The 126,189-nt window shown below is 43.3% G+C and overlaps 3 protein-coding genes and 1 long non-coding RNA gene across 11 annotated transcripts in view; 2 read left to right on the plus strand and 2 right to left on the minus strand.

The window, feature by feature from the left end:
• Window positions 1-722, minus strand: part of GTSF1 (gametocyte specific factor 1) — a 15,177-nt gene extending 14,455 nt beyond the window's left edge. Inside the window, exon 1 of the mRNA XM_069101301.1 lies at window positions 594-722. The gene's annotated coding sequence lies outside the window, so the exon portion shown is untranslated. The remainder of the gene's footprint in view (window positions 1-593) is intronic.
• Window positions 723-23,801: 23,079 nt separating this feature from the next.
• LOC138171680 (uncharacterized) lies at window positions 23,802-25,950 on the minus strand. The gene is made up of 3 exons (XR_011170942.1): window positions 25,888-25,950; window positions 25,277-25,340; window positions 23,802-23,938 (listed from the first exon to the last, which is right to left on the minus strand). It is a non-coding gene; the product is annotated as an uncharacterized lncRNA (long non-coding RNA).
• Window positions 25,951-26,622: 672 nt separating this feature from the next.
• Window positions 26,623-90,656, plus strand: NCKAP1L (NCK associated protein 1 like). 2 transcript variants are annotated; one of them, XM_069101302.1, is made up of 33 exons: window positions 26,623-26,815; window positions 30,246-30,311; window positions 32,326-32,552; window positions 33,852-33,962; window positions 39,761-39,853; window positions 42,065-42,121; window positions 42,937-43,079; window positions 46,209-46,299; window positions 46,391-46,528; window positions 47,967-48,015; window positions 48,114-48,270; window positions 49,409-49,465; window positions 50,335-50,431; window positions 50,755-50,864; window positions 51,292-51,424; window positions 52,070-52,151; window positions 52,326-52,384; window positions 54,097-54,242; window positions 57,077-57,209; window positions 57,627-57,746; window positions 62,530-62,675; window positions 64,477-64,608; window positions 66,051-66,269; window positions 67,933-68,063; window positions 74,805-74,902; window positions 75,062-75,155; window positions 75,413-75,495; window positions 76,164-76,244; window positions 80,387-80,480; window positions 81,369-81,485; window positions 81,779-81,888; window positions 84,646-84,735; window positions 90,041-90,656. In XM_069101302.1, the coding sequence occupies exons 3-33, from the start codon at window positions 32,451-32,453 to the stop codon at window positions 90,170-90,172; spliced, it is 3,405 nt and encodes a 1,134-aa protein (XP_068957403.1). In that variant the 5' UTR covers window positions 26,623-26,815; window positions 30,246-30,311; window positions 32,326-32,450; the 3' UTR covers window positions 90,173-90,656. The 2 variants fall into 2 exon arrangements, with proteins under 2 accessions (XP_068957403.1, XP_068957405.1); XM_069101304.1 differs by lacking the exon at window positions 42,065-42,121.
• An 8,082-nt stretch (window positions 90,657-98,738) lies between these two features.
• The window catches only part of PDE1B (phosphodiesterase 1B), a 36,706-nt gene continuing 9,255 nt past the window's right edge, over window positions 98,739-126,189 (plus strand). For 3 of the 7 annotated variants that reach the window (XM_069101307.1, XM_069101306.1, XM_069101305.1), the window contains exons 1-6: window positions 98,739-98,911; window positions 99,042-99,165; window positions 122,918-123,031; window positions 123,491-123,673; window positions 124,443-124,509; window positions 124,858-124,974. In XM_069101307.1, coding sequence (XP_068957408.1) covers window positions 99,056-99,165; window positions 122,918-123,031; window positions 123,491-123,673; window positions 124,443-124,509; window positions 124,858-124,974 — 591 coding nt within the window. In that variant the 5' untranslated portion in view covers window positions 98,739-98,911; window positions 99,042-99,055. Of the gene's footprint in view, window positions 98,912-99,041; window positions 99,166-113,950; window positions 114,264-122,333; window positions 122,477-122,917; window positions 123,032-123,490; window positions 123,674-124,442; window positions 124,510-124,857; window positions 124,975-125,592; window positions 125,784-126,189 lie in introns of those variants that run through there. The other 4 variants (XM_069101309.1, XM_069101310.1, XM_069101308.1 and 1 more) reach the window with 4 other exon arrangements.

A 126,189-nucleotide genomic window follows, 5' to 3' on the forward strand; every position in this document is an offset into this window, starting at 1 on the left:
TATATATATATATATATATATATATATAAATATATATATGTGTGTGTATATATATGTATATATGTATATAATAAATATAAAAATTAAAATGTGGGAGCGAGAGAAAGGCTGAGGGCTGCCTGGGGGAGGACAAGGTGGGCTAGCTCCACTTAGGCCCGGGGGTCTCGGCGGCCGCGGCCGCGGCCCCTCGGAGGTTGCTTCCCTTAAAAAAAAAAAAAAAGAAAAAGAAATAATTGAAAAAAGGTGCAGGAGGGGCTGAGCCCTTCGGACCGACGAACGGAGGCGGGCGTCCACGCGGGCGAGGCGAGAAAGGGTAAAGTCGGGAAGACGCCGGGGCGAGGACGGGCAGCCCGGGCTGAACGCGCAGCCGCCGTGGCCTCCTGTGGTAGCGGCGGCGTCGAAAAAAAGGCGGGAGAGAGAAGAGAGGCGCGCCAGAACGAGCCACATGGAGGTAGGCTTTGGAAAAGGAAACCGGGGCTGGGCAGGGCCAGGGCCACTCGAGAGGAGCGTCTCTGTGAGCCGAGAAGGGGAATTCCTGTCAAGGGAAAGAGGGCTGAACGGGAGACCGCTCCCGGCGCACGACCGGAACCTACCTCAGAGCCCAGCCGCACTGCCAGCTCTCAGTTGTGGTAGCCGCACCTCAGCTCCCAGGCAACGCCCACTTCCTGCCCTTGGCGTTAGGGAGGAGCCCACTTCCGGTGGCGAGTTCGGCTTTTCTCTCCCCGCCCCCTTCCCCTTCCCTACAGCTCTGTGAGGATGAGCGCGAGGCTCCGCCCCCTTGCCCCCCCACTCCCAGCCCGAGAACCCAGAACGAGGCTCCATTGTTAGCGTTCTCGTTTGTGATGGAACGCTTTAGTGAGGTGGGGGAGGGGCCGTTTCTAAGAGGTGCGAAGAAAGAGGGGGAAGGAGAGAAAGAAAGAAAGGAAGGGATTAAAAAGGGGGAAGGAGAGAAGTAAAAGAGAAGAAAAAAGGAAGGGAAAGAGGAGAGAAAGGAGAGAAGAAAGGGGCAAAGAAAAGGAGGAAAGAAGAGAATGGAAAGGAAAGAAAGGAGAAGAGAATGGGAGGAGAAAAGCTTAAGAGGAAAGAAAGAAAAGAGAAGGGAAAAGGGAGAAGGGCAGGAAGGAGAGAAGACCAGTTTTCAGGGGCTGAGCCTGGACTAGGAGATTCCCACACCTTATGTGTCAGGGTTTCCTGAAGTTGGGGGTGTCTGGGGGCCTAGGAGTGGTGTGATGGGGCAGAAGGAGGGGAAAGGGGCCCCCAGAGAGCTCTTACAGAGTAATCCAGTTTGTTACTGTGGAGCCCTGAGAGTCAGAAGGGTCCTTCAGTGTTGCTTTGAGAGCCAGAGTGAAGTGGGCTTATTACCTTCCTCCTTCTGTGTTCTGAACACTATTTACTTACATCGATAAAGTCCAAGACTGCCATGTTTAGTGGTGGTTTCTTTTTCTCTCTTCTTTTTTTTTTTTTTTAACTATACCATCTCTGAATCCTAAGATTGGCAGGGGCCTCAGAGTTCATCTGGTTTAATCCAAAGGACATTCACTGATTGTTTAACCAAAAAAAAAAAAAGGTATCCCCAGCATTTACCCGAAGACCAAAATGAATGTTACTTCCTGTGGCATTTGTTTCAATTTCCAGATAATTCTGATTTTTAGGAGAGTTTTTTTTTTTTTAACTTCACTGCTTATTTCTTCTGGGTTACTTTGTACAGGTATATAAAGAGTCCATGATTAGAGAGGTCTCTGCTATTTTTTGGTATAAACAGTTTCAATTTATTTCAGTTGAACAAGCCTCCATTAAGTGACTGGTTATGTGTTGTTTAGATCACTGTTCTAGGTTCTGGAAGACCTAACAAAGTTTGGAGAAGGCCCTTATAAATTTTACAGCCTGGTAGGAGAATTGTATACAAACACACTATATTCTATAGAAGTCTTGCTTTGTAGACTTCCAAAAATCTCCAAACACTCATCCATTTCAGCCTCTTCTTACTGACTTCTCTCTTGTTTTGTTGGTCAGATGTTGTGTCTTGGATCCTGTGTCAATCAGTCAATAAACATTAAAGGTCAATTATGTGCTAGGTACTACCACACAAAAGACAAGAGGCTAAAATTTCCATCCTTAAATAGGTCTGTATGTGGGGGGTTTTGCAATGTACTTGTAGATAAATGAGTATAGGCCAGAAACCCCTCCCCACCCCCCCCCAAAAAAACCCAAAACATTTAAAGAGATGGTGTGGGGGTGGGGGAGCACTACTACTTGGGGGAGTTAAGTTTTCTTAGAGCTGGGGTTTTGAGCTGATTCTTGAACAGAGTGAAGGGTTTTTCTATCCTTGGAACTCTTTACTATCATCACCATTCCCCAAGTCTTTTTAAAAATATGAGCCTTTTGTTTAGCCATCTCAGTTCCTTCGTCCTGTGCAGCCAGATGATTTTTTTCAACTTGTTTGCCAGAGCTGTCTTTTTAAAATTTCATCTTGTTAGTTTTATCTCCTTGCCCCAGTGCCTCAAACCATTTTTGAATCCTTATTTTGTTATTTCATTTTACTAACTTTTTCTTCCACATCTTCTCATCTACAGATTTGATGAGTTCAGTCTTTGTATCTATCCAAGCTATTGATAAAATGTTGACATTGAATAATGAATGTGTAGAAGCCATTTTTGCATTTGCATGAGGGGGGGGGGGCAGAAAGCATGCTTACTTTACTTGTGGCTCAATTCTTTACTCTCTGGACTTTACCTCCTTACCAGCAGCCTTGACTCCCTCTTCCTGCCTTTCAGAGTCTCCCCTTTATGTGATATCTTACCCAATTATATTGAAATATAGTTATAAAAATATATAGATATTTTTAAAAGTTCACAGACCCTACATTAAGAAGAACTTGTGCATTACAGGCCTTTTAATATTTCATGAATACCAGGGCAGCGTTTAGACTATTTCTTATCTCTGGCTCATGGTACAAGATAGACCTACTGCTTTTTTCTGATTATATGATTCATTGATAATATTTTTAGGCTAGTTCTAGTGTATAATTGATTATTGGTAATATGCTATAGTTCAGTGGCATCAAACTCAAATAAAAAGGTGGGCAGGGCACTACTAATCCATAGGTAAGGACTTCTATAGATGCCTATTTAGTTTAAGAATATAATATGATCTATTTTGTATTTTAATTTATTTTGTTAAATTACTGATAGGGGTTAAGGAGTTCAGGGAGTCCAGGAACCCCAATAACCAGTCCCTGGAAAGCAGTCTGGAATGAATTTATGGACTCAAGCATTCTCTAAGTCAAGGTGGCAAAGATTTATTGTTACACTATGCAGCAGGCAAGAGTTCTTAGGGAACCTGCAACCTCAGAAGTATACAGTTAGTTTTTATAGGATATTCTATAGTAAAACCTGTGCCAAATATGCTAAGTAGGTGAGTCAGGGTGGGATTAGGGAGGAGTTAAGGAGTGGTCAGTTCTTAAAGGAACTTGTACTTTTATTATCTACTCTGGAGCCATATTGCCCAGAGTTCACTGGGAAATAGCCCAAGGGGGGCTGCATGGAAGTGTGGTTTTAGGCTTGAACTGTCACTAAGTCAGGTAGCAGTCAGGGCTGACCAAGCTGCTACCCTTCAATGTCATGTTTGACAAGATGGATGTTGGGAGGTTAGTATATCCCAAGCTAAGGAGGGATTCAGGATGTATAAAATGAGCTAAGGAGTATACATACATATGACTGAGTGGAGGATATATACACTGGTACACAGCTGGATCAGCTACTAAATTCTATAGGTGCAGCTTGTTAGGATGTATATAATGAGCTAGGGAGTTACTTATAGATAGTCCAGTGAAGGATTCATAGGTGCAGCTTGTTATTGTACCAAGGGGAGATAAACATTTGTCTGAGGCTTGATCATGAATGGTTGCTAGACAAGAGTACTGTCAGGGGAGAAGGGGCAGAGATAATACTCTGAGGCTGGGGAGATTTGAGGCTAGGGAAAGATGTGATTTTACAAACTGGGGTGCAAGCACAGGCACCCAAGCACCCCATCAATTACTAATTACATTTTAATTGGGAAATTAAAGTATAAACGGTTGACACTACTATGCTTCTGTTGCAGGCTGTTAACATCGCTTATTTATACTTGCCATGCATGTCTTTCTATTATCCTTTGGGTTACTTGCAATTTTAAGTCTTCTGTGACTATTCTTTCATGATTCATAGCCATATAGCATTCATGGGAGAATATTAGAGTTAAAAAGATGGAGATTTGTGTCAGGGAGCTGCCTGATATTCGAAGTGCAGCCCAATTTTTTCCTGTTCAATTCTTGGCTAAGCTCACTGGTCCATTTGTATTATCCGTTCATGATGCATTTGATGCTAATGGACTAATTAATGGATTGCCTATCCATCTGCATGTTATAGCTGGAGTGAAAGACATTCTTTATCTCTAACTGTATTCTATGTATATTTATTCACTATGTAGTTAGATATGTGTATATTGTCTCCCCCAATAGAACATAAGCTTCTCAACATCAGGGATTGTTTCTTTTTTTTTTTTTTTTTGGTCTTTTAATTGCTGTGCCTAGCACAAGAATTAGCACTTTATAAATGCATACTGACTGATTTATTGATGCAACTGATGTGATCATGTGTAGACTGTTAGGATAATTTCTTTTGAGTAGCTATAGACCTCCCTGGCTAGTCCTTGTAGTATTTTGGGGCTTAGTGAAATTCGTGCAGTGTCATCAAAATAGGAACATCTGGAGAACTTTACCAACTGTAGGGAATGTTTCTTCCATTTAGGCTCCATATGGCAAACTTAAAAGGACTGTGGTGAACACCCTCCATAACCCATTTGATTAGAGATTAAGAGTGTTATCAATGTGGTTGAATAGAGGGCGTGTAGCCTCTCCCAGAACATCAGAATATATGGTGACTCACAATACTTTGGGAAAGGGTCTGAAAAGGCCCTGACTCCGGGTGCTGTATTAGGAAGCCAAATTAGTAGGATGTGAAGATACCAGGGAAATACTTCTACAAAACTAGACTTGAGCTTCAGCCCCCTGGACCCATCAAGTCTTGGAGAATGCATCTTTCTTCTTTGGTGAGGAAGAAAGATGGATAAGCATTTATATAGCATAGGGGGAACCCTGGCAGCTATTGATCCTATCACATTCTTTTTATGTGTGTGGAAAAAATATGTGTGACTGTGTATTTTATTTCCCTCCACAGTGCGATAGCATTTGAGTTAACATTCATGTGAAGAATGGGGCAGGGGCATTATGAGCACTTTTGGTTCCCTTTTGAAAGAGCAACACAAAGACATTCTGTCATTACTAGATAATTTGAGGCATAATTGACTAGAAAAAAACCTATTCAAATCAATTGGCAATCATCCTGTACACCTATTTATCTTAAATGACTTATAGCTTTCACCTTTGAAACCAGCTGAAGTTTCCCTAATTATAACTTCATAGGTCTCATACTCTCATCCCACTCAACTAATTATTGTTTTCAGAGATGTCAAAGATCTGAAAGCACAGGTAATACAGAATACACCTTGATCCCTACAAATTGCCATCTTAGAATGCTCCCCTGCATCTCTAACTTGTCAAAAATGGCACTTTCTCATCCACATGGGAAGCTATTTGGAGGAACTCCCACATCACCATCCCAATCTGGACACAGACTTGGAGGACTGCAGCACCCTCATCGAATTTCCAGTTTCTTATTAAGAATATCTTTTAATCTCTTAGACATGTCTTAGGTGGGGGATTTTCTTTTTTTTCCTCATCTAGGGTGGACATTTGTTGACCATATTTGGGGAGGCATTTGTCACCAAATGTAGGAATTTTAGTGAGTAGGAGAAACTGATCATCTCCTTATCTTAAAACTCTTTAAACTAATACAAAGTACCCTCATTCCAATAGTAGTATTAATTCAGTAACTGGTGAGGAAATGAGGTTAGCCTGGCCAGACTTATTTTCAATGAACTTGTATTGGTTCATAGTTAATATCCTTTCTTTTCCACAACCACTCCTTTTTTATAATCTTCTAACTTTTTTTTTGAGAAATGGATATCAGACTTGCGTATAATTTAAAGAATTCACTTCCTTTTTAAAAATAGGGACATTTCTGTGTCTAGTCCTTTCGTGCTATTTTCCATGTTTCCTTAATGAGTGATGACAGTGGTTCATTAATCATATTATGAATTAATTTTAGTATCTTGAGATTGTGTTCCTCTGGGCCTGGAGAATTGAACTCATTGAGGACAGCTAGACCTCTCATCATACTTTTACATACATGAGTTTCAGTTCCCTTGTGCATGACTGCAGGTGTGCCAAGAAGGGTGGGCTGGCCAGGAAGTACCTGCTTCTTTCTACTTCCTTCTCCAATTCTGGAAAGGAGTTGAGCTGAAATCTCCTAGGCCTTGCCTACCTCCTGCCATGGGGCAGGTTCAAGGTATGTCCTTCCCTTTGCTCACTGCCCTCTCCTACTTGCTTCTTTACTCCCTCATCTCACTGGAGATTTAATCAAACATCCTATTTAACATAGCACTTAATTCACTTTTAGCCTATAGGTAATATAATAATCATCAGGTCTGTGTGGCTCCTTTCTCTGTCATTTTATGGTGTTTATATATAAGTTGAAAAGTTATTAATAAAATCATAATTCCTCAGAGCCCAAAGTTAGGAAAATTTCTAACACTGGGTCAGATTTATTTCATTACTTTCACTTAAATTTTGCATATTTCTATCTAGCCAATGGCTTTCTCAGTTTTTTTTTTTTGGTGGGGGGCACAGATTAAGTTTGTATATAAACATTAAGTAAAAGCCTTTGTAACCAACCATGGATTTTTTTTTTTAATATGAAGGAAAAATCAAGGTAAAAGGAATAGCTTAAAAAGAAACAAAAAGGGAGTTCATAACAGTACCTATTCTCAGACAAGCACAGAGAAGGAACATTTAGGAAAGAATAGACCCTTTGGAACTTAAGTTCTTAAAAGAGGAGATTACAACTAGCAGTGGTCAGTCCTAGTTCATTGCTTCAAGATGCTTCTGAGGTTCTGATGTCTCACTGTCATTTGTCCTCTCAGTTACAGATTGGCTCTCCTCTCAATCTCTTTCTCTGAGATTGCCCATAATCCCTCATTACAGTGTCTCTCCAGCTACACTCATTAATTCCCTGGTGGGGAGGAGGTGGGGAGATGGGGACACCTCTTTTCCATTTACTGCTGTGCTCACTTTATGCAATTCCCAAGAATGACTTAAGCCTGAGTCCCAGGTTCAAAGATTGTGTTGGTCTAAATCTCACTCAGGGCCTGCAAGAATTCTTATCCCTTTCAACTACAAATTCCAGAATGCCAGTCAATTGCCAGGGCAGTCCCTGTTGTACTTTGTTAACGACTTTTTCCCCTATCCTTCCCCTTCTGAACTTAATTTTCCTTGGTAGAAAAAACAGAAGTAAAATAGTGGAGTTGTTCTATATTCTCTCTGCCTTCTGTTGGCTTTCTACCCTCTCTTAATGGTGTTTTTATCCTTTCCTTGCTTCTTGTCATTAAAAAAATTTTAAATTTGGTATACTTTATTTTAACATTCATCTTCCTACCTTCAACCCTCCCCCACCCATTGAGAAGACAAGCAATATATCAGTAATGTGAAGTCATGCAAAACACATTTCTGTATTACCTTATAACATGGCATAATATGCTTCTTATCTTGTTTCCAACATAACACAACCACTACCACATCAGTGGCAATAATAAAATCTTTGCTTACCTTGGCATTTTTGGGGTAAACTTTGCCTTATTCTACATTTTTAGCTTTCCTGACCCTGTTGCATAGGCTTATGCCACTCTGTGCAATTATTCTCAGTTACCCATTTCAACTTCCATACTTTAAAATCTTTTTTTTCTTTCTAAAATCTGAGTTGGCTGATGTTCTCCCTATGCATTCTCTCACATTTCTTCATCATTGAAATAATTTATATTTGCATCATCAGAATCTTGTTCTTGATATATTTCCATCATTCCTCTTGAATTGCCTTCCTTTTAGAATCCTTAGAATGCCATCCAGCATACCAGGAGTTAATCAACATCCTTGAAATCTTTATTAAGGACAAGACAAAAAATTGGTGCTACATCAGCCTTTATCTCTCTTATTATTCTAAAATATGATAGAATTTATTTAGGTATGTCCAGTCTTCCAGAGGTGTAATTACCATTGCTTTAGTTCTCTTTCCTTTTAGACATGCTTTCCAGTTTTATTTTTACCCTGTAGTATCATATTGGGGCCTCTCTTGCCCACTCTTGCTCATTTCTTCAGTCTTTCTGTTATTTTTTCTATAAGATTTTTCCTATGGAGGTCTCTTTTTCTCTTTCCTGTCCTCTCTATTTTCTTCTCCCCTTTGCTCTCTTTCCTGACTATTAGGCCATCTTGTCAAAAGCTCTTCCCATTCTTCCCTTCACCTGCCAAATTCTTAGCCATTCTTTAAATTAAAACCAGACTCAAAATTCCACCTCCTCCATAAAGTCATCCCTGATTCTCCTGGTTGGTAATGACCTTCCTACCTGGGCCTTCCCAGGCAGCTTTGTTCTGAAGCTTGTTAATGTACCTAAACATATCATGCTGTCTAATTTTTGACCAAACCACCCTCATGATGACCTTTTGAATTCACTGGATTATGAGGTTCCAATCATTTCACCTAGAACAGAAAAAGAACACAGGAAAAAGCCAAGGACCCATGTTAATTCCTTGGGGGCCATATGGCCTTAGAGGGCAAAAAGGCCCTCATGGTCTCTTCCTGGGCACTGTGCTGGGAGTGGGGAGAGAGGAAGTAGATGAAATGAGTGGGTCCTCTCAAAGTCCCAGATAGTTATGGCTCCTATAACCAGTCAAAAATGGGTCCTCCTAACCATATGGTTGGCCAGATAGAACCCATTAAAGAATGTCCATATACCCTCCACAGTCTCTCTAAAGAACTTTCCGCACATGTCGTCATGATTTTCAGAACAACAAGCTTCCCAGGTTCTCCATGTGGGGAAGTGTAGCGCCAATGCAATATTTACAGCACCCACGATCATGATAAATATACCCACTGTGACTATAAATATTCCTGCATGGCACTCCATCACAAAATATAACAAAAACTCCATATAGAGGACAGAGGCAAAGCATTTATTGAGACACCAGAAAACCAAATCCCCAAACCAATAAGCTGATGCCATCATAGTAGCAAAGAAATTAATAAGCCATGACAAAACAGAGAGCCACAGCATCTTCTACCTTCCCACAAACCAATATAAGATCAATATTTACTCTCCAAACCTCTCTATCTCCTTGCCTGAGCACCTCTCTCTCCCACCATCTCTCTGGCTCTGACTCCTAGGTACCTGTGGGCTCTGCTCCACCCTTCATCAAACTCCTCCCACCACAGGCTACATGTGACTATATTCAGCCTATTAGGGGGCAGAGTTTGTTTTCAAATTAGGGAAGATCTTCAAATTCCCATTCCCATTACAGGCAGTTGATCAGCTGAGCAAGCTGATGGGGTATGCCCACGAATCAGATACTTGTTACACATTATTCCTTTTGGAGTCTTGCCCCCCTAATAGAACATAGACTCCATGAGGCCAGGGACTGTGTCTCTATCAAAAGTTTCTTTCCTAGGCATTAACACAATGTTTTGCACTAATGCAATAATTTTTCTTAAACCATATTGAAATACTAGAGGGCAGCTAAATATCTTCCTTTAAGCCTTCTATTCTCCAGACTGTAGTTCCTTCAGCTAAATTATATGATTTCCAGGTCTCTCATCCTCTTGGTTTATTTACCTCTTCGAAATACTTCATCTTATTACTGTGCTTCCTAGGACACGATGTCCAGAACTGTCTATAATATTCCAACTGGTCTGATCAGGTCTGAGTACAGTAGGATCCAGAAGGACATTTCTTGTTTTGGGTACCAGGCTTCTATTAATGTATACTTAGGTCACGTTATCTTTTTTTTGGCTCTTATGTTATACTGTTGACTCACAGACAACTTGCTGTCTATTGGAAAATACCCCTAGGTATTTTTCACATGAACTTTTGTCTAGCTAAGCCTCCTCTTTCCTTTATTTGCATAATATTGGGAAAAAACTTGGACTGGATAACCTTTCTGATCTTTTCTAATTCTGAGATTCTATAATAATGATGAGGTTGGATCAGATGATCACTAAGGTTATTTTTGACTCTAAAATTCTATGAGTCTCTCTCTGTAAGCCTTTGTAAACTATTCTGAGGATGAAACATGTACAAGAATAGGGAAAAAAAGAATGGATGAGATATTTCAAAGGAAAAAGAAAATCACATGACCTAGTGACTGATCGGATGTGGTTAGAAAAAATAGAGACAAAAAAAACCCCAAGCCTACCTTTCCTAACTTAGCTTTTGTCACTTTTCAGCACTGTTTCAGCTGAACTAGTCCACTCACCTTAAGTACTTCCTTTATCTAGTATGTTTTCCTTTATCTTCTCTACCTACCAGTCAAAATTATACCCATCCTTCAAGTCTTATCATAATGTTACAAAATTATGGAGTTTACAAGTTAGAAGGGTATTTAGAGGCCATCTAAGTCGAAACCATATCTGAGTAAGAATCCTTTTCAACATATTCAGTATGTGGCCTTTGCTTGAAAGATGTTCAGTATATATAGAGTTAGGGGCTCAATATTTGATTGAATGGATTAATGAAAAAATAAATTAATAGAAACATGTATAGTGAAAAGGGAAGAAGATGGTTAGGACTGTAGGTCAGTATAAACATATCAGCAGATTCCATGCAGAAAATTTCTTAGGCTTGGCCAAGGCAACTTAACAGGGTAGGACCTGGATAAGCCTTAAATGAAAAGGAAAAAAGGAACCAAGCAATATAAAGTTGACTGCATGTCAACATTCTTCAGTATTTTAACTGAGTGATGCTTTAGGTTTGTATCCAAGTTTTTCAGTTATGAGACCATGTTTAGGTATGTTAAATTGCCTTAATATTAACTTCAAATAAAAATTTAAATGTTTAACTTGAGGGATTAAAAAAAGGAGGCTGAGAGCCCTGCCTGTTAAATGTATAATGACCATCTTTATCTGCATAATAGCAAACTTTATTTTTGATACCATAGCTCAAGCACTGTACTATTGAGGGGTTCTTCTAGGGTACTGAAAGTGGAGCTCTGAATGTTGTATCAATGGAAGAAACCCAAGTGATGCCTTATGAAAATGCTGTGACCTGAGCTTGCAAAGCTCATTTTCTCCCTTAAAGAGCATGGGTAGGCAAGTGTCTGTTGCCAGAGGAGAAGTTTTTAGGGATAATTGCTAAAATTGAAAATATCATGTTAGCTTTTTTGTTGTGTTTTGTTGATTAACTGTGTCTGACTTTTTGTATCCCTCTTTGGGGTTTTCTTGGTAAAGATACTGGAGTAGTTTGCCATTTCTTTCTCCAGTTTATTTTATAGGTGAGGACACTGAGGCAAACAGGATTAAGTGACTTCCCCAGGGTTATACATAAGTGTCTAAGGCAAAATTTGAACTCAGGTCCTCCAACTCCAGGGCTGGGACTTTGCCCACTGTACCACCCAGCTGCCCCCATGGTAGCTTTAACCCAAACCATTAAAAAAATTATAGCTGTATCTTCAGCAAACTTTTTGGCAGATATTTTAAAACAATTGCTTCCCCTAGAACTCCCTCCCCCCAAATCTAAAACCAATCCTTATGAAACCCTAAGCTGCTTAGTTTATCATTGCTTCAACTGTGCAGAATTGTTAGGGCCAGTATGATTTGTCTCCAGATGCTGAAGATTTTTCAGGCTTTAAATTGCAGTAATCTTTGTGAAATTGTTGAGACTGTTTCTCTGTGACCCATAAGCACTATTCATTCAGATTCCTGCAGTTTGAAATTTCTGATGAAAGAATAACTAAGAAAAAAAGGGAAAACAATGCAACCAGGCTTGACTGAATTCAGTAATGTCTCATCAGGGTGACAGAAGCCTCAGCTGATAAAGCAGTTCCATTTAGCCCCAGTGAACAAGGCCTACCGTAGCAGCTTTTAGAGGAAAAAAAAAACTGGACCTGTCTTTCAGCAGAGATTTTTAAATAACAGTTCCCAAAGTATCTATTCTTATATTCTTTTTTCATTCCTTTTCCAACCCAGAAAGTTCAATACTTGGTTTATTTGAGGTTCCTGCTATGCTGACTTTCAGAAGGTATTCCATCTAGGCTGAATATATTTTAAAAGGGAAGGGGAAAAGGAGTGGTCAAGTATGTTATACAAAGGTCCTTCTTGGAGCCAGCTAAATAAGTGGGACTATCACCCTGAACCTACCTAATTCTGATTCATGCTGTTTGCCTTTTTTTTTTTCCTGGCAACATGAAAATTCATGGTCATCCCAAAGATTCCATATTTGCTACTATACTTCACTGATTACCTCAGGCAATTTCTGTGTGTCAGCGGGATCTAATGCTCCCAGTGAGCCACAAAATCCTGTTTTGGGTTTTCTAAAGAACCCCAGATTTGGCAGACTGTCTGGGGTTTAATTTATGACTTGATCTGGTATTGAGAGCTGTTTGGAATCTATAGATGCCAGCTTGTGTTTAGTTCTGTGTTGGCACTTGCACATTCAAATTTTTTTTAAACCTCTTTGTCTTTTTCTTTTTTAGTCTTACCATATGCTTTCACTCCAGAGAGGTTCAAACAGACCTTCTAGATGAAAGACAGCTGAAGGTGGTCCAGGCCTGCCAAGATCAGAAGTCCCTGCCCCAGAGATGCTGGGGAACTGGAGATAAAGAGAAGGGGCAGATAGGGCAAAGAAAACCTTGCCGTTTAAACAAACAGGCAAACCAAAGAACCCCCAGTGTGATGAGCAGTCTACAGCAATGACATCTGTATTCAATTCACAGTTAGTATTTCACCTCCAAGCAAGAGGAGACAGGCAGGCTATAACTTCAAGCACGTCTGTACTGCCATGCAAATGAAGCTAGTTCAATACCATGTTTCTGACATTAGAGAAACATTTATGACGTCCTTTTAGGCCACATGGTCTGTCCTGCCATACTGAAAATTTTGGTGTGTTCTGTATTTTAGGTATGAATATGGTGATGGTTCACAGGAGGGAAAAATGTTCTCCTCCCATCTACCTTAGTCTAGTCATTCCCTGGAGGAGAATGAGAAAGATGGGGAAAATAGAGTTAGGTATTCAGGTCAGGAGGAAAAGCGAAGGAGCCAAGGGGAGAGTTTAAAGCAGAGGAGTGTTTTATTGTTTAAATAAGAAGAGGATTTGGGAAGGGGCAAGAGATACAGAATGAGTGGAACCAGTAAAAATATATTCATAAGGTTAGGCTTTAAATCTATTGCATGAACTTTTGTGGCCTTATTTGAACACAGTCAATGCCTTTATTCTCTTTACTGCCTATCATGGTTGCAGATAGACTCAAGATTGGACAGAGTATGCATGTCATACCACTGTGAATCAAATGGAACTATGATCCCAAGACCATAGCAGACACCGAGCCTCCATTCTCCCTCTCTAGTGACGGAATCGATGGCACAAATTAGCAGCCACAGATTGTTTAGCGGCACCATTTCCACCAAGCTGTTACAGTACCTGCAGTCACGCTAACACATGGTCTTAATTTTCTGTGTTTCCCTTTGTATACTAACAGCCATGCTTCACAAGCCCACACTGATGTGTTTCTTTTATCAGCCAACCAGAGAACATAATAGTTCAAAGCAAAAGATATTTCAATAGCATACATGACCAAACAGATTTCTTCTGTACATACAGGAGCATGTTCTCTTACAAATAATCATACCACCAGTATGGGGGAGGGGGAAGAAGGAATCCCCATGCAGAGAATGGAGACCTATGTAGCTAGGCAGGGGTGGGGAACCTGCAACCTTGGGGCCATATGTGGCTTTCTAGGTCCTCAGGTATGGCCTTTTGACTGAGTTCAAGTTTTACAGAACAAATCCTTTTTTTAAAGGGGATTTACTTTGTGAAGTTTGGATTCAGTTAAAGAGCTATACTCGAGGACCTAGAGGGCCACATGTGACCTCGAGGCCACATGTTCCCCACCCCTGCCCCAAATAGGTATCTGGGGCAACTCATGCTTTTGGTGATCTCATTAGGCAAGCTATTTCTTCCCTTGAATTGGAGTGCCCTTCGGCTCAGTGCTCAGTGCCTAGGTAAACTCTTTCTCCATAGGGAAGTCTGATACTGCCTGCTTCCTTTAAATCTGACCCTTAATCCCATCTTTTAAGGGATTCCTTCTCCTCCCATGGAAGACTACTAGTGGTGCATTTATGGACAGAGGTGGAAATTGTAGTCCCCCTTAAAGATGAGGGGAGCGCAGATCTCAGGTTACATATCTACCTCTCATCTCCAAGCATTCTGTGTTAGAAGCATACTATATCTCCTTTAGAAAAGATTGATGGACAACAGGAGGCAGGTAGGTGGCGCCATACACATAGTGCTGGTCCTGGAGTCAGGAAGACTCGTCTTGAATTCAACTCAAATCTCAGACACTTAATAGCTGTGTTACCCTGGGCAAGTCACTTCACCCTGTTTGCCTCAGTTCCCTCATCTGTAAAATAAACCGGAGAAGGAAATGGCAAAGTATTCCAGTATCTTTGCCAAGAAAACCCCAAATGGGGTCATGAAGCATTGTGCATGACTGAAAATGACTGAACAATACCAACGTATGGACAATAATAACAATTCCCTTTCTGATGATGCTTTAAGGGTGATAAAGGTCTTTCCTCACTGTGACCTTGTAAGATAGGTCACATACAAAGCATTATCCATATTTTATAGATTAGAGAATAGCGGCTCGGAGAGGTGACCATGTCCACGGGCACAGATTTCAAGCAACAGACAGATTTAGCTTCCGAGTCTCCTGCCTCCAAGTCCAGGGCTCTGACAGTTGAGAATACCAAAGACAACAGTTTGGAAAGTGGGAAGTGTAGGAAAATAAGAGCATTTCAGGAAGGCAGAAAGGGAAGAAAAAACGAAGAAGTGTGTTAAAGACAAATTTCACCTGTCTCATTACATGGAAGACAGCACGGTGTAGTTTAGAGGTCTTTTGGTGTGGTCCCAGGGGTGTGTAATCAACCATTTGGAGGATGTGAAAAGAAGTTGAATTCCATCCTCTCCACAAAAACCAGTTGTGGGGCTTGTCCCTTGAGGCCACACCTACCTTTCCCCATTTCTTTACCAATTCCTTTTTTTTTCTTTTTGGAGGGGGGAGGGCAGGGCAATTGGGGTTAAGTGACTTGCCCAAGGTCACATGGCTAGTGTTTACCAACACAACAATTGCTCATCCCATTTCTGTAGGAGTTTACCAGAGTCTCCTTTTTACTCTTGCCACTGGCATCACCATTCTCATAAGTAAATATTATTATTATTCTTTTACTCTCAGGCTGACCTGACAGCTGTTTTAAAATTCCATTTCTGTGTTTCCATTGTTTTGTCATTTTGCAATAACATTTATACAATGGTCGCTTCCTCTGGAGGACTCAGGTATATTTTCTCATGAGCTTCAGTAAATGCAAAGGCCATCCTTAAGTGTTCTGTAAAAGGATACATGGGAAGAAGAAACCAAATCACTTCAAGTCTTTCCTTTCCCTGTTTGATGCAGCACAGCTGCCTATAGAACCCATACGAAAGGCCCAAAGAGACGATTGCTATGGGTAATGACATGGAACCAATGGATTAGGCTCTGGTATGTGTCTAGGACATAAATAATGGTTGTCTCCATTCCCCACCCCTCCAACAGTTTTCTACACAGTGTAAGTTCTATACCCTTAAAGCATCATCTTATGTCTACACATACACTATGGATAGAGGGATGGAAACCTCAAAATCCCTTTGTTTTAGGGAATCACCATGTTTGGAAATAGTCTCGTGGCTACTTGATAATCAAGACTTTCTAGTTAATTATATTTTGCTTTTTTTTTTCATGTTTTCTTTTTTTTTTTTCCTTTTCTTTGCTTTTTGGAGGGCATTTGGGGTTAAGTGACTTGCCCAAGGTCATATGGCTAGTTTTTTGTGTTAAGTGTGTGAGGCCGGATTTGAACTCAGGTCCTCCTGACTGCAGGGCCGGTGCTCTAGTGCCACCTAGCTTGCCCCCTTTTTTCATATTTTCTGTTTGGGAAGCAGGATATTGATAACCAAGAGCTTTTTTTTTTTTAAGCAATCGGGGTTAAGTAACTTGCTCAAGGTTACACAGCCAGTGATTTCTGGGTGTGGTGTTGAGTGTCTGAGCCCAGGATTCGATCTCCAGGTCGTCCCAACACTGGAGCTGGTGCTCTTACTCGCTGTGCTACCTGGCCACCCCGATAACCAAGAGTTTTGAAAGATGAGTAGTAGGGCAGCTAGGTGGCACAGTGAATAGAGCACCGACCCTGCAGTCAGGAGGGTCTGAGTTCACATTCGACCTCAGACACTTAACACAAAAACTAGCCATGTGACCTTGGGCAAGTTGCCCTCCAAAAAGCAAAAAAAAAAAAAAAGATGAGTAGTAGGCTAATGAGAAAAGCTGGCCTACTTAGCTACCTGTTAGACCCCAATACTATGCATATAAAATATAGTGTTGTTTTTTAAAGGACGAATCTTTTAACCAAATACAACAAGATTTCTGTTAAATGCTTATCTTTACATGCCATTTTTCCTTTGTCTACTTAATACTAGACTTCGGCAGCTAGGTAGGTGGTGGGTAAGAGCATTGGATCTTGTGAGTCAGGAATGCATGAGTTCAGATTGGACCTTAGGCAGTAAATCTCTTGATCTTCTCCAGCCTCACTTTCTCATCTGTAAAATGGGGATAAGAAAAGTCCCTGGGTGGCACTGTGAATAAAGCACCGGCCCTGGAGTCAGGAGGGTCTGATTTCAAATCCGGCTTCAGACACTTAACACAAAAGCTAGCCATATGAGCTTGGGCAAGTCAGTTAACCCCAATTGCCCTCCAAAAAGCAAAAAAAAAAAAAGTCCCTAACACACAGGGTTGTTGTGAGCATCAAATGAGATAACATAAGCACAGGGCTTTGCAGACCTTGAAGCGCTATATGAATGCTAGCAATTATTGTTATAATACCTAGTGTAGCTCCCACTCTTTTTAGACCTTATCTTTTGCAAAGCGCTTTATGTTAATTTTCTCATTTGATCTGCACAACAACCCTTTGATCTAGGTGCTATTATTATCCAAATTTCCCAGTTGAGGAAATCTGCCCCCAGAAATGATGTGACTTATCTAGGGTAGTAAATAGCTGAAGCACATTTTCCCAGTTCCAAGTACAGAACTCTATCCAGAACTGGTAGGGACCTCTGGGACCAACTTGGCCAACCCTTCTTTGAAAAAGAGTCCTCTGTATGACATAATCAACAATTGATCAACCAATTTGCCAATAGACATTTATTAAGCTCCTATTATGTACCCATTCGAAGTGCTGTGCTTGAACTCCTGGAAATAAAATTTAGTCTGGAAACTCAACAGAGAATTCAATATCTTTTTTTTTTTTTAAGCAATTGGGGTTAAGTAACTTGCTCAAGGTTACACAGCCAGTTATTTCTGGGTGTGGTGCTAAGTATCTGAGCCCAGATTTGATCCCCAGGTCATCCTGACACTGGAGTTGGTGCTCTTACTCGCTGAGCCACCTGGCCACCCCTAAGCAATTGGGGTTAAGTAACTTGCTCAAGGTTACACGGCCAGGTGTTTCTGGGTGGGTAATAAGTGTCTGAGCCCCGATTTGATCCCCAGGTCATCCCAACACTGGAGCCGGTGCTCTTACTCGCTGTGCTACCTGGCCGCCCCTGTTTAGACAACTTTTTAAAAAAGGGCTGATATCTTTTGTCTTTATGTCACCTTCACTTGGTAATATCTTTCTCTTTTTCCATCTTTCACCAGCCTTTCCTTAGGCAAAAAATAAAAAGAAATCTGAAAAAGGCAAGTTAGCAACATTGACCAGTTTATCAATTGAGTCTGTCAGTAAGTAGCCTTCCCTCTCCCTCCTCTCAAACACAGATCCTTGCAAAGAAGGGAAGAATCTTGATTGATGATCCTGATGATCTTGAACTTTAAGGGGCTTCAGGAGCCCTTTGTCCAATGCCTCATTTCAAAGATGCCCAAGGTTGCGCAAGGGGAAACGTCTGAGCTGGGATTGAAAACCAGGTCCTTTGAGTCCAGAGCCAGTGTTCTTTCTACTGTGTTGTGGAAAAAAAAAATTTATGCTCTTCATTTTAGCCCAAATCTTTTAAGTTCAATAACAAAGTCACACAAAGATACGAAATTTAAATTTAGAGTTTTTGATTTAGCAAACATGCTAATAGTCACGTTAATGCTAGAGTACCCTTGGGAAAGATATCTTCCTGAAACCAGTTCCATGTTCTCTAAGGACTCCCCTTATAATTTGGTCAAAGGTAGACCAAGAGACAAAGTGAATTCACTGGAATAGGAAACGCTAGGAAGAGGAAACTCAGTCCACCTAGGTAAGCTAGCACCTTCTCTGCAAGTCTTAGAGACTTCCCTGGGGGCACTGAGAGGTGAGTGACTTTTCCAGGGTCACACAGCCAGTAAGTTTCATAGACAAGCTTGGAACCTATGACTTTCCTGGTTTTAAGACCACCTCTGTCTCCACTATGCCATTCACTGCCTCTCACATGGAGAGATTTTTCTCTGAATTGAATTAGACAGAAAGACATCTCTATTCTTACTTTGATCACCATGAATAAGACAGATTCCCTTTGAAAATGTGAGTGAATAGAGCACCAGCTCTGGAGTCAGGAGGACCTAAGTTCAAATCTGGCCTCAGACATTAACACACACAAAAACCTAGCCGTGTGACCTTGGGCAAGTCACTTAACCCCAATTACCCTTCCAAAAAGCAAAAAAAAAAAATGTGAATTTAAAGTGGACATTTTTACAAAGAGAGTTGAATATAAAGGGATGATACCTCAGTAAATTATTGTGTTACTAATATACACCATATGATGAAATAAAAAATGTAGATGACAAAACATTTTGGCTTTGATGAACATTAGGATGACTATAGAAAGATGTATACATCATGATGTGTGGGTAGAGTGAAACTGAGATTCAGGAACTCTGGTTTCTCAAATGTAACCTATACTCAGCTAGAAAATCAAAATATTCTATCTTAGTCTGCCATTCACTTTGACTTCATCCTAGTGGATTTTTCTATTTCTATATTCTATTACTTGTTAGTTACCTGGTACACAGTAAGAGCTTAATAAATACTTGTTAATCGAATGGTCTCATCAGCAACCATGAGTTGTTATCTTTGCTGATGATTCCCACATTTGTATATCCAACCCTGATCTTTCTCTTGAGCCTCAGTCCCACATCACTAACTACTTATCTACTGGACATTTCAAATGGATATCCCATATGCATCTCAAACTCAACATGTATGAAGCAAAATTCATTATCTCTTCCAAAAATGACTGCTCTTCCAACCTTCTCTGTGGGCGTCAACAAGACCACCATCATCACGGTCACCCAGGTTCACAATTTTGGTATCACCTGACTCTCATTCATCTCATATATAATCTTTTGCTGAATTTTGCCATTTCTGCCCTCATATCTCTTGTATACTTTCCCTTTTTGTATATCTGTCCCTGTTTGAGGGCATACAACCACTTCCATAATTTGGGTCTTTATCACCTCTCTCCTAGACCCCTGGCTGGTTTCCCTTGCCCAAGGTTCCCCCGCTAAAATATCCTCCACACAGCTGCCCAAATGATTTTCCTAAAGCCTAGGTCTGACCATGTCATCAGCCTACTCAATAACTTCCAGTGGCTCCTTACTGTTAAGAGAATGGGAGTCTGAAGATCTTCCCTGCCCCTAGGCCCTTTGATAGGCTTAGGTGACTCTGAGAACCTTCCTTGATTTGAAAATATACTCTGCCCCCTAATAGGCTGAATGTGGTCACATGGAGCCTGTGGTAGGAGCCTTGTTTTTCAGGAATGCCAACGCCTTGATGCTTTGTGATTGGGCAGTGGGTCAAGAGGGATGTGACATTCTCTGAGCCAGGAGAAGGCTATATATACACTGATGGGAGATTTTGCTTTGGGGCTCACTTTGAGAAGAGTTGTATGATTTGACCAGATGAGACTCTGGGCAGCCATTGAGTCCCCCTGGCTTTGAAAACCCAGATGTTAGTGCTTCCCTTTCTGGTAACTGACTAGGTATGGATGTAATGGTCAGACAGCTGGAAGCCTGTCTGCTGATCTATTTCTCTGTCTGCTTGTAACTTCTGTATTCTCTGAAGTTTTGACCACTTATTGGTTATAGCTTGCATTGTTTGTGTTTATTTGGAAAACAATGTAATCACTACGACTTAACTTTGTTACATAACAGATGAAGCATATACAAATGGTTGTAAAAAATTCTCTTCTCTTCTTATGCTTCCACCACCCCCTTATTTTTATTTAATGCCCTTTAATTGCACCTGAGGCCACTACAAGACCTCTGGATCATTCCCCACCCAAGTGTTGATATTGCCCACTTTGGGAACCTGTGATAGAGCAATAAGGAACCTTCTATGCCATCAAATTAGTAGTCTTTCTACTACTCTTCAATTAATTTATTAATTACTAATTTTACTAATTAATCTGCTACAAATTTCAGTTAATAGAAAGCTGGGAGAACTGGTATGCAGAGAGATGGGCTAAATCTAACAGAAAAAAGACTTAATAAGGATACATTTCTACAGTTTGGTTGAACAAGACACTGTACAAGATGGCGCTCTGGACAGAATAACAACAATCTGGGCTAATAGCAATCCATGTGGAAAAAGATGCATGGATTTTTGTTTACATCATGACATGGGCATTAAAAACACAAATCTGATCTCGCAGGTTACATTTACATTTATAGGTAGGTAACCAAGGTAGCAGGGTAGGTACAAAGAACACTAGAATTGATATCTCAGAACCTGGATTTGGATATTAACTTTACAACTTTTAATGAGTCATTTAATGGAGAAAGCAACTGATCTCCATAGAAGTGGAATAGGGATAATATCCATATTAAATGCCTCTTGGATTATTGAGGATGACATGAATGATAAATAAAAGTATATTATAAAATTTGATGTTTACCCCGCTAGGGGTATGATGGGTGAAAGATGAAATGAGTGTGGAAAACAAAAGTTTAATCTTCTGAGCATATCAGTTTATTAAACAATATATGCCAATTACCCAACTAACTGGGACCAGACTATCTTAGCTTAGGCCTGGACTCCGAATACAGAGGAAAACAGACTTTTATACATTAAAAAAATCAAATAAAGTCAATTATTTAAAAGGAAACAATACATTAGGTTTTCTGATTTTTAATTGGATGAAAGATTGGGGACTTTCCAAGTTGGGAGGGAGAGAGTGAACAGGTGCAATTCCCTGAAATCAGAAAAGGAGGTATCCTACTTCAAGCATTGGTAAACAATGAAAGGAACATGGAAACAATAACTGATCAGTATGGGGTCAATTTTCAGATGAGACATGAGTTACTTGAAATGTGAGAAAATGCCTTGCACAAATCTTTGGATCAGAGTTTTTGGCCAACATAACCTAGGTCCTTAGTTAAAAGTCTCTAAACAGCAGGTAGAAGTGGTCCACTTTCTGAGCCATGCAGGGCTAGATTCCAACAATGCAATAAGGTTTTTTTTTTTCCCCCAGTTCCCACAATTGAATAAACTTTTCTCACAAGACAGAATTTGGACTAGACCCATAATTGAATAGAACAGGAACTGAGCTAGCTTAATTCACATAATTAACCACTTGCTATCCCAGTTCCCTCAATTTTCTTTCTTTTGATTTATGGGAGTGGGTAGCCCACTTCCCCCATAGATCACTTATCTATGAGCCAAATATATAGAGGTTTTTCATATATTTATGATCAGAATTACATAAGTGAGGTAAGAGATCAAACTACTTAGAGGGTTCACAATGGACTAATTTTGAGAAGGGAGATTTACATGTTACCAAGGTAACCAAGAAAACAAATTTAAATATATACACCACGAAGCTAAAGGCCAAAGCAATACAATAATGTACATCAAGTCTCCTTGTATCCTGGTAACTCACTCTCAATGTCCATTTATTTAATCAGAACATTTTTAGTTCCAGATATCTGATGTAGTTGTCTGGACCCTAAATATTGTTGTTCATCCTTCATTCTCAAAGGGGACCAATGACATCAGGAAGGTAATGTCTTGACTTACAAAGGAGTTGGATTTAAGAGAGGCAGAGCTGTGCAAAGTCATCAGTCTCATTCTCTTCTGCAGAGTCAGAGTCCAGTGGCAAGACTGAGTGGTGATGGCCTTCATGATCCCTGGAGGTCTTTTCTTGTAACTTTTAGAACGGTTTTCATTCTCAGGGCAACTCTGAAGGGGCTCTGCTTCTCTGGTTCCAAATCACTTGTAGAGTTTCTATAATCTTGAAACTTTAGCATTTATAAACTAAAACTAATCACATTCTGGGGCTTCAGATATATAGCAAATATCTCATGTTTGACTCATATTAAACTAAGCCACAGTGATCAGACCACATCAGGTACATTGCTAAAGGTGTGTGTGAGCTGCACGGGAAGGGGACCACATGCTGTGGTTTTCAGTGGAAGGAGCAAGGGATACTGAGCTTATTAGTCTATAGTCCTGTAGAGAGTTGTAGTGACCACACAGGAAAGAGATTATATTTGCTTTATTTTATCACCCGAGTTGAAAACAAGCACTAATATTTAGGAATTAGAGAACAGTAGATGTCAGCTTAACCTAAAGAGAGAGAAATCTGTTTATTAGAGCTAGGATTGCCTACCACATTTGAGTTTTGGGGGTTAAGTATCTGTCCTAATGGGGAAAATGAATTATAGATATGAAGAGGAGGCAGGATTTGGACTAGACAGTCTCAGAATTTTTGAGTTCAAGATTTAAATGGGAAAGGTGGAAAAAAGTTGATGAACCACATTAGTAAAAAATATTTTAAAGAGACAGGCTATGCCTAGAAACATTAAAATTTTTTCATTCTGTGTCGGTAACCCAAGCACTTGGCCTAGTACTTGCAAATAGAAGTAATAATGCTTATTATAGTAATAGCAAGTAACAAAACACTGGAAAAGAAGTACAGGTTTTTATTGTAGGAGCAGATGGTCAATGATTCAGAAAATAACGGCCAATTTTGGCTTGTAAAGTTACTTAACCCTGCATAATTTGTTCTTTGCTTGGAATCAGGTTACTTGGTTACTCAAAGAGTCTTCTATCTCCCAAGAAAAATGTGTGTGTGTGTGTGTGTGTGTGTGTGTGTGTGTGTGTGTGTGTGTGTGTGTGTGTGTGTGTGTGTGTGTGTGTGTGTGTGTGTGTGTGTGGTTGGGGGGGAAGGACACAGCTAGATGGCACAGTGGAGAGAATACCAGCCATGGAGTCAGGAGGACCCAAGTTCAAATATGCACAGGTACTTACTAGCTGGGTGACCCTGGGCAAGTCACTTAACCCCATTGCCTCCAAACAAACAAACAAATCTTGTGCATATAGGTTGATTGAGCCAAAGTTAGTTAATCTCTATTGCTTTGCAGGTCTTAGAGAAGACTAGTTTTCAATACCTTTACTTTCTCTGCTTTAGCAAAGCCTTAGAATAAACCACACAATCAGACATTAAACTTAAATATAAAGTGGGAGCTTGAAGGCTCAGGGTAGTAAGAATGCTTGTCAAGGGAGATTAATTTGATGGCAGGATACAGTATACAGGACTTACTGCTGATGATAAGACATATGGAACCTTTATTAAGTGTTAAAAACAGTTTATGATATGAACAATGACAAAAAACAATCATTTAAAATTTGACAGTTCCATGTTAAAAATCCAACATTAAAAAAATTTAAGCCTTCCTTCTTCTGGTTCTTTACCTGGCAGTTTTCCCCTATAGGTATAGAGAAATGAAAATGTCAGGTGGATACTTCTCAATTGATAAACATTTATTAAAACCTACTATGCGCCAGGTGCTATGCTAAATGCTGGACTTCTCACCAAGAGTTATAGCCTCATGCACACCAAAAAGTAGATTCTTCTTGAAGATCTAGATTAGGCATTGTCATCATTTTGACTAAGCCCAGCTTGACCCAGTCATCAACATCTAAAACTACTCAAGACTCAAACACTTGATCTTCAGAACAGGAAGAAACCTTCAGAATGTCAGAGTTTAAGGAAGTTTTTTTTAAAAAGCTAGTTGTCTTTTGTTTTTATAATCACTCATTTCTTAGTCTGTCTATTGCTTACCCCTTGCTCAAATGAGACTTTCCTTCAAATGAGGAACATTTTTCCAAAGACGACCTGTTGGGACTTTGGTCCAACAAGCCTTATAACCTAACAAAGGAAATAGGAATAAGACTGTGTTCCTATGTGAAACACCTACTAAAACCTTCTCTCAGGTACTAGCCCATGATGTTGAGTCTCATTAGCTACTGCCGTTGTATGATCTTGGAGCAGAGAGATCATTTCCTGAATACTAATTCTATACATCCTTCCATTTAGAAATTTGATTCAAATAGTCATGTCTTGAGATCAAGTTAGTATAAATCTTTGAGAGCTAAACCATGCTTTCATGATGATACTGGTCTGTTGGGGTTGAAGACAAACCCTTTATTTATTTATTTATTTTAAGCAACTGGGGTTAAGTAACTTGCTTAAGGTTACACGGCCAGTTATTTCTGGGTGTGGTGGTAAGTATCTGAGCCCAGATTCCATCCCAGGTCATCCCGACTCTGGGGCTGGTGCTCTTACTCAGTGAGCCACCTGGCTGCCCTGTAAGACAAACCTTTTAGAAATTGGTAGTTCTTTGAAGGCTTATGGTTGCCCTCTTGGTTCAGTTCTCTCATCTTTATCACTGTAAAATGAGAGACTAGGAAAAGAAGTTATTCTTAAAACTGGAAACTGGCAAGTTAACAGTTTCAATAAGATTTACTATTTAGGTTGGGATTTATTTGGTGTGGGGGAAGCAGAGGGAAGGGTGAACAAAGGGAAATGACAATGCCTTTCTTTGGATCTTGTAAGTGACGAAATACTTTAAGACAAAACCTATACTAAGTTAGAGAGGGAGCCAAACTGATCTCACTGTCTTAAGCATCATTTTCTATAGTTCTTAATTTAGACTCAAATTCTATAGTTCATATAGTTCTTAGACCACTGTCTTTTCTTCAGAGGGTGAGGAGCACAACACTGGGTTAAACTCAGAATGCTTTGAGACATGATATGCCCTTACCTGTTGGAAAAGAACCATTGTGGGATAAATTTCTGAAGAAGTTTCACTTTGGGTAGAACTGGGTCTAGAAAAGAATACATTTAGGGATGAGGATTCTTTTTTTCCCCCAAAGTTATATTTGGGAGAATTTCAGATAACAATTCTCCAGTAATAAGGTCTCCTTCCTGCCTTTTATTAGTTTCATACTATGATTCTAGATTTAGGGCTAAGAAGGATTTTAGAGGTCTTCTAGTTCAGTACTCATTTTTGAGATAAAATTTAAAGTTTGTTGGTAGGCACTATTTGAAAAAGTTCTATTGTTAATTCATATGGCAATTATATTGCTGTTAGCCTACATAGGCAGGATTTCACTTGTAAATTTACTTCCTAGCTCTGGTTAAAAGATTTGGTAGGCAAAGCATCAGAAATTGACCAGAGAATGACAGTTCAAATTCTTCCAAATTAAAGCCAGTTGAACTTGCTACAGGCACATACCAAGTAAGTGTGATTCTACTTTGATCAACTTATTTCCTCCCCATGCCAAGGCTTTAATTCCCATGGAATTTAAAACAAAAATTAAGGGGCTAGAGCCATACCTTGAGACTAATCTCAGTCTGCTTCTCTGTACTTACCTGTGGCCTGCTTTGACCTTTGTAACAGGTCTGTGTTTGAGCTGCCTGTGGCCCATTCTGATTAAAATTCTAAGGGAAGAAATTTCAGAGCATTAGAAGGATCAGAAAGTTAAGACAGACTAGGCACCATTTAGCAAGGTTAAATTTCCTGCCTTGGATGTGTCATATTTAAGTTAGACTTTTAATTTTTTTTATTTTAGCATTTGAATCCTTCCTTTAAAGGGGGAATTGTAGTTTCTAGTGCTCAGTGTAACTCTGAGCTTTGTGTTAGGGAAGAAAATGGGTTTTCTCCAACTAAGAGAAGGTCTTCCATGCCTATGATCTCATGAACTACCATGAAGATATAAAATTTACTAGCATCTTGCCTACCAATTTTGTCTGGACAGGTATCCTCATGTTTTTGGAGGGCTTCACACGGGACCACATGACGAGCGTTATATTTGCAGCTAGCCATTTCTTTTGCCTTTTTGGGGTTTTTCTGAAGAAAAGAAAGCCCTGTTGTTAGAGGGGACATTACAGAAGTTCTTAATGACCCTTTTCCTATGCAGGCTGCCTCATCCCCCTTGTCCTCATACTTTATGACTTACAGAGCTATATTAGAAATACTCACTTTTTTGCATTGTGCCAAGTGGTACTGCATTCTACTTTGTGATACGAAATGGCTTGGGTCATAAGGGCACTGTACTTTGCCGTCTGGATCCATGATACCTGGGTAGCAGGAACCGTACAGTGGCAAAACACAGAAGAAAGAAGCCAACACATAAGGCCAATAGTTTTGACAATATATTTTTCTCAAAATAGAAGTGGATAAGACAGGTTTCCTCCCATTCTATTTCTAGGAAAGGCTTCAATCGTCTGGAGCTGCTGCTTTAAGAGTCACTAAGGAAAGGGACTCTGCCTTGAAGCTTAAAGACACAAACTTCTACTGGTAAGTAGGTCTTCCCACAAGTTAAGACTTGTATTTATAGTTTTCTGGGAACCATAAGATTTGTGCTCTTAGAGTGAGGTACTGGGCAGGCAAGATGCCTTCCTTCCCTTCTGTACTCCTGTCTCCACCGGTCCATGAAGGTCTGTAGAACTAAACTTGGCAATTCCAGTATTTATGAAGAACCTAATGTGTGCTAGCGTAGGGGAAAGAAATAAATAATCAAAGTCCCTGAACTCAAGGAGTTTACATTCTATTGGAATAAGAGTGCCAGTAGACCTCTGGTACATCCTATTTAAGCTGGGGGAGCCAGGGCTCAGAAACTCAATTTTTTTTAGTGCCCTATCAATCAACAAACATTTAAGTGCCTTCTATGTATAAGCAACTATGTTAAACTCTGGGGATACAAAAAGAATCAAAACCAAGAAAAAACAAAAGCTTTAAGGAGCTTAGGGTCTAATGGGGGAGAGTGACCTACAGCCTTGGTGCCTTCTTTCACTCCTACAAGAGATGCTCATTAAAACCAATAGAACTGCTCCAAAGATATTCTAAAGGCAGCTTATTCCAAATCATTCCCTAGGTAGACTAGTCTTAAAGTTCTGCACACTGGTGGAATCCTAGGCCTTGTCAATTAGAGGGTCTAAAAAGGAGGTGGGTTTTTGGGAGAACCAAGCCCCTGGACCTCAGCTACTCCTCTGACAATTCTCTGTCTTCAGAGGAGCCTTCCAATTTCAGATCACTGATCTGTGCCCTTATGGAACTGTTAGGGGAGAAAATTGTTACTCAGAGCAGCCACTTGGAGGCTGGAATGCATGTGCTGTCTGGGGAGCCCAAATGTTAGCTGCCACTCTTGCTTCAAGGACTCCCAAGTTACCCAGGCAACAGCTGCAGTCCAGGATTGTTGAAAATACAGATCAAGAAAACCAGGCGTGAACCGTGGGAAGGGAGGGAGGGCCAGTTTATTCCAGATTGGCTCTATATTATGCCTGGGGCGCTGGCAGAGGGCATAGAGATAGGTTGTCAAATGCCCGAAGGCACATTTGCCACCTAAGTGATTAAGTCCAGAGATTTAGGCTCAGGTGCCTCTTAGGAAACACTGTCACAAGCCAGTGCCTCTGTTCAAATCTTCCTTCAAATTTTAATGATCGGATTAGAGTCAGGAATGGTGTGCTTCACATAAAGTTAGTTGGACCTCTGAAAAACAGAGAGACAGGGTTGCGAAGTATTCTAAAACACTATTAAATCTTGCTGCCAGTGATCCTGCACTAACTGAAGAGTTAGTTATCAGAGCATGAGATCACAGAGTTATTTTATAGTCGAAGAAAAGGAGAGCCAGAGAGGGAAGATGACCAACCCATGGTTGGGATTTCAACCTCCCCACTACAAACCCAGTTTTTACCAAAGCACCAAACTCCCTCCAAGACTTGTAGGAAATTTCAGAATCATAGCAAATGTTATTTGAAGAAAAGGTGGCTTTTTAAAAAATAGAGTCACTAAAAGTTAGGAAAAAACCTGTCATCCTTTGAACCAGGTTTTTGTGATTAAGGAATTTCTTAGAACTGGGAGTAAGTTCCAGAATCTAGGTAATTTCCCAATTGGTTGTTTTCCTAATTATACTAGATGGAGGCTCTTGGGCATACTGTTTAAGGGCTTCTTAAAGGTGACTATTCCAGACTTTGTAACTTTGTGAACAAATGATTTTATATATGGAAAGTGCTTTCCAAGCCTTGAAGTGGTATAAAAATGCTATTATTCCATCTTTTATTATTATATCTTTCTGCCTGCCATATCCACTCCCACTAACTAGTTAAGAGACTTACCTAATTCTTGAAGTAGTCGGCCTTGATTGTCAAGAATTTAAGGGGAAGGGTCACTCAGCGATTAAAAATCCTTCTGCAAGAAAGTAGGAGAACTGCAGATAAAGGGACAATGGGGAAGAATGAAAAATAGCCCTGACCTCAATTCTACCTTAATTATTCCATCCTGATCACAGAATCCATGATTTCTCCCTTAAGTGATTAGAAGTTTGATTTTACAGCTCTCACAAGAGTGACTTTTCTAGCTGCATCTTAGTTTTTTAGCTTTATCTAGTAAAGTCTGTGGAAGGAGCCCCTTTCTCAGAATCATGTTTTAAAATGTATAAGATACATAGGATTATAAAGGAAGCCAATTACATTAAAATACAGTTTATCAAAATATTTAATAAAGGCAAAAAAGTTAATAGACCCTACATTAAGAATCCAAGAGTTAAGCTTGCTTATATAAAACATTCAGAAGACAAACATCATTACAACCCCTAATATGTGTTTAGCACATTGCACAAGAAAAAGGATTATAAAGACAGGCCCTGACCTCAGGAAGGTTAACCCCTAGAGAAATGAAACTTGTGAAGGAAACATGATTACACACAAAGTTAAAGGTTACAGACTAAGTCCTGTAGGACATTAAGAGAGGCAGAGATTGATGAAGAGAGGGATCAAGGAAAGTAGACTTCTTAGACAAAGCAGAATTACCCTGGACCTTGAAGGTGGGGTGGCTACGATTTGGATTAGTGAAAAGACTGATGGTGGAGGAGTCATTCAGAAGGGAGCCAGGATAAGGAATCGACCATCCAGAGTAGAAACAAGGGAAGTGGAAGGCTGAGTCAGGGAAGGCCTTGAAAAAGGCTACAGTGAAAGGTATCCCAAAGTCTTTGAGGAAATCCTTACTCACCTTGAACAAAAGAGGCTGATCTCTTCGCTGATGCCCTTCCCTAATTTAAGGGGGTTTTTCCATTCTCCTTTTATCCTGTCTCCTATTATGGCGAAAACCAATGAAGTGTCCCCATTCAGGATATGCTCACCCTAGTACCTCCCCCTAGTCCTGCCTGAGATTGCAGGTGATTTCAGTCTTTTGAATGGCATACACTCCACCTGGCCCTTTGATTTTCCCAATCCTATTGCCTCCCAAGATCACAACAGAGAGTCACTGAGACCCTTCCCTCCCCCTCTTTCCTACATCTCCTTCTTCTCCCAGCCAAAGCAAGGCTACCCTTCATTGCTGCCTGCCTTTTTTCCATTAGTACTTCATTCCTTTATATTATGTATTGCTCATTCCAGACTGCTTTTTTTAAAGACCAAATGCTCTTGGGAGGGAAAACACATTAAATTCCTAACAGCCTGGTGTGAATGAGTTTTCCCCAGGAGCGAATTAATCCCCTGAGCCTAGGGAAGGTAAAACTGAAAACCAATCTGGCCTACTTCCTAATTTTATTCAAGTTCCATCTTTTCCCTTCTCCCCCAAAACAACAACAAACAAACAAATAAGATTTCTCAGGAAAACCAGGGGATGAAATAGAGATTTCCTTGTGTAATATCTTAAGAAGATCCACCTCCCACTACACACATAGTTTTTGTTGTTCAGTTACTGATGGGTTTGCTATTTCCTTCTCCAGCTCATTTTACAGATGAGGGAACCAAGGCAAACAGGGTTTGATGACCTGCCCAGGGTCACACAGCTGGTAAGTGTCTGAGGCCAGATTTGAACTCAGGGAGATGGGTCTTTCTGACTTCACCATCTAGTTGCCCATACATGTAGTACCTTCCCTTAAAAAAAAAAAGAGTAAAATTGGCTAATACAGTGACTGTGAGGGACAGCACAGGTATCTCCCTTTTGCTTCTAATTTGTCATTTTTTAACAGGAATGAATAAGCACTTACTTATTAAGCATTTATTATATGCTAGGCATGGTGTTAATGTCCAAAGATAAAAAGAAATGCAAAAACGTGTTTTTTGTCTGCAAGGCAAGGAGTTCAGATTTTAATGGGGTAGACAGGATGCAAACAACTGTATAGTACAAGATCTTTGCAGTGTAAATGGAAGGTAACCACAGGAGGCACTAACCACTGGAAAGGCCTCCTCTTGAAGGTGGGATTTGAGCTTCCTTTTTTTTTTTTTTGAGGGGGAAAGCAGGGCAATTGGGGCTAAGTGACTTGCCCAAGGTCACACAGCTAGTAAGTGTGTCAAGTGTCTGAGTTTGGATTTGAACTCTGGTCCTCCTAACGTCAGGGCCGGTGCTCCTAAGGTATTTAAGAGGTGGTGATGAGTTTTTAAGAACGCTGTAAGCCTGGGGGCCAGAGTACAGAGGCACCCGTATGGAGTTGGCAAGTCTGGATGGATTGCAGAGGGCCTGGAGATAATGGCCTGGTTTAATGTGTAAGAAAACGGAAAAAGCCGGGAGAGATCAGTTTGTGAAGAGCTTTTAAAACCAAACGGATTTTACATTGGATCTTGGAGGATCAAGTAGGGAGCCACTGGAGTTTATTGAGTGACTTAGTCAGATGCAAGATTCAGGAAAATCATTTTGGTGACTGTGTGGAGGATCGATTGTAATGGGGAGAGACTTGAGGAGACCATTTAGAAAACTATGTCAATAATTCAGTTGAGAGGTGATAAACTAGGGTGGTGGCCGATTGAGTGACAAGAGTAGGGGACAGAGAGGAAGAAAGGATGGGGTACCTAGGTGTCACAGTGGAGAGAGCACCAACCCTGGAGTTGAGAGGACCTGAATGACCCTGGGCAAGTCACTTAACCCCACACTGCCTCCAAAATAAAAAAAAAGAAAGGAAGGACAAGATTTAGCAACTGATTAGATATATTTTCTTAAATGAGAGTGAAAATGATGCTGAGACTAGGGACCTGAGTGATTGGGCAGCAGCCTTGTCAGTAATAAGGAAATTTGGAAGAGGGGAGAACTTGGAGGAGAGAGATGATGAGTTCTATTTTGGATATTTTTGAGTTTGAGAAATTATCTCAAAGATGTCCAGTTGGAGATATTCAGTACATAGATGGGAATGCAGGGCTGGAGCTCAGGAGAGAGTTTAGGATTGGATATGGAGATCTGGGAATCAGATATTTTATAATTGAACCTATGGCAGCTGACAAGATTATTAAGGAAATAATATGGAAGGAAGGAGGTTCAGGACCCAGCTTTGGGAAGGCCTCCCCATTTAGTGGGTGTAAGCTGAATGAAGATTGAACAAAGGAGCCTGATGGTCTGATAAGTAGGGGGAAAATGAGAAGTAATAAATGCTAAACAAAAAATGTCGGAGGAGTTTACAGGAAGCTGGATTAGTTAGATTTGAGGAAGACCTTAGAGAATGGGTAGGTTTGAGATGGATAGAGAGAACTGTATGTGTTTGTGGGGGAGGGCATTTTAGTTGAAGGGATCATGTTTGTTAGCTGAAAAAAAAAATATACCGGAGTATGGTAGAGACAGTAAATAGTTCAGGAACAGAGGATACCTGTAGGTGGTAGTGGGAGCTAAAATTAGGGAGGTAGACTGGGACTAGATTGTGGGCTTTGAATGCCAGGCAAGAGTTTTGTATTTTGTTTTATGGAAAATCTGGAGTTCCCCACCCCCGCCAACAAATGCTGAAAGACCTGAAAGGGGAAGTCTCTTGGGGATGAATTTACAAAAAGGAAGCAGAAGAAAGCTCTCAGAGCTTGTGAACTATGACAGCTTTTTCCCCCTAGGCCAATCACAGAGGCAGCAGGAAGACAGATTCACCAAACAGGCCAGTTCTCCCCGCCCTGGGCCTTTGGGTGACTCTAGTGATCCGGGCTTACGGTGAGAAATCCCCCCTAGCTCAGCAGTCATCATGTCGATGACCTCCTGCTACCAGCACAAGCTGACAGAGAAACTCACCATTCTAAATGACCGAGGGCGTGGGGTTCTTATTCGAATTTATAACATCAAGAAGGTAAGTGGAACCGGCTGGATTCGGCTTCTAGGGTTCTAAGGCCAGCCAAGGGTGGCTGGGGGAGTCTGTTGTCTTGAAGCCCTCAAGTTTGGTGGTTAGTGCTTACTCTCCCACACTAACCCTTATTTTTTGCCCATTTGAGTGGTCTGTAGCCACATGTAAAGAATTGGAGGAGATTGAGTTCTCTAGAAGGATGAGGAGGCCAGATGGGTGGGTTCCTTCTTAAGTTCCCTCTTTCTGTAGTCTGAGTCTCATCACTGACCATTGGGAGAAGTACCATGGTATAATCCCTTTTTAACTCTGGAGTAAGATGGTCCATGTTAATGTCCTGTCTCAATGACTACCCAGGTGACCTTGGGAAAAATAACTTAATTTCCCTGAAAGGTGTATATGTGTATGTGTTTTATTTACTCATCAGAAGAATGAGAGGGTTGGACTAGATGGCCTCAGGGGACCCCTCCAGCCTTTTAGATTTATAATTGATACCATGGTGAAAATCTGCTTTTTGGTTAGGGCAGAAGCAACAATAATATTGTGAGCCTCTTGGAGAAAGGCTTTGAGCAAGAATCCCAGGGTTCACCCTCATACTGATATTTGACATAGACTTCTATACTGGTACCTTATCATGGAAAAGCTGGGGAAAGGGGAGAACCTTTTGCTTGGGTAGAGAAGGGTAATGTCTTTTGAGAGAGATATAGCCATTTTTTCCCCTCCTGGCTGGGATAACCTCCCCTAATATGTGCAGGACATAGGAGCAATGAGGTAGATGGAGATTAAGTGGAACAAAGAGGGGGGGGGTGAGGATGGCCAGTGAAGAGAGAGGGGCAGGGGTGGGGGGCCAAGAAGGAGAAGAGCAGGGAAAAGTTTTATGCATTTTGCTACTAAACCTATTGTCCATAAGTGAATTTTTGACCCATGGGGTCCTTTTGTGGAGGAATTCATGTTGTACAAATCAAGTTGTGTTACTGAGCCTCCCCCCAAATCCACTTCAGCTGTAGGCCTCCCTAGCAGACTGACTGCCTTCCTTGCTCCTTCCGGCCTTGGTTAGGGGTGTTAGTTAGCTTGGCTTCCTCTTTGTGCCAGGCCAAACAGAGAGCAGCCCTTAACTTGGGGCGGCTCCCATTCTCTGATGTTTCTGTGGCCAGCCACTTTAGCTAGCCCTCCCATGCTGGTCCTAAGGGAGTAATTCTCAGACCTCTTCTTCCTAAAGTGGGATTAGAAGGATAAATGAGGTGGGCAGAGGGATGCTTCTAGATGGTCAGAGGGCAGGTAGAGACCCTTTCTGTTTTCTTCTACCAGACTTGTTCAGACCCTAAATCCAAGCCACCTTTTCTCCTGGAAAAGTCCATGGAATCATCTGTGAAATACATCAGCAAGAAATTCCCCAATATAGATGTTCGAAGCAGCACGGTGAGAAACCTGCCTCTCTCCTCTCTTTTCTTTTTTAGTTAAAAAAAATTTTTTTTTCAGCTAACAAACATTTATCTTCTCTCCCCCTCCCACTCTTCACCCTGGAACAAAGAAAGAAAAGGAAAATAAAATCCTTATAACAAACATTCATAGTAAAGCAAAGCAAACTCCCCCCGTGGCCATGTTCTCTTTTTACCCTAGGGCCGCATTCTCTAGTTGCCCCTTTTCTCAACTCGCTAGGGGGTGGGAGACTAAACATTTTAACCACAGCAAAAAAGGCCCTTTTTACACATTATCTCATTGTATCTTACTACAGCCCTTGTGAGCTAGGTCCTTATTATTATTATCCACCACCCCAGTGAATTGCCTAATCGTTTTCTTTGATTTGATTTGTTTTATGGTTATAACTTAGCAACTTCTTAATAATATTCATTCTGAGAATGAAAGACTGGGAAGCTCAAATGGCCAAGCAGTGCCCCTCCCCCTCCCCCCAATGCACCCAGGGTAAAAATGCTTACTCTTCTAGAGCAGGAGTTCCTGAGCATTTTTGAGTGCCTGGACCTCTCGGGTGGTCAATCTGATGAAACCGATGGACCCTGCCTCCAAACTGTGCTTTTAAATGCATTATGTAAAATACGTAGGATTATAAAGGAAGCCAAATATACTGAAATACAGTTATTAAAATTTTTTTTCTCCATGTTTGTGGACCTAGGTTATTTTAGAGGAAGAAAATTAGTTCAGCCTAACAGATTGTTGTTCTCAGTTGGTAGTGCCCAGGTTAACCTTCTTACCTCAGACTTACTTCTAACTTTGTCAACCCCCTTTATTATTAACCCTGCTTTTTTCTAGCATAGTTTGGTATGATGGAAAGAATATTCCTGGGGTAGAATCCCCACTCTGACAACACTGACATTTGACCATGGGGAAAAGGCTTTTTTTTTTCTTTTAAAAATTATATTTTAAAAATTTTCCCTGATTACATGTAAAGAAAAATTTTTAATATTTATTAAAAAATTTTTTTTGAGTTCCAAATTCTGTTCTTCCTACCTTCCCCTTCCCGCAACATATTTCCATGTTAGTCATGTTGTAAAAGAAAACACAGACAAAAACATCCAAGAAAAATAAAGAAAAATTATGATTTGATTTATATTCAGACTCTATTAGTTATTTATCTAGAGGTAGGTAGCATTGTTGTTTTTTTTTTAATCCTATAGTCTTCACAATTGTCTTAGTTCATTGTATTGCTGAGAGTAACTAAGTCATTCACAGTTGATCATCATATAATATTGCTGTTACTGTATACAATGTTCCCCTGGTTCTTCTCATTTCCCTTTGCATCAGTTCATGTAAGTCTTTCCCGGTTTTTCTGAGAGCATCCTGCTTATCATTTCTTATAGCACAGTAGATTTATCACAATTGTATACAATGACTTGTTCAGCAATTCCACACTTGATGAACATCCCCTCAATTTCCAGTTCTTTGCCACCACTAAAAGAGCTGCTATAACTGTTTTGGCACGGATAGGTCCTTTTCATTTTTGTTTTTTTATCTCTTTGGGATACAGACCTAGTAGTGGTAATGTTTTGTCAAAGGATATGCATGATTTTATAGCCCATGGGGTATAGTTCCAAATTGATCTCTAGAATGGTTGAATCAGTATACAACTTCATCAACAATGCATTAGTGTCTTAGTTTTCCAACATCCCCTCCAACATTTGTTATTTTCCTTTTCTATCATATTAGCCAATCTGATAGATGTGGGGTTGTAGTTCAGAGTTGTTTTAATTTACATTTCTCTAATTTATAGTGACTTAGAGTATTTTTTCATTTCATATCCTTTGACCATTTATCAATTGAGGAATGGTTCTTATTTCTAGAAATCTGACTCAGTTTTCTATATATTTGAGAAATAAGGTTTTTATCAGAGAAATTTGCTGCAATTTTTTCCACAGTTATGCTTACTATGTATTTTCCTCCATTTTATTTCCCCTTATTTATCCTTCTCTCTCTCTCTTCAGTGAGATATTTCACATTTTCTTCTTTCACATTCTTTTGGTTTTTATTTTATTGTTTCTTGATGCCTTATAAAAGCATTAGCTCCCACTTGCCCTATTCTATTTTTTAAGGAATTATTTTCTTCATTGAGCTTTTGTATTTCCTTTCCATGTGGTCAATTCTACTTTTTAAGGAGTTCTTTTCTTCATTGAATTTTTGTACAACTTTTTCCATTTGGCCAATTCTGTTTTCAAGTTATCCTTCTCTTCATTGGATTTTGTGCTTCTTTTACCATTTGGCCTATTCTGGTTTTTTAAGGTGTTTTTTTTTTTTTTTTCAAGGCTGTTGGGGTTAAGTGACTTGCCCAGGGTCACACAGCTAGTAAGTGGCAAGTATCTGAGGCCATGTTTGAACTCAGGTCCTCCTGACTCCAGGGCCAGTGCTCTATCTAATGTACTACCTAGCTGCCCCAAGGTATTATTTTCTTCGATACTTTTTGTGTTTCCTTTATGAAGTTACTGAATTTTTATAATTTTCTTGCATCACTCTCAATCTTTTCCCATCCCCCCCATCTTTCTTAATTGATTCATTTGAGGCTTTTGATATAGGAGTTTTAATTTTGTTGTTTTCTTCTGAGTTTGTGTTTTGATCTTCCATAGTAACTTTCTACAGCCAGGGTTTTTTTCTGCTGGTTGTTCATTTTCCCAGCCTATTTCTTGACTTTTAACTCTATGCTAAAGTGAATCTCTGCTTCCAGAGTAGAGGGGGCACCATCCCAAGCTTCAGATATTTTTGTGCATCTATTTTTAGAGATAATTCTGGGGACCTATAAGTTTTCAGTTCTTCCAAAGTGGTATGATTTAGGAAGAGGTGCGTTTACCACTGTCCTGGCCTATGAGTGAACACAAGCACTCTTTTCCACCCTGGAACTGTGACCAGGGTCCCACCTCCCTTGTAGCTGTAAGTCCCTGGTATGCTAGTGCATCCCCTCACCCTGAGACTGAGACCAGTGACTGTGACCCAGATTCAAACATGGGGAATTCAAAAGAGATCTACCCTCAGTGCCAGCAGAGGGACTCCTGTAATCTCCTTTTGATCAGTTGTCTGACCCCCTTACCATCTTTGGGCTGAGAGGTCTGGCAACTGCCACTCTACTGCTGATTCAGTCACCCCCATGGCCTACTCCTGGTTTCCTGATGGGGCCTGTAATGGACAGTACTCTACACTCATTATGGTATGACTGACCTTTCCTGCCAACTTTCAAAGTTGTCTTGGGTTGGAAAATTGTTTCACTCTGTCCTTTTGTGGGTTTTGCTGCTCCAGAATTTGTTTTGAGGCTTTATTTAAAGTTGTTTGGTGAGGTTTTGGGAAGATCTCAAGTGAATTCCTGCCTTTTCTCCACCATCTTGGCTCTGCCTTTTTTTCCCCCCTTCAATTTATTAATTAATTAATTTTTAGTTTTCAGCATTCACTTTTATAAGTTTTAAATTTTCTCCCCCTCCATCCCACCTCCCTCCACAAGATGGCATGCAATCTGATATGGGATCTACACATACATTCCTATTAAATACATTTTCACATTAGGCATGTCGCATAGAAGAATTATAATGAAAGGGAGAAACCAAGAGAAAGAAAAAACAAAAAAGAAAATAGTCTGTTTCACTCTGCATTCTGACTTCATGGTTCTTTCTCTGGATGTGGATGGAATTTTTCATCATAAGTCCTTTGGAATTGTTTTAGGTTCTTGCATTGCTGAGAAGGGCTAAGTGTATCAAAATCAGTCATTGCCCACTGTGACTGTTATTGTGTGTAATGTTCTCCTGGTTCTGCTCACTTCATTCAGCATCAGTTCATATAAGTCTTTCCAGGTTTTTCTGAAATCTGCCTGTTCATCATTTCTTATAGCACAATAGTTTTCCATTACATTCAAATACCACAACTTGTTCAGCCATTCCCCAATTGATGGGCATGCCCTCAATTTCCGATTCTTGGCCACCACAAAAAGAGCTGCTATAAATGCTTTTTTGTACATGTGGGTCCTTTTCCCTTTTTTATGATCTCTGTGATATGGCCCTAGAAGCGGTATTGCTGGATCACAGGGTATGCACATTTTTTTGTAAGCAATTGGGGTTAAGTAACTTGCTCAAGGTTACACGGCCAGGTGTTTCTAGGTGGGTGCTAAGTGTCTGAGCCCTGATTTGATCCCAGGTCATCCCAACTCTGGGGCCGGTGCTCTTACTCGCTGTGCTACCTGGCCGCCCCAGGGTATGCACATTTTTATAGCCCTTTGGGCTTACTTCCAAATCTCTCTCCAGAATGGTTAGATCAGCTCACAGCTCCACTAACAATGCATTTGTGTCCCAACTTTCTTACATCTTCTCCAACATTAATCATTTTCCTGTTTTGTTATGTTAGCCAATCTGATAGGTGTGAGTTGTTTTGATTTTCATCTCTCCAATCAATAGTGATTTAGAGCATTTTTTCATATGAGTATAGATAATTTTAATTTCTTCCTCTGAAAAGGTTCATATCCTTTGACCATTTACTAATTGGGGAATGACTTGTATTCTTGTAAATTTGACTTAGATCCCTATATATTTTAGAAATGAGGCATTTATCAGAGACCCTAGTTATAAAAATTCCTTCCCAGTTTTCTGCTTCCCTCCTAATCTTGGTTGCATTCACTTGGTTTGAACAAAAACTTTTCAATTTAATGCAATCAAAATTATCCATTTTGCATTCCATCATGTTCTCTATCTTTTGTTTGGTAATAAATTCCTCCATTCTCCATAAATCTGACAGATAAACTATTCCTTGATCCCCTAATTTGTTTATAGTATCAGTCTTTATGCCTCTAGAATATGTATCCATTGGACTTTATTTTGGTATACAGTGTCAGGCATTGGTCTATGCCCAGTTTCTACCATACTATTTTCTGGTTTTTTACTCTGCCTTTTGCAAGTGACTTTAATCTCTGTGAGTCTTAGTTTCCTCATCTGTAAAATGGGCATATGAATACTGATGCTACTTATTGCACAGGGTTGATGATAATGATAATAGCTAATGTTTCTATAGTGCCTATTATGTGCTGGGCACTGTGCTAAGTACTTAACAAACGTCATCTCGTTTTATCCTCACAACTGATCCACCTTGGGAGGCAGGTCCCTGCTGTTTGACAGTTGAAGAAGCTGGGGTAAACAGAGGTTGAGTGACTCGCCTCGTATCATGCAGCAAGTAAACGTCTGGAACTGGCTTTGAACTCAGGTCTTCCTGATTCCAAGCCCAGAGCTCTAGACGCTGTGCCTAATCTGTTGAGCAGAGAGCACTTGGTCTAAGAAGAATGCTTTGTATGTGTGAGTTGTCATTGTCCCTTCTCCCCCAAAGCCAAGGCTTTTCCAAGCTCTCATCTTTCCTCATTTCCCATCCAAACATCCATCTATTATAATATCACCTGCTTTGGCCCCAGATTTCCCACTTGTTATTCTATTCTATGTCCTCTAAATCTTTTAACATCTAACTCTATTTAACACCTGAATTTCCGAGTGTGGCCATAGAGTCATTGATTCCTGCAGCGGGAAGGGGCTTTGAAAGAGCAGTCATTTCATGTAGCCTTCAGAGTCTAGGCACATTGAGACTGTTAAGGCTGGCTCACCTGTGCAGGATTCTCCAGAGAGGAACATTATTTCCCTTAGTCATACTTTAACGTACGTTAGGAAGTTCTTCTTATGTAGCCCAAATCCTTCTGGCTATTAGTTGAGCCCAATTCTGTATTTTTGGGGGGTTCTGTTTTGTGTTCTTTCCAGCAACACTTAGGACCTGTTCACCGGGATAAAGCAGACATTGTCAGATTCCTTACCAGCTATTACCAATCATTTGTGGATGTCATGGAATTTCGGGTGAGTAGCCTCTAATTCTGTACTAGCCTTGAGATATCAGGGAAGGGACCCTGTGAAGTCCTTTTGCTCAAAGAAGGTTGTTAATCTAGAGTGTTTAAGATTAAATCCATCTTCATCTTTTTTTTTTTTTTAAAGCAATCAGGGTTAAGTAACTTGCTCAAGGTTACATGGCCAGTTATTTCTGGGTGTGGTGGTAAGTATCTGAGCCTGGATTAGATCCCAGGTCATCCCGACACTGGAGCCGGTGCTCTTACTTGCTGAGCCACCTGGCCACCCCTAAGCAATTGGGGTTAAGTAACTTGCTCAAGGTTACATGGCCAGGTGTTTTTGGGTGGGTGCTAAGTGTCTGAGCCCGGATTCCATCCCCAGGTCTGGAGCCGATGCTCTTACTCGCTGTGCTGGCCACCCCTAAATCCATCTTCATCTTAACAATCAAAACCATTGATAGTGGAATTATGAGATGAATCTAAAAGGCAACACAGTCAGGGACCATGACCTTGCCTGTCTTCCTTAGGAACTTAAGCTGGGATCACCTAGAGGATGAGATAACAAGGGAAGTGGAAAGCTTAGCAAAAGAGATAAAGAGCACTGGAAAAGGGACAGGTGCTATTGTATGGGAGACTTAAATTGAGAGCATTTACAGGGTAGAAGGGAGGAATGGGCCTTAGCAACTGGCCACAATGCAGATAACTCTAAGGCTCAGTATTACACATTAGCTATGTTGAAGCATTCTATCCATCATATTAAATTTGTGATTTTGCCAGTTCACGAATTCATCTTGGCCAAGTACCTTGACCATTATGGAGCTCAGTTTCCCATATGTTCCCATAGTTCATATTTTTAAAATGAAGGAGTTGGATCAGTCAACCAATCAATAAACATTTATTAAGTGTTTAGCTAAGCATGGGAATACAAAATGAAGCAAAAGACAATTCCTGCCCTCATGGAGCTTACAATCTAATGGGGAAGCCAAAAATAAACAAATGCATACAAAGCAAGCTATATACAGAATAATTGAGAATAATTAACAGAGGGAAGGCACTGGAATAAAGAGGGGTTTGGGAAAGATGAGAGGATTGATATTGTCCCTTCTAACGCTAAACTTCTTTGATTCTGTGACTGAGGCCCTTAAGTAGCATCTAAAAAAGGGGGGAAAATGTCTTTAGGGAAGTTGGCTTGGTTCAAGGATTGGACTTTCTCCAAAGGCAATCTGGCATTTGTTTAATGACACGTAGATCAATAGGCATAACTTTTGGGTTGGGGGTGGTGGTGGGAAGGTGATAGCTGAGTGTGCACAGCCAACATAGAAACTGACTTGAGTGCCTTGGGTAATCTTTCCCAATACAAAAAAAAATGCAGCTGTTATTTATCAAACATATATTTATTATGTGTAGACCACTGCAGGGCAAGACCTGGTCCCTGCCCTACTGGAACTTTAAATTGCTATAAAATATAATGTTATGTGATAAAGAGTTACATCAACAGTATCCAAAAATATGATTTTTAAGAATTCACTTTAATTTTACCTGCAATAAGGGGCCAATGTCTAGGACCAAGGTATGTTGTGGTCATGTTTTGGAAAAGCTAATGTTAGAATATGAAGCACTCCAGTCCATTTTCCCCTCACTTGAGGACGGAGTGTTTATAATAATGACTATGGTGGCATTATTTTTCAGTACTTGTTATCTTTCAGGAGATATCATTTTAGGGTAGGGGTCCTTAACAGTTTTTATTTCATGAGTCCCTCTGCCAGTCTGGTGAAGCTTATGAACCCTTTCTCAGAAGAATGCTTTTAAATGTAAAAAATAAAATACATAGGACCATAAGGGAAGCTAATGGTACTGAAATACAGTTATCAAAATATTGAAAGAAAAAAACAATTTCATGGACCTCAGGTTAAGAGCCCCTGTAGCGGAGGCTGCCTGTGTTCAGTCCAGTATTTCTTTCAGTAAGAAATGTTAGCTAAAATCAATGATGACTGCCTTTTGAGGAGGGTCCTTTGCCTTATTTACCCTACATCTTCTGGAGTTTGAGGCCTGATAGAAAACTTTTAAGTCATGCTTATCACCTACCTTCTCTCCTCTACTTTGTCTGTCATCTCCTTTGACTCTTTAAAGCCAAAGGGCTCTTTCCCTCACATTCAAGTTAGAGTATTTCCTCTTCTACATATCCCCATTTTACATTTGCTTTTCTCTTGACTTCTATCCTCAGGATCATGTGTACGAGCTTCTCAACACCATTGATGCCTGCCAGTGCCATTTTGACATTGTAAGGCCCTCTGTGTCTTCCTCTGCTTCCCCTGTGTCAATGACATGGCCATGAGAAAGACAGGAGGGTTGGAAGAGGCAAGATAGTTCGGAGAAAGGGCCTTGGGAATAGATGAAGCCATTCAACCAGGGTAGCATGGTACATGGGAAAGAGAATTGACTTTGGAGGCAGAGGACCTGGGTTCAAATTGTATCTTTGATACTACCTGTGTGACTTTTGGTGAGTCTTTGAATCTCCCTGGGTCCCAGTTGCCCTCATTTGTAAAAGGAGAGAGTTGGACTGAATGTCTTTGGAGGTTTCTTCCATCTCTAATTCTGAGATCCTATGAATATTTAGTGCTTACTTTGAGCTGGGCTTTGGGGACTCTAATGGGATTAGGAGAATGTCTATCTTAGTTTGTATTTTCCTGAGACTACAATTCTATTACCGAAAGGACCCAAGATAATGCCTATTTAACATATATTTACAAGTTAAGCATGCCTTTGATGGAATTTATTTAATGTAAACAAGTACAGAAATTTCCCTTGCTCTTTGAGTGTCTTCTTATTCGTTTTTGCTTTTTTTCTATCCCTGGCCTTTTTTTAAGTCCTTGCTTGGTTTCTCTTTCCACCTCCACCTCTTTCCTTTCCTATTCCCCACAGTCTCTGCTTTCCTTCTACCTTCTGGTTCATATGGGTTGATCCCACCTGGGAGAGCTTACCAATTAAATCCATCAGCTCTAGTAGTACCTAGTAGAAGGTGGGGAGTGGGAAGGTCCAAATTAATGGGTTGTCTGCTCTGCATTCTTCCCCCCCCCACCTTTTTTTCCCTTGTAGAACCTCAACTTTGACTTCACCCGGAGCTACTTGGACCTGATTGTGACCTACACCTCAGTTATCTTGCTGCTGTCACGGATTGAGGACCGGAGGGTACTCATTGGCATGTATAACTGTGCCTTTGAGATGACACAGGGGCACAGGTGGGTCAAGGGAAACAGTTGTTCCAAAAGCCCTATACGAGGGCCTTTGAGATAGGGGTTGACTACAGAGAGGATAGGAGAGGTGCCCCTTGACCTCTGGCAGTTTATGGTCCAGATGGAGAGCCATAACTCCTAGAAATGAAAACAACTTGAATTTTCTATGAGCCAGGTGCAGATGAACATAGAGCCAACTCACGAATATCAACTTTTCCCTTTGCATTGCACGTGGTACATTTTTAATATTGGTTTGGCTTCTGCCCCCACTCTGCCTTCCTGTGCTTATCTGGGCCCCACTATAGGGAATTGCAGAGGGAATGCAATCTTACTTTGCTTAATATGAGTAGAAAGAAAATCAAGAAAATAACGCTGTGAGAAATGACATTTACTAGAATGGATTCCAAGCAAAACCCAAATGATTTGTGTATTAGGTACAGCCTTTCCAGCTCCATTAGTACACATATTTAGACCTGACAATCTGAGTTCAACTTGAGTACTTGAAGGCTGAGGTATCATGGGATTTGAGGACTGGAATTTTCGAGCTGGAGGGAACTTTAAAGGTCATCTAGTCCAGTGGCGTCAAATTCAAATAGACATGGGGACCACTAACCTGTACATCAGGAACCCCAGATGCTGCATATTGATTTAGAAAACCATATGTTAATATTATTTATGTTTTATTGCATTTTTATTTATTTTGTTAAATATTTCCCGACTACATTTTAATCTAGGGACAGCTAGGTAGAGCAGTGGCTGGAGTGCTGGACCCTGTGTTAGGAAGACTCATCTTCCTGAGTTCAATTCTGGCCTCAGACACTTACTAGCTGTGTGATTCTGAGCAAGTTGCTGAACCCTGTTTGCCTCAATTTCCTCATCTGTAAAATGAGCTGGAGAAGGAAATGGCAAACCATGAACCAAGAAAATCCTAAACAGGGTCACAAAAGAGTCAGACAACAGAACAACAGCAGCATTTTAATCTGGCTCAGTTGGAGTGTTGTGTCCTTCATGAGGCCAGCAGGCCAAGTGTTTAGAACCTCTTCTTTAGACTAACTCCCCTGTTTTAATGCTTTTTTTTGCCTTTTTTTTGGAGGGCAATTGGGGTTAAGTGACTGTAGCAGCAAGCACCCCAAGCGTCCTCAGGGTTTGCTGCCACCACAGGTTCTTGGATCTGCTTTGATAAAGGAAAGCAACTCAAAATGGGTTAACAAGCTTACTTTAATCAGTCAGACATATATCATTTACCTCGGTCAAGGGAAAAAGGTCAGCACCCCAAACTTCAGAATACACAGGCAGAATTATCAAGACAGAAACAGATCAAGTGGACAGATTTCAAACTGTCCAACCATTACATCCATACCCAATCAACATCTGGGTTTCAACATCTGGGTTTTTCAAAGCCGGGGGGGCTCTAGACAACGGCTTTCCAGAATCCATATCAAATCACAGAACACATCTCAAAGTGAGCCCCCCAAGACAAAGCCTCACATCAGGGCTTATATAGCCTTCTCCTGGCTCAGAGAATGTAACAACCTTATTGACCCACTGGCCAATCAAGAAGTATCTACTGAAAAACAAGCCTCCTACCCCAGGCTCCAGGTGCACTTTAGCCTAGGGGCAGGGAAGATCTTACAAATTTACATTTCCATTACAGTGACTTGCCCAAGGTCACATGACTAGTTTTTGTGTTAAGTGTCTGAGTCCGGATCCAAACCCAGGTTCTCCTGACTCCAGGGCCGGTGCTCTATTCACTGGGATACAGTCTAACTCATCATTTAACATGCATTACAAAAAATGCCATAACTATATAGCGGCCCCTAACTCCCCTGTTTTATAGACAAGGAAACTAATGCTAGAGAGATGAAGTCACATTGGTTAGTCAGTGATACAGTGGGGATGCAAAGCCTGGTACTTGGTCACCAAATGCTGCTCTCTTTCCACTGCCCCATGTAGGATGGGGAAATATTCAAAGCTCTCATGCATGTGTGTGCCCTAACACGTTGCCATATGCATGCATATTTGTAGACTGGCCTAGTGTGTGTGTATGTATCCTGCTTAGGACACTGGTATGCATCCACTTTGGGGGTCATGTCCATTGCTTGACTTTTGATTCCATTAGCTGAGTCCCTGGAGGTATTCCAGCACTTGTGAATGGTCTAGAGGGGATTCATGCTTCAAGTAGGGCTTGCCTTAAGGTCCTTCCACCTTGGGCATTCCATGAGCCCAAATACTGGTTGAGGGCCTATCATGTTCCCACCGCTGGCTTCTTGTTTTAGCACACAATTAAGAGAGGAGAGTCTATGGGCTTCCAGATTTGGGATCTTTTGTTCTTCTATATTTGGGGTTTGTTATACTGAATATGGCATAAATGACCTGGGATATCTGTGTGTATGTGTAGTCTATGGGCTTAATGCATCTCTTGGGGAAGGGGTTAAGTGGTATACTTGCCTGTGAACATAGATTTGATTCTGTGTGTACATATGAGGGTTTCAGCAGTGGAAAAATTTCAGGATTTGATGTCGGATAATCTGGGTTCAAATCTCAGCTCTGATATTCACTCCCTGTGTGACCTTAGACAAGTCATTTAACCCCATTGGCCTCAGTTTCCTCGTCTGTATAAGACCTCTCTTGAGGTCTCTTCTGACCCTTGAACTACGATTCTATATAAAGTGGTTAAGAAAGTGAGTGGAGAGAGCTTTGGGTTGAGCGTCAGAGATCTTGGATTAGAATGCTGCCTCTGTTGCTTACACTTCCTTGGACAAATGGCTTCACCTCTCTGGGCCTCAGTTTCTTCATCAATAAAATGATGGGGTTGAACTGACTGACACTGGAGGTTTGTTCTGGCCCTAGATCTATGATGCTTTCTCCAAATTCTTGTCCATTTCTTTTCCTGTACTTTGTCACATATGGGATACAGTCTAACTCATCTGATTTAACATGCATTACAAAAAATGCCATAACTATTAAAACACCTCGTTTACAGACAGATGAAATAAATCTATTCTAGACAAATTGAAAAAAAAAAAACCTCAGACACTAACACATGCCTTCTGGGAATCTCTCTTTCCTAGGGCCCCTCATGGATGAGCAGGTGGGTAAAGGAAGGCCTATAATATTCTCAAACTCTTTCCCCAGTGACCCCAGCTTTGCTCGTCTGGGCCAGATGGTTTTGGAATATGATCATCCCCTCAAGAAGCTGACAGAGGAGTTTGGCCCCCACACAAAGGCAAGCCTCTGGGGCAGGGGAAAAATAATCAGAATTCACTCACCTGCCTACTGTACCCTCACTCTGGGGTTCTCTTTGTCTCTCTCTACAGGCTGTGAGTGGGGCACTCCTCTCCCTGTATTTTCTCTTTACTCGAAGGAACCAGGGTGCTGAGCAGTGGCGGAGCGCCCAGCTTCTGAGCCTCATTAGTGCCCCCCCAACCATGATCAACCCTGCCAGCTCAGACACGGTCAGTTCACTCCATTGGCAAGCTGTGGTAATAGCTAAGGCCAGTTCTGGGGAAGGGTGGTTCTTTCAGGCCCAGGATCACCAGGAGAATTAAGCATCATCTCTGAATTACCTGAAAGGGACAAGTCAGAATTTCTTGACTGGTGGATATTTGTGGATTGGTTTGGAGATTGGGGTAGGTGTAGGAATTTACGTTTGTTTTATACACTGTAGGCATTCATTAATATTTATTGAATGAATAAGGAGAGGGAAAACTGAGGCACCAGCAGGGTATCCAATCAAGGCCTCTAATTAATCAGCTGATTTTTTGAGTGTCTACTCTGCAGCACAAGGCTGTCTTTGAAGCTCCCTTTTATCTTTTTTTTTTTTTAAAGCAATCAGGGTTAAGTAACTTGCTCGAGGTTACATGGCCAGGTGTTTCTGGGCGGGTGCTAAGTGTCTGAGCCCGGATTTGATCCCCAGGTCATCCTGACACTGGAGCCGATGCTCTTACTCGCTGTGCTACCTGGCTGTCCCTACTCCCTTTTATCTTAGACATTCCCCAAAGTACTCTTCCTTTCTCTTGATAATTTCTCCCTTCTCCATTCATTTACTCCCACAATGCCAGTGATCTCCTTTATGGATAACTTCCAAACCTATAGCTATGGCTCTCACTAAAACTAACTCCAACAGCTTCTTTATCCAGTGTCTCCCTGTTCCAATTCATTCTATATGATGCTGTGAGAGTAAAGATTCCTAAGGCATGATTCTGATCATGCTATTCCCCTCCTCAGACATCTTCAATACCTCCCCAATCACCTACAGAATAAAGTCCAAACTCCAAAGCATGCAATTCATTCTATGAATAGGGAGTATTTATTTATTTTGTGTCAGGAGGCTGAATGGGGAGGGAGAAGAGAAACAAAGATGAAAAAGTTAATCCCTATCCTCAGAGAATGGCGGTCTAATAAGGGAAACATGATGTACAAAAATAACTCATATTACAAGGCAGCATATAATAAGTACCAGATGAGTGTTGTGGACGCTGAATAGGAAAGGGGGGTAGAGGATGAAGAGATCAGTGTGGTCTAGGTTGGTCAGCGAAAGCTTCAGAGTCCTACCTCCCAGTGTTCTACTATTGTTTCTAATAATGCCTGAGATGTTGATATAACTTGTAGAAGGTAAATTTTTTGTTCGTTGTGTCTCTATTTCTTTTCCCTTTTCTATTTGTGCCCCTTCCTCCAGTTTCCCCTGTTATGGTTGCTTTCACCCAGTTAGGTCTACCCATTGTGGCCTGGTTCACTCAGTTAAATGGTAAATTGAATCCTTTCTTAGTTCATCTGGCCTCAGCAGTGAGAGTCCTTGCTCATCCTTCAGCTGCCTCCTCTTTTTCCTGCCCTTCTCTGGGACACAGGCAAGCTGACTGACTGATTTGATCTCTCTCCCTGTCTTTCCTTCAGATGGCCTGTGAGTATCTCTCCTTGGAGGTGATGGAACGTTGGATCCTTAGTAAGTGTTCTGGGAATGGGGCTGGAGGATAATAGAACAGTGAAGCCCAAGGGCTCTAACCTCTGAACTTCCTTTTCTGTTATCCTTCCCACTTACAGTAGGGTTCCTCTTGTGCCATGGGTGCCTTAATGCCAACCCCCAGTGCCAGAAGCTGTGGAAGCTGGGCCTGCAGGGCTCCTTGTACATCACCCTCATCCGAGAGGAAGTCCTTCAGGTGCACAAGGTCACTGAAGACCTGTTTGGCAGTTTGAAAGGGTGAGGTTTCCAAGAGCTCGTCTAGCATCCTTTGGGGTCTCTCTCTTCTTTCTTGTTCTGAATTAGTCAGTGAGTTTGTGTTAATGCTGAGGAATACAGAGCAATGTTTCAGGGGCTTGGAATGCATCTTAAAGAACAAATATATAAAGGGCAAACCAAATCCTTGCTTTCAGGGAATTTCTCATCTAAAAGAAAAGGTCCATAATGTGGTTGAAAGAGCAAAGGATTTGAAAAGCTAGATATCTTGGCCAGGTCAACGGCTTTGGTTTTTCTCTCCATCTGTAGAATCATATGAGTTGAACTAGGAAAATTTTTTTTAAAAGTCTCATTATGTGTTTTGTTTTTACATTACAGATATTTACAGTTTACCCCAATACTTTTCCTACTCTAAGATTTTTAATGCTAAGATACAAATGTGTGTGTGTGTGGTATAAACTAAGAGGTTTTTTTTAGGGAGATCAGAAAACCTTGATAATTAATGAAAGAATATTGAGGAAGAGGGGTGGGTCAGGGATGGTGTTACTGGGTTGGAAGATGGACAGTGTTAGTATGGTAGGTCTTCTTGGACGAGGAAGCCAAACAGGAATCCACTAAAAGAAGTGTTTGCCAGGATGCTGTTAGTGAGTGGAAAAGCAGAATGACTTAGAAGGATCCAGTTTTCAGCAGCATTCTGGAATGGTTCCATGGCAAAAGAGTCTGCTGTATCTTAGTAACAGGCCTTGCTTCTGGACCCACAAAACAAAGAGAATTCAGTTAATTTTCACTATAGTTACCTAGTTTCTAATTTTAACATTTGTTACATGACTAACCTAGACTCCCTCTTTCATAGGTTTCCTGTATAAGGGGAAAACTAATCTAGATTAGGTGGGAAACAGGCAATAGTATTGGTAAGGGAGTCCAGGCTGAGAACCCTATGAGAGAGCCAGATATAGGAAAGAAAGTGTCTTCTGAAGCTGGGAGCTGGGGAGGGAAGGCTTGAGCTGGGAGGGCAGCACATGCCCCCTCTCAAGCTGGAATGTGCTGCTGCAGTGGGTTAGGCAGAGGGTGAGATCCTCTATTGGATTATTCACATTGGGTTTACAAAGAAAGATGGGCCCCACTGACTCCCCAACTCTGCTGTGCTTATGTCAATACCCAGGTATGGCAAACGAGTGGCAGATATAAAGGAAAGCAAAGAGTTTGTGGTGAATAACAGGTAGGAGGTATCCCTAGGTGGGTATGAAATGTCCCCGTGTTCTCCTGTGCTCCCCTTCCTTGTTGCCTCACTTCTATTGCTTTTCTCTCATACTCCTTAACCCAATGAATGTGCTGTTAGCATTCACTACCCACAAGTCCTTCCCTTTCTCTGAGAGCCAGTGTAGCCCTGGAAAACATACTTGATTTAAAGTCAGAAGATGTAAGTTCAAGTTTTTTGAATGTCATTTACTAGTGCAAGCAAATTTGGTAACTATTTTTCTCACTTATAAAAAAGGGAAAATAGGGGTGTCTAGGTGGCATGGTGAATAGAGCACCGGCCCTGGAGTCAGCAGGATCTGAGTTCAAATCCGGTCTCAGACACTTAACACATATACACACCCCCCCACACACAAACTGAGCTGTGTGACCTTGGGCAAGTCACTTAACCCCAACTGCCTTCCAAAAAAAAAAGCAAAAAAAAAAAAGGAAAATAATATCTCTTCTGTCTACCTCATAAGGCTAATATTATTATTGTTATTAATACCCTAACATTATAAAATGCTTTAGGGTTTTGCAAGGTGTTTATCTGTGTATTGTCATTTAATTGTTAATTTCAAATGAGAAAATGTAAAGAAAAGAACTTTGTGATCTGTAACACAAAGGATTGTTTTAATCCTCACCTCTAGTTTTACTTCTCCTGCTTCTCCTACCCTTTTGCCCTTCATTCCTCCCAAATTATTCAGGAGCTGAAGACTTCTGGTCAACCTCCTCATTAATATATTTACCCACACATTGATCAGGGTCTATCTCTACCTGTCAGGGTAACCCACTTTTCCAAAGACATTTAAACATTCAATGCATCCTTCCCCTTACTCCTTCTCTTCACAGCGGCCAATTTCATTGCCAGCGCCGACAGTTTTTGAGGATTGCAGTGAAAGAGCTGGAGACTGTGTTAATGGATGAACCAGGACTCCTGGGTCCCAAGGCAAGCTGTGGAAATAGCAGGGAGAGTCAGGGTTGGACTAGATAGATGCCTTTTATGGTCCTTTAAACCTGTAATTCTAAGAACCTGGTAATGGGGCCCAATTTAGGAATTGACACTTGCTACAAATGTACTTATTATAGGTTGGAGTGTGATCTTTAAGTTATCAAAGCTTAAAACTGCACTAAAATTTTTTGAACACTTTTGTCCTAGTCAGATTTGGTTGTGTGAAGTTGTCTTTGTACATACTATGGTGAGAGTTATGCGGATGCTTTGGGAATCACTTTGCAGTTTAAAAACTTATGCTATCTCTGTCCTCTTGCCAGGCCCTTTTGGCCTTCTTGGCTCTGTCCTTTATCCGGGATGAGGTCAACTGGCTGATTCGCCATGCAGAAAATGTCACCAAGACGAAGACCCCAGAGGACTATGCTGACCCGTGAGTTCCTGAGAAGGGCTTCTGACAGGGGAAAAGGAGAGCTCAGACCAGCTCTTTCCCTTCAAATTGTTTAGTATGGCTGAAGCGCTTGGCTGTCAGGACTGGTCAGGGAGCAGGGAGGATGGAGAGAGTGACATCGAGGATCACAGGAATGTAGCTTTAGAGCTGTAAGGGGTCTCAGAGACCTTTCTAACCCTGTACTTTATGGAGCAAAAGTCCAGAGAGAGGGTGAGTGGCTTGCTCTGGATGATACAGTGATGGGAGATGTCTCGAACCAATTCCCCTGACTGCAGACTCAGTGCCCTTCCCATAATCCAAGGCGTCCATTTTACAGATGAGACTCAGATGTCCTTGGAAAGTCTGAATTCTCTCTCTGTCTCTTCCTCCCTCTCCTCCCCTTGCTTCCCCATGCCATATCCATCTCTAGGCACATTGCAGAGCTGCTTTTCTTGCTGGAGGGGGTGAGAAGTCTGATCCAGAGACACAGCAAAATCATCCAGCGCTATCACCTTCAGTACCTGGCCAGGTTCGATGCTCTTGTGCTCAGTGACACCATCCAGGTATGTCCCGTTGACCACAGGGGAATCCCTGTTCTCAATCATCCCATGTGAGGCAGCTTAGAGGGACAAAGGGCATCATCCATTTTCCTTCTGGGTAAAAAGGAGATGGGAAGCTAGGTGCCATAGTGGATAGAGTGCTGGGCCTGGAATCAGGAAGACTCGTCTTCCTGAGTTCAAATCCAGCTTCAGATACTTACTACCTGTATGACCCTGGGCAAGTCATTTAACACTGTTTGCCTTAGTTTCTTCTGTAAAATGAATTGGAGAAGGAAATGCCAGTATCTCTTCCAAGAAAACCCCCAGCAGGGTCATGAGGCGTCAAACACAACTAAAAAAATGATTTAACAACAAAAAGGAGATGAGAGTCACTGACTCTTTTTTTGCTCCTTGGATACTACAAATAAGACTGAAACTGCACCAAGACAGGAAGCAGATGTCTAGGAGGAAGCTGTTAGGGCATTAGGAGGGTAGGGGGAATCCAAGAAGGTTCTGTCTTTGAGTCCTTTACAGTAGTTTCTCCTTTATCCCTATTCCTCAAACCCTTTCCAACCCTGCCTCTCCACCATGATAAATTCTTCCTGTTGTAACAGTATTAGCTGAGCCTTGTGAAACTTCACTTCTCCTCTCTACTTACTCTTGTTCCAGAACCTGTCAGTCTGCCCGGAAGAGGAATCCATCATCATGTCTTCCTTTGTCAGCACTCTCTCCTCTCTTAACGTCAAACAAGGTGACTGGAGGGAGGTGAGGGCAGCAGACTGAGGTGTGGGGGAGGAAGGAATGGAATCTCCTTCTCTGGAGATCTTAGTCTTATTTATTGAGATAGGGACAGAACACATAGCATTCTAGGGAATCTTGCTTACTGGGATGCTATTTAAACTTCCTTCTCTTTCCTTCTTCATAGTTGATACTGGAGAAAAGTTTAATTTTTCTGGACTGAGGTTGGACTGGTTCCGACTACAGGTAATGGGAATATGCTTCCCTTAGCTCCTCCCCCACCCAACTTCCCACCACAGTTTCTCCCCATTCTCTTAATCCTGCTATCAGGATCATCCCAACCTTGATGAATGGATCAGGAAGTATTAACTAACAACCATTAGTTAATGATTTCCAGGTATGAATGAAATGAAAAACATATCTCTATATACATATACATTATACATGTGTTTTATATGTGTGTGTATATATATGTATATATCTATCTAAAAACATATTTAAGTACAAGATATTTTGAGAGTTAGGGGAATCAGGAAGGGCTTCAAGTAGAAGGTGGTACTTGAACTGGGTCTTAATGGAAGAAAGGAGGGACTGCTTGTATGAGTCAGAGGTGAGAGGTAGTACATTCCAAGCAAGTGGGATGGTTAGTGCAAAGGCAAGGAGATGGGTGCTGGAATAGTGCATGTTAGGATCAGAGAGAAGGCCAGTTTGTCCTTTTGCAGAATGTGAGAGTGGGAGTAATATCCAATGAGGTTGGAAAGATAGATTGGGGTCAGGTTCTGGAGGGCTCTAAAAGCTAAACAAAGGAGTTTACATTTTTATCCTAGAGGCAATAGGAAGTCACTGGAGTTGATTGAGTGGGGGAGTCACATGGTCAGATCTGTGCTTAAAGAAAATTGTTTTGGCAGCTGTGTGTAGGATGGATTAGAGTGATGAGAGACTTGAGACAGGGAGATCACTTAGGATGCTGTGGCAATTATCTAGGCAAGAGACAATGACAGCTTCAACTAAGGTGGTAGCCATGTGAGTGGGGAGAAGGAGTCAGGGATGAGAGATATGGTGAAGGCAGAAACAAGATCTGTGAGGTGAAGGAGAGGAAGCAGATCAGGATAGTGCTGAGGGTGAGACTGGGAGGCTTCAATAGAGGAAGGGATGTTTGGAAGAATGGAGAGTCTGGGGGGGAAAGAGAATGAATTCAGTATTGGATGTGTTGAATTTGAGGTGTCTCTCACATTCAGTTTGACAGGTCCACCAGGCAACTGGTGATGTGGGACCGATACTCGGTAGAGACTGGGGCTGGATACATTTTATAGATGTGTGTGCATATATGTGCATGTGTATTATATATGTATATATGTGTTTGTATATATTGTATACGTATGCATACACACATGTACACACATATAGGTATATGTACTTGTGTATATGTGTAGGTATATATGTATCTGTAAATATGTGTGTATTCTGAAATATAGATATATGTATTTATGTACACATACATATAAATGTATTTATATTTATTTATATTATATATAAATATGCATATTAATATACACATGTGTATTTATTTGTATATACTTATATTTATTATATATTTTTGTCTATAGATATAGATATATACACACATATACATGCATACATGTATTTATACATAATATATTATATATTTATTTATATATATGTACATGTATTTTTATTTATATTTATATACATAGTATCCTAAAAATCTTAGTACACTTTTAAGTTTTACTAGCTTAAGTTACATATGTATGTCATGTGTGAGTCATCAGATGTAGAGGTTAGCTAAACCAATGGGAGCCAATGAGGTCACCAAGAGAGTGTAGAGGAAGAAGAGAAGAGGGCTTAAGCTGGAGCTGCTGTCTAGACTGGCTGTGGCTAGCCTTGATCATCCTGAGGGCCATGCCTACTGTTTTTCCTTTTCCCTCTCTCTATGACAGGCATATACCAGTGTGAACAAGGCTCCCCTGCACTTGTATGAAAACCCTGACTTGGCCAAGGTGATGAACCTCATAGTCTTCCACTCTCGAATGTTGGACTCATTGGAGGAGATATTGGTGGAGACCTCTGATCTCTCCATCTTCTGGTATGCTCAGGGCCAGAATGTTAAATCCAGCCCTTAGGGCCTTGCTTCTTTTCTGCTGGTAGCACTATACTGGGCCCAGCAAGATAGGAATATTTTTTTCTCTTCCTTTTTGGGTGCTCAGTATGATGTAGGAAAAGGAGCCTTAAACTTAAAGTCGAGAGAGATCTGGTTTTAAATTTCACCCCAAATATTTACTTGCCCTCTGACCATAGGTAAGTCTCATGAACTTTCCTTACCTTCTTCACCTGTAAAATGGAGGTAATAGTAAGAGCTAATTAATAGAGTTTTTGTGAGGCTCAATGAGAAAATGTGTGCCAAGTGCTTTGCAAACATAAAATCCTATGTTAAGGTGAGTTGTTAATTATTATAATTATGTGACTACCCATTGGGGTCACCCAACCAGTGAATGTTTGAGGTGGGATTTAAATCCATGTATGACAATAGCTATTATCATCGTTAGGCCTTGTAGAACCATTATTTTTGCTCCCTTTGTTGGATCAAGAAGCATGATGGGCTTTTGATTGTTCTACCCACATCCTTATATAACCATTGATTATCTAATTTGCTCTCCAAACAAGGGAAAAACAAGGAAATTCAGTGTTCTCATCACAAAAAAAAAGTGTTATTCAACCTAACACATACTCTCCCTCCTAGGTTCACAAAAGACAACCCTCTTCTTTGTAGGATCTCTTAGGACTGAGACACATTAACCTTCTTACTCACCCATTTTAGAATCCATCAGTATCTCTGTTAGTCCTGATAACTTTCATTTAAATTTCTGCTCCTTGTTCTTTTCTCAGTAGAAATGTGGAGCTGTTGGTCACCACTCACTGCAGAACAGTTCTTTGGGCACTCGAATCCATTCATTCATTTGCTCATTAAACATTTTTAAGCACCTACTGTATGCAGATCACAGTGCTAGGTCCTGGAAGAAACACAAAATCTAGATAAGGCACAGTCTGTCCTAAGGGAGCTTACAGATTAGTAGGGGGGTAAGGTATAGATAGCTATTTTATACAGTAATGCAATAAGTATACCAGAGAGTATAGAACAAAGGATTCTACAGAATTTTAGGGGCAAGTTTGTTCCTGAGGATGAGGTCATTGAGGGAGGGTACAGGGAAATCGGGGAAAGTTTCTCTGGGATAATTCATTCTTCTGTTCTGTCCTCCTTTTAAAATTCTCTTCCTCACTGTCTTCTGAACCCCTTCCCGGTTCTTTCCACTTTGGATGGTCTCACTTAAAAAGAAATCGATGGGAATGACTGAGAGGGTTGGAGAGTAGGATGCCTGGCAGATGGGGAGATGGGCTAACCCTCTCTGAGACACAGGCCATATTCAGTCAGTTAGCATTTTTAAAGTGTCTACTATGTGCCAGGCACTGCATTAAACCCTGACTGATATGTAGAGAATACTGCACAATAATGAAGCCTATGGAGGATTGAAAAGATATCTGCCTGGGAGAAATTTACATTATGGTGGGAAAGAAAAGACTGAGGAGCATTTTCTGGTGATCTGTAGGAGTATGAAAGATCAAGGGTATAATAAATATATTGTTGTGGAGGGGACGGCAGGTGAAGAAACAGACATGAGTCTACCTGAGATCAGTGTCCTGGAATTCATCAGGGAAGGTTCTCTAAAGGGTAGGAATGTCCAGTAAGCTTTTGGAAAAGTAACAGGGATGTGGATTCACAAATGTGAGGGCTTTTCTAGTTGGGAGAATGGCATCCTCAAGAGTTCAGACACAGGAAGGAGAAGTTGTGGAAGGGGAAGCAAAATAACACTTTAAAAACAACAAATCGCTAGTGGTCAGGCTGATTGTCTCCACAGCACTGTGCTGAGAAGTGGGGAGAAATAAAAAGTTTCAGTAAGACATATTCACTGCCCTCCAGGAACTTACAGATTGGTAAGAGGGAAGACAGCAACATTAACTATTATATACAATACTAAAAACTGAAGTGCGTCAGAGAATGAGTGCATTATGTTGTGTTATTGTGTGTATATAGTGCAGTATAGCTTGGGAAGTGATTTAACTTTCATTAGCTCATTTGATCTATGCTTCCCATTGTGTAGATAAGGAAACTGAGGCATCCAACAAGTGAAAGGACTTGGCCAAGTTCATACAGCTAGTAAGTAGAGCAGGGTGGTTCTTGACCCTAAATCCAGGGTCTTTTTTTTTTGGAGGGCAGTTGGGGTTAAGTGACTTGCCTGAGGTCACCCAGCTGGTTTTTGTGTTAAGCGCCTGAGGTCAGATTTGAACTCAGGTCCTCCTGACTCCAGGGCTGGTGCTCTGTTCACTGTGCCACCTAGCTGCCTCACTCCAGTGCTCTTCATAGTGTTGTTTACTATCCTTTCTTCTCAAAGAGGAGCAAAATGACATCACTGTAGAGTCAAATTAGAGTGTGTCCGACTGTGGCTGATCAGACTGACACGAGCTCCGCATGCTCTACCACAGGCTGGACGCAAAGAGTCTGGGTGAACATCTGGGGTGGATCCTCTGGATCTGCACCTCTCCCATTTCTTTTGCGCTACTTCAATTCTGCTTTGCTCAGAGAGCACAGCGCCTTCTCAGATGAGGGCACACCATCCTGTGCCGTGTCTCCCATGTCGCGCCATCAGTCCCGAAGTTCTTAAGCGACCCTTTGAGGGTGTCCTGATATCACTTTTTCTGACCACCGTGTGACTGACCCTGTGTGAGTTTGCCATAAAATCGTCTTTTTGGCAAGCATCTTTATAGTATACCACAAATATGGAGGGTCAGTATTCCTGGGTTCCCTCTCCCAGGTTGATGGCACTGGGTAATGCCAAGGATAAGCTCCCTATCTTTCATTTGCAGCTTTCATCTCCGTACCTTTGAGAAGATGTTTGCTTTGACCTTGGAGGAGCCCACCATGCTGCGCTATGCCATTGCTTTCCCCCTGATCTGTGCCCATTTTGCCAATTGTACCCATGAGATGTGTCCAGAGGAGGTGGGTCTTTGGGCCCCTTACTATGCTAGCTCTTGGTACCATAGGAAGAGCCCTGGATTTGGAGCAAAATGGGTTCAAATTCTGTTTCTACCACTTACAATCTATGTGACTTATCAGTGGACTGGTGATTGTATAACCCGTGTGTCAAAGCCCTGACACAGAAGCTGGTTTCCCAAAGCCAAGAAGGGTCCAAGTAAGTGACTACATATCTGGACACTTAGGTCCTGAACTGACTTATTCTAGTAATACAGGTGTGTGTATGTATGTCTAGATTTGGAGACAGCTTTTTTTCTGTTTCCCTTTCTGTATAAAGAAGAAAATGGCTCAAATTAAGCTCACAGGTGGATGTTGTGGACCTTTGGGAGCATTGTGGGTGAGAGAGACTGTCTTGGTAATAATCAGTATCTCTTTCTTCAGTATCCGCACCTGAAGAACCATGCCCTTCACTACTGTAATTCCTTCCTGGAAGATCTGGCTAAGCAAACAAGCAACTGTGTCCTGGATATCTGTGCTGAGCAGCGAAATCTGAGTGAGCAGGTGAGTGTGTGAGCCAGGTGCTTCCCTTGCCCCCCCCCCCCACTTCCACTATCAACTGAGCACCCACCTCTCCCCTAAATGCCATATGTCTTTACAATTTTTTCCTTGAATAAAGCCAGGGTTTGGGTATTCTATTGTTTATGGAAGGATTTTATAGTAAGTCTTGGTCCCTAAATTGAACCTTGTCACCCAGGTTCTTAGAATCATAGATTTGGAATACCATAAAAGTCATCTAGGCAAGCCCCTTTATTTTACAGATGAGGAAATTGAGGCTCAGAGTTATTTGGTTTGCTTAGCATCAAAAGCAAATTACTAATGGATCCCAGGATTCCAGAGCCCCAGCTAGGGCTCCTTCCACATCTGTGCCTTTCTCCTATCATCTGTCATTCATTTCTCCCTGTCTCTTGGACCATTTGCACACTGATGCTGCCCTATCTCTTCATTCTCAGGGTTTTGTCTCCTTATCTTTGTGCTCAGAGCTGCCCTTTCCTCTGTTGATTTCTTCCTCCTTTTTCTCTTCCTCTCTCCCTTCCACTCTTGACTGATTCAGGCTACACTGGTCATGGGCAGCTGAACAGGAACTGCAGAGGTTTTTAGAAATAAGGAACCTGCTTTGCTGCTGACCTGTGGTCTTCTACATGCTCTTGGGTGAAGTCTGTTGCTCCCTAAGCTTTGTGATTGCTTTGATAATGTGGGCACAATCTCTGAAGAGTCATGTGCGTGTTTGTGTGTGCATATGCACAGACAGATTCATGGGTGTTGGAATGCTTACTAGGAGCTGAGCCCTTTGCTGGGCATTTGAAAGAGAAGCAGAAGAAAGAGTAAGGAATCGAACCCTGGCTATGGGCATGAAATGCATATGAATGATGTGTACTTGTGTAACGCACATGGGCCAGGCAACATAGCAAGGCAATGTTTCAGTGGAAGACCAGGTAACAGTCCTGATGGGCCCAACTGTGACAGATGGTACCAGGCTACAGGGACCCAGGACAGCCCACGTTGCAGGAATATATTTAGATAGATAAGATCTGGAATGACCCACTCCATGTCTCCAAGGGAGACTGCAGTTTTCACCTTGGGTGGAGTAGGAGGAGGGCTATGGTTGGGCACTCCTCCACTTTCCTGTCTCCAAGAGGGGTATTGGGCTAGAATGTATCTCTACACATCAGATATTTGCAGTCTAGGGGTACAGTGCCCTTTTAGAGGTTCATGATAAAAGCCTCTTTCTCTCAGGTGGAAATCATTCCCACTCCTCCACTGGCGGGGGAGAGAGGGTAATAGTTAGCTCACTCTTAGGCAGCTTAGCTCCCTCCCACCAAACACTTGTTACACAAAAGATAACAGATATCAAGCAAACAAATTTATAAAAAAAACAAAACCAAACAAAAAACCAAAACCCAAAATGCAGTAGATGAGAAGCTGAGGGAGATCTACAGATGAGGGTAAATGGTAGAATATACAAGGGTAAATAGGCTTTTCAATTCAAGAGTGAGATAAAATCTCAGATCACCCAAGGAAAGAATACTCTCACCCAAGAAATCCACCCTTAGCAGTCTCTAGGGGTGCAGGTGCTACAAATTAAGGGACATGTTGTGGGGGCCAGTTTTCCCCACATGCCTGTGGCTCCAGGCACTCCCAATAGCCATTCAAATGTTTTCTCCTGCTCTCTCTGTTTCTGTCTGTCTCTGTGTCTCTGTGTCTGTCTCTCTCTCCCTCTCTCTCTCCCTCTTCCCCCCATCCCTCTTTCCCCCTTCGCCCTCAGTGTTATAGTCTTAGAGGTCTTCTCTAAGGCAATCGAAAGTCACAGCTCCCTCCACAGAGGGAGTGTCACAGAGCTGTTCCTTAGGTAACTGTCCCAAGCCCTGATGTGTGCAAAGGTATCCCACTTATCTTTATATAATGCATTAAGGTTTCTTTCCTTTCAAAAGCCCTATGAGGGAAGGCAGTAAAATATTATAACCTCCATTTTATAAATGAAAGAGATGAATTTCAGAGAGATACAATAATTCAGCTGGGGTCACACAGCTAGTAAGCATTAGAGCTAGGACTCAAACTCATTCCAATGACCTTGCCATTATACAAGAAAGAGACTGGTCCCCACTGTTGGGAATTGCTAATGGGGGGGGATTATATACACTAAAAAAAAAAATCTAAGTAATTTGATTAAGAGATGGCAAAGTTATACATACATACATACATACATGTATTATTAGGAACTATGCATATTTCTTCATCATTCAACAAATATTTCTTGACTACATATGTACCTGGATGGTGTGGAAACTAAGGTCCTAATGCAATGTGACTGATTTAACAAACATGCCATAACTTCTCCACACAGATGTGCGTATTTACCTTCAAAATTGTTCCTTTGGTATCCTGCACACTTTACTCCAACCATATTGCCTTGACTCAGAACACATACGACCCTCTTCTATTGAGCCTGTGGTGCATTCCTTGAATGTCCTTATTAGTGGCAAATTGCTGTACTTGGAGGATAAATGTGATTTTCTGAAGCAGACAAAAGTTGCTTTGAACATGCAATTCCTGAGGCAACCCCTCTGAAGGACAAAACAGATTTTGAATCATTAAATTATATTGTCACATTTGGGGAGGGGCATTAGTTTCATTCCCTTCTCTGTATGCCTAATAGTATCTGACTATGGAGTCTCCTCGTGAAAAATGGAGATAGGTGTAGGATTGTTTTTAAAGGGACAAAACAATGGATTTAGAAAAGAAGGAGGTCAGGTGATGGATGGTAATTTCTATATGAGGGACTCTAAATCTTTATACAATAATATAAAATAAGAATAAGTTATATATTACTTTCATGCAACAATATGAAGGGATAAAATTTTTATACATATATACACATATATATGTGTGTATGTATGTATGTGTATATATATATGAAGAGAGAGAGAGAGAGATGATAAAATAAAGTGAGTTGGTACCTAGACACTGGTAAGGATTAGGAGACCCTGGAATGGGCCAATTGCAAAGCTTCTATGTGTCTGAGCACTTGATTTCTTGAATATGTCATCAGTCTTCTTGTGGTCTGGCTTAGTAGATATCATTTACTTATCATCTCCCCTGTACCTGGTTCCACAGACTCCACAGTTCCATAGTTGATCTGATCATATTGAATCTACTCTTGAAATGGAATCTATGAAATCTCAATCTTTCTAATTATGAAAGGGCCTTGTAGAACCTCCTCCAGTAGGCCTTGCATTATCTGGAAATGGGGCTATTGACAAATTGATTCTTTTTTTTTGAGGGGGGGAAGGGAAGGCAATTGGGGTTAAGTAACTTGCCCAAGGTCCCATAGCTAGTGAGTGTGTCAAGTGTCTGAGGTCGGATTTGAACTCAAGTCCTCCTGACTCCAGGGCTGGTGCTGTATTCACCGTGCCACCTGGATGCCCCGACAAATTGATTCTTGAAGGGCAATGCTAGCCTGAGAGTTTTGATTCTGTGAATAGAGGGATAAACAGGATAGAAAAATATGATGCTTTTCTTCTTGGCCACCTTTTGCTGCAATATTTTTAAAGCTTGACAATGGTGTATCTGGGCAAGTTGAATTTTGGATTTTCTCTTGCTATTGTCCTGTGAATTTTGTCAATTGGTAATCTAGCCCTCTTTTTCCATATTTGTGGGAAATTTTCCTGTTGGATTTTCTGAAATATAGTAGTCATATTCTTTTTCCCATCACATTTTAGGGAAGCCATTCTCAAAATTCTCTCTTTTCTGTGTTCTTCAGATTAATTACTCTTGGTTATAATTACAATAGTAACTAATATTTATATAACACTTTATGGTTTACAGAGTGCTTTACAAGTAATAATTCATTTGATCCTTATAACAACTCTGGGAGGGAGATGTTATTTTTATTCCTATTTTTAAAATGAGGAAACTGAGACAGAGAGGTTAAATGACTTGCCCACAGTCACAAAGCTAGTAAATATCTGAGGTTGGATCTGAATGTAGGTCTTCCTGACCAGTGCTTTATCCAATGAACCACAAATTTTTTTCTAGTTGCATAATTGTTTTTTTTCCCCTGCTTTCTTTTCTGTTTTTTCAATTCTAGTATATGAATAAGATAGTTATGTTTCCTTTGTCCCTCCCCATTGGGTCGGCTGTCTTGTTGACACTATATATATCTATTTCCAAACTGTTGAGTTTCCTTATCATAATGTCCCAAGATTTCTTAGTTGTGGTAAAATCCTTCTTTATTTTATATCATGAATTTTTTTGCTAATTTAATTCCCTCCTTTAATTTTTTCACTATGTCCATAATGCATCTTACTGTGTGGCCCAAGGAAATTTGAGTTTTGCTACTGGTCCTTCTTGTCCACATCCTAGGTGTTGAGTATCTTCTTTTTATTACTTCTGCCTCTCTTCATCCATAGTGTTTTCCTTGTGTTAGAACTCTGTTTTTGTGCTTTCATTTCTTTGAATTTATTTTTTGCTAAGACAAATGTATTTTTAGGGTATCTGGTAGTTTTATTTCTTTTTTGTATTTCTGTTTCTGCTATTTTTAAGGGGAATATTAAGGAGCTAGGCTCTCTTGGAATTTTATTCCTCTCTCTTCTTGGAAGTCCCTCCAGAATAAAAAATAGAATGCAACCCATCCAAATATGTCCCCATTAGGAAGAAAGGGAGAGAAAAGAAAGAGCTGGAGAGAGGGAAGGTAGAAGGTGACTAGAGGAAGAATTATGGTGTTATGCAAATGGACAGAACTGAGAATCTTAGCCCTGCCCTCCTATTTACCTGTTTGTGTTGAAAGCTGCTGCCTAAGCACTGTGCCACCACCATCAGCAAAGCCAAGAACAAGAAGACCATGAAACATAAGCAGACCCCGAAAAAGGGGGAACCTGAGAGGGACAAGCCAGGGGCTGAGAGTCACCGAAAGAACCGCAGTGTTGTTACAAAGTGAGAGGTGTTTGGGGTTGGGGGCCATCTGGAAACTGGGCAAGGGATGGGAAGAGGGAGGTTGGCATGATTTAGAAGGAAGTGGGTAGGGGTACAGAGGCAGGTGTTGGGAAAACATCAATCAACTAGCGTCTGTTGAGCTGTTACTTTGTGCCAGGCTTGGTGTTAAGGGTAAGGGATGCAAAGAAAAACAATCCCTTCCCTCAAGGAGCTTATATTCTAATGGGGTGAATGTATGTGTATAAATAGGTGCAAGCAAAGATACCTAGGAGAGAAGATACCTTTGAGGGTGAGACACTGACAGCTCTAGGAACTAGGAAAGGCCTTCTGTAGAAGGTAGTCCTTGATCTGAGTCCTGAAGGAACCCAGTAATTCTAAAAAGTGGAGAGGAGAACATTCCAGGCATGAGATGCAGACATAGAGATGGAGGGTATTGTGTGTGAAGGATATCAAGGAGGCCAGTAAGACTGGACTGTAGAATGTATTGAGGGGAGCTATGTATAAGAGGACTAGAAGATAGAAAAGGGGCCAGACTGAAAAACTTTATTAAACTTTAAAATATATATATTTTTTTATTTCATTAAATATTTCCCAATTACATTTAAATTTTTTATCATTGATTTAAAAAATTTTTTAGTTCCAAATTCTCTCCCTCCCATCCCTCCCCTACCTCTTAAGAAGGTGAGCAATATGATATTGATTATAGATGTGAAGTCATACAAAACATTTCCATATTAGCTATGTTGCAAAAGACATCCCCCCCCCAAAAAAAAAAGAATAAAGTGAAAAAAGTGTGCTTCAGTCTGCTCTCAAGAGTTCCTAAGTTCACTCTCTGGAGATGGAGAGCATTTTTCATTATGGATCCCCCAGCATTGTCTTGATCAGAGTAGCTGACTCATTTGATGATTGTTACAATATTGCTGTTACTATATACAGTGTTCTCCTGGTTCTGCTCACTTCACTTTGCCTCAGTTGATATAAGAAGACCTTTTAAATGCCTTAGCCTAAAGGTAATAGGGAGCTCCTGGAGCTCATTGAGTAGGGGGATGACATGGTCAGACCTGTGCCACTTTGGCAGCTGCATAGAGAACCCATTGGAGAAACTTGGGACAGAGAGATCAATTAGAAAGCTATTGCAACAGTCCAGGTGAGAGGCAATGGGCTGGGGTGGTGGTTTTGTAACTAGAGAGAAGGGAACATAGCAGACAAATGTAGAGATTTAGTAGTTGTTTGCTGTGTGGGAGGGAGAAGTCAAGAATGGCAGGCACCAAGGTTGATTGATTGAAAGCACCTGAGCATGTCTTGTGCTCTTTTTTTTTTTTTTTTTTTTTTAAGTAATTGGGATTAAGTAACTTGCTCAACTGTTACACGGCCAGTTATTTTGTGTGGGTGTTAAGTATCTGAGGCCGGAACCGATCCCGGGTCTCCTGACTCGGGGCCGGCGCTCTTACTAACTGCACCACCTGGCTGCCCCTGTCTTTTGCTTTTTACCCATTTGTACTACCATTGTATGGATCTGTAGGCCATAGGGTTTTAGAGTTGCTAGGTCTTTTAGTTATGCCATGTATCAGCATATGCAGAGCCATGGAATTTCATAGTGGAGCCTGCAGGGAGGGTGGTTGAAAATCCCTGGAGTATGTGTTGGGGTTCAGAAGTCTCTTAAATCCTTTCCCTGAGCTGGGAGGGAGCAGAGGAAGTAGGAGGAATAAGGCTGGGTCAGGTGGAATGGAAAGTGGGATCTGAAGTTCCAAGTTTCTGATCTGCTCCAACTTGATCCTTATTCTTAATCAATTTCTCTTAGTATGGACAAGTTACACTTGACCTTGACGGAGCTGGCTCTGACCATGAACCATGTGCACAGTTTCCTTGTGTTTGAGCATACTATCTTCCCTTCTGAGTATCTCAGCAGTCATCTGGAAGAACGGCTCAACAGGTATCATTCCCTCTTCATCCCCAGAAAACAGAGAGGACCCCTACTTTTAGAATACAACCTTTAGGTCTTCATGCTGAGGGAGAGAAGCAGCCTAGTATAGCTAGCCTGGGTGATCCAAAATAATAATCCCCAAATCATCTCTGTTTGGTTTGGGCAATATGTTACATAGATATTTATTTTGTGGTAGTGGTAGAGGATGTCACAGCTTTATCTTCCTAATTGGGTTGTTAAAGAAGCTATGATTAATAGGATATTTTCCCTGGGCTAGCCTGAGAGAGGAGGTTGCTCATGGTCAGATAGAAGACAGTTTGGTAATAAAGATTTGTTCTGGGTAATTCATATACATAATGAAGAGCTAATTGCTTTTCCCAGTCCCAATATCTATGTGGATGATTTAATACTTTTTCTGAAGGATCTCTGATCTCCTTCCTACCCCAAACCTAGTCCCCACAGTCTCTGGGGTGAATGGGACTCTTTCTACAGATTTGGCCTTAAGGGCCAAAAGTATACAAAATTTGTCTTTAAGGTCCCTCCCAGCCTTCCTTTTCTCTGCTTTTTTAAAAAAAAATTCCTGGATGGTAATCACCTCCCATCCAGACTCTCAAGGGAATAAATAAACCCTGATGTTCTCTCCTCTATGTCCCTATCAAAGCCTGTTTTCAGGAAGGAGTGTGACAAACTCATTCCTACTGAGGTATAAATGACTAATAAGAGTTTAATGGAGGGCATCTTTCATTTTCATAAAATTTGGGGCAGCTCAATTTTCAAGCCCAACCTCCTTAATTTAGAGATGAGGGAATTGATGCCTAACAGGTTAAATCTAAGATCACATAGGGGATAAATAGATAAGTAATAAAACTCAGGACTTGAACCCAGGCCCCTTGACTGCAGATCATGTGTTCTATGCTTGAAGAAACCAAAAGTCAAATAAATGAATCTCTAGTTGTAAAATTATAGACATCAATAACCTATAGTTGGAATAGGAGTTGGTATATGTGTCAGAGGAACCTTCCTTTTGTGTCAGAAAACATAGCCCATAGTTCTCTCCTATATATATGCAGCTAGCCTTGTCTGTGTCTATGAAGTGTATGTAGGTGCTAGCTGGAGGCTGCTATGACTTTTTAGTCCTATATACAGATGCCTTATGGCTTCTGTCCACTTGTGGGAGGTGCTAGCTGGAGGCTGCTATGACTTTTTAGTCTATATACAGATGCCTTATGGCTTCTGTTCACTTGTGGGAGGTTCCATTATTCTTTCCTCCCCCTCCAGGATCTCAAAGCATGATACTTCAACGTCTCTTATAGTAGGTGTGGCTACTTCTTTCTTTGAGACTGAGGAAAACACTAGCATACCAAGAAGGAAAGGTGGTGGGGTGGGCCCTTAGGGATCAAGATGGAAACTAGGAGCCCAGGACCCTTGCTACTTGACCTGTTTTCCTGCAGAGCCATGGTGTGGCTGACTGGCTACAGTGCCACAACCCAGGAGATTGCAAGGCCCTCCGAAGTTCTGGCAGGGGTCAAGGCGTACATTGGCTTCATCCAGTCACTGACCCAGGTCCTGGGTGCTGATGCTTCTCGGGTTATCCGGAACGCCCTTCTGCAGCAGACACAGCCGCTGGACTCTTCTGGGGAGCAGACCATCACCACCCTCTATACCAACTGGTGAGATCTCCTTCTGCCCTTCTCTGCCCCTCCGTTCTTCCCTTTCCTCTTCAAATCAATGTTCTTTTCACTTTCCATTCTGGAAACCCTTTCCTAACTTAGGGCCCTAGATTTAGAGCTAAGGTCAAACACCTCCTTTTGTATATGAGGAAACAGGAGTTAAACCCAGAGAGATTGAGTGAGTTGCTTAAGGTCACACAGCTAGTGAAAGAACAAGGATTTGAATCCATATCTTCTGACTTCAAATCCAAATCTCTTTCCATTGTGCCCATTCTAATTCCATCCTCTTCCTTTGTGGTTACCAACACCTTTCCTCCAACCAAGTATCCCCTATTTCTCAGGCCTGACAATGAGTTCCTTCAAAGTTATTCCCACTCCATGGGTAGAGTTCTCTTAAGAGATAAGAAGGGGTCTTTCCTCTGGGGTCTTAACTTCTGATCCTATACCCCAGAGCTTTGGAAGGCATTGCATAGATGAGGCCACTGGGTGGCATTCTTAATCCAGCGTCAGCTGGAGACAGGCAACTTTCAGGAGCCCCCCCCCCAGTGGCTTGGTTGTGGGTGTTTGGGGGTACGTGGGCACAGAGGCTGGGGTGAATGTCCCAGATGTGGGGTAGGGAGGTAGGGTCAGCAGGGTGAATAATCAAGTAAGGCTTCCTCTGTTTGACCTGGCCATAACTAGATCCCTCTCCATTTAATCAGAAGAAAAGGGGAGAAATGTTATAGGGTCTAGAAATATAAGGAGCATGAGAGATCCTGTAGGCAGATCCTCTACTTTACTGAGGCCAAGAGAGGTGAAGAGACATTAAGCGACAGAGTCAGGATTTGAATCCAGGTCTTGTGATTCCACATCCAGGGTTCTTTCCAGGTTGTCTTCTGTGGGGAAGGGGAGATTTGGAGACAGGTTGTTAGGGTTCCTAGGACTTTTCTCTAGCCCCAGATACTGCGTTTGTGTACATTGGCATCCTGAGCTCCTTGGCAGCTAGGTGGTGGCAGCAGATAGAATGCTGGTCCTGGACTCAGGAAGACTTGCGTTCAAATCCAACCTCAGACACTTATTATCTGTGTGAACCTGGGCAAATCAACCTTGGTTTCTTCAACTGTAAAACAAGGACAATAGTAGCCCCTATCTCCCAGTGTTGTGGAGAGGATCACATACTATGTTATAGTGGTTATAATATAATTAGATTAGATAATACAATAGTAGGTACCTAATAAATGCTTGTTCCCTTATTTCCTTGATCCTGAAGTTAATATTCTAATTGATATAGTTCAGCCCAAGAAAGGAGTCCCTCCTACTCAGTTCTCTCATCTCAGATGAATCCGCCAAGCCTGACTGAACAAGTCCTGGGTTTTGGGAGGGAGAGGGGCGTCACAAGAACAGAAAGCCAAGGGAAGCTAGGAAAGTCCCTTGCATTTTGACATGAAATGATTGTCATGCAAGTGAGAGGCAAAGTGGCTTGCAAATTAGAGACAATTATTTTTTGAGTTGGCAGCCTGAGTTGTTAATTAGAATGTTGTACTGTCTGCTCTGGTTTAGTGGAACCCTGACCCCTTCCTGTCCTTCCCCCCAGCCTCCAGCTGAGTGTTTTTCCCCCAGTGGCAGAGTGTGCAGGCAGGGCTTCCCCATGCTTCCCTCTTCATTTTCTTGACTGTACCTACAGGTACCTGGAGAGCCTCCTGAGACAAGCCAGCAGTGGGACCATCGTTCTTTCCCCAGCCATGCAGGCCTTCATCAGTGTCCCCAGGGAGGGGGAACAGAGCTTCAGTGCTGAAGAATTCTCTGATGTTTCTGGTGAGCTCGAATACCTGGGGGAGGCCAGGGCCTGCTGGAAGAGTTTGGGCCCAGCCTGCCAGATTCTCATCCCAGACTGTGGCTCATACACAGATTTAGAGTTGGAAGGGAACTTTGAGGTCAGTTAGTCCAACCCCCTGGGTTTCAAAGATGAGGCACAGAGAACGAAGAGACTTTCTCATGGGTACTGAGTCCTGGGAGTCTGACCCAGGTCCTCTGATTCAGTACTGGTGCTGCTTCTGCCCCTGTACCACAATGTTCTTCCTTCCTCCGGGCCTCGTTCTAGACACCTCCTTCTTCCCATTCTAGGTGCTCTCTGGTCCTCATTCCATACATTTTCTCTTTCCTGGGATTCATTTTAGAACAACTCTACCTTCTCCCACCCACCCCCTCCCTTTCCAGCCTCAGAAGGATGAGGGAGACTGTGGAGAGGAGTTCCAGAAGGAGGGCTGCCCAGAGACAGCCAACCTAGGGGATAAGATGCAAGAAGGCAAAGGGAGCCCAGGATTCAAGTCTCCAGATAATTTTATTCTGCAAGACAAATCACTTTATTTATTTATTCATTCATTTATTTTTTGGAAGGGGGAAGGTAGGGCAATGGCTAGTTTTTGTGTTAAGTGTCTGAGGCAGATTTGAACTCAGGTCTTCCTGACTCCAGGGCCGGTGCTCTATCCACTGTGCCCCCTAGCTGTCTCGACAAATTACTTTATTAAATGGAGACCAGAACATGAGGGAATGGGCTGAAACGAAGCAGAAGGCATTAAAGTTTTGAAACTCATGGAGGACTCTCTCCTGTTATTAGTGATTGGGCATCAATTAATGGCTATAATTAATGAATAAGAGCTTGCCTCAGAGGCAGGAAAGCCCCAGGTTCAAGTGCTGTCTCTCACCTCTTTCAGTCCAAGGCAGCTCTCCAAGAGAAGTTGTGGACAATGTGCTGACCTGCCCAGATAGAGGGAGTTCCTCATCCCAAGCTTCCCACAGTGATGACAGTTTGAAGAAAATTAATTATAGCTTATGTTTATATTATGCTTTCAGATATACAAGATGCTTTCTGCACAATAAGCCTTGGATGTAGGTCTTTTTAAGTGTTAAAACCCCCAACTTGTACATGGGGAAATGAGATGGGGAGTTTGTGACGGGGCCCTTGGTCACACAGCTAGAGGCAGACAGGGATGTGGATTCGGGTCATCTTCTGATTCCAGATCCAATGCTTATTCTAGCAAGCCTTGTTAAACCATGGGAGTGGGGCCTGAGGGGAGGAGCGGATGGGGCCTGGGGCACATTCTTCCCTAGGGAGATTTTTAGGGCCTTAACCAGATAGGCTCCTGTTTGTGTGTTTGGAGAGGGAGAGAGAAGGAAAAGGAGGCAGAGGAGAAGAGGGTAAAGGGAGAAGGAGAGGGGGGAGGAGAGAGAAAGAGAGAAGGAAGGGGGGCAGAGAGTGAGAAAGAAGGAAGGGGGAGGGTGGGCAGAATGAGTTCAGATGCTTCTCTCTTCTGGAAGTTCTGAAGCCATCACAATAGCTGAAAGAACAGGTGCGAGTTGATAAGCCATGCAACTCCCTTGTTTCTCTGCCTGAAATGACATGCAAACCATTTTACTTGCTTTCTTTCAAGTTTTAACCCTAAGCAACCCGGTTTGGAAGTAGGGGCAGGTGTGGGATGATAGTGTGACCCTTCTCCTTCCCTGCCTCCATGTGTATTCTCTTTTCCCCCTTCCTGGGATGAGGGGAGTCTTGAAAAAGTTTGGATCTCTACCTTATCAGTGTGATTTCTCCATCACTCTCCTACCTGTCAGGGGCTTGCTTCTCTCCAGCCACACTCAGAAGCCTTAGGTAGCTTCCATTATCAACTTCAGGCTTCATTGAAAACAATAAGGATGCCATGCAATCACCTCTCCTCACTGCCCTTCCTTATTCCCATCCTAGGCTCCCCAAGGTTGCCATGGTGAGGGAGTGATGTTTCCTGAAGAGAGAGGAAGCTGCACCAGGGTCACTCTGCCTTGAGAATAGAATGTCCAATCTGGACATCCAACATTCATTCTGTAGACATATATTAGGCATATCCTAAGAACAAGGCACTATTCTAGGTACCAAGGGTGAACAGGGCAGAAACTCTGATGTCAAGGAGATTACTTTCTACTGAGGGACACAAGACAGATACAAATCAGTATAACATGAATTAGGAAGTGTGGTGGAACTTTAGAAGAGGGACTGTCCACTGGGACGATCAAGGAAGGCTTCATGGAAGAATAATTATTGAACTGATTGTTGAAGGGGGAGTAGGATTTCAAAAGACATACATGGTTCAGGATGGGAATGATGAGGGGGAAAGGGGCACTGAGGCGAGAAGTGTAGTTGTGCTCAGGGGACAATAAGTAGTCTCGCTTGTAGGAGCATAGAATACATTAAGGGGAATAATGTGAAATAGGTGTAGAATGATAGCTTGGAGTGAGACTGAAGAAGACCTTGGATGCTAGACCAAGGAGTCTGGACTTCATGTAGCAGGAAATGAAGAGGCATTTAAAAGTTTTGAACATTGGGGTGATATAATTAGAGCTATGCTTTAGGAAGGTTACCCTGGCAAGCTTCATTATACTGGGGGAAACTGGAGGTTTTTATAGCAATCCAGGCAAAATGTAATAAGCCTCTGAACTCCAAAGGTAGCAATAGTTATGACTAAGAAGTGTTTGATGTGAGTGATATTACTGAGGTAGAACTTGATAACTAGTTGTGAGGAATGAGGGAGAAGGAAGGGTCAAAGATGTCTCTTGGGTTTTGATCCTAGGTAACTTGACAAATAGAGCACTATTAATAGAAATGGTGTAGCCAGGAGAATGAGCAAGTTTTTTGGGGAAAGATGTTGGTTCTTCAGGCTCAGGTGCCAGATAGAGACTTGGGAATCATTTGATCATTGAAGTCAGGGAAATAGATGAGATTAACAAAGGAAGGGGGGGGAGAGAGAGAGAGAGAGAGAGAGAGAGAGAGAGAGAGAGAGAGAGGGAGAGAGAGAGAGAGAGAGAGAGAGAGAGAGAGAGAGAGGATTGGAACAGAACCTATGGAACACCCATGAGGAAGGAAGGAGAAGAGAATCAAAGAACTGGAGGAGGGAGGAATGTGATAAGAGGTAGAAGGAGAATAAGAGAGTATCACAGAAGCTATGAGTAGAAAGAATGTCAAGTAGGAAGGAGTATTCATCAGAATCAGATGCAGCAGAGGCAACCAAAATGAGGACCAAAATTGACTACAAGAAACTGAATGAATGAGTTGGGGGTAAGGGAAGTGGAAATATCCAAGAATTGTCAGGAAAAAAGGAGGGGAAAATGGGTCTTCCTTCTTTCCTTCCTTCCGTCCCTCCCTCCTTCCCTCTTCTTCCTTCCTTCCTTCCTTCCTTCCTTCCTTCCTTCCTTCCTTCCTTCCTTCCTTCTTTCCTTCCTTCCTTCCTTCCTCCCTCCCTTCCTCTGTTCTTCCCTCCCTCTCTTACTTCTTTCCTCCCCACTCCTTTTCTCCTTCCCTCCCTTCCTCTCTGCTACATTTTTGGGATAAAAAACCAGGTTATATAATCATAACTGGAAGGGACTTAGGTATCATTGAGCTTAGCCCTCTCATTTTGAGAACATTGAGGCCAAGAGAAATTAATTGACTTGCCCTGTGTTACACAAGTAAGTAAGTGGCAGATCTAAGATTTAAACTCAATCCTTCTGGTTCCAGAGTCAGAATTCTTTTCCACTTTCCTATGATGACTTTCATTCAAACATGGATTTACTAAGGGTCCCAAGCTTTCTTTCATATAGGTCCTTATAAAAGGTCTTAGAATCAGGGAATTTGTTCTGTGAAGTTTGGATTCAGTCAAAGGGCCTCACTTGAGGACCTAGAGAATCACGTGTGGCCTTGAAGTCACAGGTTCCCCACCCGTGACTTAGACATTGCTCTATACCCCACAGCCATGGAAGCTACAGACCTTCCTCTTCTGTCCAGGCAAGCATTCCTTATTGCTGTTTGTAACAGAGTATTTCCCAGGCAGGTTCTGATTATATTTTTTTTTTGGTGGTAGCAGTGTGGGATGGGTGGTGGGTGGTTAGAAGACAGGGACTGAGTGGAGCAGGTATAAAAGGGGAGATCCAGGACTGATGAAGAATCTGGGGGGTTGGGAATGAGTGTTTGCTTGTGTATGGGGAAAAGAAAGGAGTGGCTAGTGGAATGTTTTTAAAAGGGAAGGAAGCCCTGTCTATGGGTTATAGGAGGGTTGAAGGTGAGTTGAGCGAGAGATATGCAAAGTGACCTCTCCCAAAAGCTAGAACCGAAATAAGGAAAGAGTTGGGGGTATTTGGCACAAAAAGCATCTTAGCGTACAATGTGTATAGCACTTTACAATTAACCAGAAATAAAATTCTTTGCAACAACCCTTTGAAGTAGATAATACTAATAGCTATCATATAACATATATGATATCTTATATAGTATAAAATTTATACATTATATATCATCTTAACATCTTGACATATTAATGTTATAATATGCATATATTATGTACCAGGCACTGTGCTAAGGGTTTTTATAATTGTTATTTCATTTGATCTTCACAAGAACCTTGGGAGGTAGGTGCTGTTATTGTTATCCCCATTTTACAGATGAGGAAGCTAAGATAGACAGAGGTTAAGTGACTTGACCAAAGGCCCAAAGTTTGTGGAGCTTCTGCTACCTGATCCCAGGTCTTTTTAATTCTAAGTCCTCTGGGCTCTTTTTACTTTATCATACTCCCAGGAGCCTGGAGACTTGTCACAGGACCTGAAGCAAGCCACTTCACCTCTAGGCCACCATGTCTTCATTTGTAAAAGAAAGACAAGAGCATTAAAAAGTATGTTAATAATTACTCAGTCCAAAGGCAGCCTGCATTTAGTGGACTGATGGCTGACCTTGGAAGAAGGAAGACCTGGGGCTAAGTGCTGCCTCTGTTACGTACTGGATGTGTGACCCTGGACAAGTCACTTAAACTCTCTGTTTTCCCATCTGTGTTTTTACCAAATAAAAGCATTTCTGTAAGTTGAAGAGCAGGTGCTGATCTGTACTGGTACAGGGAGGTTTATCCACCAATGAAATGACAGGTCCAGTGTTAGAGAAAAAAAAATTATAATTCCCTTATTGTTGGAAGCCCCCATCCAGTGAGAGAGTTTCTCTACTAATTCACATCAACACCTTCTCTAGAACTTAGAGTGTTATCCCACTTAAAAATAATTGCCTTTATTTGGCAAAACAAAACAAAAGACACCCTGATAGAACTGAGAGAAAAAACTTGATAGAACTGAGGATGCCCAGGACCTTGAATTAATTTGTCTTGAAGGGCTTGTATAAAAAGGATGAGTTATATTTCAGGAGCAAAAAGGGATTTGGACCATGTGGGAGTAGAAAGGAGTGGGCTTATATGGAACTGACCTGGAAAGAATCAGGCCAAAGGCAGCCAGCAGAAGGAGAGAGGGAAGAGAGGAGTGAGCTGTGATAGAAAAGAGAAATGCCAAGGAGGGCACCTTGGGCTGATGCTACCAGTTTTTCCCATCTACTCAAAGACTAAGGGGAGTTTCAATAAAAGTTCTGTTCCATGCCTTTCTGCCCACAGATCCTGTAACAGAATCTGCCACTTTGTTACCCAAACATTTCAACTTCCTGAATCTTGCCTCGACCACAAAGAGACCAGGGGTTAACTAGAGAGATAGAAATGGTGGGGAATTTAGGTAGGGAACATGTTAGGGATTTTCCTGACTGGGGGCTTCTTTAACTTGTCATCTGACTCTCCCTAAAGCTGAAGAGAAGGATCCATGTAGACCTCAGAGACCTTATATCGCCCCTAGGCTTAAAGCAAACTAATTATTGTAACAGGCTGTTAAAAAGAGACTTAAGAAACTTGCCAGGGCACACTGGGAATTTAAGTACCTTGCCCAGGGTTACAAAGTTAATATGTTGCATCAGGTCTTTCTGTAGATTCCTATCCACTATCCAGAATCTATTGATAGCTGTATATATTAAGATATGTAAAATGTTCCACAGACTTTAAAGTGATATATAAATCAGCTGTTATAATTTTTCACTTATTCTACTTTGCCTTTCAAATATAAGTATGTACAAAATGTGATTGTCTGTTACGTCACCACTTGAGGGAAGGAGGGGGATGTCTCCAGTGCTTAGCACAGAGGCAGGCATGTAGTAGGTGCTTCAGAAGTGTTTTTAGATTGTTTTATATACTTTTAAGCAAATTTACCAGATTAGGGCCTAACAACAGCTCTCGAGTGCTACCTGTACCAGATTGTAATGTAACTGGGAAGTATTTAACAAAATAAAAATACAAATACAGAGGAGCATAGATAACTTTAATATGTTGTTTTCTAAGTTGATATGTTGCCAGCAGGGATACTTATGTACAGTTTAGTGAATTCTGTTTGAGTTTGACACCACTGTTTGGAAGCCATCCAGAGATTCTTAGAGGCCATTCTTCTAGGAGGAATGCTCTATTTATCCTGTCTTAAAAACCCAGCTATTTCTTGGTTGGGGCTGGAAAAACTTATTGGTGAATTCTGCCTTACTCCAAACTCCAGAATCATCCCCATACCTCGATCTACATGTCTGGGATGACAAAGTCCTTTGGGCACAGGGTGAATTTCCCCTGTAGGCTTTGGACCAGGACCTCATTGCCCTGCCTCCCTCCCCCCCCCCCCCCGAAAATGTCCTAATTCTGACTTCCCTCTGCCCAGAGATGCGGGCTTTGGCTGAGCTCCTGGGACCCTATGGCATGAAGTTTCTGAGTGAGAACCTGATGTGGCATGTGACTTCCCAGATTGTGGAGCTAAAGGTATTGTTGGTAGCTGGGTGGCTGGGGGTGTCCCCAGGAAGATGGCAGTTCAGATGTCTTGGAGGAGAAATAATTGGAGGGTTCCTGGCTAGGTAGAGGCTTTTCCTTAAAGCCTCTCCAGGTTCGTGACTCAGGGGTGTCTTGCTCCTGGGGTTGCAGAAGCTGGTGGTGGAAAACATGGACATACTGGTACAGATTAGATCCAACTTCAGCAAGCCAGAGCTCATGGCCTCTCTGCTGCCCCAGCTGACCGGTAAGTTTCCTCCCCATTTCTTAAGTGGCCTGGCATCCTCTGCTTTTCTCCTTGCTCACCTCCAGAGCCCTGAGGTCAATTAGGAAAACTTTAGGTGGGGCTATGCTACAAGGCAGTAGGGTAACTGCCCACTTCTTTAGTGATGTGAAGGGTGGGCTCCCTGAGGGAGATGGGGTTGGGGCTGGAAAGCATAGAATGATTCCTACACCCCCACAGGCAGAGCTCTTTCTCCTAATTCTCCTTGCCTTCCTTCCTAGGAGCTGAGAATGTGCTGAAAAGAATGACCATAATTGGGGTCATCCTCAGCTTTAGGGCCATGGCCCAAGAGGGTCTCCGAGAGGTGAGCTTGGTGGGGAGGGGCCAGAGGTGAGAGGGGAGCTTGGTGGGGAGGGACCAGAGGTGAGAGGTAAAGGTGAAGGGAGATCAACTAGCAAATCACAGAGAATTCAGAGGGAAGGAACCCAGGGCCTTAAGGGGAAGCCCCTAGGAAGAGGGGAGATTAGTAGAGGTGGAGACGTTTTCTCCTATTTTGACTTTACTCCAGTGTTTCAAGAATCTATGATTTCCCCCCAGAGGGTAGATCTAATCCTCTTTGAGGCATCACAAGCTGTTTCATGAGTTGATGAAGCCAAAAATTTACCCTCTGGTGGCCAGCCTTTGGGAGGGTGAACCTCTGAACTTAGCTGGTCTGGTCCTTAGAAGACTATTGTTGAACTCATGGTCTGTATCAGAGAAGGGTAGAAGTGGAGGCCTCTGCACTAAATGAATAATATTGTTATCATTATTATAATAATTTATTCTTATATAGCAACATCAAGGAAAGCTAGTATCTTTTTTTTAATAGCCTGTGTGTATAAGAGGACCTGGGGTTAATAGATTGAACAAGCTGTTCTAGCAGCCCTACATGGTGGGGTTTTACCAAGTCTTGATTCAACACCTCCCTTTCCCTTCTGTAGTCACTGGCCAGCCTATTAGGACCTCAGTACTCTTTTCTTTCTCTAACTCCAGGTTTTCTCTTCCCACTGCCCATTCCTCATGGGCCCTATTGAGTGCCTGAAGGATTTTGTTACCCCAGATACAGATATAAAGGTATGGGGGTGATTTTGGGACTGTGTGTGAATTTTTCCAGGCTGCTAACCAGGAAATTTCTGGGTTCAGAGGAGAAGAGTGCTTTGAATGATACTTTAAGGAGAGAGTTAAGGGCTGTGGGGACATTGTGGGAAGCTATCTTTTGCCTTTCCATCTGAAATGAGCAGAATGCGAATAAGTTGTTTAACACAGTACAGATGAGTCCCTACGACTTTTGAATCAAGGGCTCAGGTACTTTTTCAATGAAACAAAATTGCTCTTTCTATTTCTGTGCATCCCTCCAGCCCTTAGAGGTCCCCTCATTCCCTGGCTCCTCCCCAGTCTTTTCTAAGACTTTTAAAAAACTTCCATTATCAGCTTCTGACTCTCTCATGTAGTACCAGCAGGGAGAAAAAACATCATGTAGTCAACCTGTCTAAAGAACAGTTTGTAATGAAATAGCCAACTCTCAAACCATGGTGGGACCTTCTTTCTGTCCCCTTCACCCCATCTCCCCTGCAGTTAACTTCTCCCCAGTGATTTCTCATGCTAAGAATCTCTCTCTTAGGGGTGGCTAGGTGGCACAGTGAATAAAGTGCCAGCCCTGGAGTCGGGAGGACCCAAGTTTGGTTCTGGCCTCAGACACTTAACACCCCCACAAAAAAACTAGTGTGTAACCTTGGGCACAAAGGCCAAAAGGCAAAAAAAAAATCTCTCTTTCACTGCTATAGATAAGAAGTAGTTTAGGCAACCATTTATACTCTAAATCCCACTCACCAACCCTATGCTTACTTTGTTTCTTCTATAACTTTTGTGTCCTCAGGTTATCAGGCCTCAACTGGGGTCCTCTACTAAGTACCTTGAGGAAGTTGGGGTAGGTTAGTGGGCCTGGAGTAGGAAGCAAAGAGAGTCGTAGGTCTTCTGGAAGCAAGGACCATCCATAGAGGGGCAACAGAACATCCCACCCTCTACAAGAGGCACTTGACTCAATAGGGAGTAGTTTGTGATTTTTTGGCTCTCAGTCATGATAACCCTAAAGTATTTTGAGAACTATGGTATGATGGTAAAGGGAAAGGAGACAGTAAACTTTATTGGGCTCCCCCCCAAAGAAGGCAAGAAGCAATGGGATTAATGTGGCAGCAGGAAGAATTGAGGCTAGATGTTGGAAGAATTTTCTGACTGGGAGTGTTGAAGCAAGAGTGGGCATTTCATTTCCTTGGGTTTCAGTTTCTTCTTTCCAAGAAAATGAGGGTGTTGGGCTAGACTAGGTCAACAACCAGAGGGTGGCACAATCAGAACTTCTGTACTTTCAGTTAGTTTGTCTCAGGCCTAGAGATCTTATTCTTCCTGGGGTACTTTACTTGGATCTCCTCTCCTTCATCATCGGCCCTGTTAAGCATCCCTGCTGCCATGTTTCTTCCCTCCTTCTATTCACTTTATTCGTGTTCTAAACTTCACCCCTTCAAGAAATGCATTTACTATCTTTTAATAAGGTAGCAATCAGCCAATCTGATGAACTCATTTTACCAATGGGAGAAGGCTATAGGAGCTCTTCAAGGACCCCACCAGTTTCTGGCCCACAGATGTGCCTTGTAGCAAGGGTCTTCCAGAGACAGTCAGTAATTATCATCTGTTTCTTTTTGTGTGTTGTATTACCTTGTAGTTTTAAAATTATGTTCTATGTATATATGTGTATGCACACACATACACACACACACACACACAGAGCAGCTAGATGGCTCAGTCAGTGGACAGAACGCTGGACCTGTAGTCAGTAAAACCTGAGCTCAAATCAGGCCTGGAACACTTCCTAGCTGTGTGACCCTGGGCAAGTCACTTAGCCTCTGTTTGCCTTAATCCACTAGAAAAGGAAATGGCAAACCCTCTAGTATCTTTACCAAGAAAACCCGACAGACAGTATGTTTCTCAAGATCCCCAAGAGTCAGACACGATTGAACTGAATAACAACATGAACATATGTGTATATATATACATATATATGGTTATATATACAGGTATATGATGTGTATTATATAGTTATATGTATATGTCTACACAATTCACATGTATATGTATACATATATGTATATATACATATGTTTATATATATCTGTAAGAGATTAAATTGGTGCAAAATCTCTCTGGTATTAAGTGAAAAAAAATTTCAAAGAGGAGAAAAATTTGAAGAATTTACACTCAGATGGTCTTCTCTGCCCCCTCTCCTCCAAGATTACTAGCCCCTTAACTAGATAGGCTTCCCTCTCTAAAAATCTAATTTGGGGTATGGAATGTTCTCTTAAAGGTATTTGAGAAAAAGAAAATTGTTTTCTGTTTAGGAGGATATAGGCTATTTGGAAGTGGGGAGATGGATGGGAAGACCTCCCCAAGGCCCTTTCATCCCAGTTGCTGTCTGATTTTGTAGTGAAGGGCAGCCTCATATCAAGGGAGCCTTTGTTTTTTGGCAGCTGCTGATGGCCAGGTTGGGCTGCACTGGCCTGTCAGGAATTTGACAAGCTGATATCTCCCAGGCAGCTCAGAGCTCTGGGCAAGGCTTCCCACGGAAATGAGTGGATGGGGCTTGGAGAAGAGATGGCTGCCTTTATTAGAAGCTCTGGCTACTACCTTTGGAAGACTGGGATGACTCAGAGGCCCATTCATTTGGGGACATGGGAATATGATTTCTTTAGAAAAACAGGCAGGAAATCAAGTGCTGTCCCTTCCCCCTTTTCATATTGGAAGTATTTTAAAATGTCTCTCTAGCCCTAGGTAGAGATACTGGAGTCAACTTATTCACTATTCCTCCCCATGGTTCTTCTTGTGCCCTCTGGAGACAGAGGAAGATTTGGGTTAAATATATGGAAGAACTTTCTAACAATTAAACCTGTCCAACAGAAGACTGGACTGCATTGAAAAGTAGTGAGCTCCCTATCTCTGGAAATATTCATGTAAAGGCTGCATGACTATCTGTCAGAGAAATAGAAGGGATTAATGTATTGAATGAGAGATTAGAGTAGATGATGTAAGATCATAGAGTTGAAATTCTTTGAATGAGGAGATTGAGGCACAGAGAAGTTAAGTAATTTGTTGAAGATCACACAGGTAGAAGTGGCAGTCTGGATTTGAACTCAGGTCCCTTGACTCCATCCTACCTTTACAACCTTTAAGATTGCTTCTGTTTTTAAAATCCAATGATTCTGTAAATATTAAGTGTATACTATAAGCCTGTAGCATTTCTATCCCATTCTCATGATATGAAATTCTACTGAATTTTGGGGTAACTGCAGCTCATCACTTTTCCAGGAATTGTAGATGAAACAAAGAAGTATACGACCTAGTTGGGAAAGGGAGGAAAGAGAAAGGAATAAATACTTAGTAAGTGCCCACTAAGAGCCAACGCTGTGCTCTTTATATATCTCATTTAATCCTCAAAACAGTCTTGGGAGGAGGTACTATTATTATCCTCATTTTCCAGTTGAGGACACTGAGGCAGACTGAGGTTAAGTGATTTATCCAAGGTCACACAGCTAGTAAGTATCTGAGGCTGAATTTGAACTCAGGTCTTTCTGACTGCAAGCCCAGGGTTTTGTGCACTATCCAACTAGCTGCATCAAGGGCAGAGACAAAAACAAGAGTCCCACCCAATAAAGCAAGATAAAGTATCTAATAAGTTCCATATGAATAGTAGAGAGAGTAAACATTATGGGAATTCAGAAGTGGGAGAGATGGCTGGGAAGGGGTGGTTAAGGATGGTTTTACCTAAGATGGAGGAGGGAGGATCTGTGCTGAACTTTGGGAAGGATGGGAAGAAACCAGATGGAGACCAGTGGAAAGCATTCATTCTGCGTAGGGATTCTGCACAAAGGGGCAGGGGCAGTAAGGTCCAGGTGTGGTGGGGGCTGGACAGTAAAATGAAAACCATTTTGACTAGAGAGAAGTCACAGTAAGAGATGTAGAAGGTCTTGAATGCCTCGTTAAGGTCTTTGCCTTGATTCCTTGGGTGCTGGGCAGGTGTGATGAGATCACCTTCTCTACACAAAGCTCAGGTGGTGGGGCATGTGGAACCAGAGGTTCTAGAAGATGAGTCCCAGAAGTGTTTGCTAAGCATATCCCATCCTCTCCCCGGGCACCCTTCCCATCACGTACATCTCATTTCTTTCTACTAGGTGACTATGAGTGTCTTTGAGCTGGCCTCTGCTGCAGGTGTGTGCTGTGACATTGACCCGACTTTGGTGGCTGCCATTGCTAACCTGAAAGCAGGTAAAAATGTGGTCTGTACCTTGGTGAGGTTGGAGGAGAAAGATCTGATGATACTGAACCTTCTTTGCCTGGATGAGGGCAGACCCCACCCTCAGCCAAGGGGGATACCAATAACCTCTCTAAGTCCTAGGCCAGTCATTCAATTAGGTTCAGCTGTATGGCATACATTTTGGAACCTATCCACAAGGAGGTTACAGTCTAGCTGAGGGAGCCAGATTGGCACCTGCCCACAAGGTTACAATCTGGTAAAGGAGGCAAGATTAGTACATAAAACACAACTAGAGAATAACACAATTTGTACATAACGAAGTGCTAAATTGTTTTGCACAGACTCCTAGCATCCTTGTACATTTTTTCCATTGTGAGCCTGGGCCTCCTAATGCCCGCTTACTCAGACACATTCACTTAAGTAACCACTCTCCCACCCACCCACCCACAGACTGAGCTGTATTGCTATTACTCTACTTTATTTCTTACATTTCTTCATGCATTTCCTAAATTTAGCATAATCTGTGAAAACACACAGGCAGAATGGACCGGAACCTGATAACCTCAGTTGTGTTCCCAGGCCCACCCACATTCCCCAGTCTTAACCAGTCCTTCCCTCTCTCTCTCCCACTGCCCACACCCAATTTTCCCTCCTTTCCATCAGTAACCCTATCCTTCAACTTAGACCTTCCCTATAACACTATGCAGAAGGTAGTACCAGTATTATCTCCATTTACAGAAGAAGAAACCTCTTGGAAGTTAAGTGACTTAGCCAAGGTCACACAAGCAGTTGAGTAGTGGAGTTGAGATCTGAACCTTTATCTCTTGATTCCAGAACCAGTGTTCTGTCCACTAGATCACAGTGATTTCTTTTCCTCCCTCCCCTGATGTTTCTCTTAGACACCTCATCTCCTGAGGAGGAGTACAAAGTAGCCTGCTTGCTCCTGATCTTCCTTGCAGTTTCAATCCCTCTCCTTGCCACAGACCCCTCTTCTTTCTACAGCATAGAGAAGGATGGTAAGAGAGGAGAGGGTTGGGGAGAATTGGAAAGGCTGGTCAGGGAGATGACTTGGGGAGGAAGCTCTGTTCTAACCTAACAAGAGAAGCCTGTGAAATTCAGGGCATGTTAAAAACTCAGAAAATTTAACCCTTTTCCCATCTCTACCTGGTCTGGTCTGGGCTGAGCATTTGGAAGGGGGGGGGGAAGAGGAGGGTCCAGCCAAGAAAAAGAGAAGAGTCATTGGGTGGGCCCATGTGTGGGTGTTTAACTGTCCTCTGACCCTGTCATTCCTCCCTTCCCAACACCTCAGGCTACAACAACAACATTCACTGCCTGACCAAAGCCATCATCCAGGTGTCTGCTGCCCTGTTTACTATTCACAACAAGAACATTGAGACTCACCTCAAGGAGTTTCTGGTGGTGAGTAGGTCTGAGGAATGGGATGGAGGCAGAAGCTTGGCCCCCTGGCTCCTAGCCCCAGCACACTCTTTTTGTTCGACTCCTCTGGGGGGGGGGAGGGGACAGAATACTATCTGGGTGTGCAATAATAGAATATAGCTATGTTTTGTAGTATTCGTTGTTGTTTTTACAACAGAAGGCAGCAATTTAAGTATTATTATCAACCCCATTTATCAGCTGAGAAAACTGAGGCTCCAAGAGAGAATCTGGATCCAACAACTAGTAAATGTCAGACCCTAAGCCCAATGTTTTCTCTACTACTTCATACTGCTCCTAGAACTGATTTGGTTTAGAATCGTGAACTGTTAAGATTCAGAAGGAACCCGAGAGTCTGATCTTCCCTGTAGGAAATCCCCTGTGCAATATTTCTGACAGATCTCATCCAGCTCCTGCTCAGATGCTCAGATCAGTGATGGGCAGCTCACTACCCCCAAGGCAGTCCATTCGATTTTTTAAAAAAGCAACTTTACTTCCTAGAATGTTCCTCCTTAAATGGAGCCAGATTGTGCCCCCTTGTAGCTCCCACCTTTCAGGCCTAGTTTTGCCTTTGATATAACACAGACAGGTCTGTTTACAGTCTACGTGGAGTCATAGAATTTGAGCATTGAAAGAGACCTCCGAGGTTATCTAGTTCTACATTCTTTCCACAACAGGAATCCTTTTAACAGCAGGCCTTAGAGATGGCTGCTCTTCTGCTTGGATACTTCCAGTGATGTGAAGCTCAGTGCTCAGAGAAGCAGCCTGTCTGGGCTGGAGGGTCTGAGGTGCTTTTACGTTATCGGGGAGAGTCTTTAACAATCATGCTAGTCTTCTAGGGCTAGGGAATATTTCCTGTGCAAGTATGTCAGGGGTTCGGGGCACCAGGGACTAGACTACTCCATTCAAGAGTCATTCAAAAACACTTATTAATTGCCTACTGTGTGCAAACATTTTGCTAGGGGATGGAGACAAAAAGATGTAAAATGCCAAAGTCCTTACCTTTAAGGACCATTCACTCTGTCTAGAATATGCTAAGCAGAAAAAATCCATGTGTCCGTGCACATCGGTGGGTAGAGAGTTTAGGATTTGGAGTCAGGAAGGCCTGAGCTCTCTAGACCAGCCTCAGACACTTAGTGGCCATGTGACCATGAGTAAATAACATAATCTCTGTCAGCCTCAGTTTCCTCACCTATAAAATGGGAATAACAATAGCACCTGTCTCACAGGGTTGTTGGGGGGATCAAATGAGGCAATCTATGTCAAAAGCTTTGCAAACCTTATTTATATGATGTCATTATTAGTTATTATTATAAAGTGCTTTAAAGTTTACAAATTACTTTCCTTGCAACAATCCTGTAACAGAGGCACTGAAAGTATTATTTTTCCTGTTTGGAAGATAAGGGAACTAAGGCAAACAGAGGTTGTGACATCCAGAAATATCTTTCTTTGTAACCTGAGGGTGGGGAAGAGTGTATTGCCCTGGACTCCTGGGGATTTGAGATAGATCTCAAGGGTAGAACAGGAGGGTCTTCATGTCAAATCTGACACAAGCCACGATCATTCAGTTTAAATCAATGATCATTTGTTAAGTCACGGTGAGTCCCTAAATCTCCTAGTTTACTCGTATGTGAAATGGAGATAGTAATTTTTGTTGTTGCCTACCCTATAGGGTTGCTGTGAGCAAAGATAAACCTTTAGGATGCTATAGAAATATGAGCCATTATCATTATTTACATTAATATCTTCCCTGGGGTGCTCATTTCTACTTGTCTTACTTCACCCCCTTAATTAGGCAAATCCAGGTCACTGTAACCCTTGGCTTGAGATTCAGTCCATCTGTGTGTCTCCATTTCTGGAGGCTGGATGTTAGCAGGAGTAACAACTATTAAGGAGGTGACAGGAGGGGAATAACAAGATTGAGTGGAAAGGCACACATCTCTGTCTCCTTGTGCGTGGCCTGGCAGCAACTGTATCTAGAAGACTGAGCCAGAGAAGGTGGGATGTCATAGGACCGTTAGCCACTGACCCAGGGGTGGGGAACCTGCGGCCTCGAGGACACATGTGGCCCTCTGGGTCCTCAAGTGGGACTTTTTGACTGAATCCAAACTTCACAGAACAAATCCTGGCCTTTTGACTGAATCCAAACTTCTGATTTGTGAAGTCTGGATTCAGTCAAAGGGCCACACTTGAGGACTTGTGGCCACATGTGCTCTCGAGGCCGAAGGTTCCCCACCCCTGCAACTAGCCTAGACAATACATTCTCCTTGTCACTGGTTCTTTCCCCAGCCTGTAGCTTCCTTTAGGGGGCACTTACGTTGGTACCTGAAGCTAAATTAGCCAGGAAGACCCAGACTTTTTCAGTGGAGTATTTGTCTCTAGTCTGGGGGGTGTCTAACCTGCCCCTCCATCCTGAGTTTTCCAGAAGTTCCTAAATCTCCTGGTTTTCCTCCTGGCTTTTCCCTTAATTCCATCTGGGATGCCTGGGTCTGTCCTCTCTTATTCTCCATAATACCTTTAATTTACATATTTTATAAATCAATTGTGATCTCATTCAGTCCTTATAACAATCTGTGAGGTAGGTGATACAAGATGTATCTTCAGTCTCTGTAAACAGAGATGTCGTTTGCCCAAGGTCACACCAGAATTTGAATTCCTACCTTCTGGCTCTGAGTTTCTTATTCTTTCTACTGCCTCTGAATGGTCTTCCTTCCCCTTCCCCCATGTCTCTGCCCATCACAGGTGGCCTCTGTCAGTCTTCTCCAGCTGGGACAGGAGATGGACAAACTGAAATCCAAGAACCGTGAATCTATTTCTTTGCTTATGCGTTTGGTGAGTATTGGCAGGGATGGGCATAGAACCCATAGTTGTAATGACTTTAAAGATTGTCTGGTGCAACTCCCACTTTGTTTTACAAATAGGAAACTTGTAGAGAGAGGTTACATGACTCATCCAGGTCACAGAGATAGTAAATAACGAGGTTCTCAGCTGAAGGACTTTGGGTCCTTGTTGTAATCCCCCCCCCAATTTACTAAAGACCTAAGTATACACTATTTGTTTGTTTTGATTTTTTGTCTAGGCTACTCATGGTACAAAGGAAACTCCACAGACCCATTTGTGAACTTAAAGTCCAACATTTGGACAATGATCAGCTAGAGAAGTTTGATGAAATTTTTCTGCAGGGAGGAATGGGAGGTCCTCCTGGTCTCCTTTCTGGCTGGAACTTCTTGTTTCCCTGGGTGTCTCGCCCAACCCTAATCAAGGCCTTGTTTTTTACTCTTAGCTCTACTGGTAAAATGGGGCAGCTAGATAGCAAAGTGGATAGAGTGTGGGACCTGTAGTCAGGAAGACCTGAGGTCAGAATCCCTCCTCAGATACTTATTAGCTGTGTGACCTTGGGCAAGTCACTTAACTCTGTTTTTTGCCTCAGTTTTCTTAGCTGTAAAACAAGCTAGAGAAGGAAATGGCAAACCATTCCAGTCTCTTTGCCAAGAAAACCTCAAATGGGGTCACGAAGGGTGAGACAGGATTGAAAACCATTCAACAGAACAATTGGTAGAGGAAACATTTTCATGTTCTCTGCCTTAGTTTCCTTGCTTGTCAAAAGTTTTTAAAGGTTAGAACCATCTCCTTTTTTTCCCTTTTTTTTTAGAGGGAAGTTGGGGTTAAGTGACTTGCCCAAGGTCACACGGCTAGTTTTTGTGTTAAGTGTCTGAGGCTGGATTTGAACTCAGGTCCTCCTGACTTCAGGGCCGGTGTTCTATTCACTGTGACACCTAACTGCCCCGAACCATCTCCTTCTAACTGTTGTATACTTCCAATTCTAGTGATAAGGATGAGAGTGAGGCATAGTTACATCTAACCAGGGACGAGGTAGTTATCAAGATGCTCTTCCCATCTCTCCTTCGCTTATGAGCTTTTCCAGATGGGGATAGGGGAAGCTTTGATTTCCTGGCCACCTCTCATCTAGGTCTTGTTCTTCCCACTGCTCTCTATGAGGATTTATGCTTATGTATATACTTCACTAGTCTGATTCCTGGGAGATCTCTCTGCAACCCAGGTTCCCCAGGAACTCAGAGTCTGGGAAGGCCAGCAACAGAGTCTTTTTTTTTTTTTTTAAAGCAATCGGGGTTAAGTAACTTGCTCAAGGTTACACAGTTATTTCAGGCCAGTTATTTCTGGGAGTGGTGCTAAGAATCTGAGCCCGGATTTGATCCCCAGGTCATCCCGACACTGGGCCCGGTGCTCTTACTCGCTGAGCCACCTGGTTGCTCCAACAGAGTCTTAATGCCAGTGCTCACTGAAATTGTGGTTCAGGCCACTATTTCCCCACCCCTGGCAGGGTTTGACCTAGGGCCCCAAAGAGGTAAGTGTTTGTTGATTGATTGATAGTAGGTGGGAGGTCAAGATGGAAGGCAAAATTTGGTTGCCGTCAACTGGACCAAACCAGCCTCTAACCTTGTCCTGGCCTGAACAGAGTTGGCTAGAGGCAAGAATTTCAAAGTGAGGGAAACGTCTTGTGAGCAAGGAAGGGATCTAGACATATATATGCCAGGGCCACAGCTCTAGTGGAGGGACCTGAGGCAGTATGGGGAGATCTCAGTATTTATGCCAATGCTATGCTATGCTGTGAGCTATAGCCCTGACGGAGAGGGGTAACGGCAACAATAAGACAGGTTCAAGCAGGGCTTCATGGCCAGAATATGGATACTTGTTCTGTGCTTGTCCCTTAAACTTTAGACAATTTCCCTCTTCCCCTTAGCTCTTGGTTTCACATGTGGAATCTGGGTAGTTCTCCTGACCATCTCAGATGGAGGGCAATGGTCTGGAAAGATGAGGCAGAGGGCTCTCTCCTTGTTTCCACCCTCTCTGCCTAGAGACCTTGAGGCTGTCTGCATTTGTGGAGAATAATAATACTTTTTCCTGCTCACATCAAAGTGGATCATAGGTTTTGAGCCCAGATAGTCCAGCTCCCTCATTTTAAGATGAGAAATTGAGGCCAAGAGAAATCAAGGAGCCAAGCCAAGGTCATATAGCTGGCAAGTGGGCAGGACCAGGATTGGGACTCAAGTCATGAATTAAGAACTTTGTCAACAGTAAACACCTGTGAGAGGCAATTAGGTGATGCAGTGGATAGAGCACTGGGCCTGGAGTCAGGAGGACCTGAGTTCAAATCTGGCCTCAGACACATACTAGCTGTGTGACCTTGGGCCAGTCACTTAACCCTGATTGCTTCCCTCCAAATTAAGCAAACAAAATAAGTAAACCCCTGTGGAAATGAGTTGTTATTATAATTAACAGAAATAATAAGGCAGGTCAAAGTATAGGAAGTATGAAGCTGGCAGGACCCTTTGGAGATTCTTGATGCCTCCAGGAAGCTCAGTCCCCTCGTTCTACCCCAGGTAGACTGGAAGTTTCCTATGAAGATATTGTCCCAGCTTCCATCCTTGTCTTTAATAACTCTGCTAATAGAAAAATTCTTCATGCAATCAAAACTAAACCCCACTGTTGGTTCCGTTTTGCAGCCATACTTCTCATCTCTGCCCCTGCCTGTGGGGAATAGGAAGGTATTTGTGCAAGAGTCAGGGAATTTTTGGCATTGGAAAGAACTTTAGAGAAACAGCACACTCATGCTAGGATAGGATCATGGAATTTTTCTCCCTCTGATGTTTCTTAAATAGGAGAGATGACCCCTTTCTCCCACCATCAGCCCCAACACACGAGGGTCTAGTAGAGCTGTAGGACATGTGGTGGTGCTGGTCCTAGAGGGCAAGATGGTCCCTGACTAATGGAAAGAGGGGGCTCTCTTCTCTCAAAACCCCTCCTAGGTTCACAGTAGCCTAGGTTCAGCTAGGTGATGCAGTGGGTAGAGCCCTGGTCCTGCAGTCAGGAAGACGTGAGTTCAAATCCAGCCTCAGACATTTTTAGCTATCTGAACCCAGACAAATGACTTAACCTCTGCCTCATTTTCCTCAACTGTAAAAGTGGGATAATAATAGCCCCTAGCACAGTGCCTGGTCATAGGAGGTACTATATAAATACTCATTCCCTTTCTCCCCTCCCTTCTTGGTAAGGGGGAGGCTGATAGGGATCCGATCCTCTCCTACAACCTAGGGACTGAATCAAGGGAGTCCATCTAGAGCAGAATTCCTAAACCTGGGGTCCACAGACCCCCAAGAGATCCATGGTTAGATATCATGGTGTCTGTGAATTGGTTGGGAAAAAAATTATGTTTTTAATTTCACCAACCTCTCATTGAAAGTTAGTGTTTCCTTTATTATTACTTGGAAAAGGGATCTTTGGGAATATTATTTGGAAAAGGGATCTTTAGGCTTTGCTAGATTGCCAAAAGGGTCCATTATACACACAAAAGCTAAGAAACTCCTGATTTCTTGAGAGAGGAGAAGTGTTCGAATCGGTGCTGTCAATTCCATCCCTTCCTACCAGGCTAGCTTGAAGAAGCCTTCTTGGGCTTGTGATGCTACTCAACTTAGCTATGGGGCCTATCTCAGCATGCCAGATTTTAATTAGACTAATTAATCATGCTTCTTTCTTCCATTCAGTATCCTCATGGCTCCCCAGACTCCACATTGAAGGAGGAGATAGGGCCCAATAGGAAGGGCCTGGGGTGTTTTGAGAATTGGTTCTTCTCTCTCCCTCCCTCTCTCTCTCTCTCTTCTCTGTCTCTCCCTCTCTCTGTCTGTCTCTGTCTCTGTCTCTCCGTCTCTCTCTCTCTCTCTGTCTCTCTCTCCCTCCCTCTCTCTCTTCTCTCTTTCTCTCCCTCTGTCTGTCTGTCTCTGTCTCTCCCTCTCTCTCTCTTTCTCTCTGTCTGTCTCTCTCCCTCTCTCTCCCTCCCTCCCTCTCCCTTCCTTTCTCCCCTCCCCCCTCTGTCTTTCTCTGTCTTTGTCTCATTCCTCCCTTCCTCCTTTCTCTCTTTTTGTCTCTCTCTCATTCCCCCTCCTCTCTTTCCTTTCTCTCTCTCTCTTTCTTATATCCCCCATCTCTTCTATCTTTGTTTTTGTCTCATTTCCCTCTCCACCTCCAGGCACTGCTTTCCCACTTTTGCAAAGTTCTGCATTTCCTATGAGACCCTCATCCACCCCTCCCTCCCACTGTAGTTAGAGGCTTTTGGGGCTCATGGACTGAGAACCTGTAATATTGTTTAGATTGCTTAGTCCCTTCTGCCTCTTGCTTCCACATCTAGCCCAGATGAAGGATGGTAGGGGAATTCTTAGAGATAACAGAGAAAGACCACCTTACTTAGTCAGCTCTGAACCTAGAACTAGGGACATAGTTCCTGTTTCTGTTTTTGGTTCTATCGGACAAATATTTAAGCTTCTGCTATGTTCCAGGCACTCTGTTGGGCACTAGGAAAAGAGCCCAAATAGTCTCTGCCCTCATGAAGCTTATACTCGATTCAGGTAGGAGGTAAGGAAGTAAGGGTTCACAAAGATGTATAATGCCTAATAAGATAATAGGGGTTGGGCGTATGATTTCGTCAGTAGAGAATGCCCAGATGAAGTAACTTACTTTGCCTATACAGGGTGGCACGTTCTTTGCAGTCTTAGAGAATTATGTGACTTTCGGTATGTCTGAGGCAGGACTTAAACTCAGATCCTCTTGACTTTGAGGCCAGATGGAAGCTTGTGCAAAGTCACCGAATGAAGAGATGAACTGTGGTAAATAGGGAACAAGAAGAAGGCCTGATTATCTAGAAAACAGTGATGCTTGACCAACCTGGAAAGACAGGTTGAAGACAGGTTGTTAAGGGCTTAAAATGAGACAAAGGAGTTTGAATTTTATCCTAGAAACAGTAGGGAGCTGCAGAAGCTTCTAGAGTAGGGGAGTCACATGGTCAGACTTGTCTGGAAGAAAGGAGGTAATTGTACCACAGGTGCTGTTCTGCCCTAGTCAGACCACATTGAGGGGTTTTGTGATCAGTTCTGTGAACCACACTTTATGAACCTTAATAAAATGGAGCTGGACCACAATGGTGAAGGGACTAATTTCATGCCATGTGAGAATCAGTTGAGCTAGCTACATGTTATGCATGCGAAGAACATACGTATGGGGCAGAGGCTCCCAGAGCTGTGCCTTCTGGCCTTCAAGCTCCCTTCTCTTCCCTGGTACCTTTCAGGTGGTGGATGAATCCTCTTTCCTTACCCTGGATATGCTGGAGTCCTGCTTCCCCTATGTTCTGCTCCGAAACGCCTACCGAGAGGTTTCCCGTGCCTTCTATCTGAGCCGAGTGCCTGCCAATGCCCACTGAGGGGACTGTTGGACCTGTCTCCCGCCCATGGTGTAATGGAGACTAGCACTGCGGAGGCCAAACAAGTGTGATTTCCATGCTGGGCCAGACTGCAGAAACAGAAGGGACTGGTGGGAGAGAAAGGAATGGGGAAGAGGGAGGGTCAGTGTGGGCTGATGGGTAAGAATTGCTGCAAACAAGGGTGATCTCAGAGCAAAAGGGGAGGGCAGGAGGAAAACACAGGGTCTGGGGGTTCTCTTGTTGTGGAATTTACATGTGTGATATGCAGATGAGATGCAAAACCACAGGCAAATGAGCTTTTCTTTCTTCTGGAGAAAGCTTGGACCTTGGCTGGTGTCTGGTGCGTCTGCCCTTCATCCCCACTGTTTTATCGGTATTCCAGTATGATGCCCATCAGACAGAGGTGATCAATCATCATATAAACCATAATGATTTTATAATCCTCCCTCTGGAGCTTCCATTGTCTCCCGAACATTCATTAGGGCAATTATCTCCTCCCTTCCCTTCACAAATCTGTTCAGCAAACAGCCTGCTCCCACAAGCCTGGTAACTGGAGACCAGTAGCCTCCCACTGGGGAACCTGCAGAGGTGGATGTCACTCTCCCACCTCTGATGCCTCCTCTCCCCGGTGACCCAGACCCATTGGATCTTGGGGCTGTGGGATCCCTGCATTGAGTTTCTCCAACAACTTCCCTAGGCAGCCACAGGGGGCCTGGTCCTTAATTTTCTATTGAACCCCAGGATCTTAGCTTTAGAGCTGGTGGAAGGAACCTTAGGGGGTCATCTAGTCCAGTCTCATTTTACAGATGAGGAAAGGGAGAACCGTAGATGTCACAGTGGCAGGGTCAAGGGCAAAGAGGGCCCCTCCTCTGCCAACTCAGTTGTCTATAATAGATGGGAAAGTTCTGCTTTTTAAGTGCCCTTAATCTCCTTTTTAAAAATCATTGCAGCTCAGAGAGGGGCCATATGGCCCCTAACCATGCAGAACCTCAAAGGTACAGAAGGACTGAGACCCCCAGGTCTCTGTACTGCCCTAGGGCAAAGTTCTCTGCTTTCTGGTTGCCAGCGATTCACCCTCCTCCCTGGGGTGGGGAGGGCCTTGGGCAGGGATTTCCCTTTCTGTGTTTCTATTCTCATTAGTCTGAGCCCAGGCATCCTTCAGGGAGCCAAATTGTTTCAACTTTAGCCTTTTCTGCACTAATTGGAGTTTCAATTGTCAGGGAGCCTGGGGCATTCCAGATAGCACTGGACTTTGTTAGCAAATAAGTGCCTCCATCTGTCATTTCCTTGCAGCTCCTGCTAGGGTCCAGGCCACTGATCCTAGATGTTCTGATCCAGAGTGGCCTGAAGAGAACAATTAACAAGTGGATTAACTGGAGTTCTAAATATATTTCTATGGTGAATAGGGGAATCACTGAGTTTTAGTGAAACCATTTTGGCCTTCGTTAGATATCATCAAATCACTTCTTTATTCATTCAACAAACATTTATTAAGGCCTTACCATAAGTAAAAGGGCAGGTGGGTGACACAGTAGACAGAACGATGAGCCTGGAGTGAGGAAGACCTGAGTTAAAATCTTTCCTCAGACCTTTACTTGGCTGTGTGACCCTGGGCAAGTCATTTAACCTAAGTTCCTTTTCTGTAAAATGAGCTGGAGAAGGAAATGACAAACCACTCTAGTATCTTTGGTATGAAAATTTCAAATGGGGTCACGAAGAGTTGAACATGACTAAAAATTATTACTGAAAAATTATTAAGTGACAATACCGCCATAAGTAAATAGAACATTGGTTAGGTGCTATTAATGTGCCAAGTACTGGGCAAGTGCTGGAGATACATCAAGAACCATACATTCTAATAAGGGAGGACAGCATGGGGCCAAGTGGCAAAGCACAGGTGTATCTGGGGATGAGATGAGGTGGAGGGAAAGCTCACCTAGCCAAGGGCAGAATCTTGGATTTTAAGGGAAAGACAAGGATACAGGCCTAAGTGGAGGTGGCAGAGAGGGGAGATGAAAACACAGACATCACGAGAATACAGATAACTGTTGAACAAAGCCATGGAAAGTTGGGGAGTTTTGTTATAGAGGAGGATCATCAAAGAGGAGGCAGCCTTTGAGTTTGGCCTTGATAAGGGGCAGGAGTTCTATAGACAAAAGGTGGGGAGGTGGGACGACACCAGTGAGTTTAAGGGAGCAGAGAGATGTCCAGTTTGACTGGAGTCAGTGCACAGAATATTTCCCATTTCCCTTCCCACCATCCCTTTCTGTGCTGTACTCCCTTATTAGAATGTCCAGTTCTCGATGGCAGGGACTGCCTTGATGATATGTCTATCTCCAGCACTTGCCCAGTGCCTGGTACATTAAGCACTTAATAATTGGTTGACTTTTTAGTTCACGGAGGAAAGCCATATGAGAAGACTAGAAAAGGTAGATTGGGAGGATTTTGAATCTAGGACAGAAGACCTTGAATTTAATAGGCAAAAGGAAGTCAAATGAGAAAATGTTTGAGGTGGTGGTAGTTACAAGATTATTTTAATTGGAGGCCTTCCAGGAATCCTCTTCTATTTCACACAAGGGTCCCAGGCTCAGTTAACTCTTAACTCAGTTAACTCTTACTTAGCCTGGCACCTTTGTTCATCATGTAGGGATTTACTTGCTCAGAATAAAAGCTGCAGAGATTTCTGCTTTATGAGTCGGCTAATAGCTCTTCCAGTCATAGGATATTAGCCCAAATATGTCTTGTAAATCAAGTTTCAGGACAGATGGGAGTATAGAGGGAGACCTGGCAGTTAGGCCTATTGGAGCTGAAACTAAGGACTATGAGGAAAGGAGATTTTGTCCGGGGAAAAGAAGGGTGAAGGGATCCAGAAAGCTGCCTTCAGGACTCTGACAGATTATTTTGAGAATGGGAATCTGTTCTCTATCTGCTCCCTAAAGAATAAGGAGAACCTCTTTTATGGGTCCAACAAAACCACGAGTCAATTTGCCATAGACAAGGTTGGGGATGATAGCTGGTGTTTACATAATGCTCGGAGGTTTGCAATTATCTCATTTTATTCTTACAACAATCCTGGGAGACAAAAAACAGGTGCTTTTATTATTCCTGTTTTACAGTTAAGGAAACTGAGGTAAACAGGTTAAATGACATGCTTAGGTTCAGTGAGCATCTGAGGCTGTATCTGAAGTCAGTGAATGCTATTTTGTACAATGTATCGGTCTCTAAACAATTATTTTTTGTGTATGCATACACACATAGATATTCTATAATATTTTTAATTCTTCAAAACATTTTCACAACTATTGTTGTATTTGATTCTTACAGTAATTCTATAAAGTAGGTAGGTCAGATATTCTCACATGGGAACATGAGGAAACTGAGGGCCAGGTAATTTAAGTGATCTGGCCACGCTCACAGAGCAGTTTAACATCAGGACTTTTACTAGAACCAAGAGGTAACCTGGCACTGTGAATTGGGGAATAGGCTTGGAGTTAGCAAGACTTGTTTTTAAATCTTGCTTCAGACACAGAGTGAGACCCTGGGCAAATCCCTTAAACTCTCCATTCCTCAATTTCCTTATATGTGAAATGAGGGGGTTGGACTCATTGTTCTTCCAAAGTCCTTCCAGTTCTATGATCCTATGATCTCCTGGCTGCCAAACCCCAGGATTTTCCTATTATATCAAGCTGCTTTTATCCTTGGAAAAGCTCAGCTGTCAGAATTCAAGGACCCCACACTGGGTCATCAGAGTGACATTGGGTGTAATAGATTCCTGGGAGGGGGTGTGTGTCTAGAAGATGAAATGATCATGTACCATCTGAATGAATGACTATATCAATCAGAGGCTGGAGGGATGAAATGCCCTTAAGAGGAGTCTCTAGTGGTCAGAGCAATTGGCTTTCATGACCTGAAGGGCCTCTGACTCCTAGTAAGCATAGGAGACTTCAACCACTCATCTGGTAAACCTTCCACCCTCACCTCCCTAAAGGACTGGAAAGGGAGACAAAGGAGGAGGAGCTCGGTCTTGGGTGGCACAGACAGTGCTGGCAGAGCGTCTGCAGCTGGTTTAAGCCTCAGCATTTTCATTATCTTGGCGTTTTCATTAAAATCTCCATTAACTTGTTTGCAGCAATGAGATGGAATCACCTTCTTCCCTCTCCCTCTCCCCCAGCCTATGGAGAGGGGCCAGCTAGGGCACTGGTTCTAGATTAGCTCATATAAACAGCACTGCTTCCCTCTCTCATCCTTTGTCCAGCTCAGGGCCCAGTTTGGAGTGACTCGAGGACGGGGAACCTGTGCCTGTGACCCCATGGGGAGGGTAGCCTGCTTCTCAGGGCTTCCTCCTGGGAGTGGTGGCTTGAACCTTTAAGGGCCAGGGATTCTTAACTTGGGGATTGGGAACTTAACCAAAATGTGACAACTATGTCGCTATAACTGATTTCCTTTCTAATTCTATGTATTTTATTTTCTGTACTTAAAATTGTGATTCTGGGAAAGGGTCCATAGGCTTCACCAGGCTGACTGTCCAGGACACAGAAAAAAAGTTGACACTTCTTACTGAGAGGTCTTTTGGGCCTCGTTTTCTTGAGTGTGCATGAGGGATGTGGTGTGTGTGTGTATGTGTGTGTGTGGTGTGTGTGTGTGAGGGAGAGATGGGGTGGGGGGGAGAGAGAGAGATTTTAACCTACCTAGCTGTTAGAATTGGACTAGAGTCCTGGTAGAAGAAGTCCTGGTTCTGGAGAAAGCTAGGACACCTTAGAGCCCAGGCGTGGTCAGCTTTGTTGCAGAAACAATTCTTCTTTGCTGCAATGGAAAGAGGGCTGGATCTGGAGTCAGAGGCCCTGAGTCTGAAGGGCGGCTCTGCCACTGACTACTCAACTAGCAAGTCACTCTGGACTTTGAGTGCCATCATCTGTGATGTGAGAAGTCTGCACTAGGAGGCCTCTCAGGTCCCTTTCAGCTCTAACCTATCCCCATTATTGCTCTATTTCTGTGTTTGTCCGACCTACAGGTTTATCCCACCAATTCCCACCTCAGCTTTGCTCCTTAAGCTCTCTTTTCTGGACTTAATGAGTCCCGACTAACTCCTCTCCTTTTTCTTCCCCCAAAAGTTTGACTTTGAGATCATTGTTCAAACACACTCGGATAGAGGAAGGTTGTCCCCCTACCTCCTTCCATCTCAACCTCCTTCTTTTCTTAAGTACTTGTCATCAAAGGAAATGATCGGCCCTCCCTCCCCCCAGCTCCTAGCCCCCACACCTTTGGGAGTTGCCATGTACTCTCTCTCTCCCTCCCACCTGCTTAGGCAACTGGCAGCAGCAGCAGCCCTGGCTCGTAGGTTTTGGAGAGCCAGAAGTGAACCTGAGCTCAGTTTGCAGCCGAGGAGTGAGTGAAGAGCAGGCTGCTCTTCTGTCACTCTGGAAGGAGAGGATGCCGAGGCCGCCCCTTTAAATAGCTTTCCTGTAGGAGGCAGATCACATCCATCCGTCACCTGCTGCCAAAACATCATTTTCAAAATCTATAGAACTGAAGCTTCGTGGAGGGAACGTTTGGGGTAGGGCTGGGGGTGGAAGGGAGGCAGAGGGTCTCTAGGGAGCAGAAGCTGGATCCAGGATGGAGCAGGGGAGAGATACTAAGGCTTTGGGTAACCGGGGGCAACAAGCAAGGGCCCGGGCAGAATAAGTGTGGAGAACACAGAGAGTGTGTTTGCTTTGTAGGGCAGGTGAGAGGGAGGCTTCCAGGGCCAAGGAAGAACTAACTAGCAATCTTTGAGCCTCTGAATGGGACAGGGACACTCTGTTCCCTAATGTATGAGTCCATTGGTCATTGAAGCAGAAATGGATTCCAACTGCAGCGGGAGAGAATAAGGTTTGATTCCAGAGCTAGTGATTAATGGGAGAGAGTCTGTGGTTACAGTAAAAAAAAAAAAAAAACCAACCACATGGAACTGAGTCAGAAGAGGAAGCAGGAGAGCCCTGGCTTTGTCATTTAGTAGCTGGGTGACCTTGGATAGCTAGATGGTGCAGTGCATAGAGTGCCAGACCTGGAGACAGGAAGATCTGAGTTCAAATTCAGCTTTAGACACTAGCCCTGGGCAAATCACTTAACCTTGCTTGCCTCAGTTTCCTCATCTGTAAAATGAGCTGGAGAAGGAAATGACAAACCACTCTGGTATCTTTGCCAAGAAAACTCCAAATGGGTCACAAAGAGTCAGACGCAACTGAAAAAAAGCTGAACAATAACAAAATCTCTTAGCCTATCTCAGCCCCCTGCTCTGGTTTTGACTATCCTCTCAAAGTTGGGGAGTCCCTATTTGGGTTCAGCCATAGGATCATAGTACGCATAGCTGTAAGATATTTCAGGTACTTCAGGCCCATTTTATGGATGAGAAAAATGAGGCTAGAAAAGTAGAATGTCATGCTCAGAGTTAGGTAGTAAATAGCTGAGCTGGATCTTGAGCCCCTGTCCAGGGTTCTAACAATAGTAAGTAGTAGCTGGTTCCCTTGGCCGCAAACCCCCCACCCCCAACTCCAATTCTACTTTGCAGGCTTGGATCAGACAAGTATGTAATCAAAGACTTAAAATCATATGTCCTTTTGGAATTTTACTAGCCCTGTGACCGTGGATAAATCACCCGATCTCTCCAAGGTTCTATTTTCTTTTGTGCAAAGTGAGGATACTGACGTCTGTCAGACTTCTCCTCACAAGCCTCTGGAGTCCGAGGTTCTAAGCATGCTCTAAGGCTGCCTCTCCTTTTCTCTCTTCTGGGAGATCATTTTGCTAGTGTTTCTCTCATGGCCAAACCTTGACTTAGAGCCTCCCTAGAGGCCTGACCCAGTCCAGAATCCATTCTGGGACTTTTGGCTGGATAGGTAGCCTTCTTTTCTTCCCTTTTCCTTCTGCCACTCTCCCCTGCTCAGCCTCTCCTTCCTCCCTCCCAATGTGATAATAGGAGACCTTCCTCCTAACCTTTATAATTTTTTGAACTGAGACTCCAGCCCTGGGCTCCTATGCCTTGGACTTGGTAGTTTGTCGATGACCACATCTTCACCCTTTTATTGATGCAGATTCTAGAAGATGTTGAAGCAGCAATGGATTCACATGATAAATTCCTGGGGCAGGAATGTGAGTTACTGCAGTAGTGGTGGGTCATGAGTCAGGCTAATGTGGCTGCTGAGGGTGATCACTGGGTCCCTGGACACAGAGCAATGTTGTAGGTCTTGGGTTCAAATCTTGGTCCTCTGGCTCATCTCTCTGAGGATAGAACAAAAGTGAATTAGCAGAATATCACGATTAAGAGTTGGGGTGAAACATCAGTCAGGAATTCCTGACAGTAAGAGGATAATTGAATTACAGGATCATAGATTTAGAACGGGAAGGGAACTTTTAGATCCTTTAGTCTAAACTCATTTTTAGAGATGAGGAAACTGAGACCCAGGGAAATTGAGTGACAGCTAAGGTCACACAAAGCTAAGTAGCAGAGATATGACCAAAATCTGAGATCTCTGACTCTAAGCTCAATACTCTTTTCCTCTAGATCATACGAACTTTTTGGTTATTAGATTCCAGATAAGTGAGCAAGCTAGGTAGTGAAGTTGTCCACTCCAAAGGATTTAAAAATGCTGGCGTGATTTCTCAATTCTAATAGGGAGAAGCACAGTTACAGAGACAGAGAGAGACATTGGGCACCTGAGCGCCTAGGGGAGTTTGAGAGACGAAGGGAGAAAAAGGCACACAAAGAAAAGACCTTGAAAGTCACTGACAGGAAACGTGGGAGGGAGGCAGAGAAAGAAAGGGACTGAGAAAAAGAGAGGAGACAATGACAGAGAGGGGAGAAAGGCTGCCCTAGGAAGAGAAGGTTGAGGGAGCTGAAAGCCAGATCCCATCACAGCTGGGATCAGGCACTGGCGTTTTTTCTTTCAAAGAGGGAATGAAGGCCCTCAGGGATAGGGGGAGTTAGATCCCTATGATGTCAGAACCTCAAGCTACCACCGGGGAGACCAATGGTCTAATGCAGACTCACACTTCCAGATGAAGACACATATAAGACCCCTCAGGTACCCAACTACACATATGTGGGCAGACAAATGGAATCATACAGAGATGGGCAGGGTTAAACTGTCTTCAAATGGGCATGTAAACAGAAGGCTCTCCAACACACTGATGGCCAGTCAAGCTTTTTTGCGCATGACACCACCACTACCACCCTCCACAAACAAACAAGCAAACAAACAAACAATCAAACAAACAAATAAAAGGACAAGCTTGCAAATAGACACTCGACTGATAGCCCTGAAACACGCTCCAGGTGGTCTGGCCAGTGTGTGTGAATGAGTGTGTGTGCCCGCACGGTCGCTTTCCAGTGCACCCCTACGGGCTGTGCTTGGCTGTGTATGTGACACCCCCCTTTTCCTCCTCCATTGCCTGCCCCCCTCCCCGCGTCTCCTGTAATTGTAACACTGGGAGGCGAAGGAGAGATGGAGAGGAAAGACAGAGAGGAATGAGAGACAGCCAAGGGGTGGGAGGAGAGAGCAGGGAGGAGGAAGGGAGAGGAGGAGGAGGAGGGGATCCAGGGAGGGGAAGGAGGAGGGAGGAGGGAAGGCAGAGGAGGCGGCTGAGGCAGAGCAGCAGCGGGGACAACACAGACGAGCTCAGCTGGGCAGCCGGAGAGGAAGTGCCGCAGCCTAGCCGGGGCCCCGACTCCAACACACCGGCCTGGCTGGCCTTAGCCAGCCGCAGGTGGGAAGAGGGGAGGGGGGGCGGCCAGGAGGCTGGGGTGAGAGGGCTCGACCAGGGCGGAGAGTCGAGCCGGGGTCTGAGCGGCTCTCCATCTGTCCTTCCTCGCTTCCTTCCTCCCTCCTTCCCGCAGCGGCTGAGCGGAGCATGGAGCTGTCCCCCGGCAGTCCCCAGGAGATGCTGGAACCCGATTGTACGTCGCCCCTGGAGCTCAAATCAGCCCCCAGCAAGAAAATGTGGATTAAGCTTCGGTCCCTGTGAGTGCACCCCCGCCCCCCCTCCCGGTCCCCAGTGCAGAGCGCCCCCCCCCCCCCAATAGGGAGCAGAGACTGGGTCGGGGGAGGGGGGCGGGATGCACCTCTGGAGCCATCCCAGGGTGAGGGGAGTATAAGGGAGGACTGCTGGCCACACATGTTGGCAGGTACAAGATGACATGGCCCTGACGTGCTTGGTCACTCACACATGTGAATTGTGTGCAAGTGGAAGGGGGTAATAGAGTTATAAAGTGAGAGGTGAGGGAGGTGGGAGAGCTTGTTTCTGGGGGAGTGAGTGACACATGTAGCCAGGAGAGAGGTCCTGGCAGGTACCTGTGACAAACAGCAGTGGTGAGGAAGACCCTCTGTTGACAAGATACATTCAGGGCTGGCTAGATGTGACAAAAATTTGTCTGTTTATATACATGCTAGTGGGCAGGGGAAATGTACAGCTGCACTGTGTGCCCACAGTGACATGCCCAAAGCATGCCAACCTGTGGGTAATATGTAGTTGCTTGGGATTGGCAGCTTTTGACTTCCATATATCTCACCAGGGGTAGGGGAAGTTGGGGAATTGGGTAGGGAGAGCCCCATACTGGCCCCCTCATCTTTCCTCAGGGTTTGTGGCCTGGGATGTTAAGGGCAGAAATAGAAGCATGTACTACGTGTGGGGGAATGAATGGAGTTACCCTTCATATTCATCAGGGAGGAGGGGAGGGGTATAACCCTCCTCAGAGATGAAGGGTGTTTGGCAGGGGAAGGAGGTAAATAATCCCAAAGTCCTGTTTTTATGCAGGATCTTCCAGGATCCCAAGAACTTCCAAGTCTATAGTCTTATTGTGGCAGGGCCATCGAGGGGTGGGAAGATGTGGATGGGCAAGGCAGGACCCAGGTGTCCAGGTCTCCAGCCTGAGAGTCACTCTTTTCTGCCCTGTGGGCAGGGAGAGGAGGTTGACGATATTAGACTAAAGCAAAGCCATTCTGTGTATTAATCCACCATCAGATAATCACTGCATCCTGAAATGACTCCCCAAGGACTGGTGGAAAAGGTGAGACAGCTCCATGTAAACATAACTCCTCACTCTCCTTTCATTGAATAGCATCAAACTGGCATCACTGGGGGCCCTGGGTACCCCATGTTTAATGGATTTCAAATGAGAGGATCTAGGTTCAAATTCTGACTATCACGACTTATGGCCAGTTCATCGTCTGGACCTGACTTTTTCAGTTGTAAAATGAGGGAATTGACTTAGATGATCTCTAAGGGCCCCTTCAGCTCTCAATTCCATGATCTTACCAAATTATGGTTCCACTGGGGGGGATTAAGTTATGCACATACTGGGTACTTACCAACTTTCAGGGTTGGGTAGACACACTGAATTTCTGGGTCCCCTGCTCTAAATCTGTTGACTATGGCTCCATATCACCCCCTTTGGATCAATTTTTATCAATCAACTATTGTAGATCTTGTAGGGAAAACTGAGGCACAGATGGGGAACGTGTGAATGAGAGGACCTGGGACTTATATGTCCCTCTCCATCTCTTCTTCCTAAATGCCTCAGGCCAAAGCAATTTTCTGGACTCAATGGAGCACAGCCCTGGCTGGAATGAGGTTTGGGACAGAGAAATGGCAAAGCAGGATTAAATTGATTTTGGGTGGGGAGGAACACTGGAGGATTCTTAATGGAAAATGAAGTTCAGTTGATGAGAACCAAGGGTGAGAGAGGTGGATTGGAGGAAAGGGGATAGTCTGAAGGCCTGCAGGTTGAAGGATCCAGGTATCTTAGGCTGGTCTACCCCATGTTTCCAAGGACATTGGTTCCTTCTTCCTGCCCTGACTCAAAATGATCTTTCCTTTAGTCCAGAGCAGAAATATCTTTTCCTGTTTCTATCCCTGACCATCAGGAAGTCTTCCCTGAGGTCCAACATCATATTTCCTGCCATAGTTTCATCAAGGGGATCCTGACCTCTAGCCTGCTTAGAGGTAGCATGAGGAGGAGTTGGGATCCCCATTAGCACATGAGCTTGGGAGGACAATGGGATTGGGAAGCGTGGTCCTTAGAAAGATGTTGGCTTAGATAGCATCAAATTATTGTCTTTTCATTTCTAATAATACTTAATTTTATTGTGAAAGCTAGTCTAGACTTTCTGTTGTAACACAGTTTTAAAGGGGAAATAGTTTCCCATAACCAAGGTTGGGCACCTGCAGGCACTATCCCTCACGAAGGCTGTAAATAAGGCCAAGCATACTGTAGTGACATATTGTTGTAAGAGAACTCTCCTGATGACATGGCAGTTATCCAGAAAAGGGTTGCTTCCTTGATTATTAGCCAAGATTCGAATCCCACTTTTTTTGAAAAGGTCAAAAATTCTTAGAGGGAGGAGGGATTGAGGATGAAAATAATTCCCTTTTCTCAACAGCAGAGAAGGAGCTGGGTGTCATAGCGGATTCTAGACTTGATTTGCTCCAGGACCCTGACACTAGTTGATGTTTTGTGCATTAAAAGTGTTGGGGAGGCTTTGGTGAACAACTATGGGAGAAAACCGAAAGCCATGGAATTAGAGAAAGAAAATGGGATACTCACCAACTTTTGGGGTTGGGTAGACACTGAAATGGTAACAAACAGAGCCATTTTTTTGGAATCATAGAATGTCTGAGTTGGAAGAGAACTTAGGAATCATCTAGGTCAATCCTTTCATTTTCGGGATGAGAAAACTGAGGTCCAGAGGAGTCACATGATGCGTGTCAGTCATACAGCTAATTAGTGGCAGAGCCCAAACTGGGACTTGGGTCTCCACACTTGCTAACCAATATTCTTTCCATCCTAGCATTGCTTTCAGGGGCAACTTTGCTGGAATTCTGGAGGGGTGATGCCTTACTAGGAGGTGGGAAGCTATGACCTTGGGGTGCTAGTCATGGGTAATGAAGACCAAGATAGTAATGAGCAAAGGTTCTCTGAGCCTCCTCTTCTCCACCATCACTGCTGTTTGACCTGGATGGAGATGGGATGGGGGTCCAGTGATGGCTCTAATGCAGGACCCTTGTATTTTCTTCTAAGGGGCCTGGAGTTGGTATCTCCTCTGATGGAAAAACCCTGTTTCCTAGTGTACAGGGTTGCAGGAGGGATTTTGGGTGGGAAGGGGAACTAGGTGTCCTAGTTCCTAATATAGGGAGGGCTCTACTGGGACAGAAGGGGCACATAAGAGGGAGTCTGAGTAGACAGGAGAGCCAAGGTGGGGAGGCTTTAAATCCCAGGGGGTTTCTCTACTATTCCATGTGAAGGATTGTAGTTGAACATCAGAAAGGCTTTCCTAACTGAGAAGACTGAGAGACCATAGTCAAGGGAGAATAGAACTGTCCAGCTTGGACACAGGGGACTGGCTAAGATGGCCTCTGGAATCTGTAGCCCTGAGGTGGAAGGAGTTGGGTTACCATCTATTTCACCCTGAGACTACATAGGGATGTGGTATGGGACTTTTTCATACAGTGAGGTTTTAAAAAAAATTTTATTTATTTTTTTCTGGCTAAGCACTGAGTGACATACAAATGATCAGTGGTAAATTGATCCAGCTCAGACCTGTGGCTGCCTGGGACAGGGGCAGGGGCAGGGGCAGGTCACTGTGCCTTCTCTATTTCTCCAGCTTTCCCTCCACCTCTACCAAGTGGTGAAATTCCATCAGACAATTATTTTTGCTTTCCATTTCTGCCCACTCTGACCCAGAGGATTTGGGGGCAGACTAGCCCCTACACCTGTGGAAACAGTACTAGGCTATCCTACTTAATTCCTCCTTCAGGGACAAGAGCATGGTAGTCTTCTCCGACCCAAGGCTGTTTAGACTTAGCTTATCTCTCTCCCAAGGACAGCATAGGCATGGTTCCTCTCTTCCCTGCAGTCTGGCGTAGACACTGTTCCTATATCGCTCAACGGAGAGTAACAAATGTAGCCCCTTGCTCCCCTTAGGAAATTTTGGACACAGTTACCATTCCCCTTTCCCTCTGATTCAAGTGTAGTGTCACAATAGATCCTCTTTTTTTTCCCTAAAGAGGTGGGGGAGTAGTGGAGGGTGTTTGAGATCAAGGTCATGGACTCTGACTCAAGGTCATTGCCATAGGTTGCCATGCCATATAGGACATGGGAGTCCAATACTATTCTTAACCCTGGGGTAGATTGAGGGCAAGAGGGTTGTTTTGATGGGGTGGGTAATGGGAACTTTGAGCAAGTGAGATCTGAAGGGCTTTGAGGGACAGACCCTGTTTTCCTAACACTGTGATCTCAAGACAGAGCCAGAAAGGGCAGAAGGTGCCCCGGGGAAATGAAAAGATTTGGAGTGTGTTCATGTGTGTGATCATACATGTGACTGTGTCACCATGGTGGGCATAGGTGGTGGTGTATTTGTGCCAGGCATTGTGTGTGTGTGTCTAGCTGGGTGGCAGAAGGTGTGAATGCATGTAATTATATGTATATGTTTTGAATGTTAGAGACAACACTGGAAGAGTGTGTTGGAGGAGGTATATGTAGTCCTACATGGCTTTGTGTGACTATCATTCAGTGTATGTGTGTGTTTGTGTTTGTGTGTGTGTTGACTATAAGAGGGGGGAGTTGACAGAAAATTCAGAATTCCAACTGTTAGCATTTTCTCCTTTTTTGAACATACAAGAAGTATTTAGAAGTACCAGAAGGAAAAGGGATAGGTGTCTCATCAATGACGAACTCCTTGGACCTAGCGAACTAGAAATGAGTACCATTGTATAAGCCACTTGTGGGGGGGCACCTATGATTCTACTATTGGTAGCTGGGAAACAGGGGAGCAGTTCCCAACTATTTTAGAAAACAGGACTGTCTTTTCTCTCCTCCCTCCTCCCCCTTCCCTATGGTTCTGGCATTGCTGCGGTGCTGAATGAATGCACTCATGGTTTCCTGGTCCTCTGGAAGCAGCATTCCTATGTTTAGGCAATGGTGGGAAGAGGCGTCAGAGCCCCTTTCCTCTGGCTTGACTTCTTTCCCTTTATTCTGGCCTATGGGGCAATCCCCTTTGTGACTCTTAGAGAGCTCTGTTCTCTTCCAATCCTTTATCTCCCCCCTTTCACCTAGTGGCCCTGTGCAGTGGCTCTTACAGTCGGTAGGCTTGGCTTCAAATCCTGATTCTGACACATACCAGCAGTGGGACCCTGGGCCCCACTGTGACCCTCTGCCTTTTTTTTAGCCTCAGTTTTTTCATCTGTAAAATGAGCTAATAATACACTACTTATTTCATCATTTCTAGAGAGGAAGGCATTTTGTAAACCTGCACTGCCTGGATGAAACTTTTCACCCAGAAGGGAGAGGATTGGGTACCAACCATTACTGCAGGAGATGCTGAAGTCAGATCTCAGGGAATGCTTCCTGACCATGAGGGTCATTGAATGCCAGGGACAAGTGACTGAGGGAGATTGGGGAATTTCATTCTCTGGAGAATTTTTGGCACTGGTAGGATGAGACACCTGGAGGACAGGCATAGGAATGGGCAGATGGGATGACTTTAGCAAGAAGAGTTGTGGGGAGACAGTAGGGCCATAGGCATTGCTAGGGCATGTACAGGATGAAATTGTTGCTTCTGGGTCCCCTGGAAGCAGGATCTTTATGTCCAAGCATATTGAGAAAAAGCCCAGATATTGGGGAATTTAGTGGATGTAGTACCTTGGGGATAGAAAAGGAGCAGGGGGAAGGGATAATGGAGAAAAAGGGACTCAGGTACCTTCTGCCTCAGTTCAGACCCTCACTGGACCCCAGGGAGATATGGCATAGTGGAAAGCACACTAGTTCTTGAGTTAAAGGGCCTGGGTTCAAATTCTGATTCTTCTACTTCCTTCCTTTGGACCCTAGCATAAGTCACAGCTTCTCAGGATTTCCGTTTCCTCATCTCTAAAATGAGGGAACTGGGCTAGAGGGTTTCTTCAGGCTCTAAATGTCACTGAGCTGGTTTCCTCTTTGAATAGAGGCTAGGAGGTAGGGAGAGAGCAGAGAAGTCCTTGATTAGTCTCCATCTTGCCCACTCCATGATCCACAAAGAGCATGACATGATATCTATAATGGGAGAGAAGAAACGGGCTAGTGAATTGAATTTGTTGAGTTAAGCTGTAAGTAAGGGGGGTGGGTACTGAGGCTAGACATGCATACAGTGCTTTAGGGTCTATAGAACACTTTCCTTGGAACACTTTACTTACTATCTCTGTGACTTTGTGCAAATTAATCCATTCTGTCTGGACTTGAGTTTCCTCATCTGTAAGATGAGTAGGTTGGACTGGATGACTTCCTGCTCTGGATCTCATGGCTCTACAAAGACAATAAAATAATTGTGATCCCTGTTTTACAAATTAGGAAGCCCAGGGAGTTTGTGACTTGCCTGTAGTCATATAGCTAGCAAGTATCAGCGCCAATATTTGAGCCCGGGGTGGCTTCATGGATAGAGCATCGGACCTGGAGTCGGGAAGACCTGAGTTCAAACCCAGCCTCAGGCACTTACTAGCTGGGTGACCCTGGGCAAGTCATTTTAACCTTATTTGCCTCATTTCCTCATCTGTAAAATGAGCTGAAGGAGGAAATGGTAAACCACTCCAAGATCTTTGCCAAGAAAACCCCAAACAGGGTCATGAAGTATCAAACATAATTGAAATGACTGAACAACAAGCCACAACAACCTTTGATTCCAAGCACAGTACTCTTAAAAAACCCTCAAAGCATATATGTGTTTGTATGTATATTAACACACACATGTATATATGGTAGTATATAATTTATACACATATATTCATATATAGATATACATATATATGATTTATAATTTTTATTTTTTTTCTTTTGAACTTAATAAACATTCACAGACACGAGCATCTCCATAGATAAAGAACAGAAGAAAAGGGTTGCATGTGAAACCAGTGATCTTTCTATTGCATTGCAGAAGGAAAGGACTTCCCAGCACTGAATGGTATGACTGTAGAGGGTACAAGGTAGAGGTTCCTCCTTTCTGAGGATTCACCAACATAGGAGAGATTTGAGGCACAGAGAAAGAGTCAGAGAATCTGGGGTTAAACTCTCCCTTTGAGGCTTTCTAGACAAGTCACCTCAGTTTCCTCATCTGTAAAATGAGGAGGTCTCTTCCACTTCTAGCCCTACAATCTTATGAGATAAAGATGGGTGAAGGAAGAGATTGTCCTCAGTGTCTGGAATTTGATGGCCCCTCCTTGGAACCATGAGAGGTACCATAGGTTGGCTTCTTCTCCCAATTCATCTGGAAGTACCATGTGAGATTAGGTTTTCCCACTGACCTATTTGGAAATATTTTATTCTTCCCAACCGCTTTGCATCTTCAGTTCTTCTCTTCTTGCTTTGTGAATGATTCAGAGCTATTCTCTCTCCTCTTCTTTATTCCAATCTCAGGATCTTATGTGTCCCTTACCTCCAACTTATTTCTAGGGTCTTTCCACTTCCTAAATTGGAATGGTGGATTCTCCTTTTTGCCTTTCCTCTCTGCTTAGATAAAAATTTTCTCCCCCATTTTTTGTGGTCAAAGAGAACCCTGGAAGTGTTATTCTTCCTGACCTCTCCTCCCATTTGCTCCCCTCTCTTTTCTTTCTTTCATCCCTCCCCTCTCCTTTCCCCAACTCTACTTCCCTTTTCCCTACCTCTGATTTTCTCCTTCCTTTCTTTTCTTCTTTCTGCCCATCTCCTCCATGGTCTTCTATCTTCTTCTCACCTCTGACTCCTCTCATGAAAGCCCCCTTCTTGCATTTTTCTTCCCTTTCCTCCTTGGTTGGGAAAGAGAAAGTCCCTTATAATTCCCCCCAGGTGTTTCTGGGGTGAAGATATGGGTTGAACTTGTTTCTTGCTGGATTCCTTCCTAGAAGTGGTCCTTGCCTCCTCCATGGAGTCTCTCCTTTTTTACATACCTCCTCAGTAAGGTCTTCCACCCCATTGTTACCTCAGACTGAATTGGGTTTGTGAGGATGGAAATCAAGTAATTGTCCTGAGTGGTTTTTCAAGGTAGAGAATAACTATGCTCTGTCTCTCTCAAGGCTAAAACCAGAAGAGATATCTATAGGTTCAGTAGGTGGGATGGAGGTTAGACATTAGGGGGAACTTACAGGAATGGCTAGTCACTAAAAGAGATTTCTGAAGAAGTGAGTGGCCTCTTTCCTTTGGAGATCTTTCAGCATAGGAAGGACTTGGTGCTTGGGGGGACGGAAGTACAACAGTAGAAGGGTATCAAATACCAGTTGCCTGGGTTGAGGGAGTGAGTGGGTTGGAAAGGTCTAAAGGTGGGAGAAGTTGTCTCTTTTACGATATCAAAATCCATCCAATATTTTCTGATCCTTGCCTTACTCCTTTAATGTTCCTCCCTTCTTCCCACTTTGTGCCTTCCCACCCTAGCCCTTATTTCCTCTTGTTAACTAAACTCTCTCTAGGGAAAATCATATTTGGTCCTTCCTCATCTTCCCTGGCTGGACAGCAAACCACTGGAGGCATGCTGGGAGCAAGAGTGAAGGTTGAGTAGAGGCACGTGCTTGGGTGGGGTCAGTTAGAGCTGGCTAGTCTTGGGAGGGCTTTGGGAGAGTGGGGATGTCAGAGGAGCCAGGAAAGAGGCATCTTGGGTGATGCTGATAGACACAGACTCTGGGATGGTGGATTTTGCAGTTGTCGCAAAGCATGGGAGAGGCTTACAACGAATTCTTTTCTCTGCAAATGTAGACAAGGGGTGATGGGTGCTGATGTTAGCAAGGAAGGGGATGGACAGGGATTCTGGCTCTGTAGGTTCTTGTCTTGGTGAAGGGAGACTGAGGTATCTTTTCCTGTCTTCCTGCCCCCAGTCCTGGGGCATCCATGATATAAGTAAAGTGACTTCTAAACTTTAAAGTCAAACATGTGAACATTAATTCTTCCTGCCCCCAGTCCTGGGGCATCCATGATATAAGTAAAGTGACTTCTAAACTTTGAAGTCAAACATGTGAACGTTAATTCAGATGTGGCCTTAGATACATACTAGCTGTGGGACCCTGGGCAAGTCACTTACCCTGTTTGCCTCAGTTTCCTTACCTATAAAACAAGAACAATGGAGGCTACCACCCAGGGTTGTGAAGATAAAAGGAGATAATATTTGTAAAGCATCTTGCAAACTTTAAAGTACTATTTAAATGCTAGCTCTTATTGCTATTATTATTATAATTCTTAGAAATGTCAGTCATTTTATCTCAGATCCTCACTGAAGCCCCATGGGGTAGGCAGGTAGGGATGATTTGCTAAAAGAGGCTCTTAGGTTTTCCCCAAAACCCCTTTCCCTTACAAACACTTCTGGCTTTAGTCCTTCCAGAGCAAAAGGGCAAGCAATGCTTGGCCCACCAGTCTGGCAAGTTTCTCTCTCTCCCCAATTCTTTTAACAGTTTGCCTTCTCTTCCTGTCTCCATTTGCTGGGGAAATTTGCTGGGAAAATGCTTCTAGAAAAACCAATTGAGACCCAGGGATGGGGACCCATGACGTTGAGGCAACATATGGCCCTCTACACTTGAGGACCTAGAGGGCTATATGTGGCCTTAAGGCTGCAGGTTCCCCACCCTGGGTGCTAGACATTGAGGTAAACTTCTTGGCATTGAACCCCAATATTTGTTGAATCAACGCATACCTGCAATATGTATGGGGAACCTTAGGCTGGACAGGGAAGTTAGAGGTGGCATCCATCTACCTTTAATTAACTCAGTCTCTGCCTTCTTTGATCAGGTCTAGATTATGGGCAGTAAGACAGCTACAAACTCTATAGCTTATGTAGGAAAAGGGACCCAATCGACCTATTCTCTGGTCAGGGGCTCTCTCTGCCAACTTGAGCTGCTTTTAACCCAGGCAGTCCCTTATCCAGAGGCAGAATCTCTTTCCCCCATTTCCTCCTCCTGCTCTATCCAGGGTTGCCCTCCAATGTCTGCTGGGCCCCCTGGGTCCTGGGCATCTGTTAGAAACATCTGCTAGGGATGAGGTATCACCAGCTGGGGGGGAGATAGTCTATGGGGAGGGTGACTTAACAAGCGGTTAATTAGCACTGGAGAGGAAGGAGAAGGGGCAGTACAGGTGAGGATGTGAATTGGAGGCAGATTTTCTCCTCTCTCTTGGCTCCTGAGGATATGGTTCTCCACACATCTCCCTCCTCTCCACTTTCCCATCTCTGTTCTTCCAAGGGTCTTCTCCTCACTCCCTTCTCCCTCTAGCCCAGGCAAGTGCTTGAGCTGGTGGCAGAAGGGACCAATGGGTGGTGGGTTCTCACTGCCCTGGTGCCTGGCCCAGGTTATTCTGCTACCTGGCTCTTCCAGCCTTCGGTCCTCATCTGACCTGAGTGAGGAGAGATAGCGCTGAAGTCTGAGCCAGGGCACACTTGTCGGAAACATGTTCTTGTCAAGAGGGAGATAACAGAGCTTGGAGGGCAGGGTATAGCAGCAGGGAAAGGCTGAAAGGAGAGCTGTTTTAAGCTTCTCTCATAGCTCTTGGCCAATTTCTAGAAGCAGTTGCTGCCTGATTCTTACAGTATCCCCGGAGGCCCTGCTTTTCTCTCTATGCCCCCCATTTCCTTTCAGCCAATCTCCCCCAGCCCATCTCTCTTCCCTGATGTTGTCTTAGACCATGACTGATTTCCCTGCTCTTTGGTTCCCCCATTACTGCTTTAACACTATTGGGTCCTGACGACTCTCAGGATGGCTCCCCCAGCTCTGCCACCAGGGGGGTTATTTTTATCTCTTGGTGCCGCCCCCGCCACTCTGCCCAACCAGCTGCCAGAACTGGGGATGTGGGCACAGCTACGGAAAGTAAGGGCACGTTGTGTAGTGGTGGTGGTGGTGGGAATGTCAATCTTGGACCCAGGTGGCTACAGGGGAGCTGCCAGCCCTCCAGATCTTATATCTGCCCACCTTCTAATGGACTATTGTCACTGGCTTACTTCCTGCCTTCCCTATCCCATCATGATAGGAAAGGACAGTATAGAAGGCAGTGAGGGTTGGGTGGCATTAAGGACCAGGGTACAGACAAGATGCAAACAGATCAGGGTCTTGGAAGTGACTCTCCAGGCAGTGTCCCACGTTTCCTTATCTTCCTCTTCTTAGCTTCATTCATGTACCCTTGTCATCTGGGGTTTGGGGAACCCTTAGATCCTCTTACCAACCAAGACTTCCTTCTTAATGGCCCTCTGCATCTGAATTTAGCTGTTTAATCTCTCTGAAAGTCTCTGCTTTCTCAGCTGTTAAAATGACAATCATAATGAACACTCTGCCTTCCTCATCTTTAATTGCTATTACAAAATCATCCTTTGTTATTATAATCATTGCTATTAATAATAATAGCATTTATATAGCACTTTACAAAAATAATATCCTTTTATCCTCCTAACAACCTGGGGAGTTATCCTTATTTTACAGATGAGGAAACTGAGGTGGGCAGAAGTTAAGTGACTTACCCAGGGTCACACAGGTAGTAAGTGTCTGAGGACAGATTTGACCTCTATCTTGACTCCAGCTCCAGGGATCTATCCATTAGGCTATATAGCTCTCTCTATTCTCAGGTCTGCTGGTTGTAGGGAGAAAGACACTCCTAGGTTCATCTCCAGTTTTAGGGGCTGGAAAAAAAGGTAGTACATTTGACCTTAGCTAGGGTTACCCTATCTGTCCCCCTGACTATAGGCCAGATAGCATTTTCCTTAGTACAAACAGGATTGGATTACTTTTCCTATCCTAGATTCAAGTCAACAAACATTTATTAAGCACCTCGTAAGACCCTTCTTTCTTGAGGTTTTATTGAATTGAATCAATCTAATGTTACCTTACTCCAGGGAGGTAAAGGGGAGGCCAAATGTCTCATCAGGGAGGCCAAGGTGAAGGGAGGCCAACAGTCTCATCAGAAGCCTAGGTATTAGCATTACCTTGTCCTTGTGTAATTCAGGCTAAGTAGAGCCTTTGCTTTGGGAATCATGCAGGGAATCATTACTCTGAGGAGAGCCCAGTACTTGATAATTATGGCAGGGTGGACTTAGGTTAGACTTAAGGAGGAACTTCCTGGCAGCAACAGGCTTTCCCATAATAGATTTAAACATTTGATTTTAAAACTTTGAATTCCATATTCTTTCCCTTCCTCCTTCATCACCCACCCTTACTGGGAAGTTAAACAATTCTATATAGGTTGTACATGTGTAGCTATGCAAAACATCCCATGATAGATTTAGAGTTGTAAGGCACCTGGCAGGCCATTAAATTTGACCTGTGTTGTAAAAATGAGGAAACTGAGCCAGGTTCACACAATTAGTGATTGTCTGTGGCAGGATTTGAAGTCAGGTCTTCCTGACTCCACATCCAGCATTCTCTATCTGCTACCCTGCCTAGTGGTTAGGCCTAGTAATGGGCCCAATAGGTAGAACCAGCATCTCTGGAGAATTATATTAAACATGATACCTTCTCCTCTTATGGGAATTGTTTGGGCATGTTAGCTGAACGTTGGATTGGGATGATCTAAGTCTCTTTTAGAATGAGGCCTTGCTGCCTCACACTTGGAGGGCTGCCTTCCCTGGCAGTTTAGAAGGTCGAGGAATAAGGGGGCAGGTTGGGGGCTGGCCTGACCAGGGGTATCTGTTTCTGGAAAGCTGCCCGGGTTTGCGTCTGTGGTTAGGATGCTGTCAGGGCCAGAGTCAAGGATTGTTGTTTTATTTCCCTCAGGGCTTCCGACTTTCCCAGGCCCTCATTTACCTCCTAAGTAGGTATACTGGTACAGCAAAAGGTAAGTCCTATAAAGGTCCTGAACCTCTAACAAACCAGTTACCCTGGTAGCTCTCCCTAAATCTTAGTACAGCATCCTGTAGCTTGTGTGTGTGTTCTAATGCTTTCATCACTGAAGGGGAACTCCTGCTGTGGAATTTCTCTCCAAAGATATCAATCTGCCAGCTTCTGTAACATACAGTGACAGAGAGTTGCCTGGGGGATGGGGACCTTGGGGGGGGGGCACTGAGCCACTGATGGTGTCCCTTAGCTAGTAAGGTTGGCCTCTTGCTGGCAGAGCCCAGAGAATTAGTGGGCCAGTAGGTAGGAAGCTATTCACCCCAGGAGCTCCCTCTGTCCAGGCAGTGTCCTTCATAATGCTCCAATGGAGACCATGCCTCATGCTTCTTCACTGGGCCCAGTTCCTGCCTCCATGCCCAGACTAAGGAACCGATCAAAGTATCTTATTATTCAGAATTATAAGGGTCCTTAGAGAACATCTTTATTTCAGTCACTTCATTTTACAGATGAGAGAACTGATGCCTAGCGTGCCTGGGATTTGTCCAAGGTCATAATCGGTAGTTAAGTAGCAGAATCTGAATTTGAACTCAGGTCCTATCTTTAAATCCAGTGCTTTGAGAAGGTCACAGAGTGTACCCTGAACATAGTGAATGCTTTTTATATGATTGAGAGAGAAACTGAATGAAGTGAATGCTTTTTATATGATTGCGAGAGAAACTAAATGACTGAGCTGAGAGAGAAAGGAGGTTCTCTTCTTTCTTTTATTTAAATTTTTTTTGAGGCAATGGGGGTTAGGTGACTTGTCCAGGGTCACACAACTAGTAAGTGTCTGAGGCTAAATTTGAAATCAGGTCCTCCTGACTCGAGGGCCATCGCTCTATCCACTGGACCACCTAGTTATCCCTCTTCTTTCTTTTAAAACCTATCTAAGCCGGACTTTGTTACCAGCTGACCAAAAAAGTTCTCCCTGCCGTCCAAATATAATTCCTCTTGCCTGCCTTCTATAGTCTAGAGCTGAATAGCCATCTGGTTCTTTCATGGCGCTAGGTAAATGCGTCTCTCCCACCCTCCACTCGCTGCTGTAAAACCCCTTCCTCGGCATCTGAAACGATCACCTGCGCCCTTTCTCCATTTCAGTTTCTAGACTAAAAACGCCCCCCGCATTTTAGCTTAGTTTCCCTCCAGCCACTCTATCCTGGCCCCTCCCATGCCATGGGCAAACCAATCGTAGGCAAGATCTTGGTTCCTAATAATGATGTCATCTCACAGACAACCGGGGGTGGGAGGGGCTTGAACCCCTTAGCCAATCAGAAGGCAGGCTGGGATTCCGGGCTGAACAGGCTCACAATGGGTCTCTGGTGCCTGTGCGTTCTTTGCTCCACCCCTCCCCAGCCCCTCTCCAGTTTTTGGTGGGGGCCGGTCTCCGTTTTTCTCCTGCCTCAGAGTGAACCTTGAGATAAGGGTGCAAGGCATCCTGGCCCCGCTTTCAGTGCATCCCTCCGCCTCTGGGCTGAGTAAACGCTACTGTAGCCAAATGTATCTTCTTCCCCCTCCCTTCCTCTCCCCTAGGTTAAGGGGGGAAGGGAACCCCCTGGTGACTTCTAGTTTCACTCTTCCCTTACCCTCCCAGTTTTTGCCAATCCCTGCTGGGGGTGGAGGGGGGGTGGGTGGAATGGGGAAGTTCACCCTCAAGTCTCATCTTCTCCCCTCTAGCTGTTAACAAAACCCTTTACTATCCCCAAACACAAAAGGCCAGGATCTGGGGTTTGAGCCAAGTCAAGGATTGGTGAGATGCCTGGGTCTTGCTTCAGTCACATTCTGGGTGACACTTCCCCACCCTGCACCCCGATTCCTTGGGCCTCTTTCCTAATCTCTGCCTCCCCGACTTCCTTGTCTTCTTTATTCTCCCTAACGAAGAGCAGACCCTTGTCTCTGGAGTTGGGCTGGGCTGGGCTATTTTTGTCCTTTCTGGGATTCTTCTGAGAGCAGTTTCTTGTTTTTGGTCTGATTCAGATGTGAAACTTTCCTCTCATCCCAGGCCTCTCACCCAGTTCTTGTGGGTTGGGTCTCAATAAGCCCTCACTCACCACCTCCCCACCCTCTTGTAGCCTGGACTTTTTCTCTTCCCATCCCCAGAGTTCTTCTCTGTCTCAGCAAAGCCTTGCTGAGGAGGGGACTCAGAGAGGAAGCCAGGGGACTGAACGGGAGCCACTTCCTTAGGGGCCTGATGGCCTCAGGGGTAGTGTTTTGACCTCCAGAGAAGGGATTTGACTCCCATGGCCACCCCTATACCTGTGCAGAGGAGTCATCTCCAGGGCCCCATACTCAGGTAGGAGCTGGGAAGGAGCATAGTTGGGTGGGTTGTAGGTCCCCTGTGAGCCAGACCAGTGATGTCGTTTGGGTGAGATCCAAGGTCTAACAGCTTCTAGCAGCTGGGGAAAAATATACACAGAGAATCTGGTGGTTCTTTTATCCAGACTCCTGCCTTTGTCCTTCCTACCCCTCAACTTTTCCCCACTTTCCCCTTTCCCCTCTTTCTCACCGTCTCTATGACAGTCGACTCTCACTATTCTTACGGATCCTTCCCAGTCTGTAGCCCCTGTACCCCCTCATCTGGCTTTTAGAACTCAGGAGGAACCCAAAAGTTCCCCTAACCTAAGACAATCCTGATCCACATCAAACAATCCTTTGTTTGTTTATACCTTTTATACCACTTTACTCACAGTACCTGGCCTGATGGGGGCTTTAGTTGAACTGTTCAGTGCAAATATGTAACAAATATTTATTAATCATCTACTATGACAATTTAGGAGAGTCTACACAGTAAAGGATTAAGAAAAATGGAGGACTTGAGGCTGGGGGAAAGATCTCCTGTAGGAGGAAGTGGTATTCTTTAAAGGATAGGATTTCCAGAACTTTATGTCCGGTCCTCCCTTCTTTCAGGTCTATTTCAACAGAAAAGAACTCTTTTTCAGGGCCCTGATCTGGACTGATCAAATGTTTGATTTAGAATCAGAAGACTTGGGTTCGGATTTCCAGTTCCATTACTTACTACCTTGGACAAGTCATTTAACCTCTGTAGGCCTGTTTCCACATCCATTAAGTATTGGGTTTGTTTCATTCTTTGTTCTTATATCCCCAGGCCCAAGCATAGTAACTGGCACACAGCTTGGCACACTTAATATTGTTGTTTGTTAATTGATTAGGTGACCTCCAAGATCTCTTGTTATCCTCACATTTGATCTCTGGACCAGGAAGACTTGAATTAAAATCCTACCTTATATTTATTTTTTAGTCATTTTCAATCATGTCTGACTCTTCCTGATCCCTTTTGGGGTTTTCTTGGCGAAGATACTGGGGTAGTTTGTAATTTCCTTCTCTAGCTCATTATACAAATTAGGAAAATTGAGGCAAATGGTTAAGTGACTTGCCCAGGGTCACCCAGCTAATAAATGTCTAAGGCCAGATTTGAACTTGGGTCTTTCTGATTCCAGACTATCCACTGAGCCATCTAGCTACTGTATTAGGTCTTTCACTTCTGTTGGGCTCAATTTCTTCATCTCTAAAACGGGGATATTTATCTTCCAAGGTGATTGTAAGAATAAAATGAGATTGGCGTGGCTAGGTGGCGCAGTGAATACAGCACCGGCCCTGGAGTCAGGAGGACCTGGATTTGGATCCAGCCTCAGACACTTAACACAAAAACTAGCCGTGTGACCTTGGGCAAGTCACAACCCCAATTGCCCTCCAAAAAGAATAAAATGAGATAATATTTATAAAGTACTTTTGAACCCTAAAACTATTAGGTAAACTAGTTTTTATTATTATTTTTACAATGCTCATCTCCCCCCCCTCCCAGGGCAATTGGGGTTAAGTGACTTGCCCAAGGTCACATAGCTAGTTTTTGTGTTAAGTGTCTGAGGCTGGATCCGAACCCAGGTCCTCCTGACTCCAGGGCTGGTGCTCTATTCACTGGGCCACCTAGCTGCCCCCCCCCCCCTTTTTAAAATAAATTATTTGTTTATTTTTAGTTTTCAACATTCACTTCCATAAGTTTAAAATTTTCTCCCCCTCCTTCCTCTTTCTCCCCTCCCTTCTTCCCAAGACAGCGTGCAACCCAGTATAGGCTCTACACACATACCTTCTTTTTGTGACTTGTAGATGTCTGGTCTAAACCTGTATGCATTGTCTGGCCCATTACAGTATAAGCTGCTCAATAGCAGGGACTGTTGAGCTTTCATCGAACTGCCAGGCTCAGCAGGGTGCCTGGTATGGAGGAGGAAGCCCTTCCTAGATGTTTATTGATTGGGCTTTTTACTCTATATTCTTATAGAATTTTTGAGCTAGAAGTAACTTTAGTGACTGAGTTGGGGTTCTGAATTTGGAGCCAGAAGACACCTGGCTTTCAATCTCAGTTCTGATGCTTATTAGCTGTGTGACCTTAAGCAAGTCACTTAACCACTTCATCTGTAAAATAGAAATAATAAAGGTCCCATATAAATGCAAAGTATTCTTCTTTTTCACAGATGGAAAGACTGAGATGAAGTAAGTTGTCCAAAGTTAGATCTTAGTTTGTGGTACAACTGGGACTCAAACCCAGGTCTCCTTACTCTCAGTCCACCTCCCTCCCCAACTCATCTGTCCATTCAGTGATGTGGGAAGAGACCCAGCTCTCCTGGAGACAGAGCTATGGCAAGAGGGAAAGGCTATGGATTGTACTGGGCAGAAGTGATAGGTAAAAGTGGCAGAGAGGGACTAGAGAGAGGGGAAGATGGAAGGAAGGAGATGGAGAAAGGGAGAGGAGAGTGAGAGGAACCTGGGGGAAGGGAAGTTGGGCCTGGGAAGAACATTGAAATGGAGGAATAGGAGTTGGAAGGCAGATGGTAAGCACTGAGTTTATTTTCCATGGAAAGAGGTATCAGAGGGAGAACTAAATTAGTGGGTCCTTTTAAGATTCTCTGGGTCACTCGTCCCTGAAGGCTCTACTAAAGAGAATGGGATTGAAATGGTAACTGGTCAGGGCGAAGTGTGGATCTGAGGAAAGTTTTCTTGACCAAGAACATTGTGAAGTCAGAACTCCGGGGGAATGGGGAAGTGAACACTTCTTCCTTAGAAGGCCTCAGGAAGAGAACAGGTTATAGATTTGTACCATGCAGGAGAATGGATGAGATGACCTTGGAAGGTCCATGTTTGGGATCTGAAGCCTCTGAACTGCCTGTGTGTCCTTCCTAGAGTCTCTCCCCCCCCCCCTCCATCCCATACCCTTCTTTCTGTGCATCTGGATTGTGTTATGTTGAGATTTCAGCAAGAGCCAGACAGACAAGAGCTTCTGGGCAGGATCAGGAAGGAGATTAAAGGGTGGAATCAGAAGGTGGAGAGAATTAAAGATCAGTCCTCAGCCTCATCTTCCTTTAAAGTCTTTCCCTGGAGCTGCTGGATTTCATTTGCAGGGTAAGGGTGGAAGCTGTGTTTGAGGCTACCTCCTGGTCAGCCATCCTTCTTCCTGCCAACCGTCTTGCCTTAAGGTAGGATGGTCTCCCCTCTTGGGTTCCTTTTTGCTCATTGTTCCTTAGCGGGAAGGACTGAGTGGGATGGCAGAGGCAGTTGGCAGAGAGGGATCCATAGATCCCTAGAAATCGGAAGGGGTTTAACTGCCTTAAAATTGGTAGCAACCTTAATGATCACATAAACCATGCAAATTTAAGGCAGAGTCTGGGTGAATGGCAGGAAGCAACACTGGAAGAAATGGCTTAGAATGTTTTAGTAATACTTACAGACAAGAGCTGCATGGGAGGAAATAGCGTCACACGTAGTCTCCCTTGCCTCTACTGTCTTATGGGGCAACATGCTGAGTGGTATTGTGGATGCAGAGTGGGACGTATGTTCCAGTAGAAGTCCAGAGCCACTGGGGGCCTGGCTTTACATAGCGTTTTCATGCAAAAAGTCTACTGTGGCAGCTGTCACGTTGCTTATGGGGCCATGGGGTCAGCGAGTGTGGACCAATGACAAAAGAGGGGTGGAAAGGCCCGTTCAGGATGATGAAGATGAAATTATAATGATGCCACATCACTACATTTGCTGCAGTTTTCAGCAGCCTAGATCTGATTTAGAATTACAGTTATCCCCTCCACATCACGACTTTCCCTGTCACAGTTTTGATATATTGAGGGTCATCATAAGCCAGGGGTGAGGAACAATTTTACAATTTACAATTTGGATTAGGTCAAAAAGCTGCACTTAAGGACCTAGAAAGTCACAGCTCTCCACACCTGGCATAAGCTATTAAATGGGAATTTTGGGGGAATTTTTCAGAAGCTGAAGTGATTATAATGTTAATGGGATTTAAGATCTTCCTCACCCATTAATAGGCCTCATGTGGAGCCCATTAAGGGAAGCTTGCTTAAGGGAGGCTTGGTTTTAGGGAGGCTTTCACACCTTTTGCTAATTTCTAATTTGGCACTGAGTCTTGAGGATTGTGATGCTTACTGGCTCTAAGAAGTGTATATATAATCTGAGTTGGTATTTTGCTTTGGGGGCTCACTTATGAGAAGGATCTTCTGATTCCCTCGTCAAGATTCTGAGTGGCTTGGGCGGCTAGGTGGTGCAGTGAATAGTACACCGGCCCTGGAGTCAGGAGGACCTGAGTTCAAATCCAGCCTCAGACACTTAACACAAAAAACTAGCTGTGTGTTCTTGGGCAAGTCACTTAACCCCAATTGCCCTGCCTTCCCCCCTCCAAAAAGCAAAAAAAAGATTCTGAGTGGCTGTATGTTCAGAGCTTCCCGACTGCTCAGATGTAAAGGCTTTCTCTATTCAGAGATATATGTAAAGTGTATAGCAATATTGCTTTGACTCAGGCAGAGCCCTTTATTTCTCTGTTTGTATTTTCTTTGAAGTTCAGGGTCCTGACTTTCCCCCTGAACTAGTGAATGCAATTAAAAAAGATTGTTGGCCCCTTAAACAGTTATCTTTCCTAATAAAGCAGATCTAAGAATCTGTGCTAGCAGCCATCCTGGGTATGCCATTGTGGTTACAGCTACAATGACACAGAAAAAGTTTAGAAACTCAGAAATGCATAATATATATATATATATAGTATTGTATAATATCAACACATTTTATCTCTTAATGCCATAATGATTCAGACTCTTTCTCTAGTACGAAGGTAGGGCCAAAAATTCTTACACAGATTTTCTGGATTGTCGGAGTGCTGTGCCACTAACTCCCTTGATGTAGAAAGGATAATTGTAGATGCAACTCAAGCTTTAATCATTGCAGGGTTATGTAGCAGGAGTTGTTTTACGGATGAGGAAACTGAGGTCCATTGAGACAGGGTGACTTGCCTGAAACAACAGATAGAAAATGCTTATTGTTGATTTGAGTAAATAGCAAAGTTGGAATTTGAACCCAGATCTTTGATCTAACGTTCTTTTCATGCTAGCACAGTTCATCTTCCATGGGGCCTCTCCAAGCTAATTAACCAGTACTGTAAGAAGTCCAGTGTTGAAGGACCTGTGGAAAGTGTCCTGTGTTTACTGGGGCCAATGCTGCTACCTCGCCTTAAGGCAGAATAGTTCCTCCTGTAGTGCCTGTAGGTATCTCCCTGAATCTCTTATCCCACTGGCTCTAGGACTTGAAATCACCTTAATTTGAGATGGAAAATGACAGGGACTGTTGGCTTTGAGGAGGGAGGAGAAATATGGTAATATACGCAAACAGGCAGGCTTAGTCTTGACAGTTTTCTTCAGGCATCAACAGCTGGATACCTATTGCAAAAAGCAGTTGTTGCTATTCAGTCCCGTACTGCTATTCATTGATCGCATTTGGGGTTTTCCTGGCAAAGATACTGGAGTGGTTTGCCATTTCCTTCTCTAGCTCATTTTATGGATGAGGAAACTGAACAAGCAGGGCAAAGTGGCTTTCCCAGAGTCACCCAGCAAGTGTCTGAGGCCATATTTGAACTCATGAAAATAAGTCTTTCTGACTCCAGCTCTCTATCCTCTGTGCCACCTGGCTGCTCTTAAAAAAAAAAAAAAGCAGATGAGAGTCACCAAAGAAATTGGCCTTTGCATCATAGAACAGTAAGAGCACTGACCTTCAGTAGGGAACTGGGAAGGATGAGGGATAGGGCTGAAAAAGTGGAGGATTCCGATTACATTAGGAAATGGGTTGGGAATACCACTGGAGATGACCATGTAGACTTTTTTTCACCTATCTGGGATGTGTTCCCCAGGATGGGTTAGGTGCCTGGGGGGGGACAGGTAGAGAAGGAGGAAAAGATAACCTTAAGTTCTGGTCAGCTGGAAAGGAAAAGTTACTCCCTTAACTACTTCATACTCTCTAGAGCAAGATGCCTTGGTCTTTCTCCCTGTGACTATCTCTCGAGGTAAGATGAGCCCTTGCTTCTTCTTCAATATAAGTGTTTATCTGTGAGAAGCTTGAGCAGGGTTTGAGAAATGAGCCCCAAGCCTCCAATACATGTTTTCTTCCCCCTCCTTCTTCTCTTTCTCCACAAGGAATAGTGCAGGTGCAGGGAGGGAGGTAAGCTTTCAGGATCACTCCCTTCCAAAGGCAGTGGTAGGGGGATGCTTACTGTCTATTCTCTATTTCTTCTCACTTCTCACTCCTCTCTCCCTTCACTCCAGAAATGCTGGTTGAGGGGATGCCTAGTAGGGAGATTTGGAAGCTATTTGGAACATGGGTTCTTCTCAAGTGCTAGGATTTTTAGAGGGGTTTCTGATCACTGTTCTTTCTACTTCCCTTCCCCCATCCTCCTAGAGAATGGGAATTTCAGTTTCCTTCCCTGACTCATTCTCTTCCCTACCCTGACTCATGAAGTTACTTGGACCTCAGTCTTTCCCTTCCCCCCTCAGTGGGAAGGGATTTATGCCTGATGGGGATGATCCCTCAGTCCCTCACCTCATTCCAGAATCTGTGCTGGTATTGGCTGGGGATAGAGGCTGAAGAAAATTTATGTTTTAAAGAGCTCTTATGGACCAGATCAAAAAGGGTTTCTTCTATTTACACCCCCTCCTACCTCTACTCCAAACCCTATACAGATGGCTCAGGACGAGAAAGCGAGGCTGGTGACCTTGCACAGCCCTCCCTTGCTCAAATCAAAATCAACTGCAAGTCATGTCATTATTTTCCTGATGTCATGGTCCTCTTTGAAGACAAAGGACAGAAACACAACACTGGTAAAGACTGAAGTTGAATGTCAAAGAAGATTCCTCAGTGGGCAAGTCTCTGAAATGATATATGGGCGTGAGGAGATTGTACTTTTAGGGAGAGTCTCCAACAGAACAGATACTCCCCCCTCACCCTTCAACGTACACACAGGAACATTTGCCCGTGCTTTGGGGAAAATTGATTGATGCAGGGGCAGGGGGATGGCTGCAGTGACTCAGCCCAGTTGGACACTTGCCACGACACAGATTTGGCAAGGCAAGGCTTAGAATGCTCTTTGACTGGCTGATGAATACTGGAATCTCAGCCTGTTAGCTTTCAGTGGCAGGAGAGAGAAGCTCAGTTGTGTGTGTGTGTTTCTGCCTAAGTGATAAATGTCTAGGGACCTGGGGCAGGGCCTCAGTGACTTGAAAATCCCCACATGTACCCCACAGGGAACATTTCTCCAGATGGAAGGACTGTTACTGAGTGCTGGACATTTTTAATTATAGAATTTATAGGTGGCAGTGACTACTGTAGGATTAACAATAACTGATGTTTATAAAGAGCTTTTTGCAGAGTCAAAATCCATGATTTTTTTTTATCCATGTAGGTTATAAAATACCCAATTATCTCATTTAGTCCTTACAATAAACCTATTTATGTAAGAGTTACAAGTATTATTATCTCTACTTTATAAAGCTGAGGAAACTGAGGCTCCAAGAGGTTAACATGGTTTCTGTTTAATGCACACAGCTCTAAGTCTCCATGGTTATAATAGCTAGGAGGTAGACTTCTTCTCTCATCTCTCCTAACTCTGAGGTCAGCCTGTCTTCCCACTATATCAGGCTGCCTCTCAAATACCTTTAGAATAACCTGTTTTTTAATATCCAAACCAACAAATGGGGCAGTGTGATATGGGGAAAATGCCCTGACTGATCTTGGGATCTGGGGACTTGGGGATCCAGGATTTATTTTGACACCTGCTAGCTGTATGACCCTGGACAAGTCACTGAAAGATCAATCAGTCAATAAATATTTATTAATCACCATGTGCCAGGCTCTGTGCTAAGTGGATCAGAATGAGGTTTATCATACCACACTATCCATGTCCCAGGGTGGTTGTGAGGGAAGTATTTTGTAAGCCACAAAGTATTATAGAAATGTGAGTGGTTATTGTGTAATCCTGAAGGAATCTTTTTTTCGGGGGGAGGGGGAGATGCTGTTCAGTTTAGAGAAGCAGGAGCAGAGCTGGAAGTAACACTGGAGATCATCTAGCCTTACTCCCTCATTTTACAAATGAGGAAACCGAGGTTTGCTCAGGCTACACTGGAGATACAGTGGATGTACTGTAAAGAAAACAGTGTTGGACTGTGTGTATGAAAACCTTGATTCTTGTAACAACTGTGCCTTTTTCAAGCTGTGTGACCTTGGCCTAGCCACTCAAACTTTCTGAGACTCAGTTTCCCTATCTGTAAAATGGGAGTGACAATAATACTTTCATCCACTCCCTCACAGGGTTGTGGTGTGGAAAAATTGCTATAAATGTGAGGTGTTAGGAGTAATTCCATTTTGCAAAGGTTCTTATTTGTGTGAACTTGTGGGCATGTTTTCAGTGAAAAGAGATGAGGGTAGGTGGCCCAGAATTGGACTGGAGGCCTGAGGGAGCCAGTGTGGGACATCACCTTCACCTTGCATAAACCACCTGCTCTGCTGAGAGTTGTAAGATGGTCGGACCAAATGCATCCTGAGCCAGAGCCTGGGCCAGTGATGACTGTGGGGCACTTTCTGAGGTTTGTGTTCTCTCCCTCCCGGCAGGCTGCGCTACATGGTCAAGCAACTGGAGAATGGAGAGGTGAACATTGAGGAGCTGAAGAAGAACCTGGAGTACACTGCTTCCCTGCTAGAAGCCGTCTACATCGATGAGACCCGGTGAGGGCAGGCTAGGGAGAGAGCACGGAGGGTGAGCAATAGAGGCAAGGCAGAGATGGAGAGCAGAGCAGAGGGAAGAGGGGATGGAGACAGAGAGGCAGACAGAGATCATGGAGAGAGAAGGCAGGCAGAGATTGGGGAGAGCAGGATCAGAAAGACAAAAGAGGGAAAAGCAGACAGAGATACATCGAAATTGGGGAGAGATGTAGTTTCTTTCTCTTTTCTCTCTCTCTCTCTTACTCCTTCCCTCCCTCTCTCTTCACACACACATAGGCAGGAAGAAATAGCCATAAACACAGAGAGACAGAGATAGAGACTGAAACCAGCTGAGAAATCTGGAGTAAGAACTCCTAATTGATGCTTCTTAGCATTCCCATGGGGGCAGTAGGGATCAGGGCGGTGGTGGGGGCAGTGGGGATCCTTCTCTGTCTGTTCTTCCCTCCTTATCCTGGGTTTTAGACAAATACTGGACACTGAAGATGAGTTACAGGAGCTCCGCTCAGATGCAGTGCCCTCAGAGGTCAGGGACTGGCTGGCGTCCACCTTCACCCAACAGACTCGAGCCAAGGGCAGGCGAGCGGAGGAGAAGCCAAAATTCCGAAGCATTGTACATGCTGTGCAGGCTGGGATATTTGTGGAGCGGTAAGGCCCCTTTCCTACCACTCTTTCCCACCTTCCCTCTTCCTCTTAGCCCCACTGACTATTCAACCTAAGTAATCCTTATACCCCCTTCTAGCCTCTTTACCATCCATTCCAGCCTCTCCAGATTTTTTAGCTCTTTGCAAACCAAATTCCCTCAGTCTACCTGCCTACTAGGTGGCGCCATAATGGCGCCATAGATCTCCAGGCCTGGCGTCTGGAAGACTCATTATCCTGACTTCAAATCTGACCTCAGACACTAGCTTCGTGACCCTGGACAAGTCACTTAACCTTGCTTGCCTCAGTTTCCTCATCTGTAAAATGAGCTGGAGAAGGAAATGGCAAACTACTCCAGTATCTTTCCCGAGAAAACCCCAAATGGGGTCATGGGGACTTGAAGAATTGGACACAACTGAAATTATTGAACAAAAGCACAAATATATATATATATATATATATATATATATACATATATATATATATTCCCTCTCAGCCTTCTTTTCATACTTTCACACACACTTCACAGACCTCCCTTTACTGACCTTACTCCTTATACCCATGTCCCCTTAACCATTCTTCCCTCTACCCCTTCTTTTCATATTCTGCCTTTCGTTCCCCAGCCCTCACCCCTCTGCCATCAGCTTCTCACTTCATTATTCTTCTGCTTCCTTTCTTCCCATGACAGACCTTCCTACCCTCCACTCCCTAAAATGTCCTCCTAGTCCCCATATCCTCACATATCCCGTCATACCTTTTCCTCCCCTTCCCCTAGGATGTTCCGGAGAACCTACACCTCCGTGGGCCCCACCTACTCCAACGCTGTTATCAGCTGTCTTAAGGTGATGCCCTAGGAAGCTGGGAAGGAAGGGAGGGGATCAAAGTTTTCACCCATTGACCTGTTTCTTAGAGTAATTCCCCTACTTCCTGCATACTCTCTAGCTCTCCCACCATCCTTTCTTTCCTCAAGGGGGCTGCTCCCCTCCATGGAACCCTGCTTTTGTGCCTCTCCTGTCCTTAGAGATGGCCAAGGAGATGCTTGGCTTTACTTTCCCCCCACCTTGACTCCCTTCCCTCTCTGCCTATTGGGAAGCCATTCCCAATGTCCCTCTTATTTCTGGGAGGTTCCCCTGGAATGGGTTTGGGATTACCTCATTTCTTAATCTTCCAAACCCATGGTCTTCACACAGACCCTGGACCATTGGTGCTTCGATGTCTTTTCCCTGAACCGGGTGGCAGATGACCATGCCCTGAGGACCATCGTCTTTGAGTTGCTGACTCGGCACAACCTCATCAGCCGCTTCAAGGTCAGAAGTCAGTCCACATGTCCCCCTCTCCTCAGAGTAGTACTCACCTGCTCTCTCTCTGTGCCTTTCTGTCTCTGTCTTTGTCTCTCTCTGTCCCTCTCTGTCTTTCTCTCTGTCTCTCTCTTTCTCCTCTCCTTCTTAAAACATCCCCAGGATAGGAAATTTTCTCAGCCTCCTCATTCAATCTGGACCATGAGGAAAAGACCCCCTGACTACTAACATCCTTGTCATATATTGCTTTATTAGCCCCTCTTCTATTAGTTTGCCTTTCCTGGTAATGGAGATCAGCAGGCCACTATCCTGCTGAGATTCCCTCTTCACACCCTGTCCAGGGCTTTGCCTTCACCTTCATCTTCTTTTCTCTAGGCTGAATTTTGGGGCTGCCTTCCTTGTTCTCTATAGCTTCCTCCTTCCCTGTCCCCAGGAGTCTCCCAGCCTTCTCTTCCAGGTTTACCCTAGACTTGGTTGAAGGCAGGTGCCAGATATTGCTATCATGGGGCCATAAGACCATTTCCAGATGTTCTCCAGGAGACCCCTCTCTTGAGAAAAAAAGGGAAAAAAATCTAGTCATTTTCAAGCTCTGGTTTTTGTCCAAGAAACTTTCATGAAGAGTTGGCTCCAGGCTGAGTTGAGGATGTGCAGAGGAGAGAGCTGGAGCCAAGACTGTTTAGCAGCTGGGCCAGGGATACATGTTCAAGGGTGAAAACCCTTCCTCTTTTGGGTCCCAGTGGAGGGAACATCTCTAGGGAATCTGGGCAGGAAGAACTTCATCCTCATGGAAAAATCATTTGGAAGGGCAGGAAAAGTGTGTATGTGTGTCTGGGGGTGGGGGGAGGGAGGGAGATGAGGGAGGAGGGAGGCTGTCTCTGAGCTTCAGAGGGGTGGAGCTATTGCTATGGAGATTGTTTGGTAAACTTGGAGTCTAAGAGGGTTGATGTTAGCAGCTAGGGAAGTTGCGTGTGTGTGCATCCAATGTGGGAGGTCGATTGGAGAGGGGAATTAGGTGGAGTACATCTACTCAGGAACCTTAATGTTTCCAAGGGGGTTAGTTAAAGCAATCAGTTTGTCTTTCTGTTTTTACAGGGATAGATTTTGTATGTGTGTGTGTGTGTGTGTGTTTGCGTGTTCGCACTCGCACTTGCTCATGCCTGCAAGACAGAGGGGGGGGGAGAGAGAGAGAAAGAGAGAGAGAGAGAGAGAGAGAGAGAGAGAGAG

The sequence above is a fragment of the Petaurus breviceps genome, unplaced genomic scaffold, assembly GCF_028583685.1.
Source record: "Petaurus breviceps papuanus isolate PSGF00001 unplaced genomic scaffold, PetGlider_PUasm1.0 454, whole genome shotgun sequence".
Lineage (NCBI taxonomy): Eukaryota > Metazoa > Chordata > Mammalia > Diprotodontia > Petauridae > Petaurus > Petaurus breviceps.

Coding starts and splice junctions, on each gene's coding strand:
- NCKAP1L (XM_069101302.1), top strand. CDS start 32,451: ATGTCGATGACCTCCTGCTACCAGCACAAGCTGACAGAGAAACTCACC. Junction 39,854..42,064: donor TGGATGTCATGGAATTTCGG/GTGAGTAGCCTC, acceptor TTCTATCCTCAG/GATCATGTGTACGAGCTTCT. Junction 48,271..49,408: donor CTGTTTGGCAGTTTGAAAGG/GTGAGGTTTCCA, acceptor GTCAATACCCAG/GTATGGCAAACGAGTGGCAG.